Genomic DNA, 109,261 nt, shown 5'->3' with positions numbered 1-109,261 from the left:
CCCGCCTTCTCAATTAACTGCCCACCCAATCAAACTCCAGCAAACATGGCTCCTTCTATATAAGAACTGGGTTTGAGGCGGGCCTCCTCCTTAGTAGGTTCCAAGATGGCCACTACCAGGACACACCCAAAAGGAAACAAACATTTCACAAACAAATTCTAGAACTTAAACGTTACAGAAAATCTTATTGCTTCTTAACAACCCCAAAAATGCAAAAAAAAACACAAAAAAAAAACCCTGAGATGTTTAATACACAAACCTGATTTTGTGTATAATCTGTGTATCACCACAGTGCCCCCTATGGTAGGTTTGTGTAATAGCAAGACCTCATCAACACAAGCAGGACACAAGCTCTTATTCTGATTGGTTTTCTTCCAGAAGGTCCTACTAATTACTACAGTGTCTTTATAATTCACGTGTCGCTGTTTACACACATGAATTGTCTGTAAATTGCCAACTCTTACACTGGGGATGAGTTGGCAAAATGATTACCAATGGTACATGTATCAATATGTTTAATTTACTATATGATTTTAATGTTGATTTTACTTTGAATTAAATGTCTTTGTTTTTCTTTTTTAATGTGAATGGATGCTATTTTTATGACTTTTTACTTCTTTGATGTAAAGCACTTTGAAGTGCCTTTCAGCTGAAATGTGCTATACAAATAAAATTGACTTGACAGCAGTTTTCAGATCTTGCCATAATGATTCTCCACTGACTTTATGTCTAGACTTTGACTTTGCCATTCCAACACATAAATATGTTTTGATTTACACCATTCCATTGTAGATCTGGCTTAATGTTTAGGGTTGTTGTCCTGCTGGAAGGTGAACCTCTGCCCCAGCCTCAAGTCTTTTGCAGACTCCAGGTTCAGGAGTGTTCAGGTTTTCTTCCAAGATTGCCCTGTATTTGGCTCAATCCATCTTACAATCAACTCTCACCATCTTCCCTGTCCCTGAAGAAAAGAAGAACCCTCAGAGCATGATGCTGCCACCACCATGTTTGTCAGTGGGGAAGGTGTGTTCTGAGTGTTGCGCAGTGTTTGTTCTCCACCACAAATAGTGCTTTGCATTTTTGCCGAAAAGTTCAATTTGAGTCTTGTCTTATTATTTTTGCTGTATCCCAATATGGCTTCTGGCAAGCTGCAAATGGAAATTCTTTTAGTTTTCTTTATACAATGGCTTTTCTATTGCCAGTCTTCCATAAAACCACATTTTTGCAGTGCATGGACTAATAGTTTTACTGTGAACAGATTCCCCCACCCGAGGTGTGGATATCTCTGCATTTCATCCAGAGCCACCATGAACCTCTTGGCTATATCTAATATATAATCACAGAAGGTTTTGAATCGATCTCGGCTCTGGGTGACAAACTGAACGCAGCCAGGAGGCTGAGAGCAGCACGTCCTCCCTTGACTCCTTATCAAAACGTTCGTAACTTTATTAAAGAACAACAACAAAAAAAAAATCAACAAAACGTGTTCAAATTAATGACCCAACAACAATAATAATCTCAGTGATTATTGTTTCAACAAGGTGTTGCGCATTTCTGTGGTTTCGGTTCCATTATCAAAATAACGAGCAGAGCAGGAGTTTAAAATTAACTAATTAACCACCACTGTGTTCAGGGAGGCTTATTAATGATCGTAAAATAAATATCAGGCCTGCAAACCTAATATCGTAACGGACTGAATGCTATGTTTCTATGTGGAGCGCAGGCGGTTGCCATGGCAACGGGTGTGCTTAAACGACAGAGAGACGGAGAATAAAAAGGTGCGAGTGGTTTAGAGTTGATCACCTGTACAGGTTGTTTTGCCTTTGTTTACCTTTGCTGTGGTGCATCACAGCCGCTGTAATTTCTGAACGTTCAATAAACAACAAACTTGGACTAAATCCCTCGTTCTTTGTGAGTTTAAGTCATTTACAACAAACATCAAACACAGTAAATGTGTTTTATTAAGTATTTAACAAAAAAATGGCTTCTACCGCGATAATTATGTGACATTAATTAATTGTCTATTTAAAAATATAGTTTGGTGCAGTCGGGCTCAGAGTCTGAGAGGCTTTTCCTTTAGCCTATCAAACAATTTTTTTGTCTCTTATTTAGTGGAAATATTGATGTTGACTAGACTTAATTATAACCTTTTTCAACCTTTATAGCTCCACTGTTAAAAATGAGGAGCTAACATTCACAAATGACATTTAAATAAAATCCAGTCCAACATCTGGTTTGAGGTGATTCCTCTGGAACCTGTTGGAGGAAAAATATCAACTTCAGAAGATGAACCTCTAACAGAGCTCTGTGGTTCCTCCTATCAGTATGAGAATCAACGTGAGGAGGCGCCATGTTAGGAAGAGAAGTGGAAGCTGCAGGATCTTCAGAACAAACAGGTCATGATACTACACAGTAAAAAAAAATTCCGTAAAAAAACAGGAAAATGTACTGGTAATTTTCTGCCAGTACATTTTCTGTTTTTTACAGAATTTCCAGCAGAATTTTTTCCGTAATTTAACAAATTTTTTCCCTGTAATTTAACAGCTTTTATATGTTAAATTTTTAACATAGAAAACAACCAGGTCATGCAGCGGTTCCATTGACACTTTGCCCTACGCCTGTTAGGAGATGGAACCCAAATAAATAAAAATGGGTAGGGCGGTAAAGTGGAGGGGTCAGTGGTTCCCTGGCCGTCCTGTTACGCTGAGCAAATCACTGTCAGTTCAGACTTGAGAGAATAATGAGACAGAGAATAATGAGACAGGACCCGCCTCAGAGTTTGGACCCGCCTCCGAGACGGGACCCACCTCCGAGACAGGAACCGCCTCTAAGTTTTTACCTGCTTCCTAGTCTGGACAGACCTCTGACACAGGACCTGCCTCCGAGTCAGGGCCTGCCTCAGTCCTCATGCCTATCGGTGTTTTGAGGATTTTTTCTCACCAATGGAGTGACACATTGTCAGAAGTGTCAATCCTGGATGCGTTTCTTCAGCAGAACTTCACAACTTGTGGGTGTGGATGATTATGGCCTTAAGAGTGCTTACAAGTTTTCAATGAATACCGGAAACCTTTAGTCATCCGCTGTTACAGTCAGATCAAGGTGGGAAGAGCATACCGAAGAGTCAGAATGGGGGGCCGAGGGAACGGTGGCGGACTGGGGGGTTAGAGTACCTTTGAAGGGGTTCGAAGAAGGAGAGAAGGTGGGGGGCTAACATATCGTTAGAGGAGTGGGGGCGTGGAGGAATCGAAGGGGAAGCGAAGGAGGAGGGAGTGAAGGAGAGACATTGATCCCCCTCAATCCCTTTATAAATGCTATTTTATTTATACAATTAGGGCTATTGTAAATGAATATTTTAGTAATTGAGTTATCTATCGATTATTCTTACGATTAATCGAGTAATTGTGTTAAACATTTAACAAAATAAAGTATTGGTAATCTGGCATAACAGAAGTGTTACTTCCCTAACAGTTGCTTTTTTGTAGTTTAGAAAACTAACCTGTAATAATAACAGCTCACTTTCTAAGTTAACCTGACAACAAGTTATACAAAAATCTAAAATTAATTCCAATTTACGGTAATAAAAAGAGGCAGGCTCACAAATACGCTTATTAAAAATGTCTATGATCCAGCTTTTAGTTTATGTATTCATCTTCAGTTAGTTTAATAGATGAACTCTCACGTTGCCCCATACATGTCAAGCTTTGAGTTTGAGAATATGGGAAATGTCACCTCAAGTGGTGGTGGTGGGCCATAATTTAACAGTTTGAATATTTAAATTACAGGGGAAAAAACTGTTAAATTACAGAAAAATTCTGCTGGAAATTCCATAAAAAACAGAAAATGTATTGGCAGAAAATTACCAGGACATTTCCCTGTTTTTTTACGAAAAAATTTGAAATTAAATATTGTTAAATTACGGGAAACTTCTGATGGAAATTCTGCAAAAAAACTGACTAAACCAGTCTAAACCAGACTTAAGACCAGTGGCGCAACTACACATTATTTAGGTGGATGCGAAAACATAAATCGGCGCCCCCTACCCGGCAAGGAATGTCAGGTTGAAGGAGCGAAGCTCACTCGCTCCTTCAACCTGAAGGGTAAACCTCGCTACATTTTCCTTATGTGCGTGAGGTGAAGGAGCGTAAGGCGCGCTGAAGTGTATGGGAAAACATCATTGGTGGGCCGCACCCTCCAGACTGGGTTTTGGCGCCCCCTCTGGTGCTGCGCCCCTATGCGTTGCATAGGCTGCATACCCACTTTTTGCGCCACTGCTTAAGACTCAAACTCTACTCATCTCCTCTCGACCACTGCCCAAACGCTCTGACTCTAGTCACTATGGTAACGTTTACATATCTTTTCAAAATAAGATACAGATGCGCCACAAAAACAAACATTTTACTTTCATGAAAATTTTAACTCATGATACTGACTAACGGGAGCGCTGAGCTTGTTTCTCTGCAACGAGACGGTCCGATCTGGGAGTGATGAAAGACAATGACACCCGAAGTGTTGCTTATATCCACAGCCTGCTTGGTCTCTATGTGGCGAAGCATCTTGAAGCTTCATTGCCTCATTAGCAGCCGGTCGCCGCATGTTACGCAGAGCGGCTTGTAATGTGGGACTCACCTACCGGTCCGGGATAAATCCATTCTCCTGTCTCTTCTCTGGGCCTTTTCCCCTTTGCAAAGAAACTTTCCCAAGACATCTTATCTGTTTCTTACTCATTTTGCTGCTTGTGGCCTCAATGTTGGCGCAAGTAACCGAGAGAATCCGGCTAAAGGATTTTCAAAATAAAATATCCTCCAGACTCAAATAATACATAAAACGGAAATATTTCACTATTTCTTGCGCGGCCCGGTACCAATTGGTCCATGGACCGGTACCGGTTCACGGACCGGGGTTTGGGGACCACTGCTCTGAATGATGGCCCATGTGTGGCCCTGTGTCTTTCTCTGCTATTTGTTCACATGTGAGGCTGATTACTCTCAGCACTCTTTAGCTGATGGGAGTCACATGGTTTCAACACATGATTGAGTGTTCAGGACAGAACAGTTTCCATATTTTTATTCATTAAAGGGGATAATTATTGGGTTGACTTGACTTTAGTGACAGTTGCAACCGCAAGCCTCTGTCATTAATTCAGCTCTGGGAAGATTTAAAACAACTTTCTGGGCCCCCAACACACATGTGTGAGCTTGACGGAGTACAAACATTTACGGTGATGTCAGCCTTGTCATTACACCCAGCTGATTAATAGCATTCGAGGAAGAAGACTTAAGTTAAACAAGCTCAAGTGGTTGTGATTAAATCTGCATATGAAGAAAAGACACACACAAAAAAATCACTTTTAATAGATTTGCAAAATTATGTTTTATTTAAAATCTCCTTTTTCTACTTTTTAAACTAATTTGTCAGACACAGACAACAAACTCCTCTAACTGCCACAATTCCCAGGCGCTCATGTCTGATCTGAATCTGTTTATTATTTCTTACAAGGAACTTCCAACCTCTCCATGGAAACATTTGGTATCCCTGGCAATTTTCTGCCTAATCCATAGTCAGATTGCACTAAAATAGGCCCGTGAGCTGTGATTACAGAGCTCAGAAACCTGTGGTCTCTGTGATGTGGACAGCCGGTGGGTATCCTAAGCAGTGCAGCAGATTTTCTGGTCGCAGCTGCGAGCACACTACCTTGCCTTTTCATCTAGGTCTATCTGTGTGTTCAGAGAATGATGGGAAACACAGTGACCAGTCAGTCCCCAAATAAGCCAGGCACACATCAGGGTGGGAAAGATGGGGAACTTACTCATAGTGAATTTGAGTGCGAGAGTATGAACAGAGCAGTACTTACTTATTAGCCTAATGCATGGAAAATTTGAGAATTAAACAGTGGTTGCCTTGAAGAGTGACAAGTGAGCCCCCTTCACCACAACTTCAATATTCCCAAATCCCTAAATCCAGCCCCTTGACACACTTCACCAAAATGAAAAAGTCTGGCTGAGCACGGGGGAGAGACATTTCAGAGGAAAGTATTAAGCCAGTACTCTATGGAAAATGAAAAAAAAAGAAGAAAAACAGCAATTAGTTTCAGGAAAAGGGACTGGTAGCATTCAAAAACACAAACAATAAGAGAAAGTTCCCAGATGAAAGCTATGTTGTAAGTATTGCTTACTCCACGGTTATCAGGTTTACAGATCACTTTGAATGACCTGCACATAAGAAAATAAAGCTAGCAAGTCAAAAATGTTGGTATATATTCTTAATGTAACCATTAATATCTAAAGCTAAACTTCACAGAGTGAGCTAAGATATGGTTAAGCATTCCCTAAAGCACTCAAAAAATACATAATGTCTGTTTTCTTATGAAGAATTATCTGAAACAAAAGAAAATGTCAGCATAACCACATTGCACCAGTTCTGTTTATCTAAAAGCCTCTTAAAATACAAAGTCCTTGATGTCAGTTTTTTGGATCTTAGATTGTTTTTGAGTTTGATTCTAGTTTCATTATTATTCCCCGTTAGGTTCATACTTTAATTTGATCGGTCTTGTTTCCGTTTTTCTTTAGTTCAATCCCTTCTTGGTGATTCTAGTTTATTATGTTTATTTCTTGTGTCTTGTTATTCTTAGTAGTTAATAAAGTAGAGTAATACATTTTAGTTTTGCTTTAGTGTTAGTTTCATTTCCTAGTCCCCTGTGTACTCTCCCTGTGCCACTATCTCTCTCTCTCTTTCTCTCTCTCTGCCTCCCTCGCCCTTCTTCTTCTTCTTTTTTATGGCGGTTGGCAAACAATTTTTAGGTGCATTACCGCCACCTTCCAGGTTGGAGTATGGATCAGATGCTTATAATCTTTCCCTCTCCTCAGCCTGCCTTTTGCTCTCATCCCTCATACCTGCAATCAGTTAGCTAATCAGCCCAGGTTGTAACAGCATTCAGTCTCCCAGTACTTATACACCTTTTCTTCTCTCTCTCCTCGTCACCGGTTTCTTCTGTTGGTTTGGTTAGTTGTCTTTTCCTGTCATTTCTGTGCTGAACCTTTTTCTTTGGATTTATGATTTTTGTTCTTCTATGGCACCCTTGGTTCTCCAATTTTTGCAAGTTTGTTTTCATCATCTTTCTTTCATTAAGCCTTCGACACTACTTGATGTCTCAGCCTACTGCATTAAGCTCCATCACCAACACACAACATGACAGCCACTGTGAGCAACAGCATCTTTTACCACTGGACATTAGCAAGTGATGATGCCACTTGAACTTTTTTTTGTGCACATTTGGAAACAAGTTTGTTTTGTTGTAATTTTGCCAAGTTTACTCTGATACCCCTAACTACAATGCAGCATGGTCAACTAGTAAACTAATTTTAAATCAAGCCATCCGTATAAATCCAGCTCTTCTTCAGCCTAACTCAATAGTTTAGTGACCAAAAAGCATGACAAAGATCAAGGAATAAAGCTAACAGGTCAGGGTTAATCTGTGGAGTAATCGAAAGCAGGATTTAGTTACTGGACAAAAATCTCAAGCTATATACAAAACAATCATGCAAGAAAAACATGCAAGAGGCTACAAAAGATTAGAGACTGAGACAGATTTAGATCAAAGTGTATGTGTTAGAATGACCCTGCCTAGATTTATATTCAACTGTCACTATTATGAAAAGTTGCTGTTTACAAATGCTCTTCATTGAATCTGATTGAGATTGAGCTATTTTGCCAAGAAATTGGAAATATTCTGTATTTGCAAACCTGATAGAGATGTATCATAAAGTATTGCAGCTGGAATTGCAGTAAAAGGCATCTGCAAAATATTACAGAATTAAACTATACATTTTCATTGCATAAGATTTTGAAAACAGTGTACAATTGTTGCAATGTGCAGCATGTCAAGCTTAAGGTGTGAAAATACCTTTGCCGTCAGACTGCAGCTCTCTCTGAACTTTTATTTTTATTTTTTGTACTCTGGTTTTATGTTATTGTAAAAGTCTAAAAACACAGATTTGAAACTAATCTATATAAAAACCAAGCATAAACTGTTTTGTTTTTCTGTTTGCGGTTAGAAACAACAATTTGAAACAATTTGAAAATCTAGGCCACACTTTGCTCTTTGGAAAACTTAGCTTCTGTGGTTTAGTCCAGTTGAGGGAATGCACTGAAACAATTGCAATAACATAGAATTATGGCTGTAAATAAGAAAATACCCCCCTTGTGTAAGTTAATCACTGGTAGCCCATACAGAGACCTTTGAAAAGTCCAGGGCCTCTTTCCAAAAACACCTTTTACTACTGCCAACTCCATGTTGCGTACCTGAACCAAGAATTGTGCAAATGTAGTATTTATGATTTCCTCACCAGTCAAACTGGTTTACAGTGTGCATTTAACAAATGTCTTACAAGCATCCAAAGTTTCTCTCCGTCTGTTTTGAATCAGAGCTGCAAAGGCTATGTACTTATTGGTGGAAAACGCTCAAGACTTGGCTCGAACCTGAAGTGCTCTTTTTGCCTCTGTGAAATGAGGCATAATTGAAGAAATATTTCATGTAGGACGGGTGTTTTGATGACAGAGAAGGCGTTGCAAATATCCTATTCTCACAGACTGCCAAACTATGGTTGGAGAGACTTAAAAAAATCTCAGGATGAATTTACTGGGCAAAACACTACTCAGGACGGTTTTGCATCTTTGTAAAATATCAAAATATAATTCTTTATTTGAACATCACTGTCAAAGCTGAATAAGAATTTATGTAGAGCCATAAAGATCAGTGTTGACTCCCTTCAGCCTTTATCTTTCCCTTTTACTTTGAACATTGAATAAAGTTAAAAATACGAGACAAGACCAATTACCTTCAAATTAAGTTTAGTGAGATAATTTTGATAAGAAGAGTTGCCGTCAGTGGAAACTCTGGCAGACCGACATCATCTCTTCACAGTTTCTTGTTCTTATGAGAGTGGAGCCAAGAGTTAACCTTGTTTATCATTTTTTTCCCTGCACTGCCTAAACACATTAAAAAGTGAGTTCCTCTGAGTGCATGTCATTTACAAACCATTTGATGAGAGATGAAGCAACCCAGATCAGATAGAGTGCACAAAGGAACATCTCTACATGCTTTAACACAAAACTGATGATTTATGTTTAAATGATGCATACGAGTTGTATCAGATACTTGTTCAGAGCTCCAAAGAAGACCTAAAGACAATTCTCCCGGTATTGTGGTGATGAGCATCGACAACATAAAAATAGATCTTCCTAAAACAATTTTCTCTTGAGAAATAAAAATAAAATCCACTGGTTTTCTATGTTTTAAACTGGGGGGAGGGGGATCGTGTTTAGCAGGGGCGACTCTTTTATGAGTACTGCCTTGGGCAAGCTCTGCCATTTGTAAATATTATGCCCTGTACATAAAGGCCATAATATTGGTGTCATTGGAGTGTTGGGGGAGCAGGACATTTTCTGAGAGGTGGAAACTCGGCTGAAGACAGCAGCTCCAAGGAACTTTTCTGGAAATGGGTGGCTCTTTGCATGTGCATGCCTTTAGGCACCCCCAAATGGCTGCCAAGGGAGATTCAAAGATTTTTCAAACATATAAGAAATGATCAAATCAACACTTGATTTGTCTTACTTGATTCCCAACAACAAGGTGAGTAAGTCGAGTAGTGGGAGAGGTGGATTATATTCTGAGGTTCCAGTGATTACACGACAATCTCTAAAGAAGGTGAAGTAAAAAACATAAAAAGGACCAAGAGTGAACTCGGGTGAGAGGGGCATTAGCCAACACAGAGCTTGATTAACTTAGTCACCTTTGACAATCATGCTTTGAGTGAGAGTTGTGCTGGTCCATTTGGACTTAGATGTAGGTCCTGCCCTTACTGCAAAGAGTAACTTGGAACAGGAGTGGGGAGAGAGAAATGGTAGAAGATGCAGGAAAAGCAAAGAACCACCACAGATTATGACCAGCTGATGTCTGGAGGAGATAAAGATCAGGGGGTGAGATTTATTGAGCTCTAAACAGGCACACAGCACATCTGAACTGCTCTCTGTGTTTGAGTTGGCAGAAATTTTAGACACCCAAATATGTGGTTTCGGTCCCAATCCAAATAATAAAAACAATTCAACAAAGTTACCAAAGGTGAAGATATTAAAACCAAGATATAACTTTTTATTGTTTAAAACCCATGTTTTTAAATGTATAAACAGATGTGATTTTTGTCTTAGCTTTCCATCTTCTGGTTACAAATACTCCCCAGTTTAAACATCTCTTCAGCAGTACTATGTACGCAAATATGTGTGTGTGTGTGTGTGCGTGTGTGTGTGTGTGTGTGTGTCTGTGTGTGTGTGTGCGTGTGCATGTGTGTGTGTGTGTGTGTGTGTGTGTGTGTGCGTGTGTGTGTGTGGCTTTGATGGTGAACTCCGAACCTTATCTCCCTCATAAGAAGATATTTGTTGGAAAAAATCTGAAACGAATGTGGGAACAAAAATGAATCGGACAACTGAACAATTGGAAGGGACAGAATTCCCAATTCAAGATCGACCTCATGCATTCTGCCATGACTATTAAACAAAATTGACTGCTGAAAGAGTTGGTGTCGATTTTAAAATTTGATGGACTATTCTTCAGGCACAAAGTGGGATTAATTTCCTGACCTTCGATAGTTTGAAGACAGCAAGTTCCTGAATATTCCATTGTCCCCAATATCATAACGTAACACCTAAAATAGCATATTAGAAAAAATGCACTTCCTCAAATTGTAATAATTAGTAGCAGACAGCTGGTTTGAGCTGGTTCCAAACCAGTGCTACACTTTCAAAATCTAATTTGTAAAAGAAAAAAGGCAACAAAACTTTCTTCCCCTTCAGAATTATTGTGCTGTCTCACTGCAGAAAATCCAAATAAATATTCATCAGAGCTTGTGATTGAAATTTGACACACAAATTATTAACTTAGACTTTCTTGCCTTGAAAAGACTCACTGGACTATGAACATAGCTGTTTGTGAAATCAATGTAATGCAGATTTGAAATGGTAATTTCTTTTCACCATGATCCTGTGTGACGTGTTGTTCTGAGTGCTGGGCAGGTCATAATTACATTTGGTTTAGATGCGTTGAGTCACTGAACAGTGTTTCATCCATTGCAGGATGTGCTTCTGTTCCGGTGGAGTCAAAGGTGAACGCCTTGTTATCGTCATGGGACAACACTCTCCACACAGAAGTAAACAGGAAGCAGCTGATCCAGAAGGCCAGCAAGACTGACAACTTATCTCCTCTACGCACTTGACCTTCTCATCTTCCTCTTCCTGAGACGTCTTTGAGACACACTACACAGGCTCGGCCAAGGTTCGACTGTCCCAAAACTCACGCATCACACACGTACACACATAGGCAAAACTGTAGCTGTTGTTCAGTAACGCAGTAAATTTAGTTTTGGGGAGACTTAGAATAATAGATTGAGGAAGGGAGTGTGCTTTGTGTGTGGGAAGGGGCAGACCATTCACAACAGCCAAGTGTATAACTTTCTCTATATGCAATGAAAGGCCAGCTGAGGTTAAAAAAAATTTGTAACAAATTAGTTTTGAGCTCCTCTTTCTAATGATGCTTACTTTCCTCCACTACCTCAGACTTCTTCATCACTGACATTAAATCCAGAACATTAACAGTAATTGTTACTAAAATGTCACTGCAACACATCTGGCACAAAACACCCCTTAAATCTGTCCTCGACGAGTGTGTGCTGAGGTGCAAATCACACTTTCCCACGATGCCGTGCATCCGCAGGCTAAAAAGGCTGAAGGGAAGGAAGCGGAATGGACGAGCATTACGCACACTCACACATCTACACACACACATGGATACGTGCATGCACATGCAGGATCCTCCTGTGCTGTGGGCACAGGAGCTGGCTCATACATAGGAAGTTCTCAGCATTAGCTTCTTCCTGTTTGCTGGACGCTTGCAAGAGGAGCACAATGTTGGGCAGAAAAGCTTTTCAGCAGGTATTCATGCTGTGCAATGAACCAGTGAAAGAATCTTAAGGAGAAAGTATTCCAGCAGCTGTAGCTGGCTCTCTGACACTTTTAGACTTCAGAAAAATTTTGTAACAGGGACACTGGAGCTTGCTTAGAGTAAAGAGTAAAAAAACAAAACAAAACAAAGAACAAAAGCTCTCAGTTTGGACCCCATGTTGATCCAGCTATCACACACATGATAAATTTACAGTGTCACATTAATAAGATCAACACAGCTGCTTTACCATGACAAAAAAAGGCTTGTGTGTGGAAAACATGCATTTAATTTCAATTGTATCAATACATTACACCCTCTTTTGATCACTGCCAAGGTTTTATGGCATGTCTGTTAGGCAGCAGCAAAAAGGTTTCCTCTTAGTGTAAACAATTTTAGGTCTCATATTGAGGCCATCCTGAGGTAATCTGTCTATCTGCTTTGTGAATTTGCTTTGAAACAATAAAACATTCTGATAGCAGCAGGAAGAGGGAGGAAAGGAGGTGTCATGCAGAGACAGATTAGTGAGCATGGGGGGAAATAAGGGTGCAAACGTGGAAGGCGACATCTGCAAATTTTTGAGTCCAACAAAGACTGGAAGCTGAATAATGATTAGACCAGAAATGGATGTGTAGAAGATACAAAAAATGCTTAGAGAGTCTTGGAAATATTCATACATCTTCAATTATTTGAAATGGTTTACATTAACAACCTCAATGTTTCTATTGGGACACAAAGTAGTGCTTAACATTGAGGTAATATATATTTTTTTCAGTTTTTAACAAAGAAAAAAAAAAGACATTAATTTGTATTCATCCTTCTTTATTCTGACACCCGTCAATAAAGTCCAGTGCAATAAATGACCATCCTCATCATCACAATAAAGCCATTTTTAGCCAAGTTGCTCCTATTGCGATACAGCATCTCTTTTTTCAGGACGTCTTAGTCAAGATGACAACATGATTCTAATGTAAAACAGACCAAACAAAGAATAGTTGCAGAAGTTCATACAAAATCTAAAAGACAGATGTTGAATATTTTAAATTGATGCAACTTAAATTAACATATTTGTCACCACTAAAAGCCAAGATAGAACAATTACAGATAGGCCAGGGATATATCTGTGGCGAAGCTCAAAGCTGGGCCAGATTATAAAAAGATATTCCTGGGGAATATCATGGAGCACTGTTCAATCCATCATCCAAAATTGGAAAGAGGGTGACACAACTGCAAACCTACCAAGACATGGTCGTCCACCTAAACTGACAGAGTGGACAAAAAGAACATTTATCAGAGAAGCAGCAAAGAGACCAGTTGTAAATCTGGAGGAGTTACAGTGATCCACAGCTCAGGAGGGACAATCTGTTAACACAACTACTATTGGTCATCCACTCCACAAATTTGGCCATTGAGCAAAAGTTACTAGAAGAAGGTCATTGTTGAAAGAAAGCCATAAAATTTCTGTTTGCAGTTGAGAAAAAGGTTCTCTGGTCACTATAATAAAACTGAAAGGTTTAGTCTTCACGCTAAATGTTGTGTATGGAGCAAACAGTACTTGGAATAACTCATAACTTGGAAGAAATCATCCCACTGAGAAACACAACAGCTTTGGGGACTGCAAATCAACATGAAAGCAGCAACCCCACAATATATAACGGTGATGGTGGCAACATCATGATGGGGGGATTCTTTTCTGATAAGATTCGATGGATGTAAATCGATATAGAGAACCAACCTGAAGAGAACATGCCAGCATGTTCTCTTTTAGTTGGCAATCCCAAACATACACCCAGAGCTACAAGAGCAGGGTCAGATCCTAACAGTATATGTAAGAATGGGCCATCAGTTGGATTGGAGTTCACACTTAAATCCAGCTGAAAATATGTCAGAACTTGACAACTGCTGGTCACAGATGCTCTATTTAATTTAAACTACTTTGAAAAAAGGAGGCAAAAGTTTTAGTGTCAAGTTGTGCAAAGCTGGCACAAACTCTAGATGTAATTTCAGTAAAATCTAGTTGACTGAAAAGATACATATAAGGACACAGCACACTTTTTTTTTTACTATACATGTTTAAAGCTTGAAAAAACACTCCACTTATACTCCACTTTGTGTTTGTCTATCATACGAAATCCTATTAAAATACCCTTTAGTTCCTATTTGAAGCTTATTTTTTCAAGGCGGTGTATATGAGGTGCAAGGGCAACACTTATCAACAAAGACGAGAAACAGTTAGATGGATTGTGTGGTGTTATCTGTCTTTATTGTACAAAACCTGGAAGCTCGTCAGAGGAACTGCTCCTTTATCAGTACTGCATGTAAAAGTGCAAGGGGCAATAACAGCTGCAGCAGAAAATCTAAACTGTTTCTTGCCCCTGTTCACCCCCTTTCTCACAGGATCATGCAGAGGATAAAATGCTCAGCAAATGTTAGGCTGACGCGGCGAGGCCTTGTTCAAATGAAGCTTGAAGAAATGGAAACAGGCCATGCACTGACATGGGTTTTCAAAAAGTTAGTACGGTTGAGCCAGAGACAGACAACTTCTTACATCTTCAAAACTCCAAGCACATAAAAGAGATTGTGTCATTCAATCCAGCACATGAAGCTTCGAATTAGCATATAATTATTGAAAAGAGGATTTTGTGGGGTGAACAGCTGTCATGACTGGATATGATTTTTCTTGACATAATTCCCTATGCAAAACATTTGCCAAGTAAAGTTACAGAACAAAATAGAAATGGGGCTTTAACTACATGTTCTATTCTATTTATCCGCAGACTATTTTCCTCAAATGTTTCAAAAGCTGTACAAGTTAATACAGAATATCCATGTAACCAATATGCTTTTTAAATTCAGTGAATGAGTTTTAAAAAATGGTGCCAACTCCTAAAAATATAGCTGAGTTTTTGTTGTTAGTATATTTCAATGTTTCTTAATGCCTGGCTTTTAATCAGCATTTTGCGAAATAAAAGAAATGTAGCACAACTAGCCAAAGGTATTGCATGGCATCATACTTTTCTAGACTTACATTTCCTGGACAGTTGACCCTTGCTGGCTATTTTTTAAAGTAGAAACACAAATGTTCATTGTGATTTGTTTACGTATATTTATAGAGAGATCTGCTATCCTAAATACTGATATCATTTGTAATCAGCTGTGAGTCATCAGTTTAGCTATAAAAATAGAAGCCTGTTCAAGAAATGGTTTTTAAATGTCACATAATTACAAGGAGGGTTTTACTCCGTTGTAAAAGTCAGGTAGCAGATTTACAGTGTTTGAATGAAATAGACCTCATTCAGGCTTTCCAGTGATATTTTGGTCATGGGAAAGGAAAGCCTAACCAAACCACCCCCTTTTTCCTCTTTTGACACAGAGTCACAAAGCAAAGCTGTGACCTCATCTCATCCCGCTGCGCAGGAAAAGGTGGATCAGATAGCTGGGGCCGACACCTAAATAGACTCAGGGTTGCATTGGACTATTGGGAGAAACAGCAACAATATTAGAAAGTGATGTAGTCAAACCATTTCAAATCTTTTTTTTTTTTGTCATTAGCACATTGGAGGGCAAGACAAGTTCATGGTGAGTTCAGAAAAAAAGACATAAACATGCTCTTATTCTCTTCTGTATCTGTTCCAGTGAGATTTTCTATTTGATGTGCCCAATGACTAGACTAACTGCTGGAAGCAATGCAAGATAAAAAAAGCATACTTTTAAACATAATAAATGAGATTGAATAGTTATAAGTGTGCAAAAAAAATTGAATGAAGTGAATAACAGTAAAGTGCAAAATAAGCTATTTTCATCTGCTTCTGTGAGTAGGTTTTTAATCCATTTCAGATTTTTGAGAAATCTCCAACTTTCCCACTCATAACTTCTAGGAGCTTCTCCAGTATTTTTTCTTTTCAACAACAAACTTGGAAATTTCAATTTCTGAGTAAAAATGGAACACTTAATTAAATTGCATCAATCAGTCTGTCATGGTTTATGGCAGCTTCCTGACCCACATTTGTGGAAAACTCTCCAGAAGCGGATGGAGTAGGCAAAAAAAAGATGTTATAAAAGAACAGGGATTTGTGGTTCTGAGCTTGACTGGTCACTATTTCTTCCAGGAGATGTCAGTGGGAGAGGAGGGGAAGATATTTGCAGTGGAAAGCAAAGATAAATTTAGACAATGTATTGACAAATATCTTACTGTTAATGAGATTCTTGTTCACAAGGAGCGAGGCTACCAGGGTCTCGTGATTGTGACGATCCACATGGTGTCAGAAAAAGGTCCAAGGAGGTAAACTATGGATGTCAGGCATGGAGCAGATGTGAGTGTGGAACATAGACCAAAATCCTTGAGGGCATTGCCCACTGAGAGGTAACAGGAAGAATTAACTCATAGAAAACCTCCCATCAACCAGTTTGAGTTGAGAATCAAAGCTCCTCACGTCCAGGTGTCTTGTTGAAAAAAATATGTTGAAGCTCAGCCTCCACCCTCCAGAGATGGACTGGCAACTCAGAGGAGAATTATCACAGATCAGCTTCTCTGTCTCTGCAAAAGAAGAATTTCCCCTCAGCATTACACCTCCACAACAATGTTCCAGAGTGGGGAAGGTGTGTTTGGGGTAATATGAAGTATTAGTTTTCTGAAACATGACAAAATATGGAACAGTTAAATGCATATGGCACTGTAATTCCTAGTTGATGTAGCAGGAAAAACAGTTTATGCAGCCGAAATGCCTGAAAAGGTCTGTTCTTTGTTGTTCTGCACCTTTGAACTTTACTGAGACTATTAAGAATCAGCCAGTGTGCATTGTAAGACAATCATTATGGCTGCATTGTTGTTAAGAAACATTTTGTCTAGAGAAATTTCTCAACTACGTTTTATAATGATGCATTTCAACATTTTCTTCAGTTCACTGAACTGGCAAACATTTCATTTTTTTCCCAATTCACCACTTTGGTTCATGTCAGAGTCCTCACAGAGTTGCAGTCAACTGTAGGAGAGTGTTTGCATAGCAGAGAAAGTCAGCCAGCAAGTTCAGCCAGTATAGACAGGACCCTCCATTAGATCCTAACAATCCATTTCCAAAGGTCCTCACAGATTTTCGCCCTACTTCAACCACCATGGCACATTTATTTCTGCTTTGCGTAAATACTGATCAAAAGATGAGATATGTCCAACATCGCTAATCTTGGTTCTGGACATCTTTACCTATTCTGGGGGGCTGCTTTTTCATTATTTAATTAATATATGACTTTATCATAAATGTCTTTGTGTATGTGTGTGATTATACTGTGTGTATCTCTATATGACAGAAAGACAGGGAGAGGTTATATATATAGATGTGTGGAGCATTGATATGAATCCTGCACTGGTCTCCTTCATCATGGGGAGCCAGCCCAAAAGTTTCACTCCTTAGCCATCTGTTCTCAGTTAAAACTGTGTTGCTGTCTCTGTGGCAAATGTTCACACAACAGGCTGACACTGAGCAAATTTATAAATGCATACATCCAAAAAGATGCATTTGATTGTTTTTTTTAAGTATGAAGAGCCTCCTAATTGTCTCCACAATAAGTCCACAACACAACAATGTGAAACTGTTAAATGAATGTATTTGCTTTCAGAGCTCTGTATTTAGGTGATCCACTGTTAAATAAATATATTTGCTTTCAGAGCTCTGTATTTAGGTGATCCAGTGGCACGTCTTATCAACCTAGTAAAGATTTTTGAGTCACATTTAAATTTGCCAGCAATAAACTGCAAAGATTAGTAAAAAAAAAAATCTAATTTATGACATAGCTATTAACCCAAAGACTTGCAATAGTCTCCCATCAAAAGCAATACTAACATTTATAACTCCACCCTTTCTTTTATTTATTAAGTTCTAGCACCTGAATCCAAACCACTTAGTTGGCTTAGGTATAAAGACATTGTGTAACTACATAACAGATCCTTTCCAACATCATCAACTTATAAATTTCCAGTTTCTCTTTTGGATATGAATATCCTTCCCAAATGGTAACAACTTATCCTGGTCTGGAAACAAACTGGGCCTCACACAAAGTTAACTGGTTAATATATATATATAGTGTCTTGCTGTCATGTCGTGGCCGGTGTTGTAACACTCAGTGGTTACAGATTTAAATGCATAATTTCACCACACTGCCTGCAACATATCATCTGATGGAACTTCTCCTAGAAAAAGAAGAAATAAATTGACTGCTGTCCTTATGCCGCACCTCCAACACCCATCTTCGGACCCACGCCCAGTGCTCACATCCTGCACATGGTGTCACCCTCCTCCTCGTCTTCTCCCTCGTTCTGCCTCAGTGAGGAAGTTAGAGACTTGACCTAAAATCTGGGGTGATGAATTACTCCCATCCTACTGAATCTAGTAGTCTAAATAGTGTGTCTCTGCTCAGAGCTCAGCTTTGGCTGATCTGCTGTTTCTGCTTCCAGGTTCTTAATCTTATAACTATATAAGGTATTACGATCTTTGTACTGGTATTTGGATTGAGCTGTTCTAGGGGGTTTTAAATACGGTGGCTTGCAGGAGCATTCAGATCACTTGAAAATGTTTACATTGTAGGACAGGTAGAAATATAAGCCTTGTGCTTTTCCTTGTACCTTTCCAGTCAAGTTGTTTAAATTGTTGCCAGTGCTTTAAAGCATGGATAACAAATTATTCGATGACTTAATAAAAAAAAAAATCAATCAATCAACCAATCAATCGACCAGTTGATCAACTGACAAACCAACCAACCAACATTGTAATTACAAACGTCAATGTAGTTTTTCTGGATTTTTATGTATACCAAGCAACTCATAATTGTGAAGGAAAAGAAAAAAACGATATATAATTCATTTCTAATTTGTTACTCAAATACAAATCTGACTAGTGTGATAAATAATAGTTATAAAAACATTTCAAAGATTGACTAGAAGAAATGATGGGAAAAGAAACATCACAAAGATCAATGAAAACAACAAAAAAATGAGAATAAGTTTAAGGTAGGCTTAAGTTTTAGATTGGCGTTCTCAGTTTTCATTGTTTGGAAAGAGTATGGTAAAACTAGAAACCTATAAAAAACATGTCTGGTCACCTAAACTGCAAGGAGAGTGTTTATTTGAGAACCATCTCAGAGGCCAATGGTGTCTTGGGAGGAACATCAGAGATCAAAAGCTCAGGTGGAAGAATCTGTCGATAGTGCAACTTTAGAGATACACTAAGCAAATCTAGCCCTCAAGGGCTGAAAAAGACACTATAAAGATGGATAAAATGCAGCTCATTTACAGTGTGCCACAAACAATTTCAGTGTTCCAGGTTAGGAAGAAGATGCTCTTGGCTGATGAGATCAAAACTGAACTTTCTGACCTTCATACAAAGAAGTTGGTGGAAAGCTAACACTGCACATCACGTGGAGGGGGCAGCAGCATGGTGTAGAGGTTGGATGGGACAGAAGCTCAATGTCTGGGATACCACAGAATACTTATGCTTGTAGAATGGCCTATTCAAAGTTCAGACCAAGATTGCATGAGTAAACAATCTGTGGCTAGATTTGAACTATCTAGCCACAAATGCTCTTTGTCTAATCTGACTGAACGTATGAGATTGTCCTGAACTGCAAAGCTGGTGGATCGATGCCGAAAAGTAGTTAAAGCAACCACTATCCATATGCCTAGTTTATTATTCTGTAGCACAAAAAAGGCTGACGACTAATTCCAGTAATGCACAGGGAGCTGCAGCTCCTTTAGAAGAGCAGGCACGCTCCTTTGTCTCTACAAAGACTACTTCCACTGAATGGAGCTGGGGGGCACCAAAGTCTGCTCTCTCATCTCTCCACTGTATTCAACAGCCTCCCTCTTGCTTCCCTTTCCTCTGTTCCCCCCCTTTTGTGTGTGTGGCTACCCGAATAAATTAGCGGTCGGTAAACGAGGGGAGGATGTGGCGGAGGAGGGGACGAAGAGGAGGATAGGGGGCTGGGCCTTGTGGCGGAGGAGTCGGCTTTCAGCTAGAGAGGTGCACAGCTCCATGAAGCGGCTGTGAGGGACTGGATGCTGAGAGAAGGAGAGAAGGGTGAAATAAAAACATTTAAGACAGGCGGTAAGATCCCGGCTTGAGCTGCGCAGGAGGATCTCTGTCTATCTCCTTTTTTCTTTTTTTTTTTCCTTCCTTTTAAATCTTTTGCTGCAGAGCAAGAAGAGGCAGATCAGCTTCCCAACTGATCTAAACGCGCTCACCTGATAGAGAAAGAAGCTTCACCGGTGGAGTAGCCTAACCTGCTGTTCTGTTTGGCCGGATTAGACAGTCTGTGGAATTGGCGCACTTGCCATCTTTGTGTGGATGTTATCAAAACAACCCCAAAAAGCTCTCTCCATTCAAGATTTTGTCCGGGCAGATTGGCTCTCGTCTAGGGGGGAGAGATTGGAAACCCGTTTGCATACTAATCAGGTTATAACCAGAGCGCACATCCACAGCCGGATTGAGTCCCATGAATGTAAGTGACTCCTATTTTTTTCATCTTCACACTGTATTTGCTGTTATCTTTTTTTTTTTTTTCTGTTGGGACCTAGAATTGAAATAAACTCTTGATGGGTGGGTGGGGGCGTCAGATATTCCCTTATAGGGCTGCATCCTGCATCTTCACCTTGCATGCAGAGCTGGCAGCTGTGCAGAGCCACACTGTGGTAGAGGGGCTATAAAAGCAACTCAAGATCAGTGGATCATAGTGAAACATTTAATATTGACCTCAGGCAGCAAACAAAATGAAGAACATGATTCCTGTTTTATTGAGACCTCAATGGAAAATGAAATAGTCCTACCATGCCAAAGAAGGTTATTGGGGCATATGAAAATATTTACTACCTCTATGTGGATTGCTTTTCCTCTGACATTGGCAGCCTTCAGTGACCACATATTACAAAGTTACTCAAAGTGTGTCAAAACCTGATTGAATACTGGATGCACCGATCATTCAGCCATAAATCAGGGTCGACCAATTCACACTTGAATGTTTCAGATCAGTGAACCACTGGTTCAATAAAGACAAATCTGCACTGTTTTTTTTTTTGTCCCTAAACATTGAATGCATTAAAACTAAGAAATTCCACAGTTTTAGGTCTCAAAACACATAAGGTGCACTTTTTGTCACTAATCATATTTGTGTTTTTGAAAATGTGTGATCAGCAGGTCAGATTGAAAGGAAAACTGCTAGAATGTTGGCTACAGAACAGGCTGATCGGTGCATATCTCCTGGAGATACACAAATCACTAAAGGAAAGAACTAAAAACAAAAGACTCACAGATGAGCTACATCTTTATAGACTGTAAAAGTAAGACATTGAGAGCTTTGACTTTGTTAGGCTTTCTGTAAAAAGGATTCTGACTCAACATTTTTCCTTTGTCATAAAAATGTATTTATAGCAGCCCAGTGATGTCTGTATGCCCAAAACCTAAAAACAGAGAACCCAGGGTTACATTTAAGTGCCTGACCACAATAGTTAGGCATATCTGATGTCAGCTTCACTTAATTCCACAGCTTCTGCTTTTCTGCTGCACTGAAGGATACAGACTTTTTTCGCATTGTTACTCTATACTTTTTCAACAGCTCCTGCACGCTCCAGCTCAGCAGTCCGCTGGCCTCGATGTCAGCCTCTGGTCTGCATAAAAACCACAGAGAGTTTAGTTGTTTTTTTTTTTTTGTGGAGCGATGGGGTGTGCAAGAAGGACGGTTTCTAACATAAACCATATGGATATCTAGTTGGTATAGCAGTGACTGTATAGGGCCTCTGTACAAACAACTTATGGTTCCTCTTATCAGCAGCTTAGAGGAGCAGACTTTTCTTTGTATGAACACGATTCGAACAGCCAAGTATGTTTTCTCAGCCATTTCACCGTGGACTCATTTTTGAGCTTAATTATCAGTAATATTTTCAGCCAAGATTGCATTGTGGAGTGATTCTGATGGGTTGGTTTGAAGTCTGGTAACTCAGCTGTCCTCCTGGGCCCCTTTTTTAAAAGGTGGTTTTACTCATCTACATTAAACATATCTCAGAAGGATTTTGAAAATAAATGTCTTTAATGGGGTCTGTATCAGCTTGTCAAGGCAGAGAGGTCAGTTCCTTCGGTTTTGAGTCAAGTCCGTTTAGAGTTTATCAACAGAATAAACAGTCTGCTGTTTGTCTTGCACTTTCTGTGGTTCTGCATTGCTGAACGAGTGAGTAAAGAGTCAGATGGGGTCACAGGCTGGATTTTCAGCAGGGCCAAGCTGGAAACTCACACACTTCTGTGACAGAAACATCTGCTGAATGACTTAATATTACAGCTCTGAGCTGCATCACATCCATAATAGCTACAACTTGGCATCAGCCTTGATTTGTTCTTTGCATTGTATTCGATGAACAACACGAATATGATTTTTTTTGTCTGAATCTTGCTGAGAGGTATACAGGTAAAGTTTGTTTGATGAAGGTGAAAGGGAATCCAGATTGATCACAGAGATTTCTGTAATTTTCAGTTTTATTGTTTGTGCTTTTTGTCACGTTTGGCTGATGTTTTCTTGCCATACTCAAGCTGCCTTGGGAGTTTACTTGGAATCGGAATACACATTGCAGATTGCACATTTGCCACCCACTTTGACACTGAAATTCCACTAGTGTTGTATACAGTTTAGGCCACCACATAACCCACATAAAACGTACAAATATGCATTTGCCTGGAGTGTTTTTATCTTTCTATATCATGACAAAGACAAAACAACTTATTACAATACACAATTCACAGGAAGTTATGTGTAAAATGAAATGCATACGAAACAAATATGTATTAAAGTTCTTGCGTAAATTCCAGACATGCATCAATTAGAGTTTAGTGACCTTTATTTGTACCCCTGTTTTTGCAAAACTTTGCAAAAGTGTTATGAAACAGACTTGACGTCTTATGCAGTCCTCAGCTTTGAATAACTGTTACAAATTAGTGTTTTATCCTAATCTTGAAAGCAAATGGGCTAGATGATAATGAAAAAACAACATATAAGCAGAATTACGTTGGTCAACGCACTTGAGAAAAAGTAAACCGCTCCGAAACATTATATTGACTGTTACGTACTGAAAGTCTTGCTCTCTCTCGCTCTGTTACAGCCTGGAGAAACAACAAACATATCTCAATTTGTCACAACAAACTGTTTTCTTTTGTACACTTTTGAGGTTCCTCTGGATATAAATTTAAAATAGTTACTAATACTGGAATTGGTAACTCTGAGTCTTTTCCTCTGAGTAACAACTTCCGTAGTGAAAAGTGTTATCATTTGTGCTACCTGGAAGCAATTATGTTGCATCCACTGGCTGGCAAAAGATCTGACTTTAGAGTTTCTCTCACCAGATGATTTCTCTGTGCATCTCTGGTAAAATCTGCCGCATATCTCCATGACATTGTTGCCAACAAGAGTAACAAAGGAAGACAGGAGGGAAAACAGAAAGCATTTTCATAACAGATTCCCACAGTTTTGGACCGTTAGTTTAGTTGCACTTCAGAGTAGTTCTTTTGTGGCTTTAGGTTTACTCTTGAGGCATAACCATCTGTATACAAATATCGGAAAGTGACTCAGAGACTTCCCTCCTTCTTTCTCAATCACACATACGCCTGCACAGTAACCACAACCCTAACATTACCTCACCATTATATTCTTAACTGTGAACCCTTCTGAACACAGATCATTGAATTCCTTCAAATGCAACTACATCTCAGTTAAAATAAAGCAAAAAATAAATATTAGCATCTTATCCAGTAGATTATGCTGTATATTACAAAAGGGTCAGCTCTACACTGGTAAGCATCTAGCAGATGGCAGCCAGCAGAAAGCAAACATGAGGATAAACAGCAAAAAAAAGAGATTGTCTCTCCTCCTCCTTTGCTCCCCAAGTAGCCAATGGAAATATTTACCCTTCATCTTTCACCGACTGGTTGATGCTGAAGCCCGAGGACTGTGTTGGGTTTTTAAAAAAAAATGTTATTTACCTCTCACCCACCACTTTAGACATAACACAAGGCATAAACTCTATATACTGTGGGGGATTTTGATGCCATTCTAATTTATCATGCAAAATGTGGACCCTGAACCAGTGCTTAGCGGATTTAGAGCATTGTGTGAGGAGAAACGAGCCCCGAGATGTTTAGTTTTCTGGGAAATCACTTTGTGTTTGAATCATCTGGCCACACTAAAGCCAGACAGTTATTAATAGCTTTACTAGAAGAGTTTTGAAAGGAGATCCCAGCTGATAGGGAATCTTTTTTTTTTTAGATTTCACTTTATAACTTTTATCTCTGGGGATTTGTTGTTTTTGTAAAAAAAAATCAAATGAAAGTAAATAATTGATTTAACACTTGTGATTACGTTTGCAACACCTGAGAATAATATTTGAGTTAGTAAAATGTTCTATCTACGTTGTCTACAGCCTCTTTCATATGGTGTTGAGACTTATTTCTCCATGGCTCTGGAGAAGATATTACAGTATGCCTTAGCCAGCCAGGCAAAGGAAATTACTGGACTCTGCTGTTGGATGCAGAGTGAAGCTGGAGCCCTGAGACAGTACAGTCCAATTTCTGTTTGTTCTGAGGCCCATTTCTGATCTACCTGCTGTTCATTACTCAGCGTCTTTGTCCTGGCTGAAGGGATCCTTTAAACTGAACGATGTGCTGAGTTGAAATATGGCACACAATGGACCAATCATAGACATCTGGTCAGGTGGAATCTGTAGTTTTCATGAGCTGTTCATTCTAAAAAAAAAAAAAAAAAAAAAGCTAGATTTTAGCCTATATTAAACTTCTTTTTGTCACAGTTAAATTTTTGGACGTCGGTTGCATGCCTCGTGTTATTCTGCTAATGCAGAGAAAGAGAGGCTGTTGTGAATCTGTATATTTTTAACAGAAGTGGAAAAAATACTTTTTATATTTTGATAATGTTGTAATAGACAAAATCAAGCTTTGAGGAAAATGTGCTTTGAAGAGGCAGATGACTTATTGGAAATATGAGAAAACCACAGAACAGTTTGTTTTTAGCAAGCTATGCCTGACCGTATATAAACATAGTGGGTGACTGTGGCCCAGTGGGTTGAGTAGTTGTCTTGGAATCGGAATGTTGTGTTTGATTCCAGCTTCCTCTTGTGACATATCAATGCGTCCCTGGTCACTTTACCCTGACTTGCCTACTGATCTGTGTATTGGCATATGTGTGAGTGTTTGTGAGTGTGGCTGGGTAAAAGTGGATGTAGTGGAAAGCACTTTGAGTGGTCTAGACTAGAAAAACAGGCCAGACGAAACAACAAATTCAGTCAATTTATCATAAACACATAACTATTGCAAAATATTGCAAGTGTTTCTAAAAATAGGTTAAAGATGCCCACTACAAAGCCAAACCATGCAGCTAAAGTTATATCAGGATATTCACTTCAACTATAAACTTTTCCTCTGCTGCCAATCTTTAAAACAAACAAAAAAAATGTTAGTTTTTTTTACATGTAAAAAAAATTTCACACTTTAATTTCACACTTTTATGAATGAAGCTATGTGTTAATGTCGTGACTCTCATGAAAACAAGGATATGAAGGTGGCTCCGTTTGAACAAAGATGAATGAAATGCAGTTGCTGCTTTCCATCTGGTTGCTAGATAAACAAAAAAAAGTGACTCAGCTCAGAGGGAAGAGGAGAGAGCTTCCCTGTGAAGCACCTCATGTGTTTTTAATGAAGTTAGTGAGATGATCTGAGCTTCTGATGACTTCAAACACTTGCACAGCGCTGAGAGCTGTGTTGTTCAGGTAAAGCAGATTGGATACTGGTTGTGTGCGGCATACAAAAAAACAAAACAAGGGAAGTTGCAAAAGGTTTTATTTATTGATAATATTTTGCATCAAGCAAAAAATGATTCATTGTTTTAAAGTGTCAACCCCATTTGCGTGTCTTTTCATCATGTTTTTATTTTGTCATTATTAACTGATGTGTTAAACAAAAGCAGACAGGCTCAAACCCCAGACTTACCACAAGAAGTGCAATAAAGTAATATGATACAAAGGCATTTTCTTGGAGAACAGCTGCCGGCGCGCCACTAACTAAGGAGTTGATGGAGAATTTAATATCTAGTAAGCCAAGTAACTGTCTCAGTTTTTTGACCCAGAGTTAAGTAATTGCAGTACTTGATAGATTTCCCAGAACTGTCACCCACGATGCAGAAGAAGAAGCCGAATTTAAGCTTTTAGGATTTTTCTTATGACGATACTCACCTCCTTTCACCCTCAACAATTAGCCAGCTGGCAAACTCCTCAACAAATTATCTTATCTCTTTGATTATTATTTATGCCTTTTCAGAAACAATAACATGATCTGATCCGAATATGGCTGGCTCGCTGCTTGGCTGTGTTGCTGATTATTTTATGAGATGGAATGCAGAAGCAGATTAGGAAAGGTTTGTTCTGCCGCATGTGGTGGAGCTACGACATTGGATCTACTGTTCCCCTCTTCCTGATATTGTTGTGGCTATCATCTGTGTGTTTTGTCTTTGACCTTTTCCTCTTTTAGCTTGATAATTAATGATTCATATGGTGTACCTACCGTGTTTACGTGTCGTAATTTTCTCATTGTACGTGGAGGAAGAAAGTTTATGGCTCCAGCCTGTGTGTGGAAGAGTTCATCTCTGACAAAATCCTTGATCTGTGAAGAAAACAGACATTTTAAAGCCAAGAACAATGACTAGGTGAAGGTTTGGGTGATGTATGTAAGTATTTGTGGGCTTTAGTGGTACAGACTCTTAAACAAACAGTAATTACAACAAATACCACAGTACTAATATAACCATACAGCTTAATTTTCAGTTGAAACAAGTTGACTCATGAGGTAGTTGATTGTACATTTTAATGTCTTCCACATTGCTTAATTGCTTCCAGTCAAGGTTTTTCCTTCCCCCTGATACTGTACAGAGTTGACGCTTTCCTCCATCGGATACAATTCAAAACTATTTGCTTGACACCCTGTAAGGACATATATCTCAGCTTCAGCATTGGTTCAGTAATATTTGACATCGACATTGACATGGTTCCACTCAACAGCTTTGCCCTTGTGGGATGTTAAGCGAGCTTGGAAGGGGAGGGGTGGCGAGTGACGGTCAAAAGCAGCTGCCGGTTCACCTTGACGGCATCAGCAGGTTACTTTCTGCATTTTCTAAGTTATTGTTTTCGCACACTGGATGGTTTTGTGGATAAAAGTATCACATATACTCAAGCAGCCCTCACTCTGGAGCACTGCAGTACTTTGACTTGGTCTTAAAGGTTAGGAGGAAGGTGAAGAACCCCCAGCTGTGTTTTCACTTTCTCTGCGGCTTCACGGATGGTTCACAAGTGCGTCATTTATGTCGGTGCACGAGAGGCAGCGTTTGTGTGCCCCCGGGAGGACCAAGTTTGACAACTTTTTGAATCCGTGGCTGCTACTGTGGAAAAAAAGCGAGAGGTTAAAATGAATCCCTGTTTACAGTCAGATAATCATGTTTGGAATCATAATTCCAAACATGCTTGTTTGGAATTTGTAAAAAGTAATGCTTCAAAGAGTACACTTCCTCTGTCATATAAACTTTCTCCATAAAGGCATTTCAGGTATGATTTATATTATAAATCTTTCTTTTATTGTTATTATTACTTTTAAATAAATTAGATCATTTAGCTGTATGGGTATCATAATGCCTCCATCTCACTAGACTATAAGATTAAACATGGATCGATCACCTGTATACCAAATAAAAAATAAAAAAAATACAGTTTACCAAAACTTTTCCGTCTTACTGTTCCTGTGGTTTAAAGTGGTTTCTACGAGATGACAGAAAGATGTGGAGTGGTTTTTCCGTGGCGCTCCATGCTTGGCAGTCCCGGTCTTGTTAAGCAGCACTATTGGTCACTCCTACACATTTCTGTTCTTTGTGAGAAAGGAAGTGAGGAAGTCAGCTATTTGGAAAGTCAAAGGAAAGCCACCTGTTGATATTGCATGCTTTTTTAAAGGTGTAGTTTGTGCTAAAAAGGCAGAGATGCATATTTAGTAAGCAGCAGACGATATGTTTGCTACATGACAGTCCAGTCAATTAACTGACAAATAATTGCTTATTAGACTATCAGGGGTATTCTATAAAGAGCAGAATATTAAAGGGAATCATGCAATTCAACTAAACACTTTTGCAATTTCTTTTACAGCATTCTAGATTCTCCAATAGTCTTCTACCACTGTGTAAATTGAGAAAAAAGAAGCTAAATATTTTAAACACACCTGCTGTTTCAGATGATTCAACTTTGAATTTATATAAACACACCTGAAATCAAACAAAAGGCTCATCAGCAGGCCTCAGTAGACCTTTGCAATATCAATTAGGAGTCATTCAGCCAATTGATTCAGGCATTCTGGTGGAGGGATGCATATAAAAAGAAACTCACCACTGTCCATAAACTGTTTTCGCTTGTCCAGCCAGCTGTGTTTTTGCTACCGTACCTTCTGTCTTTTAGCTGTTTTTACCCCTGAGTCTTTACTTGCTCATGCAGTGAAAGAGCATGCAAGCCCATCATCTGGAACAGACGTTTTGTATTTTGTAAAGAAAAAGTTTCATGTTAGAAATTGAGAACGTATTGTTCTATCTGAATATATTTATATATTGGACACCTTTTGAAATAAGCAGAAATGCAAGATGCAGCAAGACAGTTCTGCCTGTGTTTTCCTGAAGTGTATTGCAGCCTTTACATTTGTAGACAGTGAAGTAGTTTTATATTTATCAATTTCTCATGTTTTTACTTTTTTTCCCCGTCTGGCCTGGCTGGCTGGTAAAATCTGGGACATTTTGTCTCATGGGTGTGTGACTGTGTTTGGATTCCTCCTTGGAAACCTCTGTGAGAGTCATCATCACAGGTTGTGGTGACATCTTATTGCTAAAGAGATTCATACATCACCAGTCACCAAAGTCTTTGAAATGGCAGCTGTCTTTGGTAGACTTCTATTTGTCAGTGATTTTGTTCATTTTTAAAAAAAAATTGTTTAGTTGGGGTATAAATTGTTGCTTCTTAAGATCTTTTAGCCTACCTGATGTTGACAGACAGACTCTGTTTTAATGTTTTTACACTAGCTGTGGCTAATGAAATAAAACCAAAAATGTGGAGAATTACACTTATTTACTGACTTTACCTGGGAGGCAATTAGATTTTCCACATACGGTCAGGTGACTGTGGATGGCAGTTTCCCCTGATCAAATCTTCATTTAGAAACTGAGATTATCTTAGACTGATAATAACATGTTATTTTGTTAACTGAAACATTTACATGTGTCAATTAAACTAAAAAAACAGAACAAATATCTGAGAAATCAAATACTTTGTCACAACATCGTACCACGTACTATGGCAAGTATTTTACAGGATTTACAGGAAATACATTTGCTTTGGACAATCTGTCAACTTTCAAGTCTCCCTCGGAGTAAATGGGTGAATAAATTAATGATCACTCTGAAGTACACGAACCACTTGAGCTACGAGGTGGAACTACCCAGAAAGCAGTAATTAATTTAAACAGACCTTCTCAGACTCCTCCAGCCTCCTTGACCCAGATACTTTGTGTTCCCAGCTGAGGTACTTCCCCTGCCTATAGTATACGAGTTGTATGACATGTCTCTGAACTCACTCTTGCATTAATATTGATTCTGTTTTGTACTCCACACATGCATGTATATTTCAGCCAGTGTCTAGCTGCCCAGACGGTGGTGTGCAGCTGCAGAGGTTGAGGCTGATTCTGTTTTAATTAAGCCAATTGTGCAAACAAATTGAAACTGATACGCAGCTTTAGTGTAGAAATGTAATTAGAGGAAATGTGTGTGTATATGTGCGTAGAGCGAAATATGCTCACATACACTCACACGCACCCACGCATACGCATGTACAGAGCGACAGCTGAGGTTGGAAATGGGATGTCTATATCCAGATATCCAGGAAAAGGCAACTGAGGAGGTGACGGGGTCACTGTTGTCGACCCCTTAAGTACACACACAACCCAAACCGCATGAAAACTGAGATGCACAGCACTCCACCATGTTCCACCCTCCCACCCCCCTCGCAGAATCCTTCCTCCATCCGTTTTATTGCAAAGCTTTCTTTTAAGCACCCTGCACCAGGTTTCATCACAGCATCACAAATCCTCAGTCATTCATTCACACACTTGTCAAGAAACAGATTTTTGTTACACTTTTAAGTGACACTAAAACCGGAACCTCAGATCTCTTTACATTGTACTTTGGCTGCACTGGAACATTTTTATGTCTTAACATAAACATAACATAACATACATACATACTCATTGGGCTTCTTTTACATTTCTCACATTAAAGCCACACACACATTTATGTATTTTATCGGGACAACTGACACGAAGTAGCACATAATTACAAAGCTGAAAGAAAAGTACACTTGGTTTTCAAATTACTTAACAATGAAGTTTTTTAAGAAAGCTTTTGTGACCTCTAATCTGACACCCATCAACTACAGTCAAATGCAACCTATTGGGTTCAGAGGTGAACTAATTACATGTGGCTTCACATGTCAGCTGTATAAAATGCATTTATCCTGTGAAGCCCTGTGCATCATGAAGATATTTGTAAGAAGAATTGTCTGGTCAGAATAGAAAAAAATGGATTCTTTAGATTTACATTTAAAACTGTGTTTGTGTGAAAAAGAGAACATGCTTTCCCATCATTTTGTTGTGTTTTTCACTTCGCCACCCCTCTATGTTCGGTTAGTGCTTGTTGTAGTTATCACAAAAAACGCCTAAAGAACTGGAATATTTAGAGGGAGAGCCAGACCTCTCAGCAATTGTGGAACAAGCTGAATACAACTGCATGCTGTACTATTAAAACCAAAGCAACCGGGCAAAGAAAGATCGGAACTGAAGAGGCCATCTTTGTAACTTTGTGTCCAGTTTAACTTGGCTGCGGGGTAGCTGTGGCGTGCCCAGCAAAATCTGTTAAATCAATTAGAGGGGACTGGCGGAAAAAAAGGAGGTGGAGTGAACATTTCGGGGTAAAAGGGAGATGAAGCTGTTCCTGACTACTGAGATACGACAGGAAAAACGGCAGTGTTTTTAGATGGTCGCGTAGTGAAAACAGTATGGTTTGCTAATATTTAGTAACAGCACTTTAGAGTGGAGGATGTATTTAAGGCTTTGAGGGTTGCACGCGGCGGCGAAGGCAGATTATGGAGGAGCAGTGCCAGATATAATGCGGCTGAGACTGCATGGAGCCCTCAGCGGTTGGCCCTATTGAGGGGGGTTTGGGGGTCGTGCACGAATTTGCATGCAGATGTCATGGCCATACAAAATCCCAACGCACCACAAATTCAAGTTTAAACTTAGGCATCATGTAGTTCTTCACACCTTAGCTTAAATTATTGATGTAAACTTTTGTAGGTTGCAGAAAGATTAAAGAGTACCACTAGAGGGAGTAAATCAAGTGCTAAACTTCTCCTCCACTGTTTAAACCAGTGTGAGCTTCGAGCCTTTGTTCACTCTGTTTCTCATCAGATCATGTTTTCCAGAGTAAACACAAGTGTATTACAGTACGTGTCAAAGGGGGGAATGATGTCATTGTCCGACTGCTCATTGACAGTGACAAATTGCAGTCATGTGATATGTTCGCAAATATAACCTTTTACTGACACCCGTGTGAAGCTGCAAGGGAGAAATTGAGGATGTAAAAAAAGTGTGTGCACAAACACATTTTGGAAAATACCCTTTTAGATTCTTTTTTTTTTCTTACAAAAGGATTGCCTTGCACAGCTCTGGGGTCCCTAAAGACAATAAGGCTGTCAGGCCAAAGCAAACTGTAATCACTCCTTTTTCTGTTTTGACCTGCATCCAGTTTTTCCACTTGTTTTCTTTGTTCTTTTCTTTACCTTTTCCTCCCACTTGGTTGATGCATGATTGTTCAGTGCTGTGGGTTAATTTCATCAGAGCTAGGTCTCATAAGGCCTGAGCTCTGACTCTGAGTTTCCCCAGTCAGCGGCGCACTTGAAAGACTTCATCAACACACCCCTAATTGTGTCTCTCACAGATCTTCTTTCAGCTTCTCTTTTTCCTCCCACTCTTTAAGACATGCTCATCTGTACGCCTGCAAATGTCGCCATCATTGCTTCTGCACACAGCGAACAAGCAAGTGTGTGAAGCAATTGCACGAGTTGTGAACAGTCTAAGCTCTGCGCTCCTTTCTTGTGTAGGAGTGCAGCAACTGTCCAGAGCAGCCGTCTGGACCAGATGTAAGGGTCATTGACTGGATTGGAAGGGGTCAGTATCAGTGTCCCTCTGTCTGTCCCAGTGGAGCTATAGCCTTTATTAATCTTTCCTCCCAAAGCCCACATAAACTACCGTAGGAGGCTGGGGAGGAAGACTAGCAAGATAGCAGTAGGATTCATTAGATATAAAATGATGTCTTGTATTCTTTCTTCCTCTTTTTGTATTCAAAGCAGTCTTTTAGGATCCATGTAAAATCAATAAGGATATTTTTTACAGGGAGACAGAGCCATTATTAGTTTCGAAAAATCACAACATAAATATTCCACTATATGCCAATTTTGTCTCCAATGATTGAAACTGTTGGACAGGCCATTCTGTCAAGTTACTTTACTGTAACTGAGGTACTTTGCTAGAACTTACCAGGTACTTTTCTGAAACTTTCTTGGCAACTTTCCCACAGTTTAGAAGTACTTAATACTTATCTGGAACGTATCCTGTGTTAAAACGTACTGGTCCTTTCCTGAATCTTACCAGGAGCTTTACTAAGAATTGTTAGGTGCTTTCTTGGAACTTCTTTAATACTTGCCTGGAAGTTGTCAGGTACTGTGGAACTTTCAAGGTAATTTATTGGGATTTACTAGTGACTTGCTTTTGAATTTCTCAGGTACTTTTCTAAAATATACCAGGAAGCTCACCTTACTTTAGCAGATGCTGTCCTGAATATGTTTGAGAAATCAGCTCCAGATTAATTCCAAACTTCACTTACAAAGTAAATACAGCAAAACATTCTGAAATGTTGAAAAAGTAAACAGTATGTGCATGATGCATTATTTTTTTTACCTGAAAAAGTTAGGTACTAAATGAAGTGCCAAATGAGCTCCCTTGCAGCATGACTGCCAACAGGCCCTGATGTACTCAGATATACATGTGCCTTTTAAATACATTAATTCTTACATCTCTGTTCTACTTGTGACATTATTTTAAGCACCTTTCTGATACTAAAATCAACTAACTTTGTCTTTAGTCTTCTTTACATAGCAACAACTACCACCACAGAAAACCCTGGGTGATATGTTGTGTTCATGGATGAATGAAAGATTGTATTTTTGAGTGACTCAGCAGCTGGCCACTGGTTAGAGTTGGTCAAGCTGTAAAATCAGTTTAAATGACCAGCTGATTTCTCAGTGCATCTCTATTTATATCTTAGCATATCTACAACTGTTGATTGGAAATGAACACTCTGATATTGTGTATGCTGTTGATAATTGAAGTAATTGTGCTAAAAAAACAATTTATGTGGGTATTTTAGAATAATGTATGAGCAAATACTCCAGCTGGTACCATCCTGGCTTTTGCTTTGAGGCTGCAAGACATTCCTACAGTTAACTGTCCGGATTATGCACACGCTTTGGGAGTGATTATCTGGGGTGAATATGGCTGGCCAACGTGGGCCAACACCCACCACTTATAATTCCCATTTTAGTCTGCTACTGCTGTTTTCCTGCAGAGGTTTTTTGTAAAATATTCTGCTATAAGCAGTGACTCCTTCACTTCCCAGAGACTGTTGACGTTCAGATCAATGTAGAATATTTTTTAAAGCTGCACCCTTTTGTGGTCACGCAGTTTTTATGAAGGAATTATTGGATACCTTGATGGATCTCCCCGTTGCAGGATGTTTTAAGCAGTTTCATGCTTGATAAATCTTAGTCTATAAATACAGGCGTAGCATATGTAAACATAATTTAGAAGGTAATCTAAATATTTGTAGACCTCATCAAGGGGTAAGACTCTCCATCCATCTAATGAAAGCTGCTTTAAACTTCTGTAGACTTTTCAGAGCACTTATGAGGGTATTTTTTTTCTTAATTTTATGATGGTGTGCAAAAACGCTGTGTGTGCGTCAAAGCCGGGTCACTGCCATTTGCAAATAATTATTGGTGTTTGTTTTAACTTGCTGGAAGCTCCAGATGGTGGCTTTAATTATTTACTGCGGCAAAGCTGAGTGTAAGGTGAGTTTTTGATGGTGTTTTTGAAGCATTGTAGTGAACTATCTGTCCATGTGCCAAACAAGAAGCCACGTTCAAGGATCTGGCACGCCTCAAAAACCAAAAGTGCACTACTACATGCAGTTTCTGATAAAAGATTTTGACTAATGAGATTGAGCTGCCATTTAGACATGAAGGATGTTATTTTTATGGGTGTACTCATCTTTTATAGATTGGTCAACTTAAATGCAGTGATTAAGTGGTTATTTTTGTATTTTAAATGGTTGTTTTTCTCCAATTACTGAAGCTGCTACAGGCTAACATTTCTAACGTGTTGAATAGAATGTCTGGGAAAACCTCATTAACATCCTAAATATCCCTCTGGATATTGTCGTGTGATGTAGTAGATACTTCACCATGTTCTCACCCAGCAAGAAAAAACGGCCATCCTCAAGATAAATATACTTTATGGCTCTGTTCTCAATGTGGTTGAAGCTTGTGTGGATCCTGGACCGAGTTAGATTTCCATTTTCATGCTTTTTTTCAAAGCCTCAGCGATCCTGCTGAAGAGTTCTTTCCTAACATTATATATGTTCTCTTCATGTGGAAAAAAATCTGAAATTCATCAGGAAACATCTTTAATATTGGTTCCGGACTGTAAAAGTGTTAGCACACTGTCAACCGAGGATTTAGAATCCATGCTGAGGTTTGAAATATGGAAAACATTTTATTTCTTTCTGTGCTGAAAGAGATCAGCAAATTTTCCAAGACATTTAACATGAAATGAAAATAAATTAAAGTGCAAACATTTCTTAAAAAACATGTGCTTATATAGATTTCTCTTCTCTTTCCTTCCAGGTATAACAGAAGCCAGCCATGCCAAAAACAAGTAAAGGGTCTAGACGTAGGGCTCAGGTGGGCAGACCCTGTCTGCTTTCAAGCATTGGCCAACAGAAGCTCCTTTTCTATATTTTCATTATCCTATTTCAGTCAACTCTTGTTTATGGAGTACTAGAACTCCAGCTGGATGAAGGCCAGCCAGCAGGGACCATTGTTGGTGACATCAGTGCAGGGCTACCACCTGGTGAAACAGCGACTGTTTACTTCATCTCTGACCATGAGGGCACAGGCGTCGGCAGCGACCTTCACATCGACGAGACCACTGGCATCATTACCACTGCGCGCAGCTTGGACCGAGAGGAGAGGGACCACTACAGCTTCATTGCGGTGACAATGACTGGCACAACCATTCAGGTGTCTATCACCGTCAATGATGTCAACGACCATGCGCCTGTGTTCCCCAAAAAGAAATCTGTTCTGAAAATCCCAGAACACACAGCGGTTGGGACAAGATTTTCCCTGGATCCTGCCACTGATGCTGACAAGGATCAGCTGACTACCCAAGGTTATACTATTCGCGAGGGCAATGTTGGCCAAACATTTAGACTTGAGACCAAGAGGGGTGCAAACAAGGTTCTCTATCTAGACTTGGTGGTCAATGGACTGCTGGACAGGGAGAAGCGCTCATCGTACACCCTGGTGATAGAGGGCTTTGATGGAGGCTCGCCAAGAAGGATAGGATCTATGACTCTAGAAGTGACAGTGACGGACATCAATGACCATGCACCAGCCTTTAATCAGAGCAGATACCATGCAATCATCTCTGAAAGTCTTCCACAAGGGAGTAGCATTTTACAGGTCAGTTCAAGTCTTTTTAGTGCCTTGGCTAGTGACTTAAACAAGGTGGACAGGGCTACTTCAATGTTTGACCTTCTTTGTCTTTGCAGGTGTTTGCAACTGATGAAGATGAAGGTGATAATGGTTTGGTCCTTTATGAAATCAACCGTCGCCAGAGTGATCCTGACCGTTACTTTGTCATTGACCTTAAGTCAGGAGTCATCACTCTCAATAAACCACTGGACTTTGAGCTGAAGAGAGTCCATGAGCTGGTGGTCCAGGCCAAAGATAATGCTAGCCAGCCTGAGGTAATTCCCTTACAGCTATCCACTGCATTGAGCATTAGGCACAATGGACAATTTTTATTGTAGGTAAAAATGCTGATGCTACCGTGTTTCCCCGAAAGTAAGACAGTGTCTTACTTTCTTTTTATCCCCAAAAGCCCCACTATGTCTTACTTTCGGGGTATGTCTTATATTGGAAAAAAAATTCGACAATCGCTTTTTTATACTCCACGGTGTAACTCTTCCTTTTACCACTGGAACCGGAAGCGCTCATGTCTAGGGGCAAAAATATACGGTAGCATATGGTATAAGCACTGCTTGTGGTTCCGTATCACAGTCTCCTGTGATGCGGCCTCCTGCTTACCGTATTTTAAGCAGGAGGCGGCAGTGACAAGTGCAGGGAACGACGCAGTGACGTATGGAGAGAGGGACGGTGCGGACGTGGGCAGGAGGCGGCGCACAGCTAGATGAGAGGGAGGTGGCAATACCCCCGTGTTTCCCTGAAAGTAAGACATATCGAAAGTAAGACATATGTCTTACTTTCGGGGTACGGCTTATATTAGCCGACCCCCTTGAAACCCCCGATACGTCTTACAATCGGGGGTGTCTTACTATCGGGGAAACACGGTAATTGGTGATTATTATTAATGACATTTTTACATATAAATTATTTAAAAACATAGTAACATGTTTTTGGTGATTTATTTAGCAATTTTGTGGCAAAAACAAAGCAACTGCAGAGTATAGCAATGTAGCAAATGTTTACTGGCTCTATAAAAACAAACAAAGAAAAAAACAATTGTGAGGAAAAATTGTGATCTTGCTTTTACATCTTCCCAGGTGACCAATGCATTTGTGACAATTCATGTCCGTGACTTCAATGACAACCAGCCTACCATGACCATCATCTTCCTCAGTGAGGATGGCTCCCCGAGAATCTCAGAAGGAGCCCAGCCAGGCCAGTATGTAGCTCGGATTTCTGTCACTGATCCAGACTATGGAGAGTATGCTAATGTCAATGTCTCCCTGGAGGGGGGCGATGGGAAATTTGCTCTAACAACCAAAGACAGCATAATTTACCTGATATATGTGGACCAGATCTTGGACAGAGAGGAGCGGGATTCCTATGATCTCAGGGTGATGGCCACAGACTCAGGCACACCTCCCCTCAGAGCAGAGTCATCTTTCACCATCCAGGTGACGGATGTCAATGACAACCCTCCACTGTTTGACCAGCAGGCCTACAGGCAAACCATTCCTGAGGTGGTCTACCCAGGATCGTTTGTTCTTCAGGTAACGGCCAGGGACAAGGACCAGGGTCCCAATGGAGATGTGCGGTACAGCCTGCTAAAGGGTAAAAACTCTCGCTCTGACTGGTTTTCAATTGATCCAATTACGGGGATAATCACCACAGCGACAGCTCTTGACTTTGAATCAGAGCCAGCCCCCAGTGTAACTGTTGTTGCGATGGATGGTGGTCGGCCGCCACTGTCTTCCACAGTGAAGGTAGATATTGTGCTACAGGACGTTAATGATAACACGCCTGTGTTTTCCAAGAGTTTCTACAATGCTTCAATCAAGGAGAATACCTCAGCTGGAACATGCTTCTTAGAGGTAAGAAAAGCAAGAAGTTTACTTTGACCCCTTGGGCATCTTTGCTACCTTACCTACAAGTTTATGTTTATTCTCACCAGTACAATATTGTCCTACTTATAAAGGTAAAAACCCCTAGCATAAATATCTCCCTTGTGCTCTTATCTTTTTGTTAAGTTTGCCCTTTCTCTTGCACCATCTTCTTGACATTTATATCTAATACAAAAGCCTGATTTATACATGAATTTAAAGCTGTCTGGAACTCACACTTATGCATAAAATAAAACACAATTGCAAAGGTCCGGTTCAAAGGTTGTCTAAGAGAATGCTCTGTGTCTAAGGTCTAAATTATTCATTCACCAGCTATTTTAGGAGGAAAAGATTTATAAAAGGAAGAAAGAAAAGCCATTAAGAAAGACAAGGGAGTGAAACCTTAACTGAATTCCTGAAGCTACTGCAAGCAGATTTACTCAGTTCTTGTATGTCCTTTCTCTAACCCCATGGGGTAACCATGGTATCCAATCCAGCTGCATACGGTGAACTCTAAGTATCTGTCCGTTATCTCGCTGGAGATTTTCTTGCCTTCCTTTCATCACAATTCCAGCAGCTCATGTATAATAGGAGAACTTCTGTGAGAAATGAAAGCTCAAGTCTGCCTGTTTGTTTCCAGAAAGGTCTTAAAGTTTCATCATGAACTGTTTAGACCATCTGTTTGTACAGGTTGGTTTTGCTCCTCTGAGAAGCAAAGGGAAAGGAAATCAAGAATAGGAGTTATTACTGATCCTCAAGGTATTTAAAGAAGCCCTGCTTGTTGGACTGCATTCACATAAAATGTCCTGGTCTACTGATCACACTATTCGAACTTGAAGTGAAGTAGTTCTTTTTTTTCTTACATTCATATTGGTTGCTTTCACAAATGTTGTCTGTGGAAATCAGTTTACTGGCCTGCTGAATTTTTATAATTCTCTCATAAATTTTATAATTCTCTCATAAATCATGTGGTCCCCCAACCTAGCTGTTGCAACAGTTGCAACCATCTATCCCTCCTAGCCAGAAGACATTTTGGCATTAGGTTCTGATGTAATCCTATGCCAGACATTATGGGTGGTTTTTCCAGTAGACTGAAGTATGACTAAGATTTCATGTGCTCATTCCAACACGTTTTTCAGGGTTTCTTTTTTCTTGGCGTGACCAGGCTAGGAGTATCTGAGCAAGAGTTGTGATTTGCAGCATAATGGCAGCTAATGTTAAATTTCTTTTTTCAGTCAGTGGAATATTTGGCTGCTTAGAAGAGACACGGATACTAACACATGATGTTACAGGCAGTACTACAGCCTAATAAATCATTTTTTCAATTTTTTCCCCCATGAACTTTATTATTATTGTTAATTGTGTAATTTCGGAGCATTCAATATCCTGTTCTGTCAGTTAAGGACAAATTGAAGATCTGGGTCACCTCAGTTTACTTTTTTGTGGGATGTTATTTGAAATAGGCAATGCTGTTGTGAGCTATTGTCACGTTCCCGGGAGTCAAGACAAATGTGGACTGTTCTCAGAATTGTACCAATATTTATAGAAGATAGCAATCAGTGTTTGGATTTTGAAATTATCATGCTGACTTGGCTGGCTTGGTCTGGGGTTTGGATGGGTGTATTAAACAGGGTACGCTAGCCAATGTTTAATATCTAAGCAAGGAAATGTGTTATCAAAAAAATGTACGGGTTGTGCTGCTCTTGTTTTGATTATGGTTCGGTTCCAGGTTTTCCTATGGTTTTTCTTCCTTTTTTTTGTTCCATTGCTGTTTCTCTTAATATCTTTCTCAGTACATCTCTTTTTTACTCCTTCTCATTCTTTGCTCAGGCATACTCACTTCCACTCTGTGCGTAGGAAGTGTCTTATCAGTTTGGCCACTCCAGTAATCTTTAATGTGCCGGACTGTTTATGCAGCCACAACACAAAGGGCCTATTTATTTTTTGGTTTCCTTGCTTTCCTTTTCCTCTAGTTCCTTCAAGTATTTCCCAGGCATGAGAGGTTATAGAGACTGTTAGTGTGTATAGGAAACATATTCTTAATGGCCACTTCCATAATCTGAGGTGTTAAAGGGCATGAGAACAACCAGAATTTGGAGATTGGAATGAAAAGTGACATTCTTTGGAAAGTTGCATGTTTATTGTATTTACATGTGGGTGGGAATAGTTAGACATTTCATAATTCAGTTCAGGTGTGATTCAGAGTGCTTCAAGATGATTATAGAAGGATTATAAGTGCATCGTGATGCAAACCTCCACCTTCTCCCTGCGTAGCTACTTGGCGTCCTTCAAGCTAACTGATTTACTCTTCTTATCTTTAAATAGTGGTAGAAAATAATTTGTAGTATTATTGCTTTACTTTGAAAAGGTTTCTTCTCATGAAATAAATCACATGTGCCACTGGTGTCACAACATCATTTGTGGACTTCAAATTATTTTGAGCAAAACTAAAAAAAGAGGGAGAGATAGACAGACAGACAGACAGACAGATAAACGGAAAATGATGTCTTGTGCGATAAACAAGAAGGTAAAATCAAAAGAACCACATTATTGGAAATTAAGCATGCAAAATCAAAGTGAACAGCTCTAATGAAAACATATGTGCAGGTGCATATATGTCGCGCATCTGTCTGCGGGTACTTGTGTACACTCCTGAGGCCAAGATATCACTTTCAGCAGGTGATGCGTCTCCCCTGTGATGTTCAGCATGTGGTTTTCAGGTCAGGCCCGTTAAACGGCACTCAATCACTCAGACAGACACACAGATGTGCTCATTTGGGAGCACATCTGAGAGAGGGATTTTTGCTCGTTAAAGCTGCTGTAGAATACCACAGCGGCAGTTCAGATGTTTCACAATGTATGTTAGTAAAATGCAGTTCCACTGATTGAAATGTGAGTGGTCATAAGCAATAAGAAACAAATGAGTCAGGGATTATCATCATGTGGTTTTGGATGATGCAACTTTCTGAAGGGCCCACAGTGAATAAAGCTCTGGTCAGCATTAGAAACCTGCCTACAAAGATTTGTCAGCCATTTGCGATGAATTACAAATGTTTTGGTGGCTACAAAGTATTATGCTGACATTCTAAGTACAGATTGCACAACATCTGCATTTTCAATGTGAACGTTCTTCTTGTGGACTGTGACTCTCTAGAACAGGGCTGAGGTATCCGTGTGACAAAGTTCTGTGTAATTGAACCATATTTTAGTGACCGCATACAATGTTTTCTTTTATTTGCAAAATGGAAAAGAAAAGCGATTTCAGCTGTTCTCAAATGTTCTGAGAATGGTGGAAGAAAACAAGTAAACGCAAACATATGGAAGTGATTAGAAACTTAGATAAAGTGTAAAGTTATTCATACCTCTTACGCTTTATACATTTTGTGACATTATAAACACAATCTTCCATAGATATAAGGGAATTTTATTTGAAAATGTAACACAGAGTAGTGACTATTTGTAAAGCAGTAGGAAAAGGTTTCCACGATTTTCAAAATATTTACAAACCAATATATGAGAAGTGTGTTGTGCAATTGTACTCAGCCTCCATGAGTCAACTCTTTGAACTATCACCATTTGGTCCAATTGAAGACACAGGTCTTTTGAAGTATTTCAATATCAGCTTTGCATGCCTATTCACTGAGCTATTTTTATTTTCTTTACAAAACAGCTCAGACTCAATCGGAGAGGATATAAAGTGTCTGTGAACATAAATGGTATGTTTAAGTTGACATGCAATTTTAGTTTTTTGCCACACAAAGTATTTAAAATAAATTTAGGTCTCTCCTAGTCAGAGCAACTTATTCCATGTTTTTTGTGTGACCTACAGGGCTTTTTGGTCAAGCACTTCTAATGGTTTTCTTTAAATAATGGCTTCTTTTCACTCTTTCATGAAAGTCATATTTGTAGAGTACATGACTACCTGAGCTATAAATTGTTACATCTCCTCTAGAGCTCCCATTAGCTTTTAAGCTACTGTTCAGTCAATACAGCTGGATGATAAAATGTTAGGTTTGGAGTTGTGCAATGCACTCTGCATTTTTAAATGATAGATTGAACAAAACTATGTAAGATGTTCAAAGCAGGATTTATTTTTTTTATCTTGCCCAACTTCATTTTCAGCTTAAATCTAACTTTTCGGTAAACGTCTCAGGGGTTTGTGAGAGAACATTTTGTGCAAAAACAGGATCATGAAAACCAAGAAATGCACCAGATAGGGCAGGGACAAAGTTGAGTTTGAATTACACAAGAAATCTTATTCTGATAACCCTGAAAGCCATGGGTTTTATTAGATTTTATATAATTCCGTCAGATAAGCATGTTACGCCTCAGATATTTATGTGTAAAAATTTCTTTGAGATTTTTAAAATAATTTTTTACAAGTATCTCAGTCTTGTTTTCTTTTGAGAATACCACTTTTTACATAAAGTAGTACCATCTGTGCTGCCTCATCTTTTATCAGTCTTTGCTGTAGTTAAATCAAGTACATCTTTGCAGTACGAGTTTGCAATGAAACCCTTGCATCTTTATTCTGTTCTGTTTGTAAAGATACACCAAAAGAACTGAGTGGACCCCAATGGGAACATTTTGATTCCAGGTGATTAATATTCATTTTATTTTGTTTTCTAAGTTGTGCCCAATGAGAAAATTTGCTGATGTAAGTCTAAAAAAGCAGCAGAAGGTATTGAACAAGAGCTTATGTGCACGGTGTGAAGATGAAGGAAACAGAGCTTACGCACAGGAGAGAGGAACATTTCTTTTGCCAGGTGGTGTTAGTCCTTCTGAATCTCCCACAAAACCACTTAGACAAACACAACACCCTGTTCTGTCAGAGCAATCAGCTCTTTTGGCATGACAGCCATATTCAAGAACCATTTGCCTGCAGTCTCTGTAGCCCCCGTATAATGAAATACTAATGATACTTAAAACAAACACACATATGCTCTTGAGACTAATTGCATTTGTTAAACCCATATCAATGGAGCGGGAGACGTATGGTGATGCATTGCGAGCAGGGAGGTTATTCATCTCTAGCTTCCTGTAAGACTCAACTAGTCTCCTGCTGGGGTCGTGCGGAATCTGGGCCCCTCTCTTTAGAAACCAGAGCCAGAACAAACCACAGTTTGCACTTGGAGTTTAGACAGTCTGTCGAAGCCCAGAGTCACAAAACACCCACTTTGAATTTTATTAGGCTTAAAAATGTGTTGGGAGATAAAATTTATTGTCCAGTCGATGTTTCTAGTCCTGCTTGCTTTTGCGAACTGCCAGTTGGTCAATAAAGAGTCGCCATGCTTTGTTTAAGCTTTATCTTTTATGTGTTTTGATTTATCTGTTAGCATCTTCTCCCTTGGGTCAAGAGCTAAGCGAAGACAGGTTGTGGTTTGCAGTGATCCCTGGAACCAAATGTGTCAGTAGAATCTAACAGGTGATAAATGTTAACAAATGCCGGGGTTCACACACAAAGAGACACCACTGTGATCGAAAATTTGGTGAATCATTTCATGCTGCTAACAGCTGGCTCTGTTCTGACATGCTTTGGTCTCTGCGGTACACATATTGTCAATTTACCCGACTCGCTCTCACCAACTCACACGTCTCCTAGGTCCGGGCTATGTTGACAGGATGTGTGTGACAAGGGATCAAGACAGTGTGTCTGCTATGTGAGCTATTCTCATAACATCCATCATCACTCAGTGAGAATTCATCACCTGTTTGCTACTGGAGACTCAGATCCCAGAGAGAAAATCCATTACGGCTTGGCTGTGCCTGTGAAATTTACAGATAATGAGCTAGGCTTTATCTTCAAAAGCTGAAGTAATATCGGTCCTTAAAACTTACTTAGACATCCCTATAAATGTTAAGCCCGGAGTTTGAGGTTTCCCTGTATAGAAGCCCAGATTTATCGATGACTCAATTATGGTTGTCAGATGTTTGGCTGTTTTGATTATTCAGTTTGTTTTGAGCAAGACAGTTAAAAAGATGTTTTGTTTAATGCAGCAGCTATTTTGTCATGGTATTTTGTCATAATCCCAACTGAAGGTGGATTTTACTTTTTGAATTTTTAATCCAAATAATCTTTACATTTAAAAGACCTCCAACCTTCTTGGATATGCCAGCTGGTCTAACATGGGCAAAATTGATCTTCTGTGGTTACAGTTCATAAGTTCAGACTTTGCTCTGTGAGGTTAAAAAATCCACGTTGCAGACAGTTTCCATAATGACCGTTTCCTCAGCAAAGATCCATTTTAAATAAAGCAGTGCACTTTGAACTATGCTGTAATGTTACCGCAATACTATTGTTGTACTTTAAACACTTTTTACAATTACTGGTTGTCCTACTAAGACCAGGATCTACGCAGAGTAACGTAACGGCGAAAGCACACAACATTCTTTTTCCAGTGCAGCGACTGGTAAATAGCCCAGATTTTCCACTGATCTTGAAAATATCTCTCTGTTAGAATAATTTCAGTGGTAATTGACTTCAAATGTTGAACTCTTATCAAACAGCTTTCCTTGTGCATGGAACATTTTTCAGCTCTTTTGTGGAAATGCTTTCAAAAGCAGTACTTAAGTTCCATATCACAAGTTGTTGGGATATGCCATGTTTCAAACCTATCAGTGTTCATTCATGTGTGACCTGACTTGCCGTTGCCTCTGTAGAGGGGATGGCCTTATGCCTCATTAAGCCCAATACTCTGTACCATATGGTAGTAGGAGCTTTCCTTCTTTCGCTGCCTTTTACTCTCCATTTCTCCATTTTTAACTCCCTTCTCTTTCATTTCTTCATCTCACCTGTTATGGATTACTTCTCTCTGTTTGTCTTTTCATCCACTCACCCCTTCAGCTCATGTCTCACGGGCTTTTATTCTGATAGTTGCTTTGTCAAAAATATGTACTTCTTTGTACTCACCTGCATTTTGATTCATGTCCTCCTAAGTATTGCTTTGTCATTACTTTTTGTTTAACTCAGTTAAACTCTGGATGTCACTTTCGAGGAAACGGTAAAAGCATAGTAAAACAAAAATGTAATAAAATTTGCATTTTGTAGAATTAATGATGTTTTCCCAAAATGAACCAGCAAATTGAAAACAATCATCAGACCAAATTCATGTTTTGCCACCCACTAGACTCAGCCTCAATTCCTGGCAAATGTAAAATTAGTCATTTGTATCCGTCTGGGAAGGCCTGTTGTAGTATTCTGCAGATGACCATGCGGCTGCCCAGATTTTGTGACCGTGTGTCGTAATAGGACCCAGTATGTCGAAACCTAGTGACAGTTTTAACAAATATGTAATAAACCTATTGTTTACAAAAGTTCTCTACTGCAGCTTTAATCCAGTCCAGTGTTCTAACATTGACAGTGCTTTAAACGTAGCCGTTGAAGACAAAAAGCACAGGCATAATACATTTGCAAAACGTAAAGCCTTTTTGTTGTTGTTTGCCTCTCTAGTGTGAGAACATGTTCAGCCAGAGCAAAAGATGGTGATACCAATTTGTGAAACACCACATTGCAAAACGAATGCAGTCACTAGAATTTGAACTTGAACAGAGAGCACACACTTGTCATAATAAACCTATTTTCTGTCTTTTTCTTCCAGCATCTCTGTACACCAGCTTCCCTGCTCTGTTTTTGTTTTTGCCTCTTTAGCACTCACTTTCTCTTTGAGTCAGTACTTCATCACTGTCTAGCTGCTTGTTGGTTAAATCATCTATTTTCCCTGTTCTCTGCAGCCTGAGAATGGAAGGAACAACGTCAGCCATATTAAAAAACTGGAAAGTCAGCCATACAAAAAGGTCATCGTCTTACTGCAGTAGAACAGCAGTCGAGCCCGAGGTTCTCTGCAGTTCATTAGGTCTTACTGATCTAATTTTCCGTCACACCAAGTTAAGTTGCCGTAAATTAGCATGCTTCCTCTGTTTCTCCATGTCGCATTTGCTTTTGGAAAGGTTCTGCAGTTCGGAGCAGCAGGTGGTCGGTCTTTAAAGAGTGAAGTGAGGTATGAGTGCTTTCTTCCCAGTGTATCAGTTTCTGTCATTGAGAGATTCAGATGAGAAGTCGGTGGGGGTCAAGAACAGTGTTTTTCACAGTGTAACAGAACAAATGAATTTTTAAAATCAAGTGGATATTTGTGTGTATGAAAGTGTGTTCTACCAATAACTCTGGCACCAGTTCAACTCAACCAGTGCTGTTAGTGTCCCAGCTTTTTTATTTTTACTCTCCTTCAAAAGGGTTAAAGACAGTTCAGACATAGGTTCTAGTTTTCTCTTCTTCATCTTTTGAGCGTCAGTCTTTGCTTTCCCACCCCTAGTTTTTGTAAAAACATTGACCTGCCAATAGACATTTTAGCTCATTCCAATTTATCTTTAAGAAGTATATTAAAAAGAGCATATACATCCATTAAATTATTGTTTTCTGGGATTCTTGCCATGACCAGTCAGTAATTCTTTACATCAGGAGTAGTGGCAAATGCAAGTTGTTGGGGAGACCAGTCACTGTAAAACACATTATTATTAATATCTTAAAACAAACAAGAAATGATAGTGTTTGAGTTTTAAACTGAATTTAACATCTCACATTAGCAATTCATGTGGACAGTCTGGTAAGAGTGACAACATATCAGTCTCTTTTTTTTATTAGAGAAAATAGATCCTTACCATAAAGTCCCAAATGGTCATCAGGATTTCCAACCCCATCTTGTTTTGCAGGAGTCTTTTTCAAGTTTAAAAGCTCTCACAGCCTGAATGAACTGCAAATATGTTGCCGCCCGTCCTAGAAATCTTTTCAGCAATTCAGATTTCTGTGCTTCCTTTGACTTCGTTTTTAAACCCCTCAATGGCACTAAGCGTAGCTGTTCTTCTCACCGTGACAAGCTTCTGCGCAGATGACTATTGGTCAAATTGGTGTCCAGATAATGGTGCATTTACTGATATGTAAACAAGTGGAATAGGGAATTTTTGATTTTCAAATCAAGTTCAAATTTTCCCACTTGTCTTCTATGACTTCCTCCTCAGCAACTCAAATGTATATGGATGTTGAAAGGCGAGGAAAAGGGAGTAATATTCCAGATCAGTCATGTCTCAGTGGTGCCAAAAGACACAGCGTTAAACAAATCTGATGTCTCATTCAGCTTCGTCTGTTTGACATCACAGAAATGGCTGAGAGCAATGAAGGATATTTTCTATACAAAATGATCCACTCTTGCTCTCTATGCGTCTCCCAGATGCACATCTGTCATGCGTACACCTCAGACTATCTTTTCTTCAGAATTTGGCTTTTATGAGAACAGTTCCCCCCACACAAGATGCTTATTTATGGTTCCAGTTAGTGAAAATTTCCACTAGAATATTTCACAAGTAATCTTTTCCAACCTCTCACCTGCCCTCTGTAGCCTTCACTGCTGTTTTTCTATTCGTTTTCTTTTTTTTTTTCTGTAAGTCCATTTAGCTCCTTGGCTGTCCAAGCACTAAAAACTGGCACTTTCACATACATTTCATGGCATATTGCATGGCATATTAGTATTTCTATTTATTATTAAATGTGAGCACAAAGGTTAACTGCAGCACAGGATGAAACCAGAGCACAGGCTTTAAGAGTCGAAACCACATAAAATAGAAAGCTTATTTCCACTGGCGGCCCTCATGCATGCAACTGTGTGGTTGTAGGCAGCTGTGTCAGACAGGGATGGAAGTGCAACAGGAGTGGAAATAATTTTCCTGTTAACACGGCCACATGGTTGACTCTGTTTCAATTCACTGTGAAAATCTTCAATTGACTTGAATGAATAAAAGACAGACGACAGCAAATACTATTTGTCCCCTGTGGCAGGACATTAATAAAAAAACATTTGAATGAATTTTTAATCTGTCGTATTTCTTCTATTTCTGACAAATTTTAGGAGAAATTGTTTATATCAGAGGTCATACAAGGGTATCGTTTGATTATTTATCTAAAATATGTATTCATTTTTCTTCGAACTGCATTTGATCCATTTTGTGGTGGTCTTTCTCCTAATTTCAAACAGCCTTACTCTAAGTCGTCATTAACAGGAAATCATTTTTCATACCCCCACCACCTTTCAGTATTCCCTTACTGCCAGCCACACAGGGTCTAGCTCTTACAAGCCGCATGACAGAATTCAGATCACACATCACATGTTTTTATTGGAGCTGCAAAAGGACTCCGGGATGAATCTCTCTGACATGAAACAGTAGTTGCAATGTGACGTTTTAACTTCGCACTGATTACATTTACAGCCTTCTGGCGTGGCCGAGGTGTTGGCTGGGGAAAGGTAAATCCTCTCATTTATCCTCATTCTTGGTCTTGCTGCTGTATGTGATTTAACTTTTTGAGTAAGGATGTGTCAGATTTAATGTCAATTTAGGAGAACCAACATTTTTCTGAGCATGCGGCCCATTTTCAACTCGGTGGTTTTGGAACGGCTTCACTGTGGCCAAACACGCCCTGAGTGCACTGTGCAGTTTAGGAACCTCTTTATACTACTTGGAATAAATCTCTTGGCTTTGAAATAACATGTCAGTTGTAGAGAATTTAGCATTTAAAAGCAATCAGAAATGCTGAAGTAGTTGCTAAAAGATGATTGTGACTGTGTTCCTGTTGAAATAATTAAAAGAAATGACAGCAAGAAAAGCTGCATGTACCAACCAACCCTCATTAGATGTTTTTTACTGGAGTTTAATGTTTTCACATTCTGGCTCAGCAGTGTGGTTTCTTCAGCATCTACTATGGGAACAGTTGGAAGTTGGAAAGCTGCAAAGGAATGTCTATTGTATAAGTAATTAGTTGTTTTTAAAAGAGTGGAAAGCAGTATTTTTTACTACAAGCTGTGTGAGTTTCCGACTATGTACATGTCAAAAATACAATTTCCCAAAGACCTACTGAAAATTATAGATCAGAGATTTATGCAGTCTCTTTTAAAACAAAGACAACCCCAACCCTGGGCTCTAATATTATCTAGTTGGCATGACTAGCACTGTCAGCATTGCAAAATAGAAACTCCACTGCCCAACTGTTTGCCCTTCAAAATTCAGGTCCTTACCATAAGTCTCAGATTTCCAAAAGGCTGCCAGTATTTCCAAATCCATCATGTTCCATGACAGATGTTTGAAAGCTAAAATGACCAAATCAAATCTGCTGTAATAACTTCCACAAAGAATGATTTTGTTGTCAGCATACGTGGTAAATATTACAAATATGTGTTCACCAACAGACTAATATTTTGAACTTTCAATTGGCTGGTGTGCAATCAAGGTCAGTGATGGGGGGAAAAAAATAGTAGATTACTGTCAACAGCAGATTTTTTGATTTCTTCAAATAACACTATGGATTTTGAGCTAACATCTGCAGGTGAGCCTTGCATTGAAATTTTATTTCTCCTGTATTTATTGCATGACCGATTGTCTCTGCTAATGGACTGACTGAGTTGTGTCTATATTAGTTGCAGACATTTGTGTATCGGCTAGCATCCCTGTCTCTTGGGAAAGATCAATTTAGAATCCTGGAAGGAATTTCTGAGTCGGTCAAGTGCTGTTCACACAAATAAACACACATTCCTCATGTACAAACATTTATGTAGACTCGAGCTTCCACACAAACACTGGGACACGTGCATGCTAGTTGACACCCACACCACTGGCTGACTGTACGGGGTATTTTGTGCACAACTCCAGGGGACAATTACAGAAGAGCTGCTTGATTGCAAGGATCTCAGTGTACCAGAACTGCTTCTCTCATGCCGGATGTGAGGACTAATGCAAATCTATCGAAGGGTATTTTCTCTTCTTTGGAGCCTTTGTATCTTATCTGAAGGATTATTCTTTCAAGTCATGCAGATGGAGAAAGTGAGATCACAGGAAGTGCAGAACAGATGATATGCTGTAGACTGCAATTGATATATACTTTCTATTCTAACAAAATGATCCAGTCTGATATTAGATTGCAGTTTGAGTCCTTGAGGCTATGAGATAAACAATTAAAATGAAGTAGATTCCAAATATTATGTACATAAGAATAAATTATTACATTTAAAAAAAAATAACTAAGAAAATTAGTTTTGTGTAAAACAGGTATTACATTTATACTACTTTATATGTTCTCATTTTAAAATAAATCTGTCCTTTCTCAAATGTTACAAAAACACACACATGCATCATGGGTAGCTTTCGCTTTTGGCAACACAAGCACCTACACTGGATTAGCTGGTTTTGGCAAGAAGACCACCGTCGACTGCAGGTGTGGGAATCATTAACTCCAGTTCTGCTTTAGCTGCACCATCAGCACCCACCTCTTTGGTCTTGGCTCTCATTGCATCAGTCTGTAGGAATTCTTATGTATTCTGCTGTGGATACATGGGCTTGAGCAACAGCCTCGCATGGTGGCAAAATGTGAAGGTTTTAGTTCAATAGGCAGAAAATGATCACAAGTTTACTGAAAATTTATTGCTGCACAGTTTGGATGGATGATTTATTTATTAGTTTAAAAAGCTATGAGTTAAGCAACATCCAGTTCTGTTAAATGGAAGGGAAACAGTTTTTTTCCATATCTGATTCACATAGTCGAATTATCATCAAAACCTGGCAACCAATTAAAATTTTTTATTAAAGCTCAAAAAAAAATTCTGCTCAGTTTTATTTTTATATATTTTTTATTCTGATTTCCATTTGTAAACTATAATCAACAGAATCCAAAAAAATTTATTTTAGTCTTTCTAACATTATTTATTTAAATTAGGAGAGCCGATGCCACACCTTGTGTCTGGAGTGAGAATTACTGTAAAACAGGGTTTTACTGTTATAAAAAAAAAGAAGAAAATTAACTAAAGTTTTAGCATTCCAAGTGTTATTTGGCCTCACCATTATATAGTAGAAATTGCTGCAGCAAAATGTGTGTACATCTGTGGATATTTACTCTTAATCTTGATTAGCTTTGTTTGGAAGTAAACTCTAAATTTAAAGCCATTTGATAATTTTATGGTGTAAAAATGGTGTAAATGGTTACTAAGAAAGGGTTTGGACTACGGGTCACAAAACATGAGAAAAAGGGAGCTAAAAACTATCTTTTTATAGTTCCTACACGATCAAATGAAATACTAATTGATTCTTCAGACAAGAAAGACAATGGGGTCTGTGAACGAATAAGTGCTACAGTGCTGAGTATTAGCTTAAAAATGATTCATTTTCAAGTGCTTTATAAAAATCTGATTTCACAACATAGACCGAATTTGTTCAAATGCATTACAAAACCACAATGAAACTACCTTATGATTAAAAAATGCTTGCGTTTTTTTCAGCTTAACCTCGGTATTTCACAATAAACCTGTGAAGATGGCTTGATAAGGGATTGACTTGTCATCCAGTGGTAAAAGGGTCTGGAAAGATTTCAACTCAGCAGATCTTAGACAGCATCGAAAGGCTGATGAAAGGCATGGCTGGTGTGAAAAAGGATGAAGGCAAGAGGGAGCGGCGATGCCGACGGTTACCATGCCAATGAGAGACATGGAGGGAGGAGAGGGGGAGGTGGTGCAAAGCCAATTCATCACCGCTTCGCGTTTGTGTAAGTGTGTGTGAGTTTGTGTGCCTGACTTCACCTCTATCTGTCTGAGTGTGCCCTTGAAACAGGCTGGCTCTTTTTTTTCCCACACCTTTCTTGCACACACACTGTTGAGAATAATGGATAAATACATAAATAAATTGAAAAAGTGGAACATTGCACTGGGGAATTGCATAGCTCCCAAAGCAATGGGCAATGCTTGTGCAAATTGGTTGTGGGCTTTTCAGACTTACAGGGTGTTTAGCACGGCTGATTTTTTTAAAAAAATTTTTTACAAAGAAAAGATCTGTCTGGTTCATGTTTAAGCAAGTTGTCTCCCTTTGCTTTTCAAAACGAAATCTATAACTGTGATAGACGACATGCTATTGATAAGTTCATAATGGCAGCACTGAGGGAACACCATCTGTCTTTGTGAATTAGAACCAGAGGAGTGCGGATAGAAGTGTGCGCGCATCGCATGCAGGGAGCAATCTTCCACCATGGCGTATTTTTCATGAGTGTCAGAGGGAGAGTGGGGTCATGTTTTTGCGAGTGGGCTCAGAAAGAAGCAGACAGACACTCCTCGCGTGAATACATACCCACGTGAAGGATGATCGCCGTTACTCCATGTAGATAGCGGGTGAACGTGCGCAGTGGGGGGATAAGTGTGATGGTTTTCAAACGGTTGCAGCCATCGTTCAGTGGTAACCATGGAAACGGGACTCTCAGGACCACAGGGAAGCAAAAAAAAAAAAAAGAGAGAGAGAGAGGAGGGAGGCGGTGGGGGAAAGAAAGGGGCGACGGAGGGAATTATTCAGGACCAGGCTTGTTGTCTTTATTCTCTGATAAGCACACTGATGGAATTGTCTGGCCTTGTCTGAACAAAGTAGCCAAATGAATAAATTATTGCAAATTATATCTAAAAAAATTATAAATTACATAGAAACCCACACAGTTTGAATTAATGCTTTTTGGGTCATATGTAGCATACATGAAGATGTGCTTGCTTCTTGGCTTCAGGCCTATAAATGCTCACAATTACGTGCAGCTGTTCGAAGAACAGCAATTTTCTGTGATTTAGAAAAACGGTTGCATTCCTAACGCCAAAATGTGTTCATATACTTCCTTAAAAATCAGGCTTTAACTCTGCATAGTTGTTTATGTTGTATAAAGGATGATGTGTTTAGTTTGGATGTGTGCAAGCTTTTGTGGCATAATTTCATGCAGACTCTGAAAATGGATAATGTGTCTGCATGATTAAGATCTCGACGTGCTTTTTTTTTAACAGTATCTGAAGTGTGGCATAATGTGAGGCAAATAATACCCGGCCAGCTGCATAGGAACGCTGTGAGTCGGCTTTATTTGCATCACCTTTAAAATTCTGTGGTCTACTGCAGCTTTGGGGTAAACTGAGGTAATGCCTTATTCCCACAACTGTAAATATGCTGTACTTGAACCAATTTGGCTGGCACAGCAGCAGCCCTGTGGTTTCAATTAGTGGAAAAGTAAATTCACGTTTAGAATTATTGCGTCTTTCTTTATTGTTGTTCTTAAGTGAAGTAAAGATGCACATAAATCTGTAGCGCTAGTTTTTGGCCTCTTTTTATATGAAGTTGTTACCTGTTGATAATAATTAGTACTGATTCCAATCTCTCAGTAAGAGCCACATTCAGCAGCACTGACAATATATTTACCAAGGCATATTGCTATGACGTGTCTTTAATCATGTAAACTAGGACCATAGTTTCAACAACGAATACTGAAACACAAACAAAACAACGAAACTAAAAGAAAGACAAAAAGATCAGGGTATCAGCAAAAAAAAAGAGTAAAAATAAAAAGATTTACAAGACTAAACTTTGGTTCTCCATGTTTAATAAGAATAATAATTTATAAACTTATAGGGGTTTCTCTGTGTATCCACACAGGCAATTCAGCTTGATTTTAGCTTTTTATCTTAAGCCAGGGGTGTCCAAAGTCAATCCTCGAGGGCCGGCATCCTGCACGTTTTAGTTCTCTCCCTGGTGGTAGTAAAAACCTTTTCAGATTGTCAATATTCCTCTTAGAGCTTCTAACGAGCCATCATTTGATCCAGGTGCGTTAAACCAGGGAGAGAACTAAAACATGCAGGATGCTGGCCCTCAAGGACCAACTTTGGGCTCCCCTGTCTTAAGCACTTCAACATCTGGGTGTTTCATCAGTTAGCACAGTGTTTCTCAACCCTGATCCTCACTGCCCCCCTGTCCTGCATGCTTTAGGTTTTTCCCTTCTGCTACACACCTGAATTGTATCTCTGGGTGATTAACAGGCTTCTGCAGCACTTGATGTTCATGCAATCATTTGAATCAGCTGTTCTGGAATAGAGGCACATCTAAAACATGCCAGGCAGGGAGGCGGTGAGGACCGGGGTTGAGAAACACTGAGTTAGCATAAAAAAATGTCCTTAAAGACACACACATGCTTGTAATATCCTCAGCTTTCACCGTGGCTCTGAATGACACCCTTTGTTTTCATAATTGTCAAATTAAACATGTCTCCTTTTAAATGGGACATACACGGGCCAGCTGCCAGCTCATCTAGTATGAGAAGAGAGGGTAGCCTTCATTCATTAACCAAACAGACCCCCCTTCTCCCTGGAACTGCTTGGAATCGTTTGAAAAATCTTTTATATTCACACACATATGTGCATCCTCACACACGAGGAGAGAATGAGGGAAATGTCCCTGCAATCTTTTGTGTCACAGAGTAGGGTTAGATTGATGACCTCCCCCCCATCTGGTAACAATCACCTCACAGACTGCCCCAATATCTTGCTTGTGTGTGTGTGTGTGTGTGTGTGTGTGTGTGTGTGTGTGTGTGTGTGTGTGTGTGTGTGTGTGTGTGTGTGTGTGTGTGTGTGTGTGTGTGTGTGTGTGCGCGTGTGTTCAAACTGGAGTAGTAAACCTATTCATGTCAGTTTATGGGACTTGGCTTTCCATGTGTTCATAGATGTGTTTATATGCCTTCATAATCCCAGAGTGACACTGAAAAGTCATTTCTATTACTGTCGTTTCTGCAAAATGCAAAAGCTGGAGACCACAGCGAGGACTGGACGCTCTCTTTTATTCTCTGGATAATTAATCATTTGAATTTCTCTTCACAGCAGACCACTGATTCTTTATCCAGTCCCAATCTTTTGACATGCACTTTAGTCCTGCCTTCCTGCAGCTGTCCCTGTTTAAACACTCGAATGGGAGGGACCATCATAGGGTTAATCCGGCTACCCGAGGCTTTACAACACACACCACACCTATGTTTTGTGAAGGAAGAAATATTTAGCCTAATTGATGCCTGCTCCCCATCCCACAGAACATAACCTACATGGTTACTGCTCAGAATTCAGAACTTTCTTCAAAAATAGTTGAGTTTTCCTTTATCTTCATTCGTAACATAACATCTTTTTGATCTCTTCTTTATTTCCACTTAATTTTTAGGGATTCAATATTATCCCCAATATTGTTCAGCCTCTGCATGTTAAAATAAAGTGTTCTGGTCTTTTTTCGCTGCTCGCTATTTCATTTGTGTGATTTAAAGGATTACACTGAGGTTGTCATTTTCACAAGGTCAGGTTTGATGAATAGAAGAGATTCTGGCACAACTCTCCGGGTGTCTGAGATTGCATGCATGGGTGCAAATTTTTTCTTTTTTTTCTCTCTCTTTCTGGACTGGCTTCACGATGATACACACCAGAAAGCATTTGGCTGAAATTCTAAATCAGATATCCCGAGTCACCAGGGTAGCAGATAAAATGATGCATTTAAGGATCAGTGCAAGAAGATGTACCGAATCTGTTTCCACATTTGTTAAGGGTTTTAAATATTGAATTACAAAGTAAAAAAAAAGCTAGTACAAAAAGAAAAAAACAGACAATGAAATGACTAGGACAGACACACATGTGGTGTCGGAGAAAAACTCATGCTCAGCTTTTATTCTAGATTTCACAATCTCTCTGATCCAATATCTACGTATATGAGGTTAACGCGGTGCTGGTGGTCTACATGGTCAGTGTGTAAGCTAGTGTGCTGAGTGTTCCATTAATCCCACTTTGTTGCATATTGCACACTTCAGCACACATGTGCACATGTGCATGCACACACACACACAACCACACACGTACAAGCTGGACGCAAACATAGTTTGACAGCCAAGATAACAGAGGGCTGTGACAATTAGACAGTTAATAAATCCATCACTTTATCACTTTGTGTGAATGCTTTCACTTTATATTCACCGCCCTGTCAACATCTGTACACTTATTTAAACAAGTGTGAGGTTCATAAGAACAGTCCTGCACGATCGTATGCTTTGGGACTCCCTATTGGCCTCGTTTCACGCAAATATAAAAAAAAAAACACACTGTACTCACTAGAACTCCATTTAGTTTTTGCCAGTTTCATTCAGTCTCTTTCTAGCATGGGAATTATACTGATGGAGAACATCCCTGTACACTTTTGAACTCTGCGTCAGTGATGACGATCAGAAAATGGTAAAGGTGAATCTTTTTACAAGTTATTAACAAAGCCATCAACAATGGATCGACTACATCAATTTCCAACTTTCACAGACAAAGGAAGGTGCAGGATTTTCTCCAAAAGTTCAGACAATCTTTCAGCACAAAATATGCCGTTTGTCTGCGTGTCGGTAAGAACCCATACAACTGCTTCCAAAGGGTTCCATAAAAAATGAAATGTAGAGTGAGGGGCAAATGTTCCTGGAGTTCCCACTTATGGAAAATCTGGCCCCATAAAATTTTCTTCAGTCTTCACTTAGTTGTGTGCATCATTTAAGAAAATTAAATTGCTGCTGTTTTGTTTTTATGTAACAAAACTGCACAGTATTGGTTCATCATGAAAAGTGGTGTTTTTGTGTCACTTTTTTATATGACTGCTGTGTGATGAGATTGTTTGGCTTATAAAAGTGAAAAAAAACATTGACTTTGAAAGTCTTACAACTAATGGGAAATGACTAAGGAATACCATTTCAGAAAATTAAACTGTTTTACCATTTGAGCTCATAAAAGCCAAAACACTGAATATGTAAATAAATTGAATGTGGGCCTAAAAAGATGAGCGGTCACATCAAATACGTTTTGTAATTTATTTTCTACTCCTGCCTGTGTTAGGGTTAAGATAAGCTTGAAACATAAAAATATAAAACCTGCTTTTTCCATCAGTGTCCCCCTCCTTTTGAAGCAAACAGTGGCTGAGGGATTGAATTCATACCAAGTCAGGGTTTGTGCAAAGCTGGGCAAAACAGAATGCTTGTGTCAGATGTGCTAGGATTTCTCAGGTGTGAGAAACAAAGGTACATTTACACCTTAAAACCTCGGGCTGAATTACAGTTGACAGTTCCATCCGTGGGTCTCAGCTGCAACTTCCATCATATTTAGGTTGGGCAAGCGAAGACTTACTCTTCTATATGTGAACAGAAACATGCAAAAGAATGCTGAGCAAATCTTTGACTGACATGCAGGAGTAGATGGGCCAACCAAAGTAAATATAAAAACCTGCATAATTCCTCTTTGTGACAGAAAGAGCACGATGAACGATGGATGCAGAGTTTGCTTGACATGTTCTTGGACAATGGGGAGCACTGTTTTTGGCATTTGTCTAATGTTTAATAATGCAGAGCTCGAGAAGAAAACAGAAGAAACAAAATTATTTTTATTTGCAGTTGGTCAGTTAAGAAAAACAAAGCAATTTGAGATCTCCAAATATAAATATATTTCCTTCAACCTACTAAAAATATTTCTGAGAGAAGTACTTTTCCTAAATCTCTTGCCGTTTTGGGATTATCTTCTAAATGCATTGTTTTAAAGATAAAATTAGATTTTATTTCACCCTTAACCTCGATGATGGTCAACACCACAAATTTTTGTACATCACAATTAAACTATTTTGAACACAAAAATCCTGAGGGAAATTCAGCATCCATCCGTCCGTCCATGCAAAAAGCAAAGACAGAAATCTTAATTCTAAAATAAACTGTTTTTCCTGAAAACAACAACAACAACAACAAAAAACAACCCAATTTTGGTTTAAAAGTTAAAATGTGGTTTAAAAGTCAAAAATCAACAAAGAAAAAGTCTTTTAAAACACGTTGAAAGAATACACCACACCTTGTAGCTTAAAACATAAAGAATAAAAAATAGCTTATTTGATTAAAATTAAATTATGCTTGAAAGAAAGCAGAGAATAAGTTGTGGCTACAGTTAAAACACTAAAAGTTTGAACATCTGCTTAATGCATTAACCCTAAGAGTGCTGCTTTTCAGTAACTCCTTATCTTTTCATCCTTTTTATAAATGCAATTTTTACTTTCTCTAAAATGCACAAAATCCCCAAAACAAACTTATTTATTTTAAGAGTGTTCTCCAGCCACCCTGTTGGTCTCTTCTCTGTAGTTTGGGAACCGCTGCTCCATGGTTATTGGCACCTTGAGGAGAAACCAGACAGGTTTAGGAGTTGGGAGTCAGGCTGGGTTAGTGAGCAGACCACAGTCAGGATGGAGGTAATGCGAGATGCAGACTATAGAAGACCTATGGAAACAGAGACGCTCATTTATAGTCCAACTATAGAGATTTAATCTACACCATTAAATTGGCCAGCAGCGTCCCTCAGCTGGTCCACTCTTATGGGAGTTTTCAAAGAGAACTATTACTGTGATTTACCGTGAGCAGCTTTTATACAGTCCACGCTCTCAGTCTCCATATCGGAGGTCTGTTCTTTTTCCTATTTTTGCTCTTCTTCACTCTGTCGTTTTTTACTCATTCACTAAGCCAGACGTACACTTCATAACTGAAAACACTACATGCAGCACATCCTGCTGTATGTTTATGTATGCAGTAAATCTTGGAGTCTATGTGGACACACAAGGACCTTTTGTAACGTTTCCCCTCAGGGTGTTTGAGGCTTTGGTCTCACTTTCATGTGACCCACCTCTCCCCGTTTTACCTTCAGTAAAACTCTTCTGGGTTTTTCCCTCCAATGATCAGTTGCAGCTAATAATAAGAGGCATGCTGCTTCCTCAGTCCCCACACAATCCCTTCTCACCTCATCTCCTAAACAATTTGGTTGGTGGTAAAGTTGGCAGCAGCAAACTTTGCACCTAATTCCTCAGCCATGGTTTTATGTGCGCTTGAGTGTTGCTGAGTATTGGCGGAAGGTCAACACTGTGCTGCATCTCACAATGGCACTAATGCTGAAGTGTTGATATTTTACTGTTATGCTAATGACATCATTATTTGTGCCATTTTTCCATGTCTCATGATTTGAATTGCACTCTTCGAACACTCCCACGTGTTCCTTTGCTCCGTCTTCCTGCTCGTTTATTGAATGGTGGGAAAAAGTGAATTATCAACAATGATCTCAGCACCGCTGCACTGTGTTCTCCGTTTGCCATGTAGTTTACTACTGACCTTTTGTGGGTGACTCTGCATTGAAGAAATCAATCTAATGGTGGGTTGCTCTCTGTAATTGTGTGCAGTTTCAGGTTGCAAAAAGAAAACAAAAATTGAATCTTGATGGTTTTTCCAGTAAGAGAGAAAAAGTGTGAAAAGGTGCAGCTGATTCACACCTAATGTTGGGCTTTTTGTCATTTTGATTAAATGGCCTCTTATTCTTTAAGAGGATGAACATGTGTTGTGTTTCTGTGGCCCTGCTGGGGGTCATCACAGGGTCAAGAGGCTTGTTGCAAAGTCTGTAGATTGGATCACGAGGAAAGTGGATTTAAATGTGAGGAAGAAAAGGGTTTTCACTCATTCTTTTCTGCTAATTAAACATTTTCATTAGAACTTTATTGTTTAAATAATAAAAAAACAAGAATTTTATGCTAGCATTTGTTCTTTTTTGAAAATAAAAAAAAATTGATCACAGGGCCGCTGAGGCTTTTCCTCGCGCCACTTTTCCTTTACAATTAGCATGACGCAGGACGTCGTCTCCCTTTCACCTGCTCCTACTGAATGGAGGTATACTTTGTCAGAAAAGCAGCCTATCAAGTTACCGGTGTCAAAAAACTGCACACAGGCTCAACTTCCAATCGCTTATCACTGTTGTCATTTAACTCTTGTGTCAGCCTGAACCCAGGTCTGCCTCTGCACTGCTGCTTGCATTTGAAGTTGCATGAAGTACATGATGTAAATATGCATCGAATAGTCAGTCAGTTCATCTGTGAGTGTTTGGGTTTGACTTATATACAGTTCGGTCGATCCTGTGGAGCCTGTGGTGAGTGGAGTAGTTATAACAAGATGTGGCTTACATAACTTCACATGTCAGGAGTTGTTGAAGGTCCAGCTAAGTAATAGCTTATATATAAACAAATTACATGTAATCTTCTCGAGTCAATTTGTGTGTATATCTACTGTAAAAACAGAGAGCTTGATAAATGAATTCACATAAGAGAGACAAGTGTTATTGATGAAATGTTGAAAATAAAATGGCATTTACCTTTTTTTAAAGAACTAAACATGTGAAGACCAAAACCCTTCTACGGTCTGGTCTCCATCTTTTCCTTGTCAGGTAGACAAGTCAAAGCGGGATGAATAAGATGATTATATGACTGTAGAGAAACTCGTAGTGTAGTTTATAATGTTTCATGGCTCCTCGAGTGCAATTCTTCTCCCCACCCACCCACACACACACACACACACACATGCACACACTTTACAGTTGTTTCTTTCTCCCATAAGGTTGTGCTTCACTTTGTTGCTTTAATATTTTATGCTTCTTGTAGTCCTGGTGCCAAAACATTTACTGGCCTATTGATCACGTGCCAGTAAGAAGAGGCTGTTTAGAGGACCACCCTCCCAAAACCAGACAGAGTACTTTAAAGCACCAGTCTTAGTTGTTAGCCATAGGTTCTGTCTCATAGTTCTTGTACATCACTTTGTATAAAATCTTGGCAAGTCAGGCTCCAGGATTTTACCCAGTCTCTCTGAACTTAGCCACTCTGGAAATCATTATCCAGAATAGCTGTTGCTTCAAAGACTTTCTCCCTCCTTAACTCTTAAGACACACCATCCAATTTAGGTCTACTAAGCCTGAGCCAGAGGGAATAAGAATAGGTGTTTTCAGTCAAGAAAGTAAGGCAACCTTGTTTGAAACCCAAGATGACACACGAACAAAGGTGGAGGAGTAAAGATTCTAATTAAATTAACATTTTACTACGGCTTTGTTCTAGTCTCATTCTCTGATGCAAACAGCTTGTAGTTGGAAGCTGGTAATTATTAGGCTGCACCTTATCAACAAAGCAATCATTTTCTAAATCATCTCCCAACTTTAGTGATGATTTGGCTAACAAGACCAAGAGGGAGCAAAGAATCAGAAGGAAGATTTAGAATGCCTTGCAGAAACAGTCATACACTTTACATACAAAAGGGTTCAAGCGCTGGCAGAATCTGTAAATTTTACCACACATTCTCAGTTGTATTCAGTGCTGGGCTTTGATTAGGTCTGTTGCAGCTCTGGCTGCATGTCTTGGTTGATGCTTCCTTGGGCAAGATAATGCACCCTGCCTGCTGGTCAGGCGGTTGTGTTGTTTTTATTGTGACAAAATGTGGAAAGTGTCACCCTACGAGCCAGTATATTCTCTGACTGGAACAGAAAAATAATGTTGGAAAAAAAAAATGAGAATAGCATCTGAATGTAACAACTTATGTTAACTAAATATTTTATAAATAAACTAGATTTAAATCGCTCTGAAATCAAGGCAAATGCTATGGTTTAAAAAATAATTTGGTTTCAGGCATGCATGCAAAGTCTTTCCTGTAACTTCCTTTCAACCTGCAATGCTCCTTTCAGAGTACTTGCACTTGTGGCTGGTTGTGTGATTACAGCTGTATGAGTAATCCAGATGTGTCCAGGAGTGGGTCTGCTCCTCTAATGAACTAATGAAAGGACCATTTCATGTTAGCCTCTGTCTGCAAAGCTTTTCTTCTTTATTGTTTTACAAAGCTTTGGTCAGGGTTGGTCGAGATTGGTTCTCATGCCTAATCCCTGACGCCTCATACAGTCTGCTAGACAAGGCCCGGTGCTTGGTTATACACATAAATATGTTGGTAAGTAGATATGCAGTTATTCTATTGCTGTGGACAGTAAAAGTACATTTTAATCATCACCGTTTGATTGACAAGAATACTCTTGTTGCCCTTAATAAGCTTTATTCCAGTGTACAAAAATAGACAATCAGTTAAAGCAGAACAGAAAGTGACCAGCAAAACACTGGTTGGTTGAGCGAAGTGTGTCATCCATGTCGGCTCTTTTTTTTTTTTTTAAATCTGTCCCTCTGGCTGTGTGAGAATTTGGGACATTGATAAGGTTTTTAAGCTCAGCTTAGATGTTTAAATCAGTAAATAAAACGTTTTTAACTCAAATCGCTTTACGTGTGTCAATGGCGGGATGAGAGGAGGAGGAGGAACGTGTACGAGAACAGTGAGACGTGCTTCTGTCTCCTGGGGCGATGGTGAGAAAACGGGGTTAATTAAATCTGTAAAGCAGAGGTGCAAAATGCACGTCAGCAAACATTACATTGTTGAGTCAGACCAGAATAACTGCCAGGGTTGTCATGTGAAAGCTGTGGGTTTTTCAAACGGCAGTCAATGACTCAGGTGTCTGTGAACCTTTAAAGTGTATTTCATGGTGTGAGAGTGTGAGAAATCCAATTTGCAAAGTCATGAAGTCATCTTTGACATACCAGCCGGAGATAGGTGGAAGCAATTTTATTTTATTTTGTTATAGTTATTAAACTTTTATATTACCAGGACAAAAAGAAAACATTTAGATTAAAAACCTCAAGAGAGCCAAGATGCAGCAACAAATGCCTCACACAAAAAATAGACACACATTAAAAGCAAATGTCAAGCTATAGAAAAAAGGTACATGTTACTGAATTTGCCTAAAGAACATTTTAATTTTCATTTAAAAGCACTAAGTGAAATGAATTCAGTCAATCTAAAATTTCTTGTAGCAAGTTCAAATTAAAAGGTATGCTTTTAAATATTAAGTATCAGCTCTGGTACGCTCATTTTTATAATTTAATTTGGTTTTGTCCCTGGAGTAAAAGCCTTTGGGCGTCGCTTCCTTTCTGTTTTGCCTCAGGTGCATCGTTTGAGTAGAAAAATGTCTCATTTAATCCATCGAACTTTTATGGATCAGTCTATTTTTTTGGTGACTTTAGTCCTCACAGCATATAAAAAATAGGCATGTTTTTTCTGTCTTTACAGTACATGCCAGTGTCAGAGATTAAAGTCTGTTTTAGGTGAGGTTAGACTTTTTTCCTTTGCCATATATTGAAACTAGTAGCTCTACAAATGATTAAACAATATTTTTATGTAGTGGAAAACAAAACATAACAATTTAAAGGGATTTCTACTCTAGTGAATGAGAAAAATAAAAATTTAAAGTAGGAGTTTGTTACCAATGCATTTTGAGTAGGAGCTTGTGGCACAGAAACACACCCAACTCTATCTGGGATCTCGCTGTTAACATTATTTGAAAAATACGATAAGACATTGAATTCCTCAGATTCTTTAAAAAAAACTGAATTGGTGCTGATGTGTGTTCTTACTGTACATTTTGTGTGATCTTAGTTTGTTCTTATGTGATTTCTTCAAATAGACTTCCAGCTCTTGAACATATCGCCTTGAACAGAGCTTCCGTTTTTACTCCAAACAATAGTAGAAATTTCCTGGTTTATCGCATCACTTCCTGCCTCAGTTCTAACACAGTCTTGTGTATTAATGTTCGGTCCCAGACACAGTAAATGCACCCCAAAGATAGAACATTTTTAGGTAAAAGGCGAAATATATATATTTTTCTTCTGGTAAATAATTATTTGTGTTCACACCATAAGAAAGAGCTCTGGTTCCTCATCCCACCTTGTTTGTCCCTGCAGGATGCTGGTGCATATTTCTCTTTGGATTAGAAGCGGGACACACTCTGGACAGTTTGCTAGTCCACCGCAGGGCAACACAGAGGCACTCATGTAACCACTAACACATCTTTTAGTTGCAGGTAGCAAGAATAAAAGGTAGGGTTAACTATTGGAAATTTTACACTTAATTTAGGACAGTTCAGAAGATCTCAGGAATGCCTAGAGGTCAGAAAATAAGAAACTATAACAAATCAAGCTTGTGGATCATATCTCACTTCTCAACTTGCTAGAACTCCAGATCTAACAAGTTAAAAAAAAACGCTGGTCAGGTTTTTTAATAACAAAAACCTGACCAGTGCAATAAACTCAGGCAAAGCAGGGAAATTGTCAGTCCTCTGCTCGACAGGCTGTTACGTCAAATACCCCATCTCCTCCCAAGGTTTATCTAAAGCACAAAGTTAGCATGCTTTTTCCATTACAGCAAAGCTGCTACTGTACTAACTTGCAAAGGCAAAACACAAAATAAAGCTGGGAATCAATGTGATGGGTGTAGGTTACTCAAAACCACTGATTCCATTGGTTGATAAACTCTGTAAAATATTACAGTTTTAACATGTTTTAATTTCAAATTTTAATGATAGATGTCATGACTTTTAAACACAAGTTTTTATGGCACACTTCTGAAATGAAGGGTTTTCTTTAACACTTAATTATTTTATGACAGATTTTCTAATGTGGGTTACACTCAAGACAAACAATCTTGCACGCACACACACACACACACACACACACACACACACACACACACACACACACACACACACACCTACACACACACACACACACACACGCACCCCCCTGCCCCCCACTCACACGCACACACTCACACCTAAGGGCAATTTAGAAAGACCAATTACCTAGCAGTCATGACTAGCTCTGTTTCTCATTATGTTTGAAACCTTAAGCGCCTCATCATGGCTATTCCAGTGTACATTCTGCTTTTGGTCTGGCAAAGTGGCTTCATTGTGGCTACTGGATGAATGATATAGTTCTCTTTCGCACTATTTCCAAAGAGTTAATGATCTTACCAACTTGCTTCTTTTCCATGTTGTTATTTTAAGTTCATTGTCATCCAAGCAACCAGATGATTATCAGCAAAGCCCCATTATTGTTTTTTATTTATTTATTTTTTTAATCTTTGCTTAATCTCCAAATATTAAGCGATGCAAGCAAGACTGAATTTCTCTGAAGGCTTTGAATGTGGTGTCATTTGATACATCTGGCTTAGAGCTTGCATTCAGCAGCTGCACGCTCTGATGAAAGCTGTGAAAATTGTGCTGCAGGACGTGATGCAAGCAGGTTCAAGTAAAAAAGGCCTCACTGACTAAGTCCTTTTCCTTATCTAGCTCTCCTTTTCAGTGCCAGGAGCGATGAAAGATCCAAATCCAGTAGGAATTGAAGAGACTTTCATGTTAAACTGGGTTTGCTTAGCATCTTTCTTTTATTAACTTCAGTTAACTTGGTTAATTCATGTAATATGAATGTTTTGTGTTGCCATATAGTGTTCTTCAGACACGTTTGACGAAAAATGTTACTTAGCAGCCCGGAAAATATGTGTCTTTTCATGATTTCTGTTATCCATACATTGCATACATCCATCCATCTGACAAATCATCCAACCATTGGTTTTTGTTGGTACTATGAGCCTGATCTCTCCACAACACAAATGTTGTGAACACAACATTTGTGTTCACTGACAACACAAATGTTGTCAGTGAACATTTGCGTTTCTATTTTATAAAGTAGCTAAGCTGGCAAACATCCAAGAAATTGAAGTCTGTTAAAGTGTGAAATTTTGAGAGGAAAAATGTATAGTAACCCTGAGTGTAGATTTACTTCATTCAACTCATTGGACTAAAGTGTGTGTCCCTGCACACTAGAACTGTGTACTTTCATTTGTGTCATGGTTCACAGATTCTGCTTATAGCCCTGTGCTGTGCAAAAGCTGTTGAATGCTTACACAATCTTTCAGGTTTGATTAAAAAAGATTTTCTTTGCTTAAATGTTACATCCTGTAATAAAAGGAGACACCTTACTTAGTCAGGCACAGTGATGATGGTGAGTAACTCAAGGCAAATTATTTTGCTGCATCTGAGTGTGTGATGCCCCACTTAACCTTTCTTTGTTTGCTTTTTTCTTTTCCTAATTTGACACTGCGCAATAAATTATTCTGGATTTCTAATGATGCAGCAAATTATCTGCCAATTAATCAAGAAACAAGAATACTTTCACTGCCCCTGCAAGGAAATTACTTTGTCCTAGCAAAACTAAAACAGTAAAAATATAAATAGAGTAAAAAAGAAACTAAAAGTACTAGAAAGCACCATAAACAGTACAATGCTGTTTATAGTTTGTTGCTCAAACAATTATATGTAACATCAGCACCTCTGATGCAAGGCATATTGCAGCTTTCTTTGGTGTTGCAGTCCTAACTACAATCACCTTTTCTCATTTTGTCATTATGCATTTTGCACAAAAAAAATGTTGCTTGTCCATGTTGTGTCATTTATCACATTCCTTTTGAATTTACACTGTTGAGCCTAAATTAGCATGCGTTTTTTGCCCCAAGCACTTGTAAGCTATATCTGCAGGCCTGCATACATTCTGAGCCAGTATGTACCACTCTGACAACCGGAGATTAGCAACAACAAAGCAGCTACTCAGTGAAGGGGTATGAGAGCGGTTGCTGAGTTTGCTGCCCCCTATAGCCGTGATCGGCCACACCTAGTTGAGAACAAAGAGAGCTGAGGCTGGCACTCACTGGAGGGCAAAGAAAATAAGGAGGAGAGTGCAGAAGACAAAGAGGAGCAATAATGTACATTGGGAGAGGTTTGAGAGAGCAGAGGCATCCTAAAAGAGATGTTTTAAACATAAACTGTATTATGTATATACTGTAAAGTATTCGATTTGGTGTTAAGAGAAACTGCACCAGTCTATCTTTTCCTGGCTAACACTAAATTGATGTTCTCTTACACCAGTGTACCAATGAAAAACAGAATAAAACCATTCCAAAGTCGTGGCAGCTGAGTCATTCAGCAACTTTTTTCTTTTTCAAACAATTTGAAAATGTAATTTCATATTTCAGAGATTTCTGAGGTTCAGAAACACTGAGTTTTAAAGCTTATTTTAGTGACATTTCCCATACTAGTTCAAATCTTAAGAAATAAATACATGTGAGGATAATTACAGTAAAAACTGTCTGATTTTAAGTACCTCAAACTTTTTGCACCAATACTGCTGATATGAATGTTCAGCAGAGAAAGATTTGTGAGAAGAGTTTTCTTTTATATTCTTTTTTTTCCTTCTTAGTAAAGTGAGAATGAATAGAAAATAACCAGACACTCTGTTTTCTTAGAAACAGACAAACAAAACGCAACATAATTTTTCAAAATGAGCATTAAGTTGAAAATGATTGGAGAAAAGAATAAGAAAAAAGGAAGACTAATCATTGTTATTTAATGGCCAGTTGCCCGAGCTTTTAAATTTTTGGCCTCAGCAAAGAATATTGCACACGTTGTCTTTGGAGCTCAAGCCTGTAGAGACAAATTGTCAATAAGACAATTAAAAGGCAGCAGAAAAAAAGGACAGAGTAAGACCTAGATGATGGGAATGAGTTTGACAAGACCTCTTAAAGATGAGAAGGAAATGGAGGCATGAGAAGGTGAAAGCTTTGAAGGGAAACACCCTGTCGAGGTGTATATGGTTTAACAAGAGGGAGGCTATCCATGTAAGGCACCATTGTACATTTGGAGTTGGTGGTTAACTTGGTCTGACAGGCTTGTTTTGACAGGCCCCTGAGGGAGCAATGGGTTTGGGATGTGAAATTTACAGGCGTGTGTTGTTTTTACATCAATGAAGCAGTTACTGTCGTTTCCGTCACTGAAACGGGTCTGTTTTCATGGTTCATTCAAACTGTAGGAGGAAGCCCTTTGTCATCTGGAGGGCATTTTTCTGAATCCTCAGTGAAGCCAAAATTAACCTCACATTAATATTTGCCTCTGGAGTACCAGTCTTTTTAACTTAGAAAACAAAAACCCTGTTCATGATGTACTTGCAAGTATTCACACCTCAGGAATTTTTTTTTTGTTTTTTTTGTTTTTTGCATTTTGTAAGCTACACCCACAAACTTTAAAATATTTGGATTTGATGTAATTTTCCAACACAAAGTAGTGTGTAACTGTGTAAAAGTGTGAAGATGGAATATATTTTATTCCAGTGCATTTAGATGCTGTCATGAAATGTTTAGCTTACTTATAGGACACTTTCTTGTTGGTGTCAATCATATTTAAAGCAGACAGGGCCAGCATCAGTGTGCCGAGTCAACACCGGGTAATAAAACATGACTCCACTATATACAACAGGGACCTCTTGCTTTTATCCAATAACCACTGTCTGATGTTGCATCTTATCCCATTCCCACCTGACTATATTTCTGCAGCCGTGTCAGTTTCTCTCTGTGATTCTCTTTGCAAGTGCTGAGATGAGCTAAATGTGACCCCCCCTTTGAGAGGTAAAGCTTTGCTGGCTAAGGAATGATGCTGCTATATGAGCTTTGATGGTGGTGGTGGTGGGAGGGGGGCTTAGGGGTTAGAAGGATATCATAATGAGGATCCCTTTTGGAGGTCAAGTAAGTGCTTTAAAAAAGAGGCAATCATTGGCAACAACAACAATGGGTTGGAAATATTTAATTATGGGCGTAATTTAAAAGAAATTCCAAATGTTTTAAGCACAATCAGAAACGTGACAATTTCTAGGTGGTCAACTTTTAACCAGCCAACATCAACTGTAGCTGATCCTGGTTTTACTTTAACATCATATTTATCCAGAAAGTAAAACTTTTTGAGGCTTCTTCTTTCAGCAACAACTCCCACACTGAAGAGTATTGTTGTTAGTGTCTTGTGGAAGCTCTTATGCTCGGTACCTTCACATCTCTCATCTCACTTTCTGCCTAACCCTCCTGCCGTTTCTAAAGCCAAATCTCACAACGTTCCTTTGAGCTTAAAACCCCTTACCACCCTCATCTTACTTCAAGATAGGCTTGGTGTGACCAGCCTCGTGGTAGCTGTGACCAGATCATTTCTCATTATTTTGTGGCTTAGTGCATCTCACACAGTCCCTCCCACATTGAACCCCTTGGCTTACTGTGCTGGAGGTCTCTTTACCTCGTGACTTTAGGCTAATCTCCCATCTAAGTCTCAGTAAAGCCTCTCGACCTTTATATCCAGGCTGTTTCTTTATCAAAATACCAAATATCAAATATTTTAAACACATTCGAAACCTTCTTTTATGGACATTTCAAACAAACATAGTGTTCTGTTGTCCCTTTTCTTTTGACTTTCTTTACCTTCTGTTTCATTTCTCAACAACACCACATTAGTTCAGCTCCCATGTGTCCTTCCTGTGCACCTCTCCTCTTGCATGCTTATTGCTCACACTCACACTTTCACGTCACGTCATCACCTCATCTCTCACTATCATGAACATTTGTGTAATCTCTCTTTCATCCCTGTAAGTCTCGCCTTCTCTTTCCACCGCCTTCGGTCTTTGCAGTCTGAGACAGCGACGGTGGGTCAGTCATGATTTATGCGGCGCATTGCAACTGATCATCTCCAATAATTAATGTCAGCATGCTACATTGTCTGCTGCTGTTTTTTTTTTATTCTTTCATAGTGAAAATAGGGAGTTCTGCTCCTTTTTGCATGTACTGTGAAACGTGAAAAGCTTGTTTTCTGTGTCTTGTTCTTGGGAGGGATGAGGTAATCAGTGTTTTTTTGTCGACCTTTTTGTTTTCTGTCATGATGACGTCGGAGGCTGGAACTAATTCAGCACAGTAAATGAAAGCATTTACAGATACAAGCGATGGAAAAGATGGAGTGAGGAGGGCCTAGCAATTAATCATTCAGTTGAATCTCATTATTTCTTTGTTTGAAGCCGTGGAGGCAGCTCGGCGGCTGTATGTTGATCTGCATTCCAACTTATCTCTGCCTTCGTTCCAGAAATTAAGATTTTCATTTTCTCAGCATTCAGATAAAATAACTGTCTAAGCTCTCGGCGTTCCTTTGAAAACCCACAGAGCGCTTTTATAGTTTTATTGCAGAACGTAGAGGAATCTGAAAGACTTAGTCTAGTTAATGTGCTTCGGCTTTTCTGTTAATAGTATTGTTTTTTTTATTTGGAATGAAACTTTATTAATGATATAAATATACAGTTTATCTACAGTTTAAAAAGAACACAATTTTGTTTAAATCTGACACTAAATCAAGTAAATAATTTTCTGTTTTTGGTCAGTTAAGGTGACCAAAGTTATTTCTATTACTTTGATGCCTGAATAATATATGAGCTCTTTTTTAAAAATAAATTTTCCTTTAATTTATATACAATGGGATTACAAGGGCTTTATTTAATTAGGCGATGTCATTGCCTAATTAGTCAAAAGGAGGCACACCTGTGAGATAAGCAAAGATATAAGGAGGAGGCTTATAGACCCCCAAATGTCTTATTCACAAGTATATGGGAATGTCCACTGAGCATAATATTAATGGGCTTTGGTGCCAAAATATTCACATGTTTGCAAACGATCATGAGAAGATGCTGGCTGAGGTTTGTAAGATTGTCACTGTCCACAATGAAACAAGCCTTGTACTGACATGGGCTGAAAGGCCTCTGCAATCCCTTTGAGTCCACAGCAAAGAAGCTCTAAAAATAACATAAAAGGCTAATTACAGTTCAGTAGTTCACACAGGGAAAATGAGCCTAATTTTTAATACATGTTCTGTGGATTGATAAAACAAAAATATAAACGTTTGACCATGATGACCATCGTCACCATTTGAAGGAAAACAGATAAGCTTGCAAACTCAAGAACATCATCCAAGCTGTGAGCTAAATGGTTAGCAGCATTATGTTGATCAACATGGGGCTTGTTCAATTTACTACATAGATTGAAACCTGAGGAAATTTAATTCAGTGGAAACATTGAGACAACATCTCAACATATCCTGGAAATTACGCTTGGTCACAAATGTGCCTTTCATGTGGACAATGAACCTAAACATACCACTAATTCAGTTACTAAGTTCCTTAAGGATAAGCCAACATTTATGTAGTGATCATCACAAAGCCTTGATTTCAATCCCATAAAAAATGTGTAGGCAGAGTTGAAAATGGGTGTGTGAGTAAAGCAGCCTTAAAGCCTGACTCATTTACACCCATTCTGTCAGGAGGAATGGGCCAAAACTCCATGAAGCCTTTGTGAAAAAACCATGAAGGCCATGAAGGGGGTTGGGGTCAAATGTCCATAGACATAGGAGAAAAAATATTTAAAATATTACAAACATATATAAAAACGTGTATATTTAAATAAAGCTTTGAAAGAGCACACATAAGCACACTGTTTAAAAAGATTTTCTATGCTGGAATTTAAGAAAAATAAACTATTTTGGTCATTCAAACTGATCCAACAAAGCAAAGGTTTGGACATATCTGCTTTTATTCATTGCGTTTAAATATCTGGTTTCAATTGCATCTACGTGCTAACCCACTTCACCCGCTTTTCTAACCCCCTGTCTCTTCCTCAAGCACACACGCACCCCCCTCTCCCTCTTTTCTTTATCCGTGCCTGATTTGCTCCCCACAGGAGTTGGCTGGGTCTTTGACCCCGGGGCTGCATCATGCATATCCAACCTGTTTTTCTTGGAAATTCCAGCTGGCTGTGCTCCTTGTGGAGGATGGGATCATAATAGTAGTGGAAGAGTGTGCTTATGTGTGCTCTTGAGCCTCTGTGTGTCTTTAGTGGACTATCTACGTCACCAATTGGGTTTACCGAGTCTCTGTTAGATGTAATGAAGCCTCCAGAGTTTGCTTTAATCTGCTAGACCTCCTGCTGTTCAACTGGAATATCACTGCCAGAAGTGACTCTTTCATTACGTCAGAAATACCAGTGACAGATAAATAACAGTCACCCACTCAGAAGAGCAGTTGACTGTAATTCTCTCCAGAGAAAAGATGAAAAATGTGGAGAACAAGTAAAGAAAAAAAAAAGTACAAAGAAGAAAGACTATTTGAGCAGCTTTAGACAGAACAGTTTATCCACAAAATAACTTGACTCCACTTCTAAGTATGGTCAGAATTCAGACGACCTGGATTTGGTGCTGCACAAAGTGTGATTTAACAGGTGTTCTAGGAATTAGGGCTGCCTTACTTGGCACTTCCTCATAATAAATTCATATGTGCAGAGTTGGGAAATTAATTTAAAAAGGATAAACCTGCTTTTAACCCCCCTCAAGCTGTCTAACAGCAGACTGTCTACTACCATTTATTCCACTGTTTATTGCCAATATGCAGTATTTGTAATCTTTGAGCATTTTTAGCATTTTGTCATATCTACAGCTACAGACTTAAATGTGTAGCTGTGATATTGAGATTTTATGTGACAGACCAACATAAAGTAGTGCATAATTGTGAAGTGGAAGATCTTGCCATAGATTTACATTATGATTTAAGTCTGGGCTTTGACTGAGCCCTTCTAAGGCAAGAATATGCTTTGATCTAAGCCTGTTGTTATCCTGCTGGAAGGTGAACCTGAGCCCCAGTCTCACGTCATTTCCAGCCTCAAACCTGTTTTCTTCCACAGCTGCCCTGTATGTAGATCAAATTATGTTCCCTTGAACTCTAACCAGCTCTATGCCAAAGAAAAGTAACCCGACAGTATGATGCTGCCACCACCATAGTGTTAATTTGACCCCTAAAATGAACTTTGTCCGCACATTTGCTGTTTTGTCTACAATCTCTTGCTCTAACTGATTTCTTTATGATGAAAGATGTTCACACTAATCAGACACTTCCACTCTGTTCACACTGAACAAGCTAACATGAATTAGCATTTTTTAGTCTTTTAGTTGTTTTGCCATTGAGGACAGCATTGATTTCACTGAACATGCGTTTTTGGCTTATAATGACTTTTCTCTGGAACCTTTAGAAGAATCAAGTTAATCAATGAAACTCATTAAGACGCCGGAGCGTTGATTTGAAGTTAGCCCCGTGTGTATTGTATTTGTTCTTCGCTGTTAATGGCTTTTAAGGCACTGACACGTCATGTGCTGCGGCACGACTTTTAGGACATAGAGGGTTTTGAATTGGCCTAAAATAGTTTAACCATCTAAGAATTAAATTTGCTCCACATGTTTAGTCAGGACTTGTCATAAACAGCACAGCTAATGAGCACTAAGGCAAAAACCTCGGCCTCCACATCCACAACCTATGACCCGCGTCTGACTCTTGCTGTGGTTCAGTCTCAGTTCAGTGAGGGACTAATCCAGTTATCGCGGTGGACCGTCACCCCATCTGCTCAATCAAGTTACTTCAATTGGTAGTCAAACATCCACCATTATCAGCTGCTGGTCTTTGCTGCTTATCGTTGGGACCTTATGGGACACATGACTGCTGTCGCTACATCAGATTTTTATCTCTGTAAGTATGACCTCATACGTAAACATTAAGAATACTGTATCTAAAGGGAAGCGACCATATGCCCTTATTTTTAGACAAATAATCACTTCAAAATATGCTAAAGAATGTGCAGTTGTAAAAATAATCTGCTTTTCTTACCATTGATGAACTTCCAAATATTTGCAATTAACAAGCCTATTAGATCAGTTTATTAGCTGTTTAAGGAGGAGAGTTTGGTTTGTAATAGTATAATCACATTTTTAGCTTTGAAATTGACTTCAAACGGCATTTTCTCAGCTTGTTTTTTTTTTTTTTTCCAACACAGCACTATGTTGTAAACTGGACTGAATGGGCTTATTGTTAAGAAGCATTGCCAAAAAAATACATAAAAATTGTCCAAACACAATTTTTTTCTTACTTATTTTTGTCAGGTGGACATATGCAATGCTAAACAGATTATTTTTACAGTTTGTGGTAAAATTAAGGAATACCAGATGCAAGCTCAAAGATACACACGCTAAGCTTTTTATGACCTCCCTGAGGTAATGGATGGAAGATTTTACAATGAACAGAGAAGAAGCTACATGGAAAACACAAATAGGGGCTTTTTAGGAGAGAAAATGCACATCTGGTTGGGTTTGTTGTGTGATGTATGTTACTCTTAAAAGTTATATAAAAATATATAAATTAGCATGTTGTTTCAAATGACAAATCTCTTTTATTGTTACAGTGTTCTGCTGCAAATTCAAATAAATTGGTATTATTCATACTATAACTTTTCCCCACTTGCACAGGAATAACAGGTGTCACAGTCACATTCAGGACCCCATCATGGGTGACTTGTTAACCACCCGCACACAAAACACACATGGAGGCTCATCTGTTGGGCAAAAGAAAAGCACAGCTGGAAGCGGATCTCCCCTTTGGCCCTTCACGACTCACGTTAATTTTATCTTTCACACACACGACTCCTACTTGCTCCCATGCACAATTTTCAATTATATTCTCCCTAAAGCGAACATTGTCGAATAGGAAGTGGATCTGTGTTCTAAAATCATTCTTGTTTGGGCGGGGCAAATTTAGTCCGTCCTCAATAAAGACTACCTTACTTATAAACACACTCGATACTATGAGCCTCCTGCATGGCCACGTCTCTGTTTTGTAGTTTGAGAAACACAATGAAACTAACCTATCAATATTTTATAGAAAGTCTGCTGGCTTGGAAGCCTTCGTCCCCTTCTGCACTCATAGACACTTGGTTTCAATCAGATGTAGCTTGGCCCCTGTGATTCAATTTGAAATGGAAACATGTCAGTATAGAATCCCTTAACTCAAGTTTGCTAGATTTATTGTTTTCGTTGCCACTGGGTACAGATGGTAAAATGTGAATGATGCAATAAGTCTTTGAGTTAAAGACTGCCATCTGGCAACAGATCAGATGCTTCTCTAACAAGGGCAGCTCTGCAGGAGTAAGAAACAAGGAATGTTTGTGGTAATGACAAATCATTTTTGGAGTTTACCTCCGTGGGTCTGCCTTTTTTACATGTCTTATTCAGGGCTTCTGGTGGAGAACACTGGGAAAATATGGTGGTTTTTCTCCGGCATTGTGTTCAGGATCACTGCTCAAAATACATTTTAAGAGAAATTAAAGAATATGTTTCATAAGGAAAAGTTTAGCCTCTGGTCAAAAGGCTCCATCTTTGCTTCCTTTGTTGACCAAGATGCTTCTACACCTGGTCAGTGATGGACAGCAATGTACTCCTCTCTGTTCACTTCTGAAGTGGCCTCAAGCAATGAAACCCACCTGCCAGCTGCTCCCCAAGTCCTCTACTGATGGTTTATCACTGAACTGCATGAACTCTCTACTCCCTGCTCCTAAAATGCTTTCGTTGTTGTCATTTGTGTCTAGTGTGTGTTTAAATGGTTTAATGCAATGGCTAGATTATTGTCCAGATAATAAATATATTCACATGATATATCCAATGATTATCATGTGTGATTTCTGGTTGTGTCACTTTATGAAGCATTTGCATTGGATAACTTTCACAGGCTAAATACAGGGGTGGTTGATTGAGGCCTAGAGGTGCCATACTGACAAAAGATGCACATTCAGCAGAGAACTGCTGATGACAGAATCTGCTCGAGACCAGTTTAAATCTCCAAGGGAGCCATGTTCCCCAGAGAAACTGTCATCACCGTAGATAATTCAAATCATTTGCATTGATCTCATCCTCCGTGAGGTTTTGGCTGTGAGACATGGATGAGTCGATACTAGCAGTCAGAACTCCCTTCTGTTTCTTCGTATAAAAACATGAACACTTTCTAAATCTTGTAAAACAGTTGTAAATTTGCATACATACTGTAGTACAGTATTCACAGGAACATAATGAATGTTTTTTTTTTTTTTTTTTTTTTTTTTACTTTTGGATGTTCACCTCATCTGAACTTAGTCATTACGATATTCTATTTATGTAGAATTTTAATGGAATCTAGCGTTGACATTACATATTTTGATGTTGGTTGTGTAAATAGTTTAGAGATGCATTGATATTTGTACTTGACAAAAGACGTATGAAGATAAGTAATTTATTTGAGGCTAGTTGTTGCTCTACATGAGATTTGTTGCCTTTCTGTTTTCAGCATGTTAGTGTTTTTTAACCAACAGCCAATCCATTTCTCATAGAAATATTACTCCTGTGGTCTGAAAGCTTCAAAACGTTTTTTTTTTTTTTTTTTAAATTGCATTCCTCTGGTGTTTGATTTATTGAAGCAACAAAGCAGATTCCTCTCTCTTTTTATCTCTTTGTCAGACTTTTATTACACAAACCACCGAAATGCCCCCAAAAATGTCTATCTCCATTGCACATGTGTGCTGAAACACAGATGTATCTGCTTAAACACGTCTGTAATCTTTCTGTTTTTCCTGATGAGTTAGAGGAATTAAAATGACACAAGGCGGTTTCCCTGAGGCAACAGTGCACCACTCACTTTTCATCATATGTGCCCTCATTCATCCAAAAAGCCGCCAGCTTAGACAGTCTCAGACAGCAGACCTCAGTCTGAGGTCCAACTCCAGTCCGTCTGTGTGCTCTCATTCTTCCTAATTACTATTTTCTTCTCATTCTGAAGGAAATTTAAAACTGCGACACAATGAGTGATAATTGTTGCTTACTCCATAGTACAGTAGTGACTTCTCTGCATAAAGGAAATATGATGGCTGAGAGAAAGCTTCACTGTCATGAATTTCAATTTCCTCTCTTAGCATTTGATTTACCTTTTGAGATTTTTAGAGTTAATCAATACGAGTAATTTTAATCAACCCTTGGGCTGAATCAACCGACTGTTGATCAAGGATCATTTGCAAGAGTGTAATGTTCTTTTCCCTAATTGGGTCCTTAAAGAGTCTCAACAATTGTGGGCCATATTGCGTCTGCTGTGAACACACGCAGGACCATTTAACAACTATAGCACAGTCTCTCTAGGTGGTAAATGTGTACATTTCCCCCTTAGTGTTAGCACCTAATTTGAAATTCCCTATTAGCATCTGTGTTAGTAGATTGCCACAATAAAATTCCCTGGTATTTTCACACATGCCCAGATCTGTTACAGGCAGCTGTCGCACCAGCCAGAGTTCCCCTTACTGACCCCTCGACCACAGACAGAAAGGCGGGGTTTAGATGGCTATTAATATTTCGCAGTACTTCAGGAAAAAAAACTGACTGACCTGACCTCTAATCAGGACCAAGTCGATTCACTATAAGTTGCTATTAAATAGGTGGAAAATCTAGACATCCTACAACTCTGCAGAGATATGCAAAAGGATATCACCAGGCTTCACATCAACATTCATTCATACAACATCCTGATTTAATCTTCTTCCAATTTCACATTTATTGCTTCAAAAGACTTGCTCATTCTGAGGGAGACAGATTTTTGGTGAGCTCTGGTGTTACTGGTTACAGGCTTCAACTGGGACGGTTGACCTGCTTACATTTCTGTGGGATTTTAGGCTCCACCAATTATAATTTAAATCTGCTTGTGTGTCTGAACAGTTAAACATAGAGCAGCAGAGCATAAAAAAAGAGCATAACTTCAAAATGATCAGTTGAGCACAAAGCTGCCAATCAAAGTGACGATTGATGGTTTCAGACCAAGTGATGGGTTTTTTGCTACATACTGTCAAGGCTTTTAAAAGTTCTCAAGAATTGCAGAGAGATTCTGCTATATTATGCCTAAAATGTTATGTCATTTTCGTGAGGTACCACAGAGTGACTGGAATTTTCTCTAGCTGGCTAAAAACGGCGACACTTCTCTCTCACTCACAGAAAAGACACATATGAATATTTGGGAATTGAACCACTTGCCAAAACAAAAATCAGGACAGCCCTGTGTGGAAACTAAGAGAGTAACACCAATCAGCCTTATTATGGTGGAGCTATCTTAAGACTATGTTTAATTGGTGGTGCATGTCCCTATTTCTGTAAAGCCGAGCCAAGTCGGGCTTGCCAAACCGGACAAGTTGCAGGGTGGGGACTGAAAGCACGCCTCTGTTTACGAGGCAGAATACTTAAATATAACATAATTCAAAAGAAATTACTGGATTTTTTAAAATTAATTATTCTATCAGAAGCACCAATACTTCCGAATAGATAATGCTGACTGCTGCCTTGGAGCATTGGATGCTGGCGAGGAACACAAGTATGAAATAAATGAGATATAGCGAATTCTAATAGGGCTGCAAGATATTAGAAAATTCTAATTTTTCACATCATTCTGCCAAAATGCCCCATCTCTCATATGCAGTATCCTGTATTGTTCCTTTCTACGAACTGAATGTATTGCTACACTATTGTTTTTAGCATAAGATGCTGCCCAGAGATAATCACACCCCATGTCCTCATGTTACTCTGCTGTAAAAACAGCTATTTACCTTTCATCTGCATATATTTCTGTCTTTGCGTGCAATAAACTACAAGCATTAGGGAGCTTTTGGCAACCATCATCCCTTATTATGTTCATTGATAATTTTAACCATTCTTTCTTCCAAATATAGAAATCAATCTCTCTCGCGCCGCCTGTTTCACCTCCCTCCCTCTCTCTCCTTGCGAGGCTTGATGGGCCTAATCATTTCCAGCCGTGAACTCCACATGAAAGACAACAAGCACTTGCTGTAATAGGGTGCTGAAAGAACGAGCGAGAGAAAGGACAGAAAATGGGCAAGAGTTTTTAGACAGACAAGGGGAGTTCAGGGGAGGAATGGAGATTGAGCAGGTTGGGAGATGAGGCCTTGGTCCTCCTAGTTCCCGTCTCAAGGTCTCGTGTTATCTTCATCCCTGGCCTTTTGTTCCTCTGCCAAACTATTCTCCCTGTTGCTCGTTCCATCTCCCACCTTTTCCTCCATTCCCTCCTGCCATGTCATATATCTTCACTGTACCCGGAGTGCCTGAACTCATTGGCAAGAGAGAAACAGAAATTAATTTGGAGATGTCGGAATGCTATTAGGAATGCTGCTCACTGGAGAGCAAAGGAATGTGTGAGGGGAACATGAGTGGGGAAAAAAGGTAAATGAGTGCTTTAACTTCATCCAACTCAAAATGACTTGTTTTGCTTACCAACCCACCCACACTCTTGATTCCTTTTGTTGCTTAAAATGAAGTGGTGTCTATTTGTACAGCATACATGGATTCCATTTTCAAACTGCTATATGATCACAGCTATTTAAAAATGAAAAAAACAAGATACATGAATAGAGATGTTAGAAAATGATCAGAAATGTCTGATTATGCTCTAAGACATTAGACTTTCAAATTAATAAAGCTGAGATCTAGTCATGTCTTGCGAGACTATTGCTCCAATTTGCGACCACTCTTCTGATGCTGCATACTTTCAGTTGACCAAACACTTAGCAATACCAGAAAGGAAAGTTACATCACATGTTTGTTTGTTTTTTCAGATAAACACACCTTATACACACACAGGAAGGTTAAAGGAAATCGCTGTATAACACCGATTGTCAAAGCAGATTTAAAGGCAGTAATTTCTTAAAGGTGATTATGAACTATTGCTTAGATTTTATGAAACCTCCGATCACAGATGGTGTTTTTCTGTATTTGTTTACCTATTTATTTTAATTTTACTTTTATGAAATTTCCCAATTATGTTTTTTAAATTTTTATTTAAAGACTAGAGCGCCTACACTAAAGTAATTTTTTATGTTATTTGGCAATAATTATCAATGCTTATTTGCAGCTAAGAAGTGATTTCATTATGGCAGACATGGATAATGTGATTGACAACAGAAACAGAAAATAGTTTGATAATCATTACTATTCAAATTCCAGTTTACATCGTAGCACATGACAGGTCCATTTCGTTACAATGCTTCTCTATATTATCCAGGTTGAAAAAATACATATCCAAAAAACCCACTTTCTGCTTTTGTTTTCACACAAAGTTATGAAAGCTTTGAGTCGCAGGACAGCTGCAGCTGTATCCGAGATGCTGTGGATGGATTTACTTTGACAAAATCCAGTGTTTCACGGACAAACGGCAGAGTACAGCACGACTTATCTGCACCGGCTCCAACATCTGGTGAAGATAAGAATGAAGAAGTTGAAAAAGTGCAGCAATAGAAAATTACCTCAATATTAGGTAGAAACATAACGAAGAAGAAAAAAATTCTACGTTGAAATAATGGCAGAATTATGCTATATCTCTTGTGAGATTTGACAAATTATGCAGAATTAAAAAATATGAGATTTGACTATTTTTTTTATGGAAAACTGTTGGCAGGACAAAATGGTGAAACAAGCTGATTTTGAGTTTCTGACTAGCCATTCACCAAGCTAAAAGTCTGATCATTTTAGTCACCAGTTGGTTTTTGCAGCTCACTTAATTATTCAACTTCAAAAACAACCATTTAATGGATAATCACAATACCACAGTGGTGGAGATTCCCAATGACCATGAAGGGCCTTCAGTAGCTATGTGACTGCAGCAACATCAAATATACTGCATACTTAGTGCGCAATGGTCCAAGGTCAACAAACTGGATGTTGACTTTGTTGGACCATGTCGCCAAATGTCTCCATTTTTGAAAATGGAGACATTTTCTCTAATTTAAGCTGAAGTGTAGATAGATAGATTTGGATACTTCTCTCTAAATCCAGATCTAAAAAACTTGCTTAAGCATGGCTCATTGTAATGGCAGTTCCTCCAAGCAACAGAGAAAAGCATGAGATAGCCATATGCTGTGCTAAAAACTCAATGCGATTTACATGTTGAAAGGAATGAGCTTAAGTCTGAGCTTGCTTTGCTCTGTGCTTGTATGCTTACCTCTAGGATGACAAAGAGTTCAGTGAGGAATGATTTTGCACTCTGAAGTCTGGAAGACTTGTCACGTGATCAGGGTGCAGGCTCCTCTGAGTCTAACGCACCAGATTTATGAAGACTTGCTAAGCCTGAGCTCTCTCTAGATTACCTTCTTTTGCCTTTTGAAATCTACATATGAGCTGAAAATACAGAGACAAAGTAAGTGCAAGCAGTTTTTGGTACCAAGTGAAATGATCCTGTTGCCTTGTGCAGTTTAGACTGAGTCTCGCTGGTGCAATGCTGACAACAGAAACCATTTCTACATGCTCCTGTTCCTTCAGTAATGTGGTTTTCATCTGGTACTGATTTATAAATGTTGTACTTTGTCAATATGGTCATGGATTTTATGCTTACAAGTTCTGGTTAGACTGCCAAAGTCTTCAATCAGCCTACCCACTGCCCTGTGTGCAGGATAGTAAGAAACTCCACTGAAATCATTACATCCTTTGTCATCACTCTGATGGTTAGAAGGCTAAATTTCTTGTCCAACTCTGTGTTTCTTTTGCTTTTTTTGTCCAGCATGAATAATCTGTAACATTAAAGTTTAATGTGTGGAGAATTAGTGTCCTACTTTTACTCCAGCAGTGTTGTAAGTCCTTTCCCACGGACGTTTCAGTCTACAGAATTACTTCCAAGTGTGCTTACATCAACTGTGTTAGAGATTTTTTAAAATTTTTTATATAAACAAGGTGGTGTATTTGCTATGTTTAGTTGGAATCTCCTTTAAAGTCAGAGGTGACAATGAAGTCACTTCATGACCAGGTGGACTGTTGTGGGTGTTAAATTCCTTTTAATTAGATTAAGTGAAAAGGATCCTGATCATATGTGGGTGGTGTGTGGGTAATCTAAAGTCACGCAATACTCCATCACCACAGGTGGCTAATCCATCACAGACAGCGAGGAGGAAACGATGAACACTTAAGGCAAAAACCAAGATCGCAGAAGATAGTGTTAGTCTCAACACTGAACTTTAAAGGAAGTTCCATTAATGATCTCTAAGCCCCAAACGTCCAGTTCAGATCGATGAAGAAAGAGGATTAAAACTCCTCAGAAAAAGACTAATTGTCTAGCTTTGGCTAGAGCAACTCAACTCCCTAAGAGATTGTCCTAATAATCCTATTTTAACTTGTATGTGAACAACTTTCTCTGGGTCTCTGTCTGTCTGCAGCCAATAGGTGTGCATAATGGTGAAGACGTGTCGGTGGAGCAAAAGGAAGTATCCCACCGGATGTTTATGTGTTTGTTTTCTCTGTTGGGTTCAGAGCCGGGGTGGGTTCAAATCCAGAACTCAGTCCTTTGATAAAATAAACTATAAAAAAAATGATGTCTCTTACATCTATATTTATAGGTTTAAAAACAATGCTATATGTTTGAAAATCAAAAATTACTTCTATTTTGCTAGTATCAGATTTGCCTTCAGAACTAACTGTTTGTAGATTAGAGTCAATGATATATGTTCAAATCATTTTCTCCTCATTCTAATGCTTCATTAACACTTCAGAGAGTCATCTTCTCCTAAAGATTCCTGTAGGGATTGATTTGTTTCCATGTGGTTGGCTGATTTGTCAATTGTTCTAATATACAACTGAACTATATCAGAAAGTGGCCAGTGAAAGTGTGTGTCTGAAAGGGGAGTAAATTAGGGGCTTAGTAAGGCAACATCAACAATATTTACTGGAGGCTTTAATTCAGTCAGATGTTGTTGAAAGTAAAAATACATGATGAAAAGGGATCATTTTAAACTGGTAAATCAGATACATTTTCTAGATTACAACTTAAATTAAATGTTCATTGAAGGGATGTGTATGAAACAGACTTCCGGAAATGTAAAAAAATAAAAGAAGAAAAAAAAAACGAGAGTAAAAAAACTAGATGAAATTGAAACTGCAGGTTTTAACAGACATAATTTCCAGCTGTTGACAGCTGTGACAGTGACAGTGAAGGATTGATGTTATCGGCGCTTGCGGATCTTGGCTTTGCTTCAAGGTTTCAACATCTGAGCAAGAAGGATTTTCTTAACGAGCACCATAAACACCACAAAACTACATTAAAAAGCCAGACCCTTGCCTAAACACGACATTTCCCCTTTTGTGTGTTCCAAAGAAATCATTGTTGTTATGGAATTTCTGAGTGTTTTTCCTAGATTTGTCAGAACTTCTGTGTATACACAAGGGGGAGCTTTTAAGCTTGCCAAGTAGCAAGAATGATTTGAAGTGAACAATAACAAATGGATCAAATCAGGTCTAAGAAGGCTCATTTTTAATAGAAATGTACAACAAATGGAAATGAAAATAATTTAAATGGCATGTTAAATAGAAAATTGATAGAAAACCGTTTCAGTCTCTAACATGATTAGGTATTTAGACCAGGAAGTCATTCAGCGGTAAAAAAAAAAAAAAAAAAAAGGGTCCAATAATTTGCAAAAGAATATGTGGCCAATATTTTCATGAGTTTCTCTCCAAATTCAGAAAGACCATTTTTTTGCTTGCTGCAGTTATTTAACATTGGTCAGTTTTTATTTATTTATTACACTTTGCATGCCAATAATGTAGCCACATTTAATAGAACCTCACATCTGACACAAGAAGCTAAAGATCAGTTACTGTTGGAAGCATTCGTAATGACGGATGTAAAAATGAGGAGTTAGAAGAATGTGGAGTGAACTCGTATGATCAAGATTAAAAATAATAATACCGTCATGTAATTTCCTAATATTCTGCAGCTGTACTCTGCTGTGAGATCCCTGGGAACTCAGAGGAAATGTTGGGAAATCAGACGTAGACCGTAGCTGCAGTCACAACACTGGGCCACATAAACTGCCCTTAATCTCTCTGGGTATTCACCTAACTACCAGTTGCATGGAAAACTTGATCTGAAGACATCTATCTTCAGAGCTAGTTTCTCACTCAACAAGTGAGAGGAGTAGCATTCCCTGGACACGTGACCAGTACCTCACATGGCCAATGCAGAGAAGTGGACAACAAGCAGCTATGGTCGAGTATACTGGTAATTATACCTACTAACAACATTGTGTTGGATTATCCAGAGTAAACTCCTACAAGCATGTGGATAACATGCAAACACTCCATGCAGACCGGATTTGAAACCTCGACCCTCATCCTGTGAGGAAATGGTGCTAACTACCAGGTCTTCCTGTTAAAGACATGATTAACGAATATTGATCGTTTTTAATCAACATATCCTGTGGAGATAATGTCTTTATCGGGGAAAAGACTTGTTTATTTTAGCGAGCCAAAGCCAGACAAGAAGCTCAGCAGCATGACTACTAGAGAAAATTAAACCTTCAAATTTCTAAAAGCTTGCTTCAACAATTGGCATTTACTTGTCACAATTTTTGGTTTTAATTTAATTTTAATTTGACAATGGCATTACTTATGTAAGTATTTTTGGCACTTTTAGGAAAAAAAAATAAGTATGGATATTTAAACTGTGTTCTCAGCTGGAGCAAAAAGTGTTTCCATTGCAGTTTATGTGACTTGATCAAGTGTTGAACTGATTTTCATGTCTGGACTCAGACACCCAATAAAAGAAATTCCTGTTTTGAAATGCCACATTTCAAAATAGACCCAAGAGGAAATGTATTTTTATTTTAGTAAATTTTTTTTTTATCATTTTTACATTTCCGACAAATCTGGGATCTATAATGGAGTGTAATAAAGTGGATTACTTGCACAGATGCTCTTTTTATGGTGTTCTGGAAATCGTAGTAAGTAGTGCTGTGATATGTGATATTTGACCAGGAGCACTTGTACATGCCTATGAGGTGACTGAATCGTGGTGTACTATTGTGATACGCAAAGGTTCTCAGTTTGTGTATTAAAACTGTAACACAGGAAGAATTCTTTCACCCAAACATTTCTGGTTTTACAGGCATGATATTGTACAGCATGAACAATTTGACGCATGTGTGCTTTTCCTAAGTGGTGTGTCTTTTCTATCAGGTGTCGGCTTCAGATGGGGACCGAGGCTCTTTTGGGACCATTGCCTACACCCTGGGTTCAAATTCTGGAGGCACACTTCCCTTTACCATTAACAAGGAGACGGGCCAGCTATGTACCAGCACGGCTCTAGACAGGGATGAGGGATTGGACAAGTTTGATCTAATTGTGACAGCAACAGATGGAGTAAGAGCCCATTTCCTCTATTACTACTGTATCTTTAATATTTAAAATTACTGTAATACTTTGATTTAAACCTGTAAACAGTGCTAGTATACAAATTTTGCCAAGCTAAAACACACTTATTGATTTTGTAGCATGAATGAATTAATGCTTTGATGAATTCTTTTAAAGGCACAAATCAACCAATCTATCAAAAAGCTATTAGTCTAATAGCAATAATTTGGCCATTCTTCCGTTAAGCAGTCATAACCAGATATTTAGTAACTAATATTTAGAGCTAAAGTAAACTTTTCAAAAAGTCAAATAACTTGATTTGTTGCAGGAGAAGATATACATCAGCGAATATCAGATTCCTTGTGACAAAAGACAATCTTTCTGCTTTCGGCATAAAGAAACCAACAACTTTTGATCAATTTTGATGTTGTAGACAAATCAAAGATGTGTTCCACTGAACTGATCAAAGTGATGCTCACGTCAGAACCCAACTCACTGTTTCCTTGCACTGACTTGAAGAATCAAAGGGAGCAACAGGATGGCAAAGCAATCAGTGAAAAACAGGAAATGCAGGAAGGGATGGGGATAAGGAAAAAAGCAAAGAGCATTTTGATATTGATTGCTACCAGATCATTTTGAACAGAATCTACTGGGAAAAAAATAGTCATAATTGAACCATTCTGATTAAATAAGTGTCAAATAAGTTGGAATCAATAGAGGCCTAAAGTGGATCACATTTACATTACTTAAATTTAAAGTATCATTTAATCGCTGGATACATGTCAAACTGGATCTAATCTGCAGTTTTTTTGTAATGGAATAAAATAAGTCATTCCAGTGGTTTTCTGCATATCCATCATTCCCAGCTGTATCCACATGGTGTCTATTGCCTTTGTCTCAGCTATCTCTTTTTTTATAATGGCCTCGTAAACTAACCCTGCAGTTACAGTGTAAACCCATTACTTTGCTGACAAACACAGCATTTGAACGGCTCCATATTTAAGGGATTGTCAACAAAGTGCCCATCTCTCTGGTTTTCTTTAAAACTGCTCAGATTTGTTGTTGGAGTTTTTAATAAAAGACTTGATTGTCATCAAGGCACACAAAACAAAACCAACAGTATGCTGTCTGTGGTGACGTACTGCACAGCTACTTAACTAAAACTTTATGTCCCCAAGTTTAACTTGAATTCCTTTTGAGTGTTGAGCTAGAAAATGCTGTCATGTTACACTGTGTACTTCATGAGAACTTTTTTTCCTACATATATGAATGCAGAAACTGTTGAATCAACTATTGTTTTATCCATACAGGGTGGTCTGAGCTCTGTGTCTCGCGTGAGGGTCACTGTGGTCGACATCAATGACAACCGGCCCACCTTCTATCCAGTTGTGTACACGGTCAGTCTCAGTACCCACAGTGCCCCGGGAACCTCCGTGGTCAAGGTGACAGCCAATGACCCTGATGCTGGACAAAACGGCAAGGTGACCTACCGCACAGTTCCTGCAGGGGGCTCCACTTTCTTCACTCTCAACAAAGACACAGGTGATTTTACTTAATGTGGAAGTGATGAGACAACAATAACTAAACGTTTAAACTAACTTCCTCCCTGCATTTAAACCTCTAAACAGAGGAAGACAATATAAAGAATTGATATTAACTGGTTCAATTGTGACTCAAATGCACTGCAATAATTATATTTAATTGTCAGTGTTACTGTGATTCTGTAAATCCGTATGATTTCCTAACTGAAGACAAGAATAAACAACCAATCCAATGAAAAATATCTTGGCTTAAAAATGCTGACTGTTTTTGAATTTCGGCTTGCAAATTATATCAAACCGAGCCAGGTATTTAATTTTCTCTTCATTATTTATTTGATTTTTTTAACTCCTAATTCTAGGAAACATAAAACGATGTGCTGAACATAACAAGAACCAGTCAGTTCATACAGTTGACTCCAGTAGTGTTGATGTGATTGACCAAACGTTACATTTAATTTTGTTTTAATAGAAAATAAAATTAATGAATTAACTAAATAACTTAACAGGAGTTGTAAAGAAATATATTTAGTTTGTACAGTCTTGATCTTGGCTGTGAAGCTGTCTGTAATTAAGATGAAAGAATTTACACTTCATTTTTATTTTCTGCACTTGCAGGAGTAATTTCTTTGTCCCGTTCCCTCCATGGTAAATCCAACACGGTTATTTCCATGGTGATATCGGCCGAGGACGGCGGCGGTCTAACGGCACCAGTTAATGCCAGAGTCAATGTGAGCGTGGTGGGAGGTTCTGTGGCATCTCCCATTTTTGAACAGGCACAGTATTTCTTCACGGTTTCTGAGGATGTTCTGAGAGGCACGGCGGTGGGAGTGGTCCGTGCTGCAACAAAAGCAGGTGGGAATATTTGTACCATTAATTAGGCATTTTCTTTGTAATGTAGCACTCCTGGTCAGAAACAATCAATCAGAGCCAGGAGGAGGGTTTTAGTGCTGCCAGTCATGCATTGCTTACACCCTCCCACTTGCTGTCAGCAGTGCTACAGCTCCTGCTACTGCAGAGCCTGCAGTGAATGTGCAGGCTAGTTAGCATAGCCACAGACGATGGCAGATAAACAGTTTTTCTGCAATATTAGGTTGTTTCTCTACAATTATCAGCTGCAGAAAACCAGCAATCTTGAGCTTGTATGCGCTTACACTGAGCAGCTCGCACACAACAGTGACTAACAGCGCTAAGACCCTCCTTTTGGTTATGATTGGTTATTTCTGACTGAGCAGTGTATTTCTGCAGATGGCAGTAGGACCACAGAGAGGCAGAGGAGACAGATAATCTGTTTTATATTATACTGTCAGGAGTGAATGTTTGAACAAAAAGTAAAAAACATTTTATTTATTAAATTTACCTGCTGAGGCTTTAATGTTTTTTTTTGTATTGGTATCTCTCATTGCATTTATATTTCATGTTATGCAGCACTTTGGTGCAAGATGCTTGTTAAAAAGGGTTATGTAGAGACTTGACATTGACCTTTAACATTGCTTTTCCGTTCAGGAGTCTCTAAAGGCATCTTATACTCCATCTCTTCTGGAGACCCTGATGGCTACTTTACAGTGGACAGCACCTCTGGGACCATTCGGACAGCTCTTCCTCTTGACCATGAAACCTGCTCCAGTCTTGATCTGGAGATCCAGGCACGCTCCGGTTCTCCTCCAGCCTACGCAAACAGTCATGTTCGAATAACTATTTCAGATGTCAACGACAATGCCCCGACCTTTCTCCCCTCCTCATCGGAGTCCCTCCTTTTGCCTGAAATAACCAAAATGGGAACAGTTATCTACCGTATTCAGGCCACAGACAAAGACTCCGGTCACAACGGTCAGCTCAGCTTCGACCTCATCTCTGCCGGGGCTGCAGGCAGCAGTGGCCAGAGGACATTTGGTGTTGACCGTGGCAGCGGGGAGGTACGCTTGATTGGAAGTCTTTCGTATGAAAGTGTCCCACGCTATGATCTTCAGGTGATAGCGAAGGATGGTGGAGCACCTCAGCTCAGTTCCACTTTCACTCTCGTGGTCCACATCCAAGCACAGGATGCCCAAGGCCCCACCTTCGATACCCTCACCTACAGGGTGGAGCTACGGGAGAACACGCTTCTCAACACACGTTTCCTGCAGGTCCGAGCACTCAACAAAGAGGCTTCAGGGAATTCTGGAAGCTCTCCGTCTTCATCCTCCGTTTCCTACCGCCTGAGGCCCGACGGTGATGCAGCTGGATTTGGCATCATGCCCGACACTGGATGGCTGTTTGTTCGAAGCTCTCTGGACCGAGAGGTTAAAGACATGTTCCTATTGACCGTCCTAGCTACATCAGGCCCAGGTGGAGCAGGGAGGACCGGCAGCGCCACTGTCAGGGTGACTGTAACTGATGAGAATGACAATTCCCCGAGGCTGAGCCAGGAGAGAGTGTTCCTGGCAGTCCGAGAGAATTTATTGGCAGGAACCGGGTTTGGGAGAGTGTCTGCGACAGACAGAGATGCAGGACTAAATGCTCGACTCACGTACAGACTTCTCCACTCTGACAGACACTTTCAGATCAACTCCCAAACAGGTGACTAGAACCAACATGCAGTAGCTACGCCATCACTTCATTTTAACAGTTTTAATTGGATTAAAATTAAATCAGCATTACAGCAAACTTAAAGTAACTGCATATTAAAAGCCACATCATTTCCTACCAGAACATAATGATCAGTAAAATCTTAATGAAACCATTAAATTGCTTTCTGTGTAATTTCCCGTTTTGCTTCAGGGGAGATCAGCACCCGCCTCGCCCTCGACAGAGAGCAGCAGTCCAGTTATCAGCTTGTGGTGGTCGTGCAGGATGGGGGTACCCCTCCTCGCAGTGCCACAGGCACCGCTCACATCACCGTGTTGGATGAAAACGACAATGCCCCCAATTTCACTCATGCCAGACCTGAACGGGAGCTGCTGTTTCAGGTGAGAATCGAGGGAGATATGTCAATATACGAGGCATGCAGCTGCAATTTTTCTCTTTTTGTCAATGGCAAATTCTAAATGTTGTATCAGTAAGAATTATTTTGTGGCAAGTTATTTTTTTGTCATCTATACCTTAACATTGCTAACAGTGCACACAATCATTTTTACTTGATCCACAGTGCCAGAAAAAAGGTCTATATTATTTTCTGTTTTGTACATTTTAGTTGCACTTAAGTGCTTCACAAATTAAAGCTTTTTTGTATTAGACAAAAATAGTAAATATAAAAAGTGATTTCAGGATGATGATTTCATTCATTATTGCGAGGGGGGGGACGGTAGCTAGACAAACCAACCTAGAGCTCTGTGTGGTTTTTGGTACATGTTTCTTCAAAGTTAATCACTTAAACTTGAAGAAACTACTGTATGCACATGTTAAGTGCAAAGACAAATATGAGGAAGTGTTTGCAAACTTGTTTGAAGTCTGAGAGTTTTTTTTTATTGCAGGTGACAGAGGGGCTTCTATCAGGGACTGTGGTGGGGACTCTGTCAGCTAAGGACCCAGACGAAGGGGAGAATGGTACCCTGCATTACTCTTTATCAGGTAATTCCAATGTGGTCAAACGCTGATCCAGTGCCCACTGCAGTTCTGTAACTGAGCGGTGATGACTTTCATTTATTACTGTTTTATCTCTTTCACATTCCTAAGGACCCAGAGCAGAGCGATTCTCCTTGAACCCCACCAGTGGTGAGCTGAGAACTGCTTCCCCTCTGCGATGGGCGGACAGAGCCGAGTACGGATTTACCGTGACCGCTACTGACCACGGCACTCCAGGCCTCAGCTCAACCTGCCAAATCCGTATACAGGTATACAACATATACAGCATATACAGAATATACATTTTTGTTTTCTGTCCAAATTAGTCGAAATCAAGGGGGGAGCTGAAGCCCTTTTTGCAGAGCACAACGGGTAACAGTTTACCTCACTCTTTTTGCTTTCCTTGCTATAGAGTTTTATGAGAACGAGTGAAGCTGAACCCATGCCTATGTAAATAAAAGCATGTATCAAATCTAGTGTGCGTTTCCTGATTCGGAGGTCATGGAGGTAACAAAAGTCCAGGGTGGGAGGGTGATGTTGCGCTCTGGGAGTGCGCTGGCCTGGACTAATTTTCGGAATTCTCAGCAGTGAAGGTCAATCCTGCATATCAACATACAATATTAGGAATTCGGCTGCAGGAGAAAAATGTCTTCAAGGAGAGGATGGTGGCGGCTTGCTTTCACTGTAGAGCTTTAAGCTCTTTGTTTTTCTGCCTGATGTGATTTTATAAAGGAAAAGGATGCTAATTGCAGCAGGAGTGCTTGCCTCAGATTTCACTCGTGCGCTGCTTGTGTGACAGTGTGATTAGACAGAGGGGAAACAGGCACCTTGGAATCAAACGTTCCCAGATGAGATTTGATGAGGGCCAGCTGCAGTGAATCATACAAACAAAAAGGGAATGTGCACCACTGTACAGTAGCAGGGAGCAACACATGCATGCACACGGACATCGTGAAACACTTGTTTTGGATGTCCGGTGTATTGATTTTGAGATAACATTTTACGAAGTAGTGGATAAAATCAAACATGTTCAAATTGTTGTACACTACAGCAATTAGTGTCACACAAATATTGGATGTCTTGAGCAGAAAAAGCAGTGTAGATCAGTAAATAATGGTGGGGACTTTTTGTCCTGATCTGAGTCATTTAGGAACAGACATTTGCTGAGACAACTTCCCTGTACGTTTCTTCATTAAAATCAATATTATGGATGTGCTCAAGATTTCAGCAGCTTTAAAGTACCTGTAAAATAACAGATCGGTATAATTTTGTGTACATTTTAATATGGCTTGTTTTTTTTGTTTTGGTTTATAACATATTTTTGTGTGTTTCAAGATAATATTGTATACAGACAAAGCAAGCAGCATAGATATGTAGTATAAATATTGGTACTCTCTCTTCATAAACTTAAAATTTTGATCTAAATATTCTAAACTTTAATGACTGGAATTTGAGCTGCTTGTGTAACAATCCTACGCACCAACACACTTCTGGGGATAGCAGGTCACATAACGCAATCAATCAGGAAGACACAAATATCCCATTACCATCTCATATATGAACATCAATGTAAAGTGTTAAAATCCAAATCACACTGATATCACAACATTCACCAGTACAATCCAGTTTTCTTAATGTTGTGTTGCCCTACTGCTCAACTAGATTTTTTTTTAAAATGTTTTTGCCAACCTTAATGGCTTCCATGCAAGATGGTGATTTTAACCCAGGCCCATTAAATACCCATCTAGACTGAACAAAGTTAATAATGGGCCCACACACATGTAGGAGCTGTTGGAAAAACAAAAATGTATCTATTACTAGAAAAGTGTATATGATTGAAAAGCAGCCCAGTAACATGGACAATCAAGAACCTTATCAGTGTGTCCTGGCCTATTTGGTGCACTGTCGTTCTTTTTTGAGCAGACTGAGGTATGTGGACGTTGGCTATTGCTTTGCTTTATTTGAATTGAAGTATTTACAAGTTTCCCATCAAACCTTTGATCCTAGATGAAATCAAATTGCTGCAGGAGGACATTTATTCTGAAATACTGCACATTTTCCCTCCATGTGCAGTGAGAATGCCCATGAGGGTTTATGAAATTCTAACACAAAAAAAACAAAAAGCAGGCACCAATACATCTCAAGTTCAAGTTTAGGGATGTATGTGCCTTACAGCTGCACTGTCTCCTGAAATTTAAAAGAATTCCAGTCTTGTTACATACAGCAGACTTTGCCTTGATGATTTTCTCCCATGCTTCATTAAAATGATACATTGAAATGTTCTGAAGTTTGTTTTAGTGTGTTTTGGCTCAACCTCTCTGTTGATTGGGGGAAATAGTTCCATGTGATTGCTATCTGAATCATCATTATTATGTAACTCAATTGACAGAAAATACTAGAAAAACTTGAGTTGTTTCACTTTATTTGTTTTCATTTCAGGTCCTCAGCAACTCCAGGTCATCTCCAACACCCAATGTCCTTTCTATGACCCTGAACACTGTCGAAGGCACTGCTCCTGGCTCCGTTATCGGCTCCCTACGGTCACCTGACCATCAGGATTCTACTGTGCAGGGAGGCCAGGTGACCTACCTGGTGGTGGGAGGGACCGACCGGGACGGGACCTTCATGGTGGACCGCCTGGAGGGTGATGTTTACCTGGTGCGAGAGTTGGACTATGAGAAGGGGTCAAGATACACTCTGCACATTGAGGTGTCTGATTTCTCTCGGGCGTTTCCAAGCAGCCATCTAGTCAAGCTCGACATCAATGTTCAGGATAGCAACGACCACGCTCCGGAGTTTTCAGAAGACCCAGTGACAATTGTGATCCCAGAAAACATAGATCCAGGAGCTTCTGTGTACACATTCCAGGCTGTGGATAGGGTAAGACAATTGTTGAATTGTTAACCAGTGACTGTAGATTTGGGCAGCACAAAATAACGTGCTCACTTTGTATGTTGATTCCAATGAGTGAACTTTATAGTCATCTGTAACAGGAGTTATCATCAGTTGTTTCTCTGACTTTTTGAACATTTTTTCTTTGAACTTCGTCTGCCATCTTATTAACCTTCAGTGTAGCTATCTCATTTTAGCACTGGAATGCTTTGAAAAGAAAATGGTCGTTCACTTTCTATGAAAGTCCTACTATTAGGTATAAAAGACTACCTTTTGTGTTGTATAGGATGGCAGTGGGCCCAACAGTGAGCTACATTATTCCATTGAGCATCACTGGCCTGACACATCTGACCTCCTGATCCTTGACCCTGTTACTGGCGTCCTTACCTTGGGGAAGACGTTAGACCGTGAGACTACCCCGTCCCTCTATCTTGTGGTGCGAGCCACAGACCAGGCAGTGAATCCCTCTCAGCGGCGCTGGGGCTCGGTCACCGCACGGCTGTTTGTGACGGATGAAAACGACAATGCTCCAACATTTAGCTCTCCATCTGCTGTGAGTGTCATGGAGGATCAACCTGTGGGGTGAGTTTATTTTCAGTGGCTTCAAGCACTTTTTAACACTTTTCGTTCAAGTTAACATTGCAAAAGATAAGATAAATTTCTAAAACGTTAGAGTTACTCCTCTGTTTTTGTCAAGATTTTAATTTTGGTTTCATCTTCACCAACAGGTTTGTGATTTTGTATGTGGTGGCGCGCGATAAAGACGAAGGAGAAAATGGCAGAGTATCCTACAGAATCCAAGCAGGCAACAGTGCTGGTCGTTTCACTCTCAATCCTAACACAGGTAAACTTATTTCAAGTATGAAACTTCAAACAAAAACAAGACAATGTTCCAGAGACAAAAATTGTATGCGGAGGGAATCTATAGGTTTTCATTGAACAGAAGAGGAAAAGTTCAGTGTGAACAATAGTTTTATCATGGATAAGGATGAGCAAAACTTGGATAATAAAAAATACTCAAAGAGCTTCATCTGAACTTCTTAAGTAACTCTCATAACGTAATGTACTTTGAAGAAATGTCCTTGAAGTCCTTTGAAGAAATGTTTTGCATTTTTAGCAGTTTCCTAATGTTTCTTAACAGATTTGTTCCTGGAGCATAATCCTTATAATGCTGAATTTGAATTATATTTTCAGGCTTTGACAGTTCATATCTGAGGCTAGGTATTGGTGGCACATGCAGCTCTGACTGGGATTAAGAACCATAAAACAGACACTTAATGCAACTTCCAGATGGAAGAAAGTCTTGACGTCATTACGTTTGAGTATCTGTTGGGTTGATTTCATTTCTGGGTTGTGTGGCGCTAAGTCTGGAGTTATTTTGAGATGTAATAGCAGATTAGCATGCATTGTGAAGAGCCTTGCCAAACTTAATGGCTTATGTAGAAGGTATCATTAGATGCTTATTGCTTAGAAATGGCCAAGTTTGCTCTGCAATCTGTTACTTAAGTTTTCTTGTTGATTTTATGAAGATTTCGGAAAAGTTTCTTCTGAGTTGGTTGCTCACATAACACTACTTAAAAATTAATATTTGTAGAAAATAACTTTTGTTACAGCTGCAAACAAAAATTTCAGTCTGAATTATTTGGTAGTCTTTCCTACAAATTGCTAGGTAAAATGGAAAGGGCGTGAAAAAACAAGGGCCATGATGACCTATAGAAGTACATGGTTTTCCTGATTCTGCCTTTAAATGACACAGACAAAAATCCTCCATGGACATTAGAGTCTGAGCCCCCACAAAGACGTCAGCGCACAGCGTATCCTTGGCTTGCTGTGGCATTTATAAATTACACGTCTCTCAGGCACTGAAGCTAAACTTTGCACAATTCTGTGTAAAGTACAAACACACAAACGCAAACATGTATTTCATACTTCCCCTCACTTTGGCTGACCCTTCTTTTAGTTGGTGGGATTGCAGTAGGGCTGAGGGATGGAGACAGAAAAGCGAGGAAAGTAACTGAGCCCAGACTCTGAGCACTCAGGTTGTAATTCACTGATCTATGTGAATTAAAGTGATTCACATAAGTTACACACATTCGCACACTAGCTGGTGCCTTGCAGATTTAAAGATGAGATTTTTAAAGCAACTTAAAAGTGTGTAAATTAAATAGCAATTTCAGTGGAAAATCTGTTAAGGTTGTAAAACTTTAGGGTAAAGTAATAGTTTTTAAAGAGTTCTAATAAACTATTATATACATTCTTTCTGTTGCAGGCTCCCTCTCTATCCTTAAAGCCCTGGACCGGGAAGAGCAGGAGGTCTTTAATCTAACTGTCGTAGCAGAGGATCATGGGGTACCGCAGCTCTCCACCTCCCAGGTGTTGTGTGTGCAGGTTATTGATGTGAACGACGAAGCGCCGGTGTTTCATCAGGCTGAGTTTGAGGCCCAAATAATGGAAAATCGAGGACCAGGAACCACTGTATATACTATAACGGCCACAGACCGAGACCAAGGTTTGCTGAAAGAGAGTTTATAATAAAAATAAAGCTGGTTGACTTTTTTTAACGGGCTGGAGACAGGCGACTGTAGCAAAGATAGTTTGCATATTCATAAATACTGAGAGAAAAGTGTTGAGTTACTCAAATGTTGCAGTAACAGGAACTTATAGGCCCTGAAAAAGTATTTGCATCCCATCTTTTGTGTTTTGGAAAAATGTTTTTGTATCCAACCCCCACTGAGTAAATAGTTTGTTAGAGACGTCAACTGCTGACATTTAACAGCTGAACTTCTTTTTGCTATATTTCTACCTTGCATATCTAGAAACAATTTTTTTCTTTTAATAATGCTACCTAACAGAATAGATCAAGCTCAGTCAGATTGGATGGAGAGTGTCAGTGAGCTGCATTTCCCAAGTCTTGCCAAGGATTCTCAACTAGATTTATGTGTGGACTTTGACTGAACCGTTCTAAAACAGAACATGGTTTGCTCTAAACCAGATATGTCAAGCTCACTTTCCACATGCCATATCCAGCTTGCAATAGAATTGTGTCCTGCCCGCAAGATAATTTTACATCTTTATTCTTAACCCACCAGTGGAATACATAATGCCACACCAATCAAACTATGGATTTTTTAACACACCACGACAGCAAGCTTGCGGTTCAAGTAGATCCAAATAGGGCACCTCCACAGATCTTGATGGTGTTTGCAGAAAGTAGAAATGAAATGTCAGCTCACTCAAGGCAAAGTATGACTCTTTGGGTTCTGCACAGTTTCTGCTCTTCATTCCCAAGACGATGCTCCAGCTCTGACTAGTACATGCCTTTATGAGGAACTGCTCCCAGGAGATGGTGTTTTGGTGACATGTTTTGAGCTACAGCACAATAAAAACACCAAACATCTGGCTCCAAACATTGATGAACATGTGGCAAAAACAATGCTAAATATCTGGCAAAACATGGCTATTGCTGTTGTGTTTTTTCTGCTAAATGGCATGTTTTCATCACCCTATATTGTGCTGTTGCTTTCATGTATTTTTTTTCTAAACTGTTGGTCCTTTCTGTGAAAGAGTTTAAAACGCCTGGTCTTAATTTCATTGGAGCTCTGACTGATTAATGTTATAGTCCAGATGAAAGGAAGTCTTTTACAGCCTCTGGCAGGTTTTATTCTGGGATTTCTCTGTATTTGGCTCCATCCAACCCAACAACTCTAATCAGCTTCCCTGATTAGAATGAAGATCTGCCAGTTATATTTTTGAATTAAAGGTTCAAAACATACTTTTCACCTGTATTCTTTGATTTTCATACTGTTTTTTCACTAATGTTTCATGTTTTCATAAATATTTTGTTTGTTTTGTTGTTTTTATAACAGGTTCCAATGGTCATATAACATATGGAGGTGTTACAGAAGATGGTTTTGTCATAAATCCTTTGACAGGAGTCATCACCACGACAAAGGAACTTGACACAGAGGTTCAGGCTCATTACACACTCACTGGTAATCAAAACATGCTATTTTACACAACTGAATATGCTCTATTATGTAGAAAAGCTCCCTGTTTTGTGTATCGGCATAAACTGTCAGCTGACAATTTCTCATCAGTGTATGCCAGAGATGGAGGACTGCCTGCAAATTTTGCCAAAGCTGTTGTCCGTGTGGAGGTCCAGGATGTGAACGACAACATTCCTATATTTGCAAAGTCGGTGTATGAACTCGAGGTGCCAGAAAACCAGGATCCCATAGAGCTTTGCTTTATCAAGGCCACAGATCCAGACTCTGGTCCTGGTGGAGAACTGGAGTACAGAATTGCAGGTGAGAGATAGCATTTTGTTTCTAATATTAGACAGTGATTTAAATGATTCATTTTTGTGATTGGGTTCATTTCTCTATGTTTCTTCAGATTATGCATAATGGTAATTCAGAATGTGTCCAAACAATGCTTTTTATTTTGTGGTTTTTCCAGGCTTGAAAGGACCAGGCAATTTTTTAAAAAATTTATATATCTATATAATCAGCCCCATTTGGACTACTGTTATTAAATTGCCTCACCTTCGTCCAGCACTAATGCAACTTAAATGCCTGTTGATGCATATTCAATACAAAAGAACATTTTGGAAGTACTTTTTGTCATCTAGTGGCCAGTGTGCGTAAAGCATCCAGTTTTGATTTTACAGTATTAAATGGCATTTGAAAAACAATTATATCTGCCCAGAATGGATTATACAGAAATCTAAATTACAGATTATGTTAACAATATAATCAGTAACAACACAATTCAGTTATTTTATACCTCTACCAAGTTCAAAATAAATAAATAAATAAATAAAACTGTAGCTGGAGCTCGAACAATTGTTTATATATTAATATGCCCAGTTGTGTCTTATGTCATTTAAATTTTAATTCTTATGTACATGGTACTTCCAAATTAACTATCCTTATTGAATTTTGATTGTTTATTTTGAAAGCAAATTAAACAATCCCTGTGCATCTATATCACCAGAGATATGGTGATATTTGATGATTGAGATGCACATAATTCCATTTCATCTGGCTTTTGTAATTACTGTGCTCCCTGCATATTCAAGAGACCTTCATTGTGACTTGCTTGGGTTACTTCAAGGTTCCATGAAACACAAGACTTTGCTAATGTTTTTCTCTATCATCATTGTAGCGGGAGACTTTGATGGAGCCTTCCAACTCCACCCTAGGACGGGAGCTCTCTCCACCTCACGCAGACTTGACCGGGAGACAATTGTGGAATATAACTTGGAGGTGGTGGCCAAGGACCAAGGGAGTCCTCCTCTCAGTGCTACTGCCACAGTCAGAGTGAAAGTGTTAGATGTCAATGACAACAGCCCGGTTTTTAAAAGAAGCAGCTATAACACGGAGGTCTCTGAGGATGCCGCAGAGGGTTTTCAAGTTCTGCAGGTAAGACAGATGATTAAAAAATAATCAGAGCGTCAAATGAGCACTCAAGTTTATTAACATATTGCTGAATAATTGCTCCTTCTTTTCCAGGTGTCAGCAACAGATGCTGATGATGATCTTAATGGGAAGATCCTGTATTTTCTTAGCCAGGAGGCACACGGAGCGTTCACAGTCGATGAAGAGACTGGTCGTATCACCACGTCAGCACCTTTGGATCGGGAAAAATTGGCGTCATACAGCTTTCAGGTGTTTGCTGTAGACCTTTCTCCTGCTGTGCCCAGGAACTCTTCTGCTCAGGTAAAAACATTGGAGCTGATGGTGGCCAGTTGCTACACTCGCACAATGATTTTATCCTTTTAACTTATGGGACATTTACCCAACAGGTGACGGTCACCATTCTTGATGTCAATGACAATGCTCCCTTCTTCGTACAAGACCCGTTGATCATCGAAGTTTCCAACAGGCGTTCCCAGCGTGTTTTAGCCACTATGAAGGCTGAGGATAAAGACTTTGGTGCCAACGGTTCTGTTTTTTATCGCTTTGCCACATCTGTGAAGGGATTCAGCATCAATTCGCTGACTGGGGAGATCCAGGCCACTGAACCGCTAAGAGACCTTACTCAGGCTCAAAGGACCTTGATAGTGGAGGCCATGGACCAAGGGAGCCCAGCACAATCCGCACAAGGAGTGGTGGTAATTTTTGTGAAGGAAGTGGAGTACAATGGCATTCGATTCTCAAGGAATGCTCGAGATGTCAGCATACAGGAAAACGCTGAAAAAGGTTGGGGAGCATTGTTTGGAATCAGGGACTTGCATTGTTTGTCAGTTTCTCTGATCTCACAGTAAGTAATATTGTCTCTGATTCACAATTCTAGGCACAGCAGTGGCTCAGACTCAGGCTCAGTATCCTGATGGCACACATATGGGGATCAGCTATAGTCTCTTTAGTGGGAACAAAAAGCAGGCTTTCAGTATCAGCTCCTCAACAGGTGAGATTATCCAGTTTGCTTGAAACCTATTGGTGTATAAAGCTGTCCCAGTTTGAGAATCTTCCCCACCAGTCTTGTTAACAGACATTTTCCTTTTGCCATCTGTCATGTAGGTGAAATCTGGGTGCAGAGCTCCCAGGGACTAGATTTTGAGGACAGTCCCCGACTCCGTCTTGTCGTGAAAGCTGAAACTGTGTCCTCCACATCATTCATGGCTATTAATTTGGTACTTCAGGATGTTAATGACAACCTTCCTCGCTTCCAGTTGCAGAATTATGTCGCCTACATGAAAGAGGCCCAAGGATATGAAATGCCAATTATACAGGTGTTTAAAGATCATGAAAGTTAACTTTACATTACTAAGTCTTACTATCAGTATTAGATACACTGACAGTTCTAGAGGTAACATGAAAATGTTTTGTTTTGTTTTTAATTCCTTCCTCAATTCTTTTCCCAGGTGGTGGCCGAGGATGTGGATCAAGGGCAAAATGGTCAGGTGACCTACTCCATCCAGTCATCAAGCATGAGCGGTTTGTTTAAGATTGACCCGATGACTGGAAGCATCACGACAGCTGCCATCATGGACCGGGAGATCTTTACAAAAACCAAGTGAGGATAAATCATTAGTCCTGATAAACATGCACAAGAACAATTAACATACATCTTTGCAGAATACATATTAGTGCTGCGCAATATATTGAATATTAATTCAAAAACACTATAAATGTTTGCAATATCACAAAAGACTCCTTGTAAGTACATGGAGTCTTTTATTGTTCCTCTTCTTGTTTTTCACTCACTAAGTTGTTAGACTTCGGTGGGCTTAGGGGAGTTGCTAGTTTGTTGTCGCTGTTTCCGGACTAGTAAAGATGAACAAATATATAAAATCCTTTAACTGCACGTTTTGTTGTCTTTCTCATTTTAAGAAATGACTGAAAGAAATTTGTTTCAATATGAATATATATGTAGCCCTTTGTGAAACAGATGGTTATGGAGTAGACTAGAGGTTTTGAGACAGTTTTAAAAGCAAAGAGATGCTTTCATTATATTTTCATTTGAATTTTTAATGGTTTGGATAATTGTAAGAAATGATTTGTTATTATGAAATGAAAAATGTCTTCAGGGAAATATATTTTAAGCAATGTTTAATGTAAGGTTATGCTACTGCAATAAAATATGAATTTTATTTTAAGAGCTGTTACACAGCCTAACCATAATTATTTTATTGGGTGCTTTACATTCATGTTCTCTTCCTATTATATACACTGCTCAAAAAAATAAAGGGAACACTTAAACACTTAAGTGTTCCCTTTATTTGAGCAGTATATTTCCATAATATCCATAATATCTTTGTAAAAAATATACATTTTCTCAACTCACAGGCTAGTAGTTACTGCAACAGACAGAGGAAGTCCAAGATTGTCCGGTTTAGCCACACTAACAGTGATAATTGTTGATCAAAATGACAACAGTCCTACTATCCCCTTACCTCAGGAGGTTCGCATCCCAGAAAGTGAGTGTTTTTAATTTTTAAGCAATCTGTTTATTGGTCATCATCATCTGTTAAGTACAACAAACATGTATGTCTCATTTCCTTAATACTCTTTCTTGTCAGATACATTAATCGGCACAGAGATTACTCTTGTGACGGGCAACGACGTTGACTCCAGTCCCGCCCTGTCCTACTCCTTGCAGCTTGACCCAACAGCTTTAGGCAAATTTGGGATTCACCGTTATAGTGGTGGTGTATCACTCACTGGCCCGCTGGACTTTGAAGAGAAAACATGGTACACCCTAACCGTCAGAGCTACAGACAGCCAGCACCAAACTGAGGCAAACATTACAATTGTGGTGGAGGATATTAACGACAATTCACCAACATTCTCCCAAGATCTCTATCAGGTAGGATGACCTATAAAGAAGGGGAAATGAAATTTCCTTTTTTTTTCTTCTTTTTTTTTACTTTTGTATGAATGTAAACTCATTGAAATCATTGTTTTTAATGTGCACTGTAAATTCCATCTGCATGAGGAAATGCACACAGTCATATTTTTCTTTTACATTTTTGACCTCTTCACACCCCTAAAGACTTGACACCATAATAAATTTTACACCAGAAATTGTCGCTGCAGCATACAGCTTTAAAACTGTTGTAAAAACATGCAGGCACATTGCCTGTGTGCACACACTGTGGGCGATAAAAGTTAACTGCCTAATTTTAACTGGTGAAAAGTTGTAGAGATGAGCCTATATAAACTGTGTCAGGAAATTACCTCAACATTAGCACACTCTGAGGAAAACCAGGGACTGTGCTATGATATGCACTTTTTCTCATCTGTGGGGCTACTGCCTGTTGCCCTCTTGACTTGGATTTAGAAGATTTATCACAGTATGTATGTAACTGGTTTCCCTTTTTTGCCCTGTGGTGTAACTGTTTGATTCTCACTTATTCACAAAAAGACAACAAATCACATTATACCAAAAAAAAAAAACATTTTAACATGTTCACATTTTTTTTCTGTTAGTAAAGGGAAAACTGGCATATGTTTTGTTGAGTTGTTATTTGAAAAGTCCATATTTTTTTTAGATATTTCTATGCAACAAAAAGCTAGGGTTGTCAATTGATAAATACAATTTAAGTTTGAATTTGAGTGGTCAGTATGACTGAAAAGATGCTACATAAATTCAGTGCATTTTCCAATTATTTGTAATTAAACAATCAATCAATAAATTCTTTAACCAAATGTTGCTCTCCAGATTACCCTGCCTGAGCACACACCACCTGGAAGTGCAGTTATCACAGTAACAGCAACTGACAAGGACTCTGGAGATAATGGAAAGATCACCTACAGAGTGATGTCGTCCACTCAGGAGGGTTATTATATTAACCCCAGCAACGGTAAGATTATCTAAGCTCTTCAGTTTTCTATCTTAGTTGATCCTCACTGCATTTTTTGCACTGACTAGATTGCCTTTTCTGTCCAGGAACCTTGTTTATCAACCACCGAGCCGAGTTTGACCCTGAACGCCCAGCAGTAAACATCGTCATTGAAGCTCGTGATGGAGGCTCACCTCCACTCTCCACTCTCACTACAGTCCAAGTTCAAATATCTGATGTCAATGACAATTCTCCTGTGTTTCACCAGTCAGAGTACAGGTTAGTCAACATTTATTTACAGGTGCATCTGAATAAATCAAAATATCATTGCAAAGTTAATTTATTTCAGCAGCACATAGAAAATGATATTATAGCTATTTCATATTATATAGATTCCATAAAAACAGAAAAATATATCTAAGTATTCATTTCTAGAATTGTTGTTTTTTTTGCTTAGAGTTAGGAAAAATCCAGATTCATCTTCTCAGAAAAATATATTACATAAGACTAAAAAATATTTAAAAGAGAAAAGTTTATTGAAAAATATACCCACATGCTATAAAGTAAGTCAGTACTTGGTTGGGTTTGATTTTGCATTAATTAATACAAAAGTGCTGCATTGCATGAAGGCAATCGGCCTGTGGCATTGCAAGGGTGTTCAAGAAGATCAACTTCAAGAAGATCAACTTCTCTTCTGCATGGTTTGGGTCTGTTGTCTTTTATCTTGCTCCTAACAATAACTAGAATATTTTTGTTTTAATATTTTATTTATGTTTATGCAGTAATACTATGGTAAATGGCAGATAAGGCCATGTTTGCTCTCATGAATGATATTTGTCTCCTCTCAAGGCTGTGGTTATCCTTCATATATATGTCATTTTTTCTTGTTACCTGAATTACTGGAATAACTTAACTTTGTGGCAATACTCTAATTGACTATTAGAGTATTGCCACTCTAATTGCCACACCTTGGAGCATGTTGGCTCCAAGGTGTTGGAGCCAACATGCTCCAACACCTTGGAGCATGTTGGCCTAGTCTCAGGATTAATTCTTGTATGTGACATTTTTTTGTATGCAGGGCTACAGTTTCTGAAGACACCATCCCAGGGTCAACAGTTTTGACCTTCGAGGCCTTCGACAGTGACCTGTCACGAGAAAACTGTGGCTTTGACTTCGCCATTGCCAGTGGAAATGAAGGAAATGCATTTCAGATTGAGAGCAGCGTACGCTTCCTGGAAGGACGGGGCTTCCAGACAGTCGGAATGCTGCTATTGGCTGAGAGGCTTGACTTTGAAATCAAACCACTTTATAACCTCACTGTGGTGGTGTCAGACCGAGGTGTCCCCCAAAGGAGTTCTAGTGTTGCTGCAATGATAACCATCACCGATGTTAATGACAACCCTCCAGTGTTCACTAGAGCAGAATATACTGTGTCACTCAGCGAGGGAGCTGCCTCTGGGACTGAGATTATACGACTGACCGCAACAGGTGGGCAAATGTTTTATATTCTTACCTAATTTAGCTGCTGTTCCTTCTTTATAATCTGCTTCTTCTGTTTCGATTTGCAGACCCAGACTCGACTCCCAATGCTGAAGTCCAATATACCATCAGCTCCGGAGATGAGGTGAACCTATTTTCCATTGACCAGTGGACTGGAGCCATTAAGCTTGAGCAAACACTTGACCGGGAACACCAGTCTATGCACATTGTCATTATTCAAGCCACGGATGGCAATGGCCATTTTGCACTAGCTCCAGTCATTGTTGAAGTAAAGGATGTAAACGACAACCATCCATTCTTTCCTGTGGAGGTCCTAACAGCCAGTATTCGGGAAAACCAGCCAGCAAACTCAGCTGTGACTGTTCTCCATGCCATAGACCATGACACAGGGGTTTTTGGCCAACTGAAGTACTACATGGTGGAGAGGTCTGGGAAAGGAAAAGACAACTTTGTTGTGGATCAGAATTCAGGAGAAATCCGAAGTAAATTTACATTTGACTATGAAAAGATCAACTCCTTCAATTTTGAAGCCTTGGCTGTGGATTCGGGCAACCATTCAGCAACTGTAACCGTACAGGTGTTTGTCACAGGTGAAGACGAGTATGACCCACTGTTCACGTCCAGTCAATTCTCCTTTGAAGTGCCAGAGGGAGCCAAGAAAGGCCAGAGCATTGGCCAGGTTCAAGCACAGGATGAAGATGAAGGAGTGGATGGTGTTGTTCTCTACTCTATAACTTCCATCTCACCATATTTTGATGTAAACAAAACTACTGGTGTGATTTTTCTTAAGTTAGATAGTTCCGGCAGCAGCAGCAGTGGGTCAGGCCGGGCTAAACGGGAAACCAGGGTTATGACCCTGGATGTAAAAGCTCACAGTCCACTTGATGCCTCTCGCTCTACATCAGCCCAGATCTCCATTGACGTCACTAATACCAACTTTGGCTTGGCTGCTGATGTAAACATACTGCTTATTATTATCATTGCTGTGTCTCTGGGAGTCATCATATTACTTGTAGTTTTGGCTGTGGTAGTTTTCCTTGTCAAGTCACACAGGAGGAAAAAAGGTCAAGATACAGAAGACAGGACTCTTGCATCAGGAACTGCCTTAAAGATATTGGATGAATGCACCTCGGGACCTGGAGGAGACAATATTTACCACCAGACTTTGCCAGGTTATGTTGCTGATCAGGGAGGAGCTGGTGGTGGTCCCTACCCTAGAGGAGGCTCTTTGGACCCCTCTCACTCCAGTGGCAGAGGATCAGCTGAGGCAGCAGAGGATGATGAAATCCGCATGATTAATGAGTACCCTCGCGTTGCCTCTATTACCTCGTCCATGCAGGAACACATCTCAGCCAGAGGGCCAGATTCTGGAATTCAGCAGGATGCTGACCAACTTTCGGACATATCCTGTGAACCTGCAGCTTTGGAGGGAAGCACTTGGTTCAAAGGGAAGAAACTGGGAGGCAGTCTGAGTGGGACCTTGCTTTCTGGCCAGCTCCCAGTCTACAGGGATGAAGGAGGTGGTTACCTAGGAGTAGGTCGTGGTCTAAATATTTCCCTTCCCAAGGATTATGCCTTCCCTGAGGATGGTAAACCATCAGTTGATGGTTCGCTCACTGCTATTGTTGCGAGTGATGAGGAGCTTCGTGGAAGCTATAACTGGGATTACCTGCTCAACTGGTGTCCTCAGTTCCAACCTCTCGCCAATGTCTTCACTGAGATTGCCCGGCTAAAAGATGAAACCACTCAGCAAAATCAGAACCCTCGCCAACCCTTTCAACCCAAGCCCAAAATGGATCCCAAACCTAGAATCGATCCTCCTCCTCTCATCACATCAGTGGCTCACCCAGGGGCTATGACAGTGCCCCCTAAAGTCCCTGTAATTGGACGGACATTCCCCCACTTGTCCTCTCTACGTAGGTCTCCTATTAGTCATGAAGGATCAATTTCCTCAGCAGCAATGTCGCCAAGCTTCTCTCCTTCCCTGTCACCTTTGGCTGCTCGGTCTCCAGCTGTTTCTCCGTTTGGAGTCAACCAAGGGCCTTCTGCATCAATGATTAGCACCAGAGAGCCTTCACTTGAGCAAAGTCCTGATCATGAGATGAGAATATGATTGGCACTATTTACAGAGGGATTTAAGACTGATGTCATGAACAAAGCACGCAATCCCTCTAAATGTTCTTTTGAAGAACATGTACTTTTCTGATATAACTGATTTCATCATGAGAAAAAAAACGTTTCACAAATGCGCTGATCAATTTTGCATACAAACATCTCTTGGACAAACAAACACTGCACATTTACCTAGTTTAATACTTGGGTTTGTTATTCAGATACTTGCAGGAATATACAAAAGTGAAAACATGCCTGGTTTGACAAGAACCAGCCAAACTCTTTTTTTTTTTAAGTGACATAGATCTCCATGAACTGAACAGGGTCAGGAGGTAGGTGTTTCCACTGACAAGCCCCTAAAGTCAGAGATCTCTTAGTGTGTAGATAGATAGATAGATGTGCTGTTTTTCATGTTTACCTCACTGGCTGGCCAGAGAGCTAAGGACCCTCTCTTTGTGTCAATGAACTTTTTTACACTACAGTATTAAACTTGTGTTGTGGGTGCTTTTTAAAATGGCTTCTGGACATGAGCAGAGACACAGTGATGGACCTGCAAAGGCATCACATAGTGGACAGAAATGGAGATTCCCTCCAAGTCAAAGAACACTTGTTTTGATTTTATTTTTATATTTTTATATGAATATATGATTTCAGGTCTATTATTCTACATTGAGAGGTTATTGTTTTGTGTATTTGCATGTATGTATATTTGTATGTATCTCTTACATTTTTAGAGACTCTTGTGACAGTTGTGTGAGAGTGGAAGATGTTTTTGTACAATTATTTATATGAAAATACAGACTTTCTGCCACAATTTGGCAACAGGAAAACCAAGCACAGCTCAGTTTGATCTGTTTCTAACCTGTTGTTATGTTCCGATTTCTTTTTTTGGTCAAGTTATTGATCAGCCCAACACCAAAACAGAAGTCGAATGAAGATCATCAACATAAACTTAGCACAAAAAATAAGAAAATTTGTGTTTTGTCCTTTTTTGTGCTGCTGTTATAACAATGTTTTTTGTAAAGAGATCTTAGTGTGTAAAAGTCTGTTTGTCTCTTCTTAAGAGTTGCCACAATTAAGCAGAAATGCATACATTTTCCTTCTAAATGTGGCACCTTTTTAAAAAATAAACAGGCTTTTAAACAAAATAATATATTTTCCCAAACATCATTGTTACAAAAACTTGACAATTTTGTTATTTTTTAAGCTAAGTATACAAATCTCAGCTTCTCCAGTTATTCAGTATTACGCTGTGCTTGCACAGAGTGGCACATTCCCACTGTCATTCAGAGACATCTGAATTTTCTGATCACCTATGTGTCTTTGAAAGAAAGTGCTTCCTCAACTACAGTCTTCACAGCCATAAGGCTATGAAGGTCTTCATCTCAGCTCAATGCAAAGACAATGAACAAGCTGAGATTCTTAACAAAAGAGTTTAAACATAAGAGGGTTTTTTTCCACAAAAACAGTTCGTTTGTTAGATTTGGGCAGGAGTGAAAGCTGTTTCCTAAAAGTCTCCATGAAAAAACAAAAAAGCAAAATAAAAACACAACTGAGAGCTGTTTTTATAGTTCAAACCTCAAGCTGTCGTGAGGTACATCATGACAATTTTCTAATCCAGTATGTTTGGTTCTCTTGGTTCCGTTTTTCTTTTTGAACAACAAAAGAGCCTTATTCATGAGTGACAATAGGATAGAGCAGTAGATATTTAGACAGATTGTGGCCTCTGGTCATGTCATGAAGAAAAGTGAAGCTCTTGACCTACAGTTCTATGAATGTTTTAACCTTCGCTGAAGGAAACCAGGTGGCTGAAATAACCTTACTTTGTAAAGAGGCTGGATTTCTCCTGAAAAAAAAGGTGAAGAACTCGATCATCACTGAGATCTAACGTGTCTAATCCATGGCAATGAAAACTCTTGGCTGAAGTAGTTTGAGGATTTGCTCACAACTAGAAAACTCTTCTTGGATTTTTCCCAGCGTAACTGGAGGAGTTAGCCAGAACTTGTTTAAGATGGTGTATAACTTTCTGCCTGGGATACCTCATTATCCCCCAGAATGAGCTGGAAATGATTTTTGAGAAGAAGGATTTCTGGAAAATCCTTCTTCTCAGAAACTATTTATTCAAGACATTTTTTAATCAAAATCTGTAAAAGCCTGTTCATGATATTTATGAAGCAAATTTTATATTGTTGAAAATTACCACAGTCAACTGAATAGCTTTTTCTTACTGCTAAGAAGACAAATTTTGTTATGTCTATGCAAGTCTTTTCTCAAGATTCACATAGATCATGCTACACTTACTTGTATTTGTCTAACACAGTTCTCAATAACATCTCTTTAACTCCACTTCCAGACTCAACTCCCAGTTGGTGATACAGTAGCACTGTTTTTCAGGACTGAAGATTGCACTTTGGCATTCAAAACAGAAAGTTAAGCAAGCTCTAACCCCAGCCTAGTACAGGAACTGCTTCGGTGGAAAAATCTTGTTGGAGAAAAGTCGCACCTGAGCCAAACAAATGGGAAGCAAAAGCCTGAGTCCCCAGTGAATGTAAAAGATTTTGGCAAACAGTGCAGTATTTGTGTCTGTTTTACTTTCAGGTTTAATGCATTTTGTGTTGGTGTTTCTTGCTGTAAGCCACATCAGGGGCAGTTTTTAACTCTTCGTTTCCATTCAGACCATCTAACCAAATTGCATTTTCTGGATGTCCCATTGTTTCCAAAACACGTTTTCTACCTCTATTATTTGTTCATCACAACACTGCATGTTCTCTCATGCAAAGCAGAAAGCTGTGGCTGACATGCTAAGACAATTTTATTATTGCTCAAAAACATTTGTGTTGGTAAGCTTCAATTTAAACATGGATGCCAGTGACTGATCAGTGGACAAATGGCCAAAAGAAATAACAATGAGACAAGCTGTACATGTATTTAAAGCAAATAATAAATTCCTACTGATCTCTTTTGACAAACTGGAGTCAGACCTCATCTTTGTAGAATATAATCCAAGATTACTAGAGAAGAACTGTTACAAAATTAATCAGACTTAAAGAAGCAAATGTCAAAAATAAGCTGTAAATATCTAGGTCAAACAATGTGTGCATTTGTTATAGACATATTTTGAACCTACAAAAAACACTTCTGAATAGAAGAAAATATTAGAATTTAAAAAGTAAATTCTTTGGAAATTAATAATTTTCACTGATAAATTCATCGATGACTAAAATAATTACTTGCACCCCTAAGATGCAATTTGGGCCCAAATTGGTCAGAGTTGATGGATGGAGAATCTGTGTAAAGATATATAAAAAATACCACAGTAAATGTGACTGAATGAGCATGATCTATTTTTAAAAAGGGTAAAGATTTTAGTATTTACATGATCTCAGCTGGTAGACAGAAAACAGAATTGCACTGTAATTGCAGTGGAGAGTTGTTCAATGGATAACCCACTAAAATCCTCCCTTTTGTGAGTTACTACATTTAGACTGTCATCCATACACATACGATCAGTCTACATAATTTCGATTTAAACAGATGACCTAAGCGGTATATCTGCAGAGAGCAAAAAGAAAAACTTGCTGGCTTGACCTAGATATTCACCTGCATACAAACGTTTGTCTACAGTCTGCTGCCTCAACCTGCAACAATAAATAATTACAAGCACACAGATAAATTAACTTGGAGACGACTGCTCAGTGCCACATATGTCCCATGTCAGCCTACCTAGCTAACAATAGCTGGCCTAGATTCTGTTTTTGAGTGAACAAACTAAAACTGTGCTGCTTTTTCAATAGAAAATAGTGCAGAAATTAGCAAGAAAGCATTACTCAAAATGTCAGTTACACTACAACATTCATCAGGACTGAAGTCCTGTTGCTTTCTGTCAACTAGAAAGTGTCCCACCTAAAAGAAACTAAAGAATAGCCAGGCGGTGATTTGGTACTCAGAAAAGGATAGTCTGACATATTTAAGATGACCGCAATACACAAATATAAAATTGTTATGTCTTGCATCAATAGGTTTGCAAAAGAGAGAATCAATAAAATCAGTTATCGCTAGGAAATAGGTTTTTGATTTTGACCTCACTGGTGCA

The 109,261-nt window shown here is 39.2% G+C and overlaps 1 protein-coding gene across 1 annotated transcript; it reads left to right on the top strand.

The window, feature by feature from the left end:
- The first annotated feature begins 19,703 nt into the window (after positions 1-19,703).
- dchs1b (dachsous cadherin-related 1b) lies at positions 19,704-108,137 on the top strand. Its single transcript, XM_008427253.3, has 29 exons — positions 19,704-20,470; positions 35,103-35,942; positions 36,032-36,229; positions 37,046-37,819; positions 84,121-84,303; positions 85,605-85,836; positions 86,451-86,687; positions 87,339-88,391; positions 88,593-88,780; positions 89,285-89,381; positions 89,487-89,644; positions 91,815-92,255; positions 92,554-92,849; positions 92,996-93,111; positions 94,537-94,776; positions 96,134-96,259; positions 96,365-96,574; positions 97,434-97,690; positions 97,781-97,987; positions 98,074-98,470; positions 98,565-98,678; positions 98,792-99,003; positions 99,136-99,287; positions 100,061-100,191; positions 100,294-100,580; positions 101,436-101,577; positions 101,664-101,835; positions 102,635-103,044; positions 103,125-108,137. The coding sequence occupies exons 2-29, from the start codon at positions 35,121-35,123 to the stop codon at positions 105,167-105,169; spliced, it is 9,897 nt and encodes a 3,298-aa protein (XP_008425475.2). The 5' UTR covers positions 19,704-20,470; positions 35,103-35,120; the 3' UTR covers positions 105,170-108,137.
- Positions 108,138-109,261: the final 1,124 nt, after the last annotated feature.

The sequence above is a fragment of the Poecilia reticulata genome, chromosome 14 (genome assembly GCF_904066995.2).
Source record: "Poecilia reticulata chromosome 14, P_reticulata-male-v2, whole genome shotgun sequence".
Taxonomy (NCBI): domain Eukaryota; kingdom Metazoa; phylum Chordata; class Actinopteri; order Cyprinodontiformes; family Poeciliidae; genus Poecilia; species Poecilia reticulata.
Note: the sequence above shows the minus strand (reverse complement) of the source record. Positions and strands in the feature narration are given on the sequence as shown.

Coding starts and splice junctions, on each gene's coding strand:
- dchs1b (XM_008427253.3), top strand. CDS start 35,121: ATGCCAAAAACAAGTAAAGGGTCTAGACGTAGGGCTCAGGTGGGCAGA. Junction 85,837..86,450: donor CACTCTCAACAAAGACACAG/GTGATTTTACTT, acceptor CTGCACTTGCAG/GAGTAATTTCTTTGTCCCGT. Junction 88,392..88,592: donor TCAGATCAACTCCCAAACAG/GTGACTAGAACC, acceptor GTTTTGCTTCAG/GGGAGATCAGCACCCGCCTC.